The sequence below is a fragment of the Vigna umbellata genome, chromosome 4 (genome assembly GCF_029865625.1).
Source record: "Vigna umbellata cultivar VRB3 chromosome 4, Vumbellata_1.0, whole genome shotgun sequence".
In the NCBI taxonomy this organism is placed as follows: domain Eukaryota; kingdom Viridiplantae; phylum Streptophyta; class Magnoliopsida; order Fabales; family Fabaceae; genus Vigna; species Vigna umbellata.
In genome coordinates, this window is record NC_142168.1 from 27,323,146 (window position 1) to 27,467,324 (window position 144,179).

The following is a 144,179-nucleotide window of genomic DNA, read 5'->3' on the forward strand; positions in this document are numbered from 1 at the left end:
GGATCCTAACTAGGCTAAGCAGCGGTGTCATTTCCCTCCAAGGCCTGTTCCAGAAGCACCTCATTTACCTCTACTCACATCCAAATGGATGATCATTACAACAGAAACACACACAAACAAAAGACAAACACAAGTAGAAGGGTGAGTTAGATATACAAAAATCATGTTATAACAATAACACCCAACATGCAAGTTTAATTCATATATACTGGGTCACTTAAAACAATTTGTTACACTTTAAACTTGACTGTACGAATTTAGAATGATCGTCGAGCTATGGCAGATCATGCACTCATGGTGGCCTCTACTACTTTGCAAAGTCATTGCCAATGGGTTTCACCCTACCACACTCACGAGGTTAGTCCCTTCTCACTCACCTTGGGCCATACTGGAAGCACCCAAGACTAGGACCTCCTGCTACTACTCACGACATGGTTCAATCCTCTCTACTTGAGCATAATTGACCATTGTAGTTTCAGGATAACCCCCAAGACTAAGCTTCCATGCAAATCATTCTAAAACACACCAAGGGCACCACCATGGATCTTCTTCTTGAAGATAATGGAATTACGTCCAATAACATAGGGCACCACCATGTAACCTCCCTTTGAGATCCATAGAATTACGTTCATCAACCATACTTTTAAAACCACATACTTTGAATCACCTTGAATCACCAATCATACATTTGAATAACATACACTTTCACTTTAACAATATACAACATGTTTGAATCCCATCATACAATACAATCTGCTCCAACACATACTTCACAAACCATACAACATTCAACTTTATGTGAAACAATACAAAAGAGAAGATAGAGAATAAAACCCTGAACGTCTCGCACAGCGTACCCCTTCGCACAACGAGACTAAGAGCTTTTCGCACAACGCACACTACTCGCAGGACGAATTAACTCACAGAGGTACCAGGCCTAAAATCTCTCGCATAACGCACCCCTTTCATTCGCTATGCGAATTAACTCGCTGAGGCTACAGGCCTCAGGTCTTCTCGCATAGTGCACCCAGGTCGCTATGTGAGGGCTTAAATAGAGAGCTCACCCCCAAACCTCTTCGCTTTGCGCCCCTTGTTAAGAAAATTTTAGCAAGTGTACCAAATCATTCAAGTAATAAAATCGGTAAGACCGGATATCGTTTCCCAAGAAACTCGTGTCACCAAACAATCGTATGATTTCCAACTACTTTATACTGAAGAATGCTTCATAATTTGGGTTTTAGTGCAATTAAAGTAAACATGAAACATAAATGATAAAAGTGATATTAGATACTCAAACACTTGGAAATGGAAAGATTAGAAATGATATGGAATGATATTGTTGGGGGTGTTAAGGAAATTTCGGCAAGTGTACCAAATCGTTCAAGTATTAAAACTGGTAAGACCGAATATCGTTTCCCAAGAGACTCGTGTCACCAAACAATCGTATGATTTCTAACTACTTTAGACTAAAGAATGATTCCATAATCTGGGTTTTTATGCAATTAAAGTAACGATGAAACGTAAATAGTAAAAGTGATCTTTGATGACTCAAACACTTGGAAACATATAAGATTAAAAGTGATATGAATTGATATTGTTGGGGTATGATTTCACCTACTTCACTCTGATGCATGCAAATTTACACCTTCTTCATTTACTTACTAATGTCAATCTTCTAATTTACTCAAACCCAATCCCTTGGTAAAGAGAGCCTAGACTTCCTTATTAAGCTCCAATTCCTTGGAAAACCTAACAAGTTAATTCGCTTCAAGACTTGAGACCTAAGACAACAAAAAGTTCAAGTTCTATCCCTAGATACAATTCCCTTTGGGTAATTTGTTCCAGTTCTAGGTTCACACAATATTTTCCAACATCAAGCAAACCCTAAAATCATGTCGTGGATAACAATGTCACAACAAGCTTTATGAAAAGGAACAAAATACTTGTAATCATGAAAGAAACATCAAATACATTCAAATCAGTAGCAATACATAAGAGTTTGGTGGTTGCATCAATACCCCAACAACAATGAAACTAGCTCTCCATGAATGGAGAGCTTGAGCTTACAACAAGGATGGAAATGGAAGAACAAAGAAGACCCAAGGAAGAAGATGGATTGTTCCCACAGCTCCTAGCTCACCTCCAAGTGCTCCAAATGAAAGAAAACGCGTCTGGGTCAAAAAAGATCCAAATCCCTTCGAGTTTCAGCCCTAAATAGACCAAATTTGCCACATCAGCATCGCCACCGCTCAGCTGCACCCCAGCAGAAGCATTCCAGTAACAGAGCCCTCAGTTGCACGCCAGTTGCACCCCAGCGGCAACATTTTAGAGAGTTGGCGCTCAGCTGCGCGCTAGCTGCACCTCAACTACAACAAGCCAGGATGAATGGGGCTCAGCTGCACCCCAGCCACAACATTTATGTTCAATGTTCTTCTTTTCACACTTCTTCTTGCTTCTATGGTTCTTTGACTTTTTTGGATTGACACAGAAGCTTCATGTGAATGATCTAAACATAGTAAAAATTGGGGATTAGTGATGAAATCAAATCAATACAACTCAATATGTAACTACTTAGAAACACAACAAATTGAGGCATAAAGAAGGTAGAAAACTAAGAAAGAGTTTATTTTGTTTACTTCTTCATAAAAGAAATATAGGTCAAATTCAACATTATCACCCCTCTCGCCTTTCGAATTAAAATGGTAGTGACTCCAAGCCACCACCAGTTGCACAACGATTAGATTCGCTATGCGAATCACTAGACAAGAGCAACACTCTCCAATCATTTGCAAAGCGTACCAGCTCGCACAACGAATGACCCAGACAGTGAGCACTTTCTACAAGGACTCGTTATGCGAGACAACTCGCATAGCGACTCTACATCATCTACAGAACGCAAATTCTGCAGAATCGTGCACTCACACCAGCCCTTGCCATTTCTAGGCCTTTTCTCCAATTTCTAACACCCTTAATTTTTGTTTTACACCTAATTAGACTTATCTAAATGTCCTAATCCTTCCTACTACACTTCTAAAGGGATTGCACTCAACTTTTACTCCTCACCATCAATTTCCACAACTTGAAGATCTGAAACCCAATTCTAACACTTTGCACATACTAGGACCACTTTGGTGACTCAAGCAAGTCACAATACCCTTGCTAACACTGCCCCAATAGCCTAAATGCACTCTGAACATCCCAAAGCTCAAAATCACTATCTCATTTCCCCTCAACAATTCCACAACACTAGTATTTCACTATGCTTATGCCAAATCCAGGTTATAACAACCTTCTACTCAAAATACTACTAACATGAACAATTTCCACAGTCCAACGCATCCAATATAGTTTATTAACATCACCTCACAGGTTCACAGATTCAACACTTCAGCATACGTAAATTAAGCTACCAAAATTAAATAACATCTCAAACAACATATCAGTTCAGATTTCAACACACATACACATCATACACTAAAAAAATTAGAAGAATGTATAGCTCCCCTTACCTCAGAGTTGAACTGCCCAGCTCACAAGAATGCTTCTCTAAAGTACCTCTCACAGCAAAGACCCAACCAAACCTTACAAACAACCACATTGATGGTAGGAACAACTCTTAGAACTAGGATGGAGTAGAAAAGGAAAAAGATGAAAGCACAAGACGCATGCAACCAACAAGAATGTATGTGCTAGGTTTAGAAACGGAGAAGAAGTTGCATGCAAGGACTTACCAGCCTAGAACCCGAAATGAATCGGTCAATTTCGAAGCCCTCTACGTTGCGAACGTTTGGGCGCCACCTGATCGGAGATCCAATGACTCAGTGAAGAGAAATGGAAGAGAGAAGGCAGAGATGTGGTAGAGAGAAGGCGGAGAAGAGGAACTAGGATTCAGAAGAGTGACAAAGTTTTCTTCAAATAATGAAATGATCTTTAGTCCAAAGTTCTTATATTAAAAATTATTTTATTTTAAATATCTAATCCCATTATCTGCTGTCACGTGTCCTCTCCTATAACTTATTTCTTCTCCGTCTTTATATATATTATATTTTATATTAGTTAAATTTTATTCTAAAAATTTATAAGTTTTTAAAATATTTACTTATACTTATAGATTTTAAATTACCTACGATTTTTTTTAACAAATATACAATAAAATAGCTAGAATAGAACGTCATTTTTAAGTATGTTATTTGGTCCTACTCTTAGTTAGCAATGGCATCATTTGTAATAATGTTTAAAATTTTACTTTATAGAAAATAGTTCCCAAATTGCAATTAAAATATTCTGCCATGAGAAAAAGTGGAAATTCTTTCCGTTCCACACTCCTCAGAAGACAACCTTTTGGTGAAAAACAGAAACTGCGATTTGGTAAAGCAATGAAGCCTTCTGTGCTGGGTTTGTCACTTCTTGTTGTTCCTCTGCTTCTCTCCCTCTTCTTTGTTGCACTCATGCCTAAGGAAACCGCCATGAAAACCTATGAGGTGTTTGGAGTGAAGATAGAGAAGAACCCACCTCAGTCCAAACTCACTGAACTTGGAGTCTCAACTTGGAACAAGTAACCGTCCCTTTCTTTTCACTTTTTTTCTCCTCTGTTTTTCAAGTATGACCTTGTTACTCAGTTTTGCACTGCTGCCCGTGATGTGTTTCCTTCAAAGTTTCAACCTTTTCTGCTCTGCAAATTTTGGGTGTTGCTCATGTCTGTGTTCACACTCCTGTCTCAGAAGTTACTGTAGGGGTTAGGTAGTGGGAATTAGCTCATTGAAATGAACTATTCACTTTGAAGGTATAGGTAAAATCGGTAACTTTCATCATTGATAAAAAAATCAAGGCAAATGATGTGTTAGAATATCAAATATTGATCTTCTCCTTAAAGCTAAAGTAAGTAATTTCTTTCATTGATAAGAAAATCATCAGTTGATGGTAGTATGCTGATGTAACTAATTTTCACATTGATTTTCACATTTATATTGGAATGTCAATAATTAATTTTCACATTGATATTCTATTTATTGCCATTTGTATGACTATACCATCTTCTTACTGGGAAAATTAACCATTGATATTCATACACACACATTATTTGTTATGTATATATACATAGGTAGAGTAAGGTATGTTAAGACAAATTCTATGTAAACATTTTAGAAAGGAAAAAAAAAATGAAATTTTAGTTTTTCCATAAGCTAAATTGTAGAAGTTCTTTCCTGTAGCTTCTCTAAATTCTTATTTTTAATTTATACAAGTTAATTTTAGTTTGTGAAGAAATCAATTTTATTTTTTCTTCTTATTTTTCCCTCCTAAAATTGCTTTGTATGATTGTATTGTACCCAAAGGGTGGGTCTGGGTTTAATAATGACTCTGTTTCCTATCTTTGCTGGAAGCGACACATGTGGTTCAACTACTAAGTTTTTGCACTGTTGATTTTCCTGTTTTGTTTCCTTGTGTGTCTTAAAGCAAGGAGAAAGAGGAACGCCTATATAATTTAAAAAATACATATCTTGACACCATGTGATGTTGAAGCTTTTTGTAATACTGGCATCCCTTGTTTAATACAACAGCTTAAAACATTATTACCATATCATATTTATACTTTGTAGGTTTTCAATTTAAATCATATAAAGAGAGTAAAATTGATCTAAATTATGACCAATTGTTATGAAGGTGAAATTTTAATCCTTTTTTAATAGTATAGGTGTTGGTTAAAAAAATAAATTAGTGTGAAGGCATCCCGATGTCTAGTATTGGTGTTTCTTTTCTATTCTTTTGTATTTATATTTTTTGCAGTAAACCATTAGCATACAGAAGATGAGATGAAATGTTAAGAATACTGTATATTTTGAATTTTTTACGTGTTACTGGATTCTTCTGTTGATGCAAGCAATAGCTTAGTTTTTAATTATCTGTCTGCACTTGCAAACTTTTATCATTGATGAAAAACCTTGCATTCCATTGCTTATTCTCAGAAACACTTTGCACATGTGTCAATACTAGCAGTGACTATTGACACATGGGTCTAAATATTGAACAGGTGGGAAGGTGGTCCAACCAAAATTCCATGGTACTTTAAAGAAGAAGAGACTATGTATCTGCTGGAGGGAAAAGTGAGAGTTACTGTTGAAGGATCTGTTGGGTCTTTTGAAATTGGGGGTGGTGATTTAGTTGTCTTCCCAAAAGGAATGAACATTACTTGGGAAGTGATTGAAGCTGTGAAGAAGCACTACAGCTTGAAAAAATAATGTGTACTAATGATATGCCATGTATATGAACTTGATCAAGTAATTGCTACTTACTATTAGCTATAGTTACTAGTTGCTACTGGGATGTACCAAAGTTTTCACTTCCATGACATTGTACCGTACCTTGACAATGATCCTATTGAAAGCAATATCTCATCACTATGTTTAAGATGAACACGGAGGGAGCACATTCTCATCTCCTGATTGAATTCTCTGCATTATCTACATAGTTGGTTGAATCCATTATTGCAGATTCATTGTCCATGAGGACAAGATATTCTGCTAATAGATTCGTCTGAATGGTTTGTAGCTATACAATATGTTGTTAGCCATTTCAGTTGGAATTGCTCTAAGTCAATGAATTTAATGGAAAAGAATGCACCTGTCATGTACATGACACAAAACTAAGAGACAACCGTTCAAGGTTTTTTACAAGATTGCTGGTGGGCAACACTAAAATATGAGGGTATATCAGCAATAATTGATAGACTCCTGATGTAATTTGTTCAGCATTGATTAAGGAAATCTTAAACCAGAATATACACCAAAATGTCAAGGAGACTTTATCACAAATCTATCAATAGTAGTTCAGAAAAATTAGAATGTCTGCCATGTACTAATACGTCCAGTGCTTAAAGAATAGCATGACCGATATTTTTAATCTTCAAAAGATGTTGTTTATGTTTGAATCACGTGATCTCACGCTTAAGAAACTACAAGAAAGTCCTAGAATGCATGCTTTGAGTTTACATAATTTCAGTTTACTCATTGTCAAAAGCATCAACATTTACGATAGGAAGAGAATACTCCCTAGTATGTGGAAGTTTATGCATGCCATATTGCATAACAAGCAGATACAATTTTTAACAATGTACAGAATTTCACTATCAGTACTACTTTGAATATATTCTAGGCCGTCACCTTTTAGAAACCCAATCTAAGTTATCACTGAATGTAAAAAACACTTTAGTAATAATCTTATAATTTTTTTCACCAATCTCCTATGCCATCTTAGAATGTTGATTATCGGTGTAATGTAAATTCCAAACCAAAAGAGGAAAGCAACAATCAGCCTTTCCTATAGTTTGTCAGGATAACATGGTAATCAATTTTACCTTAGAAGCCATGGTAATACCATCAAAAAGTAGAAACGGTTATCTATTATTTTTTTAGCTTCACCATAAAAATATAATTCATGAGAACTGACTAATTTGGAGCTTCTGAAATTTGAATATCTGGTGTTGCTCCGGTATATATATGTGGGATTTCGCAGTTAATGGTTTTGGAGGTGTCAACTGTCTAGAATTTTGAGGCTGTAAGGTTAAAGTTTTAACCAATACTGAAGATCATGAATTAGCTTTCTATGTATCATATAGCCACTGATTGTTTTTTGCCCAGATGCAATCTAAAAATCTTACAACAGATAAAACACTTACTATACCGAACAAATGCAAAAATAATATTTTCAATATAGAAAATGATTATTTGATACACCTAAATTTTTTACATTTGTTTGACACTACTCTTATTTATTGTTTACTCTTTTTTCTTAAAAATAATACAAAACTTTATATTTTTATAACCATTTTATTTTTGTATTCTGTGTCGTAAAAGTATCTCATGATATTTTTACTTTCAATAGTATTACGATTGCATCCGTGAATACCTCAATTTGCTTCATGTAAGCTAGATTTTAGCATTCCATCAGTAAATATTTAGAGAGATGTGCATTTTCTTCTGTAACAACAAAGTTATGCATAAATAGCCTTTTCCTTCATGTAACGGTTCATCCAAGAAATGATTGTCAGATTAATTGTTTGTAAGATGGCGTTTTATGTCACTTCCTCGGGGCTTTTATTGTTGTCTCATTTCAGAGGTGACCCGGTTCATTTATCATTATTAACCCTTGGTCGTTTTCAATTCCATAAACATATATTTTGAAGTGAAACATCTTGACAATCTGAAGAATCCTTGGGACAATTACTAAGATTAGTGTATCATGTCACATGTGAAGAGGTCACAAGTTCAAGTTGTGAAATCAGTAAAAAGACTTCTTAAAATTAAATCCATAATAGGTAATTGCTCAGGGGGCACCAGTAGTAGAAAGTAAAAAAATGTCTTCATTGAGACTTCCTAAAAAATTATTGAAAATTTTGTATAATGTGCTGCCTAAATTAGCAATGCTACACTATACCTTTCTTTTTTCTTCTATTATTTCTTTCCTATCCAGTGAACTTAGATATCAGTAGCTATGCTGTTATACAAGGGATAATTACAGCAACTCTTTTTTAAGAGTTTTGTACAAATAACAATAACAAATTATACACTGATTAATGACATTACAAGCTCATGGCTCTTGATGAAAGCTCCAAATCCCCCTCATTTAGGTCTGATTCGCCCACATCAACATTAACCTGTAAAAGATCAAGCAGGTTTAGTCCAAACTCAATACAGCATCCTCATAGCTCATAATGCATCAAATGAAGGAAAACATCTCCTGTAGGGGGCATGTTATTATTACATAATCAGGGACAACTACAAGGTAACAGGAACAATTGATAGTTTTTATAACCAACCCTCCAACATAAAATCCAATGCATTCACCAGTACATGGAGATCATACCGCTGAATCTTTCATCTTAGCTAGGTACTGCTCCAAAGCACCATCTCCCCGAAGAATTTTCCCCCCACATCCGAGGGAAGTTAGTGATCCTACTGACTCTTCATCAACAACAACTGCATCAATTCGATCACTTCCTGTCTTAATATCAGGAATCTGGTGCACATGAGCATGGTATGTGTTAGTAAAAATCTGTAGAGAATTATGTCAGTTTCTGATAGATATATACGAATAAGCAAACCGTTCAATACCTCAAACATCGCCTCAGTTAAAATGCTTTCCAGTAGGGATCTTAAACCTCTAGCACCAGTATTTTTGGACATTGCTTTCTTTGCTATCAGCCTTAGAGCTTTCTCTGTAAAGTGTAACTTGACCTGGAGAATAGGGATAAAGTTTGAGATAAATAGATTTCCTTGTGTCCACCTTACAAGCTACTTGTACTCTTGATTGTAAAAAAAAAAAAAAAAATTAACAAATGGACACACCCGGGACAATTTTAATATTTTTAGCAAAAGGAAAAAACAAGTTCACAAGTTTGACCCACAAAGAAGAAACACCAAATGGCCCAAAAACAATGGCAAACTAAATCAACCAAGGTTAGTTTTGATCAGTCTTCTACGTCAGGTTTCCAATATAGGAAGGCAAAAATGGTTTTTAGACAAAAGCTCCAGGCATCATCAATAGATGAAAAAAAAAGGAGATTAAGGGATAATTCTATGTCATGGTAAGAATAGGAAGAGGGAAATAAAGTGATTTATTATACAAAAATTTGAAACAAAAAATATATGAAATGAGTGACTAAATAGAAATTTAAATTAGTCTGTCATGGACAATCATTAAATCAATCCTTTTAACCAAGGTCAAGTTTGAACAGTTTGCTTCTCAGTGTGCCTAAATTTGTTCCTTCGATATGGATCTGGTGGCCACATGAGTTCAGGTTTTCACACCAAATAGTAGTCATATGCAGAGTCAGGCACTCCAACCGCCAAAGACACAAAAACACACAATGAGAGGCACAGAGAGAGAGAGAGAGAGCTGCTTACATTATTCATGCTAAATAATTTCTTGTACTGCTTGCCAAGAGCATTTTTTGGTTCAGTGAGGACCTGCAAACCCAATAGTCATATGACTATATTTTCAAAATCTAAATATGAAGGAACATACTAGAAAGAAAGGGATTCCCATCTTTCAAAATCTTTTCTAGTTTCCCAAAAACGTTTCAATATCCTTGCTTTACTATAACTGAAAAGAGAGGATAAAGTGTCAACATCAACATCAACATCAACAACAACATCAAATAAAAAGAGATCACCTTTTTTAGATGGGTGTTTCAATAACTATAGGACAGTCACGCAATTAGGGAAATCGTACAATCAAAGAACTATTGCTAAGTATCAAGTACTTGCGGAATCCACCCTCAAAAGCCAGCTATTAAGGAGGAAGAACCACACACTTAAAATACTCTACCGAGAGTCCCATACTACACAGTATGGGATTTGGGCACACCACAATACTCAAGTCTTCTCACTGTTATAACTACCTTGAGGAACTTCTTCCAATTTTGCTATAATTATAAATTAAAACCAGTTCAGACCATTTTTAAGATTTATATATTATATATATGTACTCAGAGAGAGAGAGAGAGAGAGAGAGAGAGAGGAGAGAGAGGAGGAATAGCCACTGATGGAAACCTCAACAAGGATTTCACTGCAACCGTATTATTTGATGAAAAAGAGAATCTACCACAGTTATTGCATTCAATGAAAAAGATAAACCAGAGCCTAGGACTCATATCCAGAGAGACACCTACCAAACTACCCTTGTTTAATATTCTTTTCTGCCTTCCCTCGTTCCCCTGCTGTTCTATTGAAGTAAGCTGTAAAACAGAAATGCTAATAGAATTCCTTCTGCAAATGCAGTAACTGTGTTCCACCTCACTAACTAATTCTGTCTTTTGAACACTCTTTCTTCCTTCTACAGTATACTTTCATGTGATGGGCTTTTTCAAAGTTAAGTCCAACAACTGATCCCATTCTTGCTCATCATCAAAATCGGGCTCGAGGATCCTATCAGACACACCCTTTCTAACACCTTTTCCCATTGATTAAAATTTATACAAAACTACAAAATCAAGAACTTTATTAAATAAGATGTGAGACAAAAAAGTGCAATTTCAAACAAGCAATGAAAGAGAATGTCCCTAACATTCCTTGCTCTGTGACATGCACAGTATTGACTTTCCTTTTACATTTCATACCCATATCATAAGTGCCTATTTTAGTCAGTAAAATTTTTCAAAAATCCAATTGCTTTCCATGCTGTTAAATATGAACCATGCACCTTCGTAAAAAGACCATAAGACTATATGTTCTTTTCTTTATCAAATTTATTATTATTTTTATAAAAGTATTGAAGTTCATTTTAAATGTATAACAAAAGCCTTGAATCTTGAGAGAAAAATATAAATTTAAAGCTTTAAGGAGGCTGAAGACCCATATGGATTCTCAAGTCTTTATAATGTAGAAAGCATCACAAATCATAAATGACGGAACAGAATTATCATTGGATGGACCACTCAACAGGGAAGCAGAATCAGTCATTTGAGCACTAAATGGTTTAGAGAAATCGGGAAGTAAAAGATACGACATGATTAAAAGACATAAAGAAGGTAATAATACCATCATAAGTTGGTCTTCAGTTAAAGCTGACAAGCTGACTAAGATGGGGAATCGTCCAATAAACTCTGGTATGAGGCCAAAAGCAATAAGATCAGCACTTTCCACCTGGAAAGTGTTAAACGCAACATTTTAGTCTCACTATGATAGTTATCAGCTACAACAGTTCATTATCTTACTATTGTGTCTTAATCTGGTGTTGGAATATAGTAGAAAGCACACACCAACATCGTAGCTTAAATGCATTATTTACAAGCTTCAATTATTTAAAAAAAAAGGACCAGTATTTCAGATAATAAGAGGCAATACTCACGGACTCAAGTAAAGATGATGTTACTACAGAATCTGTTATTCCACCAGTTCTCATATTGGCACGAACTGGTGCTCCAAAACCAATTGAAGAATCTTGTCGTCTGGTTTATTTGATAAATAATAAAAGTTAGTGAACAGTCTGCAGAAACCAAGTCATATGTAAAGCATCTATGATTTGTAAATAATAACTCCTGCAAGACAAAAGCCAAAAACATCTACCTTTCTGAAATGGTTTTTTCAAGATCGATAAATGCTCCACCACATATAAAAAGAATATTTTTTGTGTCCATCTGCATAAGATAAAAAAACGGAACATTAGTGAAGGAATTAACAAGTGTTACTAGCTATATGCAAAACTGTACTAGCCACTAGGTCACTATTGAAAAGTACTATGTTGGGAGAAACAAGAGTTTTCAGAACAAACTCCAGCTATCTATGTAGCTTTTAAAGCAAAGGTTCGTCGTTATTAACCAACCAATGAGGTTATTGTACCATTTTCCTTTTTTTCTTTATTTTTCCAATAAGGAAAAGATACATTAATCATAAAAATAGAAACATGTTTATAAGTTATACACAAGGTAGTATTTTAGCATGTGCAACGCTCATTATAAACATTTATTTTATATAACTAAGATTTATAATAAATAAACATTTTTCAATATATAAATTATATTTTTTAACATAAAAATTTGTTAGGAATAAATATCTTTTAACATATAAAATCATTTTAAATTCATAATAAACAATTTATATCATAAGGTTAATTTTAATTTTGACAACTTATTCTAAAAAATATTAAAACTCAATTTACAAATAAAGATAAAAAGGATAGATTGTAAGAGATAAGAGATGAAGAAAAAAAATTCTAAAAATGCTGTTCCAGATAGCTAATCTAGAGTATGTAGAAAGAGGATATCATACGATTCAAGACAATGACAAACTAACATGAAAACATTTGTTAATCACACCCTGGTGCATGGATGAATAACATGACTAGTGACGTTATTCTTCCAAAATAAGATACCTGAATGTTATCCCCCCTTGGATGCTTCCTGGCTCCTTTCTCAGGAACATTTACTATCTAGACAAAAAGAAATAAGTACAAGTTTAGGATACTGCAACTAATAATGGCACTAACCAATTTAGCACCTACCAATTCAAAACCTTCAGAACAAATAATCATCTATAAGAGAAAAGATGAAAATGTTCCACAAAACAGAAAGGTGATGTTACCCCAAAAAAAAAACTATTAAATTTGGAATATGAGAACTTGCATTTATATTGCAAGCAAAAACTACAAATAAATCTAAAATTAAAATGAATCTTAGAAAAGTCACTAAAAAGGACTAAAGAAAATGCAGTTTTAGAATCATAGAAGCAAATAAAACTAGCTTAACAGACAAGGGAGCAAATTTCGTCTCACCTCAAATAGTTCTAACTTTTTCATTTATCATCATGATTTTGTTTACCATGGAGTTCCTAGGCAAAAAGGATGTTATGATAATTCAATGTTTGTTCAGTATTGCTGTGGGTGCTTTGATGGTCTAACTAAAGGCATCTTTTTCTCTTAACAAGAGACTACTTGATAAAAACTGCACATTTTCCTCAGATGTCAAGCTAGAATACCAAGTTCTTTTGGTTTGCCCCCAAGCCTCCAACAACAGTTCGGGAACACAATCTTTGGAAAAACAAAAGCAAATGAGCTATATTACTGTTTAGTTTATTTTAATTGGACATAAGAAATTGGGAATACATAGCTTTCCTCCGTAGAAACAAAATTATACTCCGATTACCTTTGCTTTTACTAAACCCAATAACCAACACCATTGCATCAATTCAAAAATCTTGCCTCACGTTCCAACATCTCAGTCCTCGATACACAAGAATTATAAAGCATGTCCACTTCATCTCACTGAATATATTAGAGTTTGTCCTAGGAATCTCAAAATCATATACTACCATGCAAAAATAAATATATATAATGTACTTTCTCAACCTAATTGAAATTACCATTAATGTATCAATGCTATTTGCTACTACCCCGATCAATTACCAGTTAAATACCCTAGGCACAAGATTAAATACCTATGTGAATAAATTGCTAGTCAAAAATGAAGATTTCAGTTCCAGAATGAATGAGGTAAACCACACCAGTTAGCAACAACTGCATTTAGGATCTTTTACTTACAGTTCCTTCCAGCATTTTTAATAATGCCTGCTGAACACCCTCACCAGAAACATCCCTGCTGATATTTAAGCTCTCAGCCTGTGACAATATTTACGATAACATTTAAAATCTTTAGTGGGTAAGAAGTATGAACTTATCAAATTAAAAGCAAAGAAACCTTCTTAGTTATTTTGTCAACTTCATCAATGTAAATTATTCCTTGTTGAGCTGCTGCAACATTGAAATCTGCTGCCTGTATAGCAAAAATAATCAGTATAACAATGATATGGGAGACAGGTGCGACAAGTGAGATAGAAAGAACAATTTGCAACATAAGAACAGCAGATGAGGAGATTCAAACACTAGCTTTCCTCCCTGACATGCATAATAATAGCAATGAGGGAAGAAATCCAACATAACAAGCATCTAACTGATAACAACCTATATACATACAAGGATAAAAAGACTAAAATTTAGAAAAATAAAGAATATTTCAATTTTTACCATTTAGAAATTTTCTAACCAGACAACACAAGTCAATAGTTATTGATTATTGTATAAGAGAATAGATGTTCACAAAATAATGAGGGAACAGAGTAATATTTTCTTGTCTATAACTAATGTAAATTGCTAAGAATTTGGGCTGACCTTTATCATTTTCAATTAAGTTTATAAAGCAAGGAAGTTTCCCTGAATGTAACAAACTCTATTGTGAGAAAATCCATTCATCATCAACTGTACAGTATAAGTGACCATACAAAAGGAAAACCTAAGAATTTCTAGGACACCGAAAATTGATAAACAGGGCAATTCCTAGAAGTGAAAGAATTGATAATTTAGCAAAACATCATAATTGTGTAGAACAACACACATACCGCTAGTAGTTTGTACAATATTGATTCAACATCTTCTCCAACATAACCAGCCTGCAAATTAAAATGCTCTTTTAGGTTTTGTCCAAGAAGAAATGACCCAAACACAAAACCAAATCAGATATAGTTACTAGTACTTAATACCCAAAGTTTCAGCTGAAAAAAAACATTGAATCCAACACAACATACCAAATACATTCTTATCTCTAAAATAAGAAGAAGAAAAATCAGATATTTGCCACAGGAAATTTGACAAATTCGCATCATTTACTTGCCTATGCCATACTTTGTTTTCCAAATTCTAATATTACCTCATCAATGAATACTTGCCTGTGTTAAGGTTGTTGCATCAGCAATGACAAAAGGCACATTCACAAATCGAGCCAGTGTTTTGGCAAGTAATGTCTTCCCTATTTGATAAAATGTAGATTAGCATAGCACGCACACTGTAATTTCAGATGCAGGTATAAAAGAGCAAGCAATGTGGACACTTAATTCTCATCTTACAAGTAAAGAAGAAAATAAATGAGTCAATGAATGTCATACCTGAACCTGTTGGACCCATCAAGAGAACATTACTCTTTTCTAGATCCACATTATCGTCATCATCTAATACTTCTGAATCTACAGTTGACCTAGTATCCAACTCCACAAATTCAATCATAGTAAAAAGATAATATGAAACAGCAAACTATGATTTTTACATTTGGTAAAATCCTCATATATCTATCATGACATATAGATTGGTTTATACATGAAGAGATCTGTATAAAAACGGGGAAATAAGGAATCAAAAGAACCGGCTGCAGTTCCACCAAGGGGTAGTAAAAGAACTAACCCTTTCTGTAAAGTGGCATGGTATATTCTTTTATAGTGGTTATAAACAGCTACAGAAAGCACCTTCAACAGAAACACGAACCATTAATGAGGTACAGTAAAATCAATGCATTTACAGTGACTTGTAAAATATCAGCAAGTTCAATTGTTTCATACAACGAATATATGAAAAAAAAAACATTGGAATCAAATTCAAAACTATGACAGTGAATATAGAATAGACACACATTTCAAACAACTAATTTTCTTTCTATCCTCATTCTGCATCCTAAACTATCCAAAAGGGGCACATTGACACATAATTACACATCAGCAAGGCAAACAAAACTCAATAAAACAGGATACCTTCTTGGCTCTCTCTTGGCCAATAACAAACTTGTCAAGACCCTTACATATCTCCTTCGGTGAGGGCAAATCCTTCCCCAAATTAGACCCTCCCCAGGCAGTCTTCTCACCATTGCCTCCACCACCACCTGAACCACCATTCCGCGGCCCCGTAGCCCGGATAACATTAATCCCAGGTGCAAAAGGTGGCCCTGGAGGAGTATGCACAGCCAACCCATTCTCATTCCCATTAACACCAGGCCACGACTCAGGTGGCTCCCCATTACTACCATTACCACCACCACCACCATTGTATGACATCAAAGTCTCCCACAATGACACTTCAAGCCATTTACTTGCACTATTATTACTCTTAGGGCCAGATTCCTCTCCTCCATGAATACCCCTACTAGTACTACTACTACCTTCTTTGCCACCACCTTTCCCATGTGTGATCCTCCTAGTTGAATGTCCCTTACCACTTACATTATTAAGACCATTATTGTTAGTGCTACTGACCCTACCAATCTCCACGAAAGTACCTTGCAAAGGTGTAGTGTCATAAGGGCGAAAATAATAAGCAGTTTTGCAACTCGGACAAAGGTTAACCGCTTGGTAACCCTTTTCTCTCTCTCCCTCGCCATCCAATTCAGAATTAGACTCACTTTGTGGGGTGGGAAAATGGCGATTAGAGAAAACAAGGTTCATGTCCTTAGTACAACGTGGACAATTAGCCTCAGCCCGGATCTTCCGGGTCGGGTTGTCGTCCGACCCTCCACGGTCCCACTTATACCGCTCCTGAACCCCCACCTGAGCCTCCCACCGCCGGTGGCCGGATATCATATTCAGCTGGGTCGAAATTGGGCAAAAATTTAACCCGATTCGCTGGTGCCCACGTGGCAGAAACCCCGAAAGCGACGCCATTTCCTTCGCCTTCTTCCATCTACCAAAGAGTCGCGACATGGGTCGAAGATTTTGATCCGAAAAGCCAAAATCGGGAACTTGGGATTAGGTTTGCGTTAATTAGTAAAGTAATGCTTTGAATTTGGATAACCCAGTTGAGAAATTAGCGTGGAATGGTGAAAAGGAGAATAATTTTGGATCTGTGTGGGCGGATAAGAAAATGGGTGCGCGTGAATTTATGGGAGGGAGAAGAATACGGGAAGAAAGAGAGAGAATGAAGGAGAAGTTGGATTGGAGGGGAGAGGATTGAGCAAGAAGATAGAGCTAAGGAGTGTTTCTCGGTGAAGGAAAGAAAACTGCCAACACAAAGAACATGACACACGTTTGTGTCTCTCTCTATCTGTGATTTGAGGAAGTGTATGAAGTGGGTGGGTGATGGTTAAAGTGTTGTATTTTTTATTCTATTTTTAACACTTTGACCATATATGATGTGCAATCCATTTTGTTAATGCTAAATTCTTAACTCTCACCATCTTCTTCTTCTTCACTTCATCCTGTGTTGGATTGCAGCCATTTCCTACATTTCTGGTTTGGTTTCTATAAATAATGGAAAGCAAATATAGCAGCAAAAAGAGAGTTGTCAATGTTTATCCTTATGTTTATCTTTTTAGTAAGCATTTATTGTTGGGTGTGTATGCATGAAGATCTACATGCAGATCCAAGGCTATATCATCATATAGATATAAATAATTCCACGTGGATCACATTCATTGATGAAATTCATCACTGCTATTCTATTGTTTAAAGATAAATCACCATTCCTTTGTCTATTCAGTATACCAAATACTTCTTATTCATTTTGTTTGGTAAATTTTTATTTAAAAAAAATGTTTTCATAAAATCTTTGAAGAGTTCACTTTTATTACTTCATCTGTAATATTATGTAAAAAACAATTTATTTTTTCTTTCTAATTTTACTTTTTTAAGTAATTTTTATTTTAAATTGAAATAATTATATTTTTAATTTATAATTACAGTTAATTTAAATTTAATTATTTTCTAAATTGATATTATTTGTGTATATATATACTCTGTTTTTTTTATTTTATCTTTTAAATAAATATTATTTTAGACTAAAACAATTATATTCTTATATTTTTAAATGATAGTTAATTTAAATTTAGTTATTTTTTAAATTAAAAAAATTGTTTTATTAGTTATTATTTTTATATTTATATTTATAATTTTTTAAAATTAAATTCGTTATCTATAAAAAAAAAGGGCACACAAGTATATAATACAAGTGTTTTCATTAATATATAAAGAAAATGATATGGTATTCCTCTTTCATAAAATCTTGTCCATGTAATATACACAATTTTCTTAACGTTTAAATTCAATTATTCCATTATCTCATCACATTAAACATCTATTATGAATACAAATGATGTCTAACGTCTTGGGTTCCTTAAGCCTTTCTGGAATTTAAATTCCAATTAGTGTCCAGCGGAACCTAGGTAGTGTCCAACAACAATTAAGTAGCATCCAACACTAATCAAGTATGAAAATCAATAGTATCAAGTGAGCAGCCAACATTTCTCAAAAAGCGTCCATCATGAAACTCATTATCAGGTGAGTGTCCAACGGTATGAACCCACTGCCCAATACCATATCAGAAAACCAATGAATATGAGCATCTCAACTTACTCAATTAAGCATACACACCCAAATTAACATAATTCTCATTCACCATACATTCTGTTGAATATAGTGAAAATTATGTATAAGATTAATCTCCCTTGTGTTGAATATACACATAGGGTCCTCTATTTATAATAGAAGAAATATGGGTTAAGCCCAAAATACAAATAAGAAGTAATAACAAACTAACTAAAGATAAAAGATAAATATTAAATAAAGATAATATATCTAACACTCCCCTCAAGCTAGTACATACATGTGTACCAAACTTGTTACTGGTATAATTCATCAAGTCTTAGTGAAAATATTTGATTTTATACTCGAGTGACACCAAATTGCTAATGATTTGCAAGACGACATAGCAGAAGAAATACCAACCCAAAAGACTCCCCCTGAGCAACAAATCTGGGAGGTTGCTCCATGTAAATCTCTTCTTACAATTCGCCTTTGAGGAATGCCACCAGTGTATAAAGAGGTAATTGTAGGAGAGCCACCACGACTATAAATAAACTAACAAAAAAACATCATTTCCATAGGAAAAAAACATGTATGGACGGGTCAAACGCAATGGTGACAAAAGAGAGGTCAGAAGAGATAGCAGTGGAAGAAGTCGTGGATGAACATGAGAGACAAACTATAAAAACCAAAGATTCTCCAATCAAGGCACTTGAAAAAGGAAAAAGAGCAACCTCGATGCTCTAAATAGTTGCCTAAGAGGAGACAGGACATGCAACAACACACGATGAACGCGACCTCGACGCTCTGAATTACTACTAGACATGCCACCATGCATGACGGAAAAGGAAACAAATTCATAACTTCAAAAGGCGTTGAGAGCGCGTAGGAGCTCCGATGAAGGCGTCGTTAATGACATGGTGGTTGCCTGACCAAGACGATCAAAACCATGTGATCATCGACCTAAACTTGAACTCCAACAATGGCAACGCCATCTACTGCTATTGTAAATGTTTAGAAAATAATATTTTAGAATTGGTAGTTATTTAAAATATTGATACTCGATTATTTTGATATTAAAAAATGCTAAAATCTAAATAGAAGTTTTATAAAAGAGTTTCATTATCTAAAAACACATAATCTCTCTAGAAACCACTTTTATAAAGATTTTTCACTTCTCTTTAAATTTTCTCATTCTCTACTTCTATATTTGAAGATTGGATATTGTAATTCAAGTTGCAAGTCAAAGTTATTTGATGAAATTTAATAATGTTGTCTGAATTATATCGCAAGTGTGATGAATTAAGTTTAGGTATGCTATATAATTTGTAATTTGTGTGGTTTGAACTCTATATGTGGTATTAGCTTGAACTAATCTGGTTAGAATAACATAAAACTGTAAATTTTTGTTTTCTTCAGATTATGCAGACTCGTTGGGCGAGGGGTTGCGTTGTTGGACAATGCCAAAGTTAGAGAGTCACTGACTTGGTAGTTATTAGGCGAGGATATTCTCATTGAGCGACTATAAAGTCAGAGAGTTCGCTAGCTTGATTGTCGTTGAACGTGTCTAGACTTCGTTGTGCGAATTTTGGGTAATTTAATTTGTATGAGTCCTATTGTTAGTGTTGTTGGAAAAGACCTCTAGTCACTGACGAGTGGGCCTTTAAGCATTATTTGTTGAGTGAGTGGATCTTTTCACTAAGTGAGACTAACAATGTTTTCAACCATTTATATGTTCATTGTTTTTGTGTGCTATGTAATCTTATAGGTTGTTAAGAGAATTATTGTGTAGGTTATCTATATGAGATGAATTATATTGATCAAATGAGGATTAAGATTTTGTTTTATTAGTGTATGCATTTATATAAGGATTTAATATTGAAAGTTATCTTAATGCTCTAATATTTATCTAGTCTCATGTAGAGAAGAATGATGTATGTGGTGAAAGGAACATGAGGTCTTTCAAGGGGCTTTACCTTAGCCTAATATCTTAATGGACTAACCTTGTATGTCGTAAGGTGAAACTCATTGGTAATGACTCTGTAGAGCAGTAAATGTCACCTCAAGTGTAAAACTTGTGAGAGTTTGATATATCAATGCATGTATCTAGATAATTAAGTCTTGTTCTAGTCTTAATATGTGATGTATTTGTCTTTATAGGACTATGTGATGTTAATATTATTTCCATTACCTTTTTTTTGTGTTGTTATATTGTGTTTATTTACTTCTTGTTCAATAACCACCTTTATTAATGTTAGCAGATGGAAAAAATAAGAATTGATCTAAGTTAGAATGAGAGAGATGTAATTGTTTAGTTTAGGATTAGCTTTGAGTGTGTTGAACCTTTTTGAAAGACTTTAAATTGTTATTTTCTATTTCTAGTTATAGTTCCTTTTAAGTTGTATAAACCTTTAGTATATGTTTTGTGGTTATGATTATACTGTGAATAATTAAAATAACACTATATAATTTTTGGATTACCCTATTTTGAATCTAAATTATGTGATGTTTTATTTCTATATAATTACTTTATTAGAATGGAATGTTATAGTGATTATGGTATTTTATAACAAAATATTAATGTGATATTTTAAATAGATGACATGACACGTTAATTGTTGCATTGAATAAAGCATAAATCTAATAAAAACACAATTAAAAATTTTCAAATTTATTAAATACTTAAAATTTAATTAACCAAATAAAGTTTAACTTTTCCATTAAAGAAGAAGACAATCGCACATGCATCTACTCACATCTTGCCATGTGTGGAGGGGAATTGAATATTATGATTTATTGTGCTTTTGCTATATTCATATTATTAAATAATAACTTGGTAATTATGATTTATTTTTATTGAAAGACATGGGCTTTTAATGAATAAAATAGTCAATAATGTTTTTATGTGTTTCAAATTAAGAAAATCATCTACGATGAAAATAAATAAATGGTGGGGACGCTGAATTTATCTTAATTATTCAATATGTTAAAGCTTAATTTAGAAATAATTAATAATTCTTTTTTCGTTTTCAAATTATGCTAAATAGGAAATGACTAATTTTTATTTTAAGACCTAGAAATTTATCTAATATTTACAGAAATTAATAAAGGGTTAGGATACCAAATTTTTCTGAATACGTCAAAGGACAAATTAGAAAAAGTAAATAATTTTTTTAAGGTACTTAAAAAATAGGTATTTGATATAGTGTTTTAAATAATTAGATCATGTTATTTTAATATTAAAAGTAAAATGTATAAATAGAAATTTTGTTAAGGAATCTCATTACTTAAAACAATTATTATCTCTTTAGAATTCATTCGGAGTATTTTTTTTCAAATTCTAACCATTAAGTCATCTCTTTGAAAATCAGAAAGTGCCTATGTAATCACGACAGTAAAATTTTCATTTTTATCCGATCAATTTTTTCAAAATAGTAAGTTAGTTTTTACTCTTTTCTTGAGTTGTAGGTTTTTCCTTGTATGTGAGCAATTTTCTGTCACATGTGTCTTCCTAGCCTTCTAGTATGTTCCTTATTGATCAATGGTTCTAACCACGTACCCTAATCATGATTCTATGATATGTAGGTGCAAATAGAGTTTTCTAAACTGAGGGAATAATTTTTTATCTCTTAGAGTTGTTTGATTTTCCAACAAATAAGGGAAGCTATATGTTTGTTTATAAGACTTTTAACTGTTAAATTTGAATTGGTGTGATTTAATTAAGACAATGGATTGAATTATGGAGTTAGGATATATAACTTGCTGAAAATTCCCATGATGTAGTAATATGATTGTTTGAAATTGATGTAAATGTATGTTATCTGGAATTAGAGAAGTATTACTATGAATGCTTGAATGTTATTTGTTTTGATCACTTGAGCTATTGTGTTTAAGGTTATAATTGGATAGAAACTGCTATTGATTTTGAAGTAGTGAAAATCTTGGATTGGTTTTTGTCTAATTTGGGGGTTTTGACAGGTTAAAATTCTAGAGGAATTGGTTTGGGAAGGAACTTAGGATATGAAGTATGTTTTTGAGTCATTTAAGACTTATTTAGCCACTTAGTTCATAAAAATCTGGTTTGTAACATAAAATCTGTTTGGTTGTATTTTGGGATAATTGGTTTGATTATATGGGTTAAATTCTTGAACAAACGAGCAAATAGGTATTTCATTTGAGTTAAAAACCTATTTTCAAATCAATTGTTGTGCCAAGAATACTAGTTTGATCATTTGGAAACGTATTAAGTGCATATAGATCAAGTATCACAATTTTGCATCTTCTAGTAAAGCGTTGAGCGTCACCTTGGGACATACATAGCATACACAATCATACCGATTTCTAAAAATCATCCATGAGACATACATAGCATACACAATCATACCGATTTCTAAAAATCATCTATAACTTATAAAGATACCAAAATTTATAACACAAACACAAATTAAGACAATGTCTAGCTTCCCTTCCGTCAAAATAACAGCTCAACTCAACCTACAGAAGCATCCCGTCGGTCGCTTGAAATGCAAAAAAAATTCTTAAACGAACCTATGAGGCATCAAAATTAAAACGGACAGAGTTCTTAGAACTCTAAATTCACCAAGAGCAAGAAAAGAGAATCAAATGATACATGCATAACAGTTTTGTACATGATCATTGACCGAAGCAAATAGGACAGAAAAACGAAGAAACTTACTTGCTTTAAAACAAAAATTGATCGGTTGAATTTGTAGACCTTAACGCCGTGATCGTCTAGACACCTTTTGATCGTCAAAGAGATGACTCAAGAGTTATAACTCTTAGAGAGAGCAGGTAGAGAATTCTAGAAGAGTGGTTTATAGAGAGATTGTACGTTTTTAAAATAATGAAACTCATTTATAACAAAACTATTTATAATAAAACAATTTAACATTAAAATAATCAAGTCTCACTATTTTTAAACTACCACTACTTCTAAACTACCATATTTTTTCCTGGGGTTTTACATATTTTGTCATGGGTATTGTTAAAAAAAAAATAGAAAAAATTTAATTTGATAACACAAAATCAAAGTTATAATGTGTTGGAAGAGTTATATAATATCTAACATGATATGCATTCATTTGAAATTGTTAGGGAAATTTTTTGGATATATGATTGGAAGCCATAAACATTAACGTGTGAATATATTAATTATTGAAGTTTATTTTTTCAGAGAAGTTTCTAATTTTTTTTATTGTCAAAATATTATAATACACTATTAAGTGAACTTACAAAGCAAATTACCATACTAGACTAAATTGAACAATATAATAACATACTATGCACCCTTTTTGTAATAAAAAAAAGTTAGAGAATGAATTAATAATTACAAAATAAGAAAGTATAATATAAAATCCATCATTTAAAAGTCTTCCTTTTCTTTTATCTCTTTGTCTTCTTTTATATCTATCCTGACTGTAAATAAATTATTGTCTAAGTTCATAAATACAAATACCCCTATATTCACACACTTATTTATGTTTATTCTTTCCAATAAATAAATTTTCCTAACAATTTAAAATGAATGCATAATATTATATAACTTCCACAACAACACATTATAAATTTGATTTTTGGTCATCAAATTAAAATTTACTCCTTTTTTTTGGTAACAATACCAGTCAATATATATATATATATATATATATATATATATATATATATATATATATATATATATATATTATGTTTTATTGATGAAGTTCATTTCCATCAAAATGTAATGATTTTCTTCATAAAATGTTGTGTTTATTTTCTATGGTAAATATAAAAACAAGGAAATTCCTAACTTTACCTACACCAATATTTTTTTTTTTGTCTAAAACTAAAATAAATTAGTTAGTTATCATAAAAAACCTGTGATCTATATTTATCATTAGTTTTTGATTGAAGTTTTTGACATTGAAAAGCATTGATGCTTGAAAGACAAACTTTAAGTCAATATGTGGTGGTTGATATGATGGAATCTAGAACAACTTTTAGATTGAGTTTTTTTTGGAATAAAAATGATAAAAAAAATTAAATTCAGTTGGAGGTTTATAAAACCATATTCATGAATATATTATTATTTTTTGTATGTATATGATATAATTCAATAAAAATAAATAGGAGACCTTACTTAAAAACTTCATAATTCATGTCCATTCAACTAAAATTTTACAACATATGGAGCTCAAAAAATCACAAATTCCTATATTCCAACCATTTACTAATTTTTGTAAATATTAGATAAATTTCTAAATCCTAAAATAAAAATTAGTCATTTTCTTATATAGTATATAACATATTTTAAAAATAAAAAAAATAATTACTAATATTTTCTATTTTGAGCTTTGGCATATTGAATAATTAAGATAAATTCAGCATCCCTACCATATATTTATTTTCATCATAAATATTAGATCATTTTATGAAAAACACAAAATATTCTTGACTATTTTATTCCTTAAAAGCTCATGTCTTTTCATAAAAAAAATCATAATTACCAAGTTATCATTAAATCACATGAAATTTCTCTGGTAGCAAAATCACCAATAAATCACACCTAATCTCAATACTCCTTCACACATGTCAACAGGTGAGTGGATGCATGTGTGACTGTCTTGTGCTTTAATGTAAAAATTAATTATATTTAATTTTGATAGGAAGCTTTAATATTATAAAATTTATCTCAGCCAAACTATTTATACTAATATTTGTAACTGTTCAAATGCTCATTAAATACTTTATTTTAAAGTAACTATTTAAAAATATAATGTTATAAAAAAATTAATAGAAAAACAATATTTTTTTAATATCAAATAACAAAATAAAATGCTAAATAAGTTATATAATTTATATAAATTATATAATTAAATAATTTTTTATTGTGTGTTTTTTATTATAAATAATTGTTTGAATTTAAAAAATAGTTACTGAAAATAAAATTAGAAAACTATTTATTGTTGAGTAATTGTTTGAATTTAAACAAATAATTATTAAGTAAATTAAAAAAATATGTTTACTTGAATTTTAAAAACTTATTTTTTTATTATGAGTAATTATATAAATTTTAGAAATTCGTTATTAAAAAAGACAAATTGAAAAAAATATTTATTTGGATTTTGAAAAAGAATTATTAAAGGGATAAAACTGAACAAAAAATTATGTACACCAACAAAATAAATTTCTTTTATTAATAGTATAACTTAATGAGATATATATATAAATTTTATACTTAATTTAAAAAATTTAGAAATGACCTAGTTTTTAAGAATGATTGTGAAGAGAAATTTGCATTTGTTGACGCCATATATTATAAATTGTCTCCAATTTATTACAAAATTCATTCAACAAAAGAGAAAAACATATTATTGTGAAGAGAAGTTCCTCTCCAAGTGAAAAGAGAGAAGGTGAAAAGGTATGCACAATTCTCAGCAAAGACACCAAAACAAAGAAGAAAAGAGAGAATGAAACCAAACTGATCTCAGCAAATTCCTTTATTCTTTCTTCTTCAACGATCTTTAGTTCTTTCGTAAGTCTCATCTTTTCTTGTTCTTTACTTCAAAACGCAACCTGAAAAATTCTGCTATTCCTGCTTCCTTAACCCCTTTTACTAAATCTCCTTTTATTCTCTCTTTTCAATCAAAAGTTGTTAACTTTATCTGATATTAGGGTTGCCCTTTTTTTAATTTTCCTTCATTTTTATTTTTCTTTTGTTAATGTTGATATTAAGATTTAGGGTTTTGTTTCCCCTTTATCAGAATCTCGCATTCCGCTATCATAGTTAAGTGCCGGGACTTTTTCTGAGGGACTTTTGGCGTGTTCGAATTTTGAGTTCTTTTATGCAATTGGTAATTTGGTTATGCTGTTGCTGCTTTTTCTTCAATTGAGTATATTTGATTCTCATTTTCAGTTAAGAGATTGCGTTGCTCAGTGATGAATTATATAGATTAGTAAGAGGACTGGTTGTGTTTTTGTTTTTGGATTTTGTTAGGTTGTTTATTTCATTTAGTGTTACTTGCTGTTTTGGTCTTTCTGTGTTGATTCTATTCCTGTGTGATGTGCTGTGCCTAATAACATAAACATATAGTGTAATTTGTTTCAAATTGAAGTGCCGACCAATACCTTTAGTTTATATACTGATTGGTTTAATAGGTTTAATATGTTAAGTTGATGGTAAGGAAATATGTTAAGTTGATGTTAGTAAGGAATAATGGGAATTGACGGGTGAAACAACGGAATCACGATCTGACTGGTTGGTTTGGTTAGGGCTTTAAAACATCAATGTAATGTAATGAAACCTTTCCATTTGTTTTATCTGGAAGCTGTAAATGTAACTGATATTCTTCTTAATGAAAATTTTATGCAATTTTGTGTTGTTTGTTTATCAAAACTTTTAGGTCCCACATTTTTAAACTGTTTAGCTGTTGCAGATTTGTAATTGTTGTCCAATGAAGAGGTGCATTTGTAAGCTTGAGTGTATTGTAGCATTACACAAATATTATCACCCTTGTATTTTCTATAATTGATTTTCACTGAATTTAATTTGCTATGCAGGTCGTTAATTTAGCTTGACTAGTTGAGGGAATCTTGTGAATTTATTCCCTTTTAGTTCTCGGTGTGGGTGCTCTCCTCCCTTTACTTTTTCTCTTTTAATTTATAACTTTGAGTGCTTCGTGGTTTTTGAATTGTTGAACATTTATAATTTATAATTATGTGATGTAATCATAAATTACTTAACATATATGTTAAGTTTTTTTAACATATTGGTCATCCTGCTACCATTAAGAGGATTTAGGGTTAGCTGCTCTGTGCTGGTATTTTGTGATTGGCAATTTTGATTAAATTGACGCCAAGATTTTATTCTACTCCTTTTAAGTACTTTGTTAGGATGCTTGTTATTTTTTTATAACATTAATGGTCTTGTCACAGCTGGATGCTTGTTGCTGCTTTGGTTATTTTCTAAAACTTGTGCAGGGTCCAATATTTTAAACTGTGTTGTATTTTGTAAGTGCTGACCATTGGCTGTTACGATTTTAAGGTTGAGACTACTGGTGCATTATCCAAATAATATTGCATGTGTATTTTCTGCATTTGAATTTTGTTGAATTCAATTTGCCTCTTGGGTTAATTTATTAACCAAAATTTGTTCTGTCTTTGCAGGTTCGGTTGCCATTGACAAATTTCTTATCAAAGCTTTATGGGAGCTCAAACTATGTAGAAATTTTTAAAGAAATAGGATATATTTAGATTGAAATGTGGATATTGTTATATCACAACAAATTCTTGAGAAAGTAGACAAGGAAATTGAGAAGCCCGGGCGACAAAAATGGAGTGCAATAAGGATGAGGCTACCAGGGCTAAAGAAATTGCGGAGAGGAAGTTTGCTGCAAAGGATATATCAGGTGCAAAGAAATTTGCTGTGAAGGCCCTAAATCTATATCCTGAACTTGAGGGTATTTCTCAAATGTTAGCAACACTTGATGTATATATTTCTGCTGAGAATAAAGCAAACGGAGAAGCAGATTGGTACGGTGTACTCGGTGTGGATTCCCTTGCTGATGATGATACAGTAAGGAGACAATACAGGAAGTTAGCTCTCATGCTTCACCCTGATAAGAACAAGTCCATCGGTGCTGATGGGGCCTTTAAACTTGTGTCAGAGGCATGGAGTTTACTGTCAGATAGGGCTAAAAGAGCAGCATATGATAAGAGAAGTGGAAAAGAACGGAAAGTTTCTGCCAAGTTTGGAGGTTCATCAGCACAAAAAAACACTAATGGTAGTTACAATTTTACTAAGACTACCCCTTCAGGTGCAACTGCTCAGAAGAATACCGCTAAAGAACACACTTCATCTTCTGCTCATAAGTCAAAATCAAATACATTTTGGACTGTTTGCAATAGGTGCAAAATGCAGTACGAGTATCTTAGAGTTTATCTTAACCTTAAGCTCTTGTGTCCTTGCTGCCGTACAGCATTTGTTGCTGTAGAGACTGCTCCTCCACCGGCAAGCGGTATTAGGCCTGCAACTCAATGGAATTTTTCACAGAAGAAGCAAACTTCCAATCGCCAAGTACCTAGTAAAAGCAAACCAAATGCCGGAAAGCATGACATGGCCGCTCCAAATGTTGGAGCAGGGTCTTATAATAATACTGAAACAGCCAGTTTTCAATGGGCTCCATTCTCAAAATCATCTGGTGTTTCCAACGTTGCTCAAGCTGCAAGTGTGGTTCAGCAGGCATATGACAAAGTGAGGCGAGATCGTGAGGAGGCACAAGCGGCTAGCAAAAGGGAAGAAGCCTTAAAAAGGAAGCAGCATGCTTCTAAAAAGGGTTACCATAATCCTGCTAAGAAAAGAAGAGGGGGCACGGAGGATGCAAGTGCAAGTGGTGGTAAGGAAAACCGAATGGGTGGGGGAACAAACCCATCTAAACAGGCTAATTTTGAGTATAATAGGGTTAATGGAATCAACAAGACCGACAGTGTGGGGGATATTTCCCCAGTTGAACTTCGGAATCTTCTTATGGAGAAAGCTAGAAAAGAAATTAGCAATAAACTCAGGGAAAATCAGTCAAATGCTGTTGATAAAACAGTGATGAAAGACAGTGGAAATAACTTCTATAAAGTGAACGATAAAGGAGAAAAAATCCTAAAAAATTCTGAAATGTGTGCTCGAGATAACATTGCCATCAAATCGTTTGCAGGCTCTGCAATCGCTAAAGGTAATAGAAAATTTCTAGAAACAACAGCTATAGAAGTACCAGATCCTGACTTCCATGATTTTTACAAAGATCGAACTGAAGTATCTTTCACTCAAAATCAAGTATGGGCTGTATATGATAATGATGATGGGATGCCTCGATGTTATGCAATGATTTGTGGCATCATCTCCCTGAATCCATTCAAGATAAAGATCAGTTGGCTCAACCCAAACACCAACAGTAAACTGGACCCCATAAAATGGGTTGCTTCAGGATTTTCAAAAATTTGTGGTGATTTCAGATTGAGCAGACCTGAAACCTGTAGCTCGCCCAACTTTTTCTCCCACAAGGTTAGGTGGAGAACAGGTGCTGATGGGGCTATTTGTATATATCCCAGGAAGGGGGATGTTTGGGCCATATATAGGAATTGGTCTCCTGACTGGGATGAGCTAACACCAGATGAGGTTATACACAAGTTTGATGTGGTTGAAGTACTTGAGGATTTTATTGAAGGGCATGGCATAGATGTTATCCCACTGGTCAAAGTGGCTGGATTCAGGACGGTATTTCACCACCACTTAGATCCAACAGAAATCAGGATCATTCCGATGGAAGAGATGTTTCGATTCTCTCATCAAATACCTTCATATGTACTCACAGGTCAAGAAGCTCCACATGCTCCAAAGGGTTGCAGGGTGTTGGACCCAGCTGCTACTCCAATTGAGTTTCTTCAGCTAATAGAAGTTGTGAAGGAGGAAGACATGGCAGACAAAGATGATACTGATGTCAAAGAATTAAATGATAACATAGAAAAATATAGAATTATGGGAAAAATTGAGGAAGAAAAGGAGGGGAAGGATGAAGACATGCAGGAAGTTGATACAAGTGTAAACATGACAAAAGCTAATAGTGAGGAAATGATCAATGATGTGGGAAAACATGAGGAAGGAAAGCAGGAAAAGAACAAAGATATGCAGTCAGTAGAAACTTTGGATGAGGACAGAGAGAAACAAAATACGCAGTAGCTTGTAGCAGCGAAGGAATGTAGCATGCTAGATGGGATGGACTTTTGGAATCTCTGGCTCGTGCAAGGATGAAGAATACTAGAAAGCCAGAATTAATTTGACAAAACAGGATCCAGATAGAGTTGACATTGTGATTAGTTATTATACAAAGGTAAATTTTGTCAAAATTTTTCTAGCTATATGTTATTTGCTGTCACAAATTCAGGGATTTCACTTCTTTTCAAACATTGCAATAGCTCGTGCTCATACACCTATTTACATTTTAGGGTCTTACTCAATTTTGTTTCTTGTAAATCAGAGTAGTGGTATGATCTTCAACTGCTGTGCATAAATTTGTAAGATATTTAGCTCCGTTCAAAATTAATACAGACCTTACAAATTGATTCCAGTTTCTCAAATAATTTTTTTAAATCAGGATCGATATGTTGTGTTACCCGATTTCTCTCATTTAGTACATGCTGCGTCTAATATGCATATTTAGGGCATGGTGCACCAAACAATATATTTTATGCAGATTATAGGATCTTCATCTTCTTCTCTTTACTAATTAAAAAGTTACTTAAAACAATATATTTTATGCAGATTATAGGATCTTCATCTTCTTCTCTTTACTAATTAAAAAGTTACTTAAAACAATATATTTTATGCAGATTATAGGATCTTCATCTTCTTCTCTTTACTAATTAAAAAGTTACTTAAAATTTCGGCTAGTTATTACTTAGCGTGATTTTAAACCTATCTAAATACCATATTCTTCACTGCATACCAATTTCAAGCATACTGGGTTTTATGAAGTACTATATATATAATTTTATTATATAGATCTCGTTGTAGGCTTTGAAATACCAAGTAAATTTTTTTAGGTTTAGCATAGTAGCAATGTCAAAAAATTGGTAACAAAACCAGTTTCTGTCTAAAGGGTTGAGATTTGAGAAGTCATTAACTAGGTATGTTTCCTGCCTAAGATTTTGTACTGTCTTTGCTTTTTTACGTTAGATTTTAAAAACAATTTTACGGAAATTAAAAAGAACAGTTATTTTGTTAAGGACATTACAGTTGTTAAAGTTTATGTTATTTTTTGAAAGTTACATGTAAAAGGAAAAAAAAAAAAAAACTTTTTATACTTTTGTCCCTTGTTGGGAAACTTGTATTTAGTTTTAATACTTTAAATTTTGGAATACGTGATTTCAAATATTTTTATAATTAAACTTATCACTTAATAGACGATTATTAGCTGCCACAATGTACACGCGCGCGCACATATATATATATATATATATATATATATATATATATATATATATATATATATATATATATATATATATATGCTTCGCAAAATTATTTGTGATAATATCATTACTTTTCTTAACTAATTAAATAATACGGAAATGTTAATATTTTTTTCCAGTCTCCATACACAATTTATAAAATTAATAATTCATTTACTACAAAGTTGTAAAATAATTAAAGGTATTTTGATAAAAAAGATTAAAAAGTCTTAAAAACTTTTATAAAAAACCATCAACAATTTCTTGAAAGAGTTTTTATAAACAAATTCTGAGATACCTAATGATAAAAAAGTTACTCATATTTCTATTTCTTTATCTAGATAATTTTCTAAAGCAAAGAAAGAGGAGGGAATAATTTTATCAAATGTCCCAAATTTAAGAAAAATACACAATATATATATATATATATAATAATTTTAAAGGTTTTTTATTATTATAAATCTTTTTGTAATTTTTCTATTTATCTTTTTCTTTCCCATGACATTTCTTTTACGTGTGTTTTTTGTCTCCTTCCCATCCTTCTCACTACTCAAGACATACATTTTGAAGAAAATATACCATCAATTTCTCTTCATTTTATATTAAAGTTTACACATATTTTGTTCTTTAATTTTATTTGTATAAATTTATTCTTGGTTATTTCTAATTTTGTTAAGAAAGACCAACAACTTTAAGTCTATTACCATATTATATATGTCACAGTTCTTTGTAAAATTACATTAGGAATTTTCGAACACGAATTTGCGAATGCATTTCATGAGTTACATATTTTTTTCACTGGAGGTGTTATATATCTTTTAACAGTTACATATCACTTAAATATATTAATAAAAATCAAAATATTTCATATTATCATTTAAACTAAAACACATCTAAATGGTATAAATATAAATAACTCAAAATACTATATATCTCCTATATATCATTTAATATATTAAAAGAATTTAAAATAAATTGAATTAAAAAGATTATGTCTATTTAATTTTAAAATTTAGAGGCAAAACTATATCAATATTTACAACAAACACAAATTCTAATTTTGTCTCAAAATTGAGCTACTAAATAGACATTTATCCCAAAATTTACTCATAACATATCAAATGTGATTGCTCTTGATCAAACACATATCACGAACTCGTGTTGTATAAGTATTTGATGTTCTTCGTCTTAAGAAAAGAAGGCAAATGAAGCGAAACCTGAACGAACATGTGTTGGAAACACTGAGCAAGTGCAATCATCTGAATCATCTGAAGCAACTTCAGGGTTACCTCACCACTCTCGGCCACGCCCATACCCACTTCTACGCCTTCAAGCTTCTTCGCTTCTGCGCCCTCGCTCTCTCCGACCTCTCCTATGCACGCCTCATCTTCCACCACCACCCGTCCCCCAACACCCACCTCTTCACTGCAATCATCACCGCCTACGCTGCCCACCCTTCCAACCACCCCTCCGTCCTCATCCTCTTCCGCCACATGCTACGCTCCCAGACCACCCGCCCCAACCAATTCATCTTTCCCCACGCGCTCAAAGCATGCCCGGACTCATGCGCCGTTGATTCACTGCATGCCCATATCATTAAATCCGGGTTTCTCCACTACCCTGTCGTGCAAACGGCGCTAGTTGACTCTTACTCCAAGGTTTCCGGTGGGTTACCGGATGCAAAGAAGGTGTTTGATGAAATGTCTGAGAGAAATGTGGTGTCTTTTACCGTTATGGTTTCTGGGTTTGCTAGGGTGGGGGATGTTGAGAGTGCGGTGAGGGTGTTTGATCAGATGCCCGTGAGAGATGTGCCGTCGTGGAATGCTCTCATTGCTGGGTGTGCTCAGAATGGGGCTTTCACTCAGGGGATTGAGTTGTTTAGGAGAATGGTTTGGGAGCGTAATAGGCCGAATGGGGTTACTGTGGTCTGTGCACTTTCGGCTTGCGGCCACGCGGGGATGCTCCAGCTTGGGAGATGGATACATGGTTATGTGTACAAGAATGGGTTTGTATGTGACTCGTTTGTCTCGAATGCGCTTGTTGATATGTATGGGAAATGTGGAAGCCTTGGAAAAGCAAGGAAGGTTTTTGGGATGAATCCGGAGAAGGGGTTGACTTCATGGAACTCGATGATTAACTGTTTTGCGTTGCACGGGCAGAGTGAGAGTGCAATTGCCATTTTTGAGCATATGGTGGGGTCTGGTGGCGGCGTGAGACCGGATGAGGTCACCTTCATTGGTTTGTTGAATGCTTGTACTCATGGTGGATTGGTTGAGCAGGGTTATAGGTATTTTGAGATGATGGGTCGGGAATATGGGTTAGAGCCGAGGATCGAGCACTACGGGTGTTTGATAGACCTTCTTGGTCGAGCAGGGAGGTTTGATGAGGCAATCGAAGTTGTCAATGGTATGAGCATGGAACCAGATGAGGTTGTTTGGGGTTCTTTGCTTAATGGATGTAAGGTGCATGGCCGGACTGATTTGGCTGAATTTGCGGCCAAAAAACTGCTTGAAAAAGATCCACATAATGGAGGTTACGGTATAATGTTGGCCAATGTATACGGGGAGTTGGGACAGTGGGATGAAGTGAGGAATTTGAGGAGAACACTGAAGCAGCAAAAGTCTTATAAAGTTCCAGGGTGCAGCTGGATTGAGGTTGATGACCAGGTTCATCAGTTCTATGCTCTTGACGAATCGAATCCAAAGATAGAAGAGTTGTACGGGCTCTTGGAAAGTCTCGTTGGTTTTAAAAATGAAGTCGTGGTTGATCTGTAGTCCGTGACCTGAACAGTTTTGAACTCACCATACTACATTTGGAGGATTAAACAGAAGAAAAATCAATTGAAACCCAATTTTTTGATAAAAGCCAGTGCTGACCTTGCAACTATTTCCTGGTACATACAGCCACATCAGATGACCAAGGATTTTTCTAGTGACACCAAATTGTTTGACGTAATTATTCTCTCGTGTCCTCGCAACTCCGAAGATTTATCAAGAACAGAGAAACAGAGGGAAAAAAACAGCCATGTCTATATTTTATTTATTTTGGTTGGACCACTGTATCATATCAACAAGCTGTCTAAACCTAGTCCAGTTTTTTATTCCTGGGCTGTTTTTTGGCAACGTAAACTACAAAGGGAAGACATACCCACAATCTTTGAATTTCGTTTCTCTGAAAGATGTAATTGAAGGATGCTTTAGTATATCTGATTCTCATGCAAACATGACAAAATTCTTCAGCCACATTATACGACCAAAGGTTTGCAGTTTACCCCGTGTAAATGATATTGAATGCTATAATATTTATTTTGCACATCATGTAGTGACATAATCTGTGTTATATCTGTTTTAAGTATGTCTAACATTGTCTTGATGGAAGCGAATATTTTGAAAGCTTTAACAAATGGATAACACATTCTCCACTAATGGACCTCGTACTTTGTTATGTATTTTCTTGTCATTCCCTTACTACTTTATTTAATAATCAAAGGCTAAAATTTGAGTTAGACCACAACAAAATCAACAAGCTAATCAGACAAGACCAGTGTTACATGATAACAACCAAAGATCTCTGTAGAACTCTTTATCCACAAAATCCTTGCTCAGAGTACATACCCTTTTTTATCGATCATTTATTAGCACACAAAAAGTCCACGGGAGTATTGTTATTATCATTTATTAATAATTCAAAGATCTTGCTTGCGCTCATCATCCCCTGCAATGTTAACCACCCTTGAAGCTTTGGTCTTTTCAGGTGACAACTTGGCCATGGTGAGAGTAAGCACTCCATTCTCTAACCTAGCCTTGAGAGAATCAAAATCTACATTGTCTGGTAACTTGAACTGCCTCCAGAATTTGCCATAAGATCTCTCCACTCTATGCCAGTGATCCCCTTCCTTCTCCTCCTCCTTCTTCCTTTCTCCACTCACTCTCAGCACTGTATTCCCCTCCACTTCTATCTTTATATCATTTTTCGTCAACCCTGGCACATCTATCATTATAACATGTCCCTCTGGTGTCTCCTTCCAATCTACTCGTGCAGGTGACACAGCCATGGATGCCTGATCTTTGCCAAACCCAAATGGGATTTGCTCTAACGCACGAAATGGATCAAGGAAACGATCAGACAATATGTCAGCCCAGAGTGCATCAGGACGATCTGTAAATGGTTGCATAAACCCTTTTGCCTTGGATAGAAAACCAGCAAGAACAAGCAAAATCAGTGGTACTAGTACTAAGTTTCTCATTTTTGTTTTGAAATGATTAGGTGCCTTCTGTTTAGGTACGCACAAAAGAATTGGAAAATTGAGAGAAACAGATTGTGTTTGATTTTGGCTATATCTGAAGTTTGTCTTGAAGCTTTATTTAAACTAATCAAGTTTTACCAATTCATCTTATTTTTCCCCCTTTATTTATGGGTTTCCATTAGATTTAAGAGGTAGCCATAATTTTCTTATTTATTTTAATTATTTAATGTATTTTATGAAGCCTGTCTAAAGACTTTTCCGTATATTCCGCAACACCAGAAATGATGATTTATTAAATCATGTGTTAAGAAGTTCTATTCCTTATTTCATGCTTTTGATTGAGTGTTAATTTTATTCTAGTATTGTAATGTTCGGTATCAGAACTGATTAGATGTGACATTAATTGCTATTGTAAGCTTAAGAGAGTGAGTAAAAAAAAAAAAGATAGATAGAAAAAAAAGTTATAGTGAGTGAGAAACAAGAGTTTTCGTAGTCATAAAAAATATATTACAAGAGGGAGTTATGATAATAGATTATAATATTATATGGTCGGATTCCAACTAAATGGAAAACTTGATTATAAATATAAGGAGTTGTTAATAACTTACCATTTAAAGACTTACAAAATTTGAAACTTCATTGACTAGGATTTACTAGATGAAGCTAACAAAGAAAATAAAAGGAAAGATAAATTGATACTATCCCTTACAAGGAGTAGACTATTTTATTTTCGCTAAAATTATGAATTACAAAATTGTTAAAAATGTGTGGAACATTTTAAACTTATCATAAAAAGGAATAAAGAAGAAATAAAAAAAATCAAAGTTGCAATCTATGCACAGATATTATGACAAATTTGAGATGTTCAAGTCAGAAAGTGTTGAACAATATTTCACTTACATAATTGGTCTTATTAATAAAATGTATATAAAGAAGAGGTACTTGACAAAAGCAAAAAAGTAGAAGAGAAAATTTTACCTACCTTTTAATATAATTATGTGATGACCATGATGTTGGCAAAAGAAGATGATAAAGACCTATGTTAAAAACTCAAAATGATGACAACAAATATCGAAAGTTGTATTTTATTTATATACGTGATTAAATTTTTATAATAAGTCATTACTGAATAAATTAAGTGTAATGAATAAATTAGGTGTAAGATTTAGCTTATAGGATCAGAAAGCAGCGTACACAACTTAAGAAAATTTTTATTTTTCATATAAGCTCAAAAATAATTGATTATCTAAATAAAATCAAGATTTTCATAAAAGACTTTGTGATAATCAATTATTTATTTATGATAATTAATTATCATAACGAGAATTTTTTTAAAAAAACTAATGTGATAATCATTTATCTCTTAAAATTAAAGAAATAGATTATCAGTAACAATTGTAACTTGACTTTACAAGTTCTTGATCTAATTTTAAAAAGAGAAAGTTTATATATTTAGTTAAACCTAATTTTGAAAGCAATTTTTTCATTCGGAGGTTTAAAGTTGTGACTGTTAGAGAAACTCTGTTTGTGAAAAAGAGCTTTGAAAAATCTAGTATGGACAGAGTGATAACTTTGAGTAAGTGATTCTTGGGTGATTGACTATTGTTGCTAAGAGAAGTTGTTCATTTGTGTGAGTCAAAGGAGGTGATTCATTCCTTGTGTGATTTAAAGAAAGTGTCTTTCATCTATTGTGTCTTTTAAGAGTTTATAAACCTTAAACTCTTTCTTTTGTGATTGTAAGTTTAGTTTATTTTATTGTTTGAGTTAATCCCTCTTTAGAGAGATTAAAAACTATACATAAAGTCTTTTGATCAGAACAAGTATAAAATACCTTGTATGATCTTCACTCTTTAAATTATTTGTTGTTATTATAAAAGAAAAGATTTTAATTGAACTTTGATCTTAGAAAGGGGAAATTTGTTTAAATGTACAATTTTATATTAATAAACCAATTCACTCCCCCTCTTAGTTTTATTCAACATAAACATTCTATTGCACCATTCTAACATATGATAATAAATTCCCAAACACATCTTTTAAAGGAAAAGGATGTGACAGTTTCAATCAATGGAGAAATCCCAATTTAAGTCCATATGTAACACCCCAATTTAAGTCTAGAGACATTCGTCCTCTGACTTTGACATTCTAAAGGCTCTCCGTATAGATACTTTTGTCCTCTAACCTCAACACTTAAGAACCGAGTATCTAACACTAGTCAATAGAGTTCTTTGCCTAGAAACATTTGTCCTCTTACTTTGACACTCTAAAGACCCTCAACAGCAAGTATCACTTTATTAAGTTCTTAGTTTAAAAGACATTCATCCTCTAACCTCGACACTCAAGAACCAAGTATTAAACACCAGTCAACATAGTTCTCTATCAAAAGACACCTGTCTTATGGCTTTAACAGTCCAAATACCCTATACACACAATCACACCCAAACACAGTTCATAAAGTTCTCTACTTAGAAACATTTGTCCTTTAAATTTGACACTCTAAGAACCATCCATTCCATCAAGTTACTCACCACAAGGGATCCTCTCAAGGGCACCCACTCGAGGAGCATGCTTTGAACAAAGCCCATACAATGCTAAAAAAAGCCTACCCTAACAAATAACATAGCGCTAACCCGAGCTTACACAATACTCACATGGAGCTACTCACATGCATTCATTGAAAGACCGAGTCTTTTCCACTCTTACCCAATAAAGCTAACAAGTGAAGTCTTATCAAGTTCATAGTCTAGTTTAATCAAAATTGAATTGTACGGTGAGGAGTATGTTTAGAAGTTGTGGAGTTATTTAGAAGAAGAAGTAAAAATAGCTTTTTTCTTGAGGAGATGAATGTTTTCAATTCCTTTAATGCTAGTGTAGATTTGAAAGATGAAAGGTTTGCCTTTGTACTTTTCCAAATGGGGTTACTATCAGCCATATGTGTTGTATAATTGGAATTCATTTATTGGGATAATGGGAGCTAAAGTTAATTCATTTGTGGTACCATATCCCTCTCCAATTTGTTGAAAAAGGAGCTTCTGACTTTTGTTTTCTTAAACAATGATGAAGATGTTCAACATGTGATTCATTAACATCCAGTAACGGTCCTTATGGAGCTTATGTGAATTAAGGTTGAGAAGTTTGACTATGTTTGTGATCCATTATCCATTGATGATGATGGAGTGACTAATGTTAATCTTTGATATGTTTTGTAAGTAAGCTAATGTAATCTCATTTTCTTTATGTATTTGTGTTTTATGACAACCTTATAATGGTTCAAGTTAGAGTAATGAAATTTGTATTTGTGTTTTATGAAAAACTTGTAATGGTTTAAGTAAGAGTAATGAAATTTTTATTTGTTTTATATACTTATACATTTTTCTTTTTTTAATTTTTATTCTCATCTCCTATTGTTTAATAAATGAAAACGAAAAAAATTTATTTCCAAAGTATAATTTAACAAAACTTAAACACATAAGTAAATATTTCAAAAACATATAACTTTTTTTCCTTCTTCTCTTTATTATAACGAAAATAAAACAAAAGAGATTAAAAAACCAGTTTGAAAATTGGTTTCCTGAGAACCGAGTTTTAACTAGTAACCCAACTAATGTTAACAAAAGGCTGGAATTTAGCTATTCGAGAACCGAATTTTGAATTGTAATAAAGAAAAATAATAAACTAGCTCTGAATTCGGTTCTCAAAGAACCGACTTTCTACTAGTAGCTCGATTGTTCACAAAAACGAAGGTCAGAATTTGGCTTCACGAGAACTAAATTTTGACATCTAATAAAAAAAAGGTTAAATATGTTTTTGGTCCCTTAACTTTTGATGAAAATTAGAATTAGCCTCTCTTCCAAATTTTGACCTAATTTAGTCCTTTAACTTTAGAAATGTATGAATTTAGTCATTTTAACCAAATTTTGTTGAGATTATTAATGCATTTCATGATAATATTTGAGTTATTTACACTGTTTGACACATTTTCTCTTTAATGTTAGTTGAGAAACATGTTTGAAACTTCAAACAAACTTAACAAAATTTGATTAAAAGGATTAAATTGCACTTATAAAGATGAGAGACTAAGTTAATCCAAAGTTTAAAAAAAAAACTAATTCCAATTTTCACTAACAGTTAAGAGAGTAAAAACATATTTAACCCTAAAAAAAGTAGAAACCAGTTCGAAAATCAATTCCATGAGAACCGAGTTCCGAATGATTGCCCGATCAATGTTAACGAAAAAGAAGGTTAGATTTCGGCTCCCTAGGGACCAAATTATGACTTGTAAAAAAAAGTAAATACAAAACTAGCTTAAAAATTGGTTCCCTGGAAACCAAGTTCCGACTAGTATCTCAACCGATGTTATTGAAGAAGAATGTCAGAATTCGACTACTTCGAATTCTGACTTGTAATAAAAGATATATACAAAACTAAGTTAAAATCATTACAAGAAAAACAAGTATTACTGACGACTAAAATTCGTTGATTTTTTGACATGCCAAAATTTGTTAGTAATAGTGCAGTCGGTAACATTTACCGACGAAATGTTACACCCATCGATAATTATCAAAGAAAAAAAGTCATTGGTAATTATAGAAAAAATATGGAGGTAATTACCGAAGATATATTCATCAATAATTACCGAAGAAAAAAATCGTCGATAAATTTTGTTAGTAAATATCATGACCTGGTTCATCTTCGTCAACCATGATCTTCTAATGTTCCTCCACTCACGCCACCAATTCTCCTCACCAAATCATTCCAGAACCATTATCATCCAGAAACACCATTATTATATATATTCCAACTATTCATCACCCTTCAACCATCCAACAGAGAACACAATACACATGGCACTCTCTTTGTCTCCCTCCTCTCTAATACTTTTTTCTTCCTATGGAATGACGTAGCTATTGGTGCAGAGGAATATTTGTTAGTTTTTGACGTAGTTAGGCTTGGAAGAAAGAATTCGTTGCCAACACCAACTCCATTGAATGTTTCGATTGTCGTGATGGTGGATTGCAACATCGCAGTGCGACCTATTGGAAAGGATTTTAGTGACTCTGTTTGGCACTCTTGCGAAAAAAAGGATGAAAAATAATCTCCCCAAGCAAGAAGAACAAGAAGAAAAAGAGAGGAACAGGATGCTAGTGACACTTTCGAACGACAATGCCTTTGATGGTTGGAGGACGTGGCTGGCGAGCAAACACGCGGTGGTAGGATTGAAAGAAACCCTTGTGTGGAAGAGTGAAATTAAAGGAAGAAGGGGCGAAAGTTGCAATGTCGCGTGAGCTGCTGGGCACGACAAGCGGCAACCACGAATGGAGCTTGGTGAAAATGACACCATTAAAAGAAGAACGAAACCTTACGCAGGGAAAGAGAGGCTAATCGGTGCCATCAATAGTGGTTGTGATTGCAAGCGTTGTGGTACGATGAGTTGTGATGTGTGAGCAGTGACAACCTGGTCTACAGTTGGTGGCTTGCGAATGTGAATGAGACGAGGAATGATTCTTACATGGTAAAGAAGATGAGAGGGCGAAGAAGATGAGATGGGATGGGTGGAAAATTTGCTACTTTTTATTGATGAGTTTGTCTATAGAATATTCCGTTAGTAAATAAAATATTATTGATAGATTTATTAATGAGTTTTTTCGTAAGTAATGAATCAATTGATAATTAAAATTTCAAAATCCATTGGTAAAATCTGTCGATAATTGAAATCTACTTACAAATTTATTTTCTTTCGTTAAAACTTCATCAATAATTGTATGAGGTTTTGTAGTGAATTCAATTTCCCTAGAACCAAGCTACGACTGGCAGCTTGACTGTTCACGAAAACGAAGATCAAAATTCGGCTCCAGAAAACAAAATCTGACCTATATAAGAACCGTGCGATCTTTGTGAATATGTTGCATAATATGTTACATGGAGAATTTCAAAATGAAACCGTGTTATATAAAAAAAAAATGATAAAGTTTATTCAAGAAATAAGGTAGAAAAATAATAGGTTTAATTGTTCAGATGGTCTTCACTTTCAAGATAGTGAGTCGACTTGGTCTCTGCTTTTAAAAAAGTGTCAATTACATACACAATCGCGTTAATGTGCTTCAATGAGGTCTGTTTCGTTAATTTTCTAGTAACAATGTTAATTGTGTAATGATGTGACAAAACAATGTGGTGATGGGGTAAAATAGTATGATGATGCGGGAAAACTGTGTGGTGATGTGACAAAACACATTTACAACATGTAAAAATATAGTAAATAAAAAGAAGGAAAAGGACAACACAGTAACATCAAATTTGAATCATCATCTTTATCTCTACACGCCCTTTCTCTGCATATGTTCTTCCCTTTTACTCACATATTTTATCAATTTCTTGCAACATCTCATTCTTTCCACATTTTCTCCACAAAAGGGAAAAGACATAATAACAATAATAATGAGCAAAGCTACATTCTACCTTGAAATGCAATCAATATTGTACACATGGATACTCAAATTTAACTTCAAATAGCAGAGTGAACAAACATTAATTTCAAAATTTTCAAGACAATAAAAACATCCCCTTGTTGTGCTAATGTAAAATCCAAGAACCCCTTACTTCATGTGCATCAAGAAAAGGTCGAAGAGAGTCAAAATCACTGTCCAAGTTAAATCAAACCCATCCATCTTCTCAATGCAATCAAGTGCCTACTTTTCCAAATCTTGGTGACACAATCCACTACGGCGTTCCACGGTAGCAAAAACAACATCATGCTCTGTTCCATGAAAACAAAAACTCTCATCCAAATCACATGTCAAAGGTGCAAGCGTTGTTGGGAATCGTTGACAAGAAGCTCTACAGACTTCCGTTCCGCTCCAACACTAACGTGGTGGTGGAGGAGACCCTTGATTGCTTTCAAAATGGACAATTATTTTTCTAAACCCTGATATTAAAATAATTTCACATTAGAAAATTACAAATATATTTCGTTACATCACCTTACAATTAACACTATTGTTAGAAACATAATCAAATGAACTTAATTATTAATGCGATTATGAATGAAGTTGACATTTTTTTAAAAAACAAAATCAAGTAAATACACTGTTATAAAAATATAATTATCCGAACAATTAAACCAAAATAATAATAACTTAACAAAAATAACAAGTAAAAACAAATTGAGCGACGTCTGATGTGATAATTTTAGCAGAATAATTTTTCTACATATAAGAAATAAAACTTGTAAGGATATTATCTCTCAAATTTAATTCAAGTTTGGTAATTGTTTTTCAGTCAACAAAAACCTTTTCAAAATTTAAATCAAATTATAAAGTTAACTATTAATTCTTTTTCTTCAAATCTAAAACATTTGAATGTTAATTACTTCGTTTATTATATATATATATATATATATATATATATATATATATATATATATATATATATATATATATATAATTGCGTGCTTAAAATTTCTTTTATTATAAAAAAAAATTTAACAATATTTTTACAATAACCGGTAGAAATCGTTTGTTGTTTAACAAAAAGAAACCACTGGAATACGTTGGAACATTCTTGCACCCTCTTTCACTTCCAGAACCCCCTTTTCCTCATCGAAATATCAAATACTAGAACATTCTTCTTTTCTCTACATTATACTATCACACTTCGATTTTACCATTGCATGTTTCAAGAACAACTTAACCCTTTCCCACATTCTCTCTCCCTGTATATATAAAACCACCATCACCTTATATCTTCAACCAGTTTCAAAACAAACTTCAGATATAGCCAAAACCAAACACACAATCTGTTTCTCTCAATTCTCCAATTCATCTGTGAGCACCCGTTTACACATTTCAAAGCACAAATGAGAAACTCAGTGCTAGTGCCACTGATCTTGCTTGTTCTTGCTGGTTTTCCATCGAAGGCAAAAGGGTATCTGCAACCATTAACAGATCGTCCTGGTGCACTCTGGGCTGACATATGGTCTGATCGTTTCCTTGACCCGTATCGTGTGTTGGAACAAATCCCATTTGGGGTTGGCAAAGATCAGGCATCCATGGCTGTGTCACCTGCGCGAGTAGATTGGAAGGAGACACCAGAGGGGCATGTTATAATGATCGACGTGCCAGGGTTGAAGAAAGATGAGATAAAGATAGAAATTGAGGGTAATAGAGTGCTGAGAGTGAGTGGAGAAAGGAAGAAGGAGGAGGAGAAGGAAGGCGATCACTGGCATAGAGTGGAAAGATCTTATGGAAAATTTTGGAGGCAGTTCAAAGTACCAGAGAATGTGGATTTTGATTCTCTCAGGGCTAAGTTAGAGAATGGAGTGCTTACTCTCACCATGGCCAAGTTGTCACCTGATAAGATCAAAGTTTCAAGACTGGTTAGCATTGCAGAGGATGATCAAGGAAAACAGGATCTTTGAATTGCTGATAAATGGTAATAGCTATATGTATACTGTTATGAACTTCTTGTGTGTTAGTAAATGATTCATGAAAAAGGGTTGGATTGTGTGGATAAAACATGTTCTACTGTACTAAGGTCTTTTTGTTGTGATCATGTAACAAGTTACTGGTCTTGTTTGATTTACTTAGTTGATCTTATTTTCTGGTCCCTCTCAAATTTTATCCTTTTATTATGAAATAAGGTTGTAACGGAATGACCTTTGAATAATACAATTTTTTTTCACATTTTAATAAGAAAGTGTGTTGATATTACAGAAATATGGACATGTCCATTAATTATTTTAATTTCCTTTGGTCCTTTCATTTAAAAAAAAAGCACCGACCATCACAATTTATCGAAAATGTAAAAAATTTATCGGTAAATGCTTTTTCCAATGAAATTTTGATAGATAAAAATCCATTTGGAATGTGATATTTAATTATCGATAAAATTACCTATTTTATAAAATCACACAGGGTCAATATTATTGAAGTAATAATATATGCTCATAGGTCTCCACTCATAATAAGTAGGCAAAAAGAAATCTAATAATGGACTGGGCTAGAATGAGTTATTGCCTACATATTTTCCTAATTTTTTAACCTAATATTAGCATGTATTTTAGGTCTTTAAGAAGTGAGGTTTTGAGTTCATTGTAAAATTTAGTATTTCAGCTGTCTCTTAGTTTTTCTCAGTCATTTTAAACTTGTTTTCATAAATACTTATTTGTTTTAGGGTGTTTTTTAATTCTTTTTTTTTTTTACAGTTTTGTATATTTTCCATTGTAATAGTTTTAGCTTTTAAATATTATAGGTGATAAATAGATTGTCCTTTTTTATAACTTGGATTCATATAATCTGTTCAATGTCTTAGAGGTTGGTTATACTCAATGCGATATAGATATTTGTGATATATAATATGTCACCTTTTGTTTTCTGTAACAATCTTTACTGTAATAACAAAATGTACTAAACTCGTTTTTCTAATATGCTCTGAATAATTATGGAAATGTAATATATATATATATATATATATATATATATATATATATATATATATATATATATAAATGTTGTGTATTAATTAATGTTTTTTCTAAACAAATACAACTTTATTGCATAAAATATTTATTTTCAATTTTTCATTAAATAATATTTACCCATATAATATTTGGGGTGTAACATATTTCACCTACTACTTAAATCTCTTTATAGCACAAAAACGATACTTGAAAACAGAAAAATGTGTTACCCAAGTCACATGAGTTATCAATTTAAATATTCTATTAAAAATTATTTTCTAATATGTTTTACAGGTTAATTAATATAAAAATTAATATAAATAAGATTAGTAATTTCGAATGTCTCTATTTGTGCAGAATTGTCTCAACTAAATCTTCGTATTCTTTTTTATCTCACTTAGGTCCCTATTTATGTAAAATTGTATCAATTGGAATCTTGTCGTTAATTTTAATGAACGACGTTAAAATTGTAGTGAAATAGGATGCTGACTTTGTATATGTGAGACAGGTGGTAGAGTTACGTAAAATTCAATTATTTTAAATTTTTAAAAACTATCTCTTTCTCTTATGAATGACTGAAACTTCTTCAATAGCTAGTATATGTATTCCTAAAAACCAGAAAAAACTAAATTAATTTTTGTAAGTACACACATCTCCATTCAGTATAAGCGGAATCCAATAACGAAAAATGTTGCATAATGAATGCCATGTTCTGGATGGCAGCAAAAATCAAATTAATTTTTATTCCTAATTAATTTCTTCATTAGATTAAAATTGGATTTCTAATTCTAATTTTCCACAGAGAACTCAAATAAGGGTTCAGACTTTGTATTTTTAGAATCTGGAAAACCCAGCCTTTGTTAGCTTTAGAAACCTGTTTTTTTTTTCCAGTTCGTCCTCTTTTTCTTTTATGTGAGCCACTAGAAGCTTCAAGCTTCTTCTTCTCTCTAATTTTGCGGATCACCCAACCTTGGGTAAAACCATCCTTGGCTCGTGCTTAGGGGGTGATCTCGCGAAGACGCGACAGAGGCGCGACGGAAAGGCACGTTGGCAGTTGTTATTCTTCTTCCCTTCGTTCTGATTCGCGGCAAGGAGGAAGCTTCCTTCTCCTCCTCTCCTTCTGTTTTTGATTGGGTTCCGTAGAGGTTTCTGTGCTGATACCTGATTTTTACAAACTGAGATTAGGGTTTTCACTTCAAATCGATTTAGGAAATCCTAGGTTCCCTCTGTATTCAAAATTTGGTTGGGATTCTTCTTCCTTGTAGATCGGCGATGAGGGCTTCTGCGCTTTGCAGCAAGGGTTCGGTTGGAGATTTTGAGGGTTTTGATTATTGCGATTTTGGATGTTATTGAGATTTGGTTGTTTCATTATAGGTTGATGATTACAGTTTGATATTCGCCTCTCGAACTGAGAGTTTCTGGCTTGCTATCTGATTCTTGGTTCTTCTCATAAGAAGAAGATGATAGTTTTTTAAAATAATTAAATTCCACGTAATTCTGCCACCTGTCTCACACATGCAAAGTCAGCATCCTATTTCACTACAATTTTAACGCCGTTCATTAAAATTAACGGCAAGGTTCCAATTGATTCAATTTTACATAAATAGAGACCTAAGTGAGATAAAAAAGAATACGAGGACCTAGTTGAGACGATTTTGCACAAATAAGGACATTCGAAATGATTAAACCTATAAATAACTATCTTGAATGAGGTTAGTTTTGTGTCAAAATGGGAGACGTATTTGCTTAAAGATCTACCTCCTTGTGTACAATAAGCCTTTATGGTGATGGTCATCCCAAGATACATCCTCGGTGCTAACTTTCATAAATAAACTCAACATGTAGACATTAATTACTATGTGATATGAAAAGCTTCGACAATTGTTACTGCATCTTGTATTATAATGAGAAAAAAAAATTCAAATTATGGAATCCCATTTATAAATAATTCAAATTTACATAAATGTATATTTAAATGAATTTATTTCAAATCTAAATTTATATTTTTTTTATAAGACTATTCATAGTTTTGATTAGATGTAGATTAATTTTTTTTTTGAATTTTTAAATTTTAAACAACTAAAATGTGTGTGTGAATCAAGATAATTTACTTCTAAGTTAATCTATACTAGTTCGAGAAGAAAGTCAAGACCTAGTATTAAGTTGAGTTCACTCAAAAATTTAATCAAATTGATCTAAGTTATGTTCAATCTAGTCAATCTTAAATAAAGCCAAATCCAATTAGTTAGGATTAAAGGTTGAATTAAGTTAGTTCAAATCAAAATAAAAACAACAAAGGTTGATATATGTTAACCTAAGTTTTGAGATGATTTAGACTGCATTGAAAGTTAAGATAATAAAAATCAACCATTTTTTTAATTAAACAATGACTAAAAAGGATGAGAATGGCCCATTTTACCATCCATTTATGAACATATAAAGATGATGAAAATGAATACATCAAACGGTAAATATTAAGTTTAGGCTTATCAAGTTCTCCCACAGTAGTATCCACTTACATTTAAAGTTTTGCATTGCAAAATCATACGTGGAGATGTGTGTTCCTCTCGTTATATTTATAATAATTAAATTACTAAGATTTCTGTTTTTGTATACGTTTATTTTTTGTTTAAAAATATTTATTTATTTTTATTTTATCATGTTAATAAGTATAATTATGTTTTTCATTTTAAATTAATCATAAATAAAATAGTAACATTTAAAAAAAAATTGTTAAAAAAGTTTGTTAACGTATTATAATCCTTATTAATATCTCTTTTATTCACTTAGTAATGCAAATCACAAATGATAATTGCATCAACATGTTGAGATATTGATTCAAACTACGGACTTAATAACCTTATTATTTTCAAAAGCCTCTACGAACACAATATCGTAAGGGGATGGCGCATTCGGAGTCAAGCGTCTTCCATCCTCATCGTTCTGTACATCAAATCTCCCAATTAACGAACAAGGGCCAAAATTGACGCAGAATATAAGCATGTACCCAGTTTTGGATTTCCCAATCTGAAATTTGCCAGGAATTTGTGTCTCACCATCAATTCCCACACAAGGAATGTAGTTTTTTTCGTCCAAAAACAACGCCCACTGGCCGGATTTAGCACACTCTGGCTTATTTACGAACTCGATATCCAGTTTGGTACCTTATTTCTTTGAATCTTAGTTATTTCTTTGAATGATTAGATTAAGAGTAATAAAGAATAGTAATAAAATTATATTATAAAAAAACTCGAATTTTAGTGAAAAATAATGTATGAGCATAGATATTTTAAATGTCCAGCTACAGAAATGTAAAGTTTTCTGGCTCAGATGTTACAGTTTGGAGGAAGAGAATACAATTGTTAAGGATTTTATTTTGGAGGAATGATCTCAGGGAGAGTCATCGAATAAATTTGAAGAGATCCGAGGATAATTAATTATTGTTTTAAAAGTAAGTGTTAGGATTAAAAGTATATGAAAATTAGTATAAAATTTAATCAAAAATAAAAAAAATTATTTAATAATTAGAAATTGAAAATTATCAAAAATATCTTTAACAGTAAAAATAATATAAAATTATAATTATTAATATTATATAAATAATAATAATTATTATTATTATAATTGGTAAATCCATCTTCTATTATACGTGAAATAGTAAATTATTTCAAGTCGACAGGGAGATGTGAAGTAATTATTGATAATTTGCTCAATAATACTATAAATAAAAAGATATTTCGATATAGATTTCTTTATAATATTTTGATATTATTTTTTTATTAATTTATAATTTATTTATTACTGAATTTATATATTTTGAGTTTAATAAAAAATTTCACGTATTAAAATGAGGTAAAAAAATTATATTATTATATTATTTTATTTCTGTAAAATATGATATAATTACATTTTGAAATATGTCTTTTTACCTGAAAATCAAACTTTTTTTAACCACAAAAAAATCATTTTTAAAATCAGCATTTTCAATATTGGTTTTAACAGAGAAAAAGAAATATATAATAAACGATTTTACTTATTTATGTTGTTTGTGATAATCTAAATATTTTGTAAACTTTGTGAGGATCTAAAAACAGAGTCCAAGGTGTGTCTTAAGTTAATAAAACCAAACTTAAAATAAAAGGGCTTTTCAAACTTCCTGGTCCATTAACTCCAGCACACCACTCTCTTTTCTCTCTAAGAACTCAGTTCCTCTTTTCTCTGCCTTCTCTCTACAACCTCACCTCCTTCTCTCTTCAATCTCCTTTCACTAAGCTAGTAGATTTCGTTTTAGGTGGTGCTCAAACGTCTGCGACGTAGAGGGCTTCAAAACCATCCGATCAGTTTTAGATTCTAAGTTGGTAAGTCCCTCCATGCAACCTCCTCTTTACTGTTCTTGAATGGAGACGTATGTTCTTGTCGGTTGCATGTGCTTTCTTGCTTTCCCTTCTTCCATTTCTATTCAGTTTTAGTTCTAAGAGTTGTTTTCATCACCATTTCGGTGGTTGTAGGGCATTGTTCGGGTTCTTGCTGTGAGAGGTATCGTTAGGGCATTTCAGTGAGCTGTGCGGTTTTACTCCAAGGTAAGGGGAGCTAGAATACTTCTTTAAATTGCTTGCATGAAGTGTATGCATATTGGATTCTAAATTGGTGCACTGTTTGGAGTTGTATTCTGCGTTTTGAGTATGTTGTAATGTATGTGTTGATATGTGAAATCCATGAAACTGTGTTGAGCTGTTTGTAATTGATTCTGATGGGTTTGAATTGCTATAATTAACCAATTGGAAGTGATTTAAGTGTGAAATCTGGTATATTTTTGGTTGGATAGAAATTTGGAGTTTTGTGGTTTTTAGGTCACTTTGAGAGGAAGTGAGGTAGTAATTTTGGGCATTTGAGATCTAAAGCGCAACTGGGCTGTTGGGGCAGTCCTAGCCACTGTAATGTGACTTGTTTGAGTCACTAAATTGATCAAACTAGGTGCAAAACCGGGGGATTGGGTTTTGGGTCCCTAAGTTGGGGAAAATTGGTGTTTTGGAGTTAAAATTGACTTTTAATCACTTTAGAATGGTAGTAGGAATGTTTAGAATCATTTAGATAAGTTTAATTAAGTATAAAACAAGAATTAAGGGTGTTAGAAGTTAGCAAAAATGGTTAGAAATGGTCATGTTGGGTTCTGTTCGCAATTCTGCAGCATTCTGCAGAACGCTACAGTTGAGCGTTCGGTCTTAGCGGACGGTCTCAGGTAGCGTTCGGTCTCTCAGGTAGTGTTCAGTCTCTTAAGTACCATTCGGTCACTTAAGTAGCGTTCGTTCTCGAGTAGCTTTCAGTCTCTTAGGTAGCATTCGATCTCTCAGGTAGTGTTCAGTCTCTCGAGTAGCGTTCAGTCTCTTAAGTAGCGTTCAGTCTCTTAAGTAGCGTTCAGTCTCTCAGGTAGCATTCGGTCACTTAAGTAGCGTTCGTTCTCGAGTAGCGTTCAGTCTCTCAGGTAGTGTTCGGTCTCTCAGGTAGTGTTCAATCTCTCGCGTTCAGTCTCTTAAGTAGCGTTCGGTCACTTAAGTAGCGTTCGGTCTCTCAGGTAGCGTTCAGTCACTTAAGTAGCGTTCGTTCTCTTAAGTAGCGTTCGGTCTCTCAGGTAGCGTTCAGTCACTTTAGTAGCGTTCGGTCTCTCAGGTAGCATTCGGTCTCTCAGGTAATGTTCAGTCTCTCGAGTAGCGTTAATTCTTAAGTAGCGTTCGGTCTCTTAGGTAGCGTTCGGTCTCTTAGGTAGCGTTCGGTCTTAGGTAGCGTTCGGTCTTGAATAGTGTTTGGTCACTTCTTCAGTCTTACCTTTTATGGACCGTTCGGTCCTGTCTTTGGGAAGAGAGATACCGTTCGGTCTCCACCATTCACAGGGTGTTTGGTCCTTCTCATTATGTGTTGATGTTTTCCGTTCGGCCTATATTCCTATATATTCCAGTATGCTATTTTACTTAATTGTTCCAGTTGCTTTAAGGACTTAAGTGTGCATTATCATGTTGGTGTTAAAGTGAAAAGTATCAGTATTAGACGTAATTCCATGATCCTCAAGGGGGGATACATGGTGGTGCCCTCAGTGTTTAGAATGATTTGCATGGTAGCTCAGTCTTGGGAGTTATCCTGAAACTACAATGGTCAATCATTCTCAAGTAGAGAGGACTGAATCATGTCGTGAGTAGTAAGTCTTGGGTGCTTCCAGTATGGCCCAAGGTGAGTGATAACAGACTAACCTCGTGAGTATGGAGGGTGAAACCCATTGGTAATGGCTTTGCAAAGCAGTAGAGACCACCACGAGTGCATGACCCGCCATAGCTCGGCAATCATTCTAAGTCCGGACGAGTCAAATTTAAGTGCAACAAGTCATGTGGGTGTAGTGTATTGTATCTGTCTTTGCTTGCATATTGTCTGTGACTGCTATAACATGATTTTTTATATCTAGCTCACCCTTACTTGTGTGTTTGTGTTGCTTGGGTATGCTTTCTTTTGCAATGATCATCCACTTGGATGTGAGCAGAGATGGATGAGGTGCCTCTGGAGCAGGCTTTGGAGAAAGATGATGTTGCTGCTTAGTCTCCTTAGGATTCTATTAATTAGTTATTCTTTATCTTTTGAAATACTCTATTATGTTTAAGTTTTAAATTAGGACTCAATTTGGGATGACTGTAAGCTTAAAACTTTATTTACAGTCTACTCTAACTGTTCTCTTTTATATAAATGGATTTACTATGTTATATGATTCTATATAATCTGAAATGTCACAAACTTCGTAACAGGGTAATTATAATCTCTAATTATACTTATACTATTCGAAGATAATTATGGTCAATTTTATTTATACTTTTTATTCTTTAATTTATTCAAGTCAAATTAATTCAAGTTCAATTATCGTATAAAAATAAAAATAAAGGAAAGTAAACTTATGCCTCGTGCCGATTAGGTATAAGATATTATATAAATGAAAGTACAATAATTGGATAAGGATGAAACTCGACCGAGTAATTTTGATAGAATTTTTGTGTTAATATACAATATACAATAATATAGTATGATTTACTACTTATGTTCTTTTTTTCCCTTTCTTTATAAACTAATAGTTTAATTTTTTTAGAAATCAAATTCTAATTTAATTTTTCAATTTTTTTGAAAAAGAAATTATAAAAAAATTACAAATTAAAAATGAATAATATAATATTAAAAATAATCAATATTTAATAACGTTAGTCCTATTTAAATTTTATTTTGTAATATTTTAAATAAATTATGATATATAACTAATATTAAATTATTAAATATAACAAATATTGAGATTTTGCATAAAAATATGATAATAAAAAATTAAAATTTAGCACGATAATTTAAATCAATAGTTTGATTGTATTAATACCTATTTATTAATTTAATTATATACAAATATTTAAAAAGTTATTGGTAGAGAAATATAAAGAATTTGTAGTTAGCATGAAAGCATATAATATATATGGAAAAAATTAACTTTACTATAATTATTAAAAAATGTGAACAAATTATATTTAGTATTAATAGTGTTAAATTGTATGACAATTGGGAGTGAATTAGTTCGAAAGCTCTTTTTAACTTAAGAAAAAATTGGTATATAAAGTTGTTTTTAATGAATCTCTTAACACTTCAAAATTTTAGCGGGATTAATGAAAGAAAACAACACAAGATTTATAACAGTTCAACTCTTTTAAGAGTTTATATTGAGTCTTTTCTCAACAACAGAGTTGGAAGGAAATCAAGCGTCAAGAAGACTCACTCTCATAATCACAACAAAACACAATCCTAAAGAAGAGACTACACACACTCTCTTTAGAAGCATTGCCTACACAACAAAGGCAACACTAATACACAATGAATTTATAAAAGACAAAACCTGATACACCACAAGTGCACATATTACAAAGAACTTATATGCATATTCTTGTTTGATCTTCCTCTCACTCTTGGGATGTTACACCCTATTCAGATATATTACCACCAAAGAAGAGGACAATGCCAGGAAGGCCCAAGAAGAAACGAAGACTGGAGGATTGGGAGTTGAAGAAGAATAACAGTGAATTAAGAAAGGGTGGGCAGAGGAAAAAATGTGCCATCTGCAAAGAACTTGGACACAATAGAAAAGGTTGTCCACAAAGACTTCCAACAGTAGAGGTTCCTACTGCCCAATCTGTAGAAGTCACCCAACCTCCACCAACAGATGTTCCAATAACTCAAGAGTCTACTATGCTTGGTACTGACCAATGTCCTCAACAACCACAACCCAACCAACCTTCAGCAACAGATGTTCCTGTTACTCACGAAACAACTATGCCTTTATCTGATGAATGATCTAATGTACTGAACTTATTTATATTTTGTAGCAAATGTTTGCTCTATCATTTTGAACACACTCTGTTATGATGTATTTTGGATATGTAAGACAATGTTCTTATCATTTTGAACAGGTTCTGTTATGATGTAAGACAATGTTTGTGGTTATGAGAAAGTGATTATTGTCCAATTTCGTTATCACTCATCTTCTTTACACCTTATTGCTTTATGATGTTTCTGATTATTCCACTTAGTCATGATTTTGCTTTATGATTATTCCACTTAAAGTAACAATATAATTAAAACAAATTAAATCACACACATTATCACTGTAATAACTCACCTTCATTAATAAAACACACATTACATATAAGTCAAGTTTCAACTCTGATCACAGATGACACAGCATCAACCAAGTTTCACCAACATTGCTAATACAATTACATTCAAAACAAATATGACAAAGATCATCCCCACTAACAATTTCAACCACTTATCCAACTTAACTAAACTTTTCTCTATAAAAACCAGTCTGATCTTTTCACCATATCTTTCTTCCATCTGCAGCACACTGTCTTCCATGCTCATCACACCCACTTCTTCATTTCTTACACTACCAGTCCTTTCTTCTACATTCAGCCCATTTCCTTCATTTCCTTCTTCAATGCACCACTCAAAGAAGTTGCAACCAACCAATTCTCCACTCCCACCCTGTTCAACAAGAACACACACTCCTTCGTCAAAACCCAAATAAATAGACAGAGATTTATGGTTATATCAAACTGACCTTGAAGTTAGGGCAACCCTAGAATTTTTTCCCCTTGTTTTTAGGGGTTCTCGCAATACGGAACAGTGCACTGTGACCGCAGAAGCATGTTGGTTTTGCACCCAACCTCCTAACACTGTCACTGCCACTATTGTGTTGCATGGCCGAACCCAAACATTTGCAAGAGGAAGATGAACGAGACATTCTTACCACCACCTCAACACCACAGGTGTGCTTCGCGAAGACGAAAGACGAAAGACGAACCTCCTCTTCTTCCCCAAGACGAAAATATACTTTGGATGAGAGGGGATGCCCTTAAATGTTAGGGCTTGGTAGGCCACCTGGATAAAACACAACACACATTCAATTTTAGTGCACAATGCCACGTCGATAAAAGAAAAAATACAGCTCATATCAATTTAACACCGTCTGAGACCAGTTAATGATTAGGGTAAAATGTGTTCATTTCTACAAATAATATGACCCAATTGAGACAGATGAAAAAACGAGGACCGAACTGAGATTTTTATACAAAATTGAGGATCAAGGGAGGGTTTAAACCTTTTTTTTAACACTAACTTACCTTTTTTATTTTTCTTTTGTACGTTGTTTTTCTTTTGTAATGATCGCTTCTCAATGTTAACAAAGAACATGTACTGAAATGCGTTTGGTGGAAGCTGATGAATTGGATACTTACTTATATAGTTCTATCTAGTTATTATGTATAAAACTTTCTTTCTTTTTGAACAACTTTAATGGTTTCACTTGTTAGATACATATATTATGCTTTTATAGTTATTAATATAGATGGCTATATTAATATTTTAAATCTTTTCTATCTATTTGTTGTCCATTATCAAAATTTATAATATTTGATTTACTCATTGAACAAACGTTACCACTACATAATTTAATATATTAATATTTTATTTATATTTTTATATTTAATATATATTATTATATGGTCTCAATATGTAGTTTTGTATAAATGTTCTTCTTCTCTCTCCACCTTGGAGTTTTCTTCATCACTTCCATGCTCGTGTAAGGTATCTTTCTCTGCATCGCATCTCCATTGCTTTTTTCTTCTGTGTTGTGAAATCCGTTTTGCTGCAGTCGTTAGTTGTGGATTCCATTGTCAATGTACTTAATTCTGTGCTTTTATATATGGAAAATATTTGTTTTCGAAAGAAGGTTAGAGTTAGAATTTTAAACCAAATATTTTTCTTTAGATAAGTTTGAAAGAAACAAAAAAGAGAAAGACGTAACAGAAGAAATTATAGTGATTAATATCTCTTTTATTCACTTAGGTAATGCAAATCACAAGAGAAAGAGCATATGATAATTGCATTAACTGAACACGTTGAGATATTTAATTCAAACTACGGACTTAATAACGTTATTATCTTCAAAAGCTTCTACGAACACAATCTCGAAGGGTTCTGGCGCACTCGGAGTCAAGCGTCTTCCATCCTCATCGTTCTGTGCATCAAGTCTCCCAATATCCAAACATCCGCCATCGAAGCAGAACATAAGCTTGTACCCAGCTCCGTATTTCACAATCTGAAATTTGCTATTAGGACCATCAATTACCACACAAGGCCTGTAGATTTGTACGTCAAACAACACCCCCCATTTGCCCGATTTTGCACATTTTGGCTTATTTACGAACTCGATATCCAGGTTGGTACCTATATATAGCATATGAAATCAGTAACAGAAGAGTAGAGTTTTTAAGAAAATAATTAAATTCAAAAAGTATTGATGAGTACCTGTGCGGATTTCAGAGCTGTCTCCAGCTGTGATGAATTTGATGGACCTGCCATCGAAGTATGGTGATGAATCTTGCAAAACAGTAAGAGGGCACTCTGAGTTGCCAGTTTTGGCAAGTTTCAATCCACCACCACGGGTTGCTGGTAAGATGTAGTATTGGCGATCTGTTTCAAGAGGGTTCTTCATTACGTCCAGAACTCGCTCAGTAGCATCATCTGAGAAAGCTAAGGGAAGGTTGGAGAGGAAAGCAAGGAGGGGAAGGAGGAAGGAGACAACAACAACAACCTGCTTTTGCTTCATCCTTTTTTCAGTCCAAGCTGTTCGTTTATATCTTATGCTTCTGTTTCGATCGACTGGTTTCTGTTCTTTATATAGAAACAAGATGAGCAAAAGCACCATATTCTTTTCCAAAATTATCTAAATAAATTATAAAAAAATATAAAGCTATGTCATTTTCGGATGAGGTGGAGAGAAGTCGTGCAGGTACCACTAGTGTACTGTAATTTTAAATTTAGTTTAGGATATATTATAACTTTTGTTTTAATTTTAATTAAATTGTGTTAGTTTGATATAATTTTAATTTATTATCATATAAAAAGTGTATTGTAATTTTTTACAATTTTAATTAAATTTGTCTTAACCTGACATAATTTTATTTTAAGAAATTAAAATGTATTAAATTAATACTATCTTTTAATCATAACACCGAATCGAGCTCACATAATTTTTTATACTATTTTATGCTATGTATAGCACCACGTTTTTCTCATCCTGGAAAGATAGGATATAGTTAGGTATGGAGAGTTCAATTTAATGAGAGAGAAATTGGGAAAAAAAGAAGAAAAAGATGAAAGAGCGCAAAATGGAAACATAGACAACATTAAATGTACTAGGATACTAAGAATCGACGTAGTAGCAAAGGTGTATTGTTGGAGGGTAGGAATGCACAGTGGTATTAAAGAGACTGACAAAACATTTATAACATTTGGATAAAATGTTGCGGTGTTTTTTTCTTCTTAATTTAACAAATGAATCTTATTTATTTCTTTGAATGATTAGATTAAAACATCTGTATGTCTCACTGCACAAGTAATTAATAAAGGTATCATTGTGAGGATGAAATTTATGAATATGATAACTAAGCTTTAGAAATTAGTACGTGCATTAGACTATTTCAATATTCATTCTTATATACAAGCACTAAGATGCTTTCGGTAGAAAAAATGTTGTTCATTCTTTCTTCTGCATAGAATAATGTAGTTTGAATAAAAAGAAATATTCAAACAAAAATCCAGATTACTTGCTTGTGAAATTAGATTAAAACAATTTAAAGGTCAATTCTTTTAGCCTGATCTCTTGGATTCATTTAAATTTCTATTCAACACAACCTACAACTTCTGTATTTCACATTGATATTGAGTTTCCTACAGTGATATTGAGAGCATTCATAAGTAATAGCGCACTTTTTCAAGTCAAATTCATTTTTTCAATTTTGAGTGAAAAATTAATCCCTTTCGCTACTCAAATAACTAGATTTCACTTATCAAAGTCTTGAGTGGGTTCCAATATCCAAATCTACACCATGAATAGATCATAGAATCTTCATTACAGATAAATCAAAAAAACACTCTGAGACGAAACGAGCATGCATCCAATTCTAGAGAAAATCACATCCTCCAAAGGGTAACCCCATAATGACAAAAAAATTGTATATATGTTTTTTTAACGGCAGGGTTCAACAGTAAGGGAATCACTATCTAGTTTGAAGCGCGATCTAGGGTAAGCACGATATAAGGTTCAATAGTGAGATAATCCTGTGAAGACAAAGTTTGTAATGATGTTACGATTTATGTGGATATGTGTTTATTCTCTAGAGTGCAACCTAGGGTTACACCATTGGGTTCTGTCGTAGTTGGCGACGACTGCTTGTGCGAGAGGCTGGCGGTGACTACTTGTGCGGAGACAGAGTAAAAGGGAAAGGCGGTGCTGGTGGAGGGAGAGGAGAAGAAGGTGATGAAGGAAAAAAACTTTCAATTTCAAAATCGTGATGTGAAACATGACACATCATGGGTCAACTTAAACAAAATGTAATGTCATTGTTTTTGGAAGATTAAATATTACTGTTTTACTAACTAAATATTACTGTTCCACTAAGAAAAATAATTAAAATAAAACAAAATTTGGAAAAGAAACTAAACCTAAAACACTTGATAATTGAGTGACTAAAAGTATACTTAACTTTTAAATGAATTATTAGGTTAAAAGTAATAAAGTATATTCATAAAAATATATTATAAAAATAACTCGAAATTTAGTAAAAAGTAATGTATGTGCAAAGATATTTTAAATGTACTGGTAGAGAAATGTAAATCTTTTGTGGCTCAGATGGCACTTACAATTTCGAGAAAGAGAATACAGTTGTTAAAGAAAAGGAAATGTAATAAGGCAATTATTGGTGATTTGATCAATAATGCTGTGAAATATGATATTATCACATTTGAAATGGTTTTTTTTTTATTTGAAAACCATATTCTTTGACCCACAAAAAATACATTTTGAAAATCTTTAATTTTAATATTGGTTTTAACAGATAAAAAAAAAATACAATAGTCGATTTTACTTATTTATATCCTGTCTGATAATCTAAGTATTTATAAGCTTCATAAACAGACTTGAGTAGTTATTATCTGAAATTATACTTATACTATTCGAAGATAATTATGGTCAATTTTATTATTTAATGTTATTCAAGCCAAATTAATTCAAGTTCAATTATTATATACAAATAAAAATAAAAGAAAATCAACTTATGCCTCGTGACAAGTGGATAAGTATTATATAAATGCAAGTACAATGATTGCATAAGGATGAAACTCGACCGAGTAATTTTGATAGAATTTTTTAATAGCATCATTATTCACAAAAAAAAAACTATGATTTTACTACTTTCGTTAATTTTTACTTTCTTTAGAAATTAATAGGTTAAGATTTTTTTTTTCAGAAATTGAATTCTAATTTAACTTTTCAAATTTTTTTGAACTAGAAATTATAAAAAAGTTTAGAAATTAAAAATGAAAAGTATAACATTAAAAATAATCAATATTTTATAAGGTTAGTCATATTTAAATTTTATTTTGTAATAGTTTAAATAAATTATTAAATATTATTAATATTAAATCATTAAATATAACTATCGAGATTTTGTATAAAAGATTGTTTGAAATTTAACATGATGATTAAAATCAATAGTTTAATTGTATACAAATATTTCAAAAAGGTAATGGTATAGAAATATAAAGAATCTGTAACTAGCATGGACGCATATAATATGGAAAAAATTAACTTTATTATAACTATTAAAAATTGTGAAACAAACATTGTGTTCAACCACTTGTATGAAAAAGAATATCAATTCGATAAGTTGATCATGTCTCATTTAACTCAAATCATAAATTTGACTATAATGACATCAGATATGACATGGTAATCGTGTGGAGCTAAACATAAATTTGGTTGTAGAAGTTTGGAAACATTTTGTTCTTAAATTATGAGCGTCTTTTTTGTCGTTGAACGATTATTTTTGTGAATTCTTTGGCATTGAGCGATGGTATGACACTTTTGAGCGTCATCTTGCTATGCAACTCTAGAGCAATTTTAGCTTTAAGACGTTGAGCGGCAAGAAGATATCACTAAGCACGACATTTTCAAAGAGAATAGTGTTGAGTGTTAAGACTATCGCTGAGCGCCACCTTTGTATGAGAAGTTTTATGCATAGCGTCACCTTTGAGCTAGTTTATATACCTATTTTGTTTCTTCTTTTTAGATGTTTGGTATTGATTTGTATAATCATTGATTTTAACTTATGAGTATGATATTTGTATGTATGTATATGAGGATCATTGTTATGATTATGTGTGGTATGATTGTACAAAATTTCAAGGAGAAATTTTGTGTAATGGTGATGTTTGGTGTATGCTTTGACATATGAGCACTAGTGCAAAAACAGTGTATAACGTCACGCGTTCAACGTTCAACTACTGAATAACCAACGTTAAAAATGATTGGTGACATTTTTGTAAATAAATACAATTGTAGAACGTCGAAGCCCCATTCAATTCGACGTTCTATGATGATAATTATTTAAATCAGCATGTCATTCTATTTCTTCTTTCTTTTAAACCACTACTAGTACGTTGAATCCTATAGGGGTTCGACGTAATATTTGTCACTCAGAAGCCAAAGAGTCACCTTTTTAACTTTTTTTCTTTTTTCTTTTAAACAACAAATAATACGTCGAAGAATTCTATAAGGGCTTCGACGTATTATTTGTCATCTAGAAGCCAAAAAGTAACCCTTTTTATTTCTTTTTTCTTTTTTCTTGTAAACCATATATAATACGTCGAATTTTGTAGGAGCTTCGACATATTATTTGTCAGTCAAAAGTTTCTCCTTTTTAATTTGAGCGGGAGATTGAAAATTCATTCACTTTATCTTAGCGTGCGAGACCCTCTTCTCTTCTCAAACTTTTCTCGAACGAAGTTTGACGACCATCATATGTAATCTTTCTTTTATTTGATACAAATGCGTGTTAATTAACTACTTTATGTATAATTTTCGTTTGTTTTGACCGATTATTTTTGTGTTCTTGTCCTTCATAGACGCATTCGGCTTTCTCTCTTACTGGTGGAAACATCCGACGAACCCACCTTTTGAAGGTTAGTTTACGTTTTTGATTTCGTTTCAAAGAACTTATTTGTTGAACTTATTTGTTATTTTTATTTGGTTGAACTTGTTTGTTGTTGTTTGATTGAACTTGTTTGTTATTTGTTATTATTGTTCGTTGTTGATACTATACTACACTTTCATAGTTCATGCTTTATAAAATACCAAAAATTGAAATTTGTTGTTTTCTGTTTTTCAGGTCTGGTAGAGTTGTAAAAAAGGATTACAATTAATTAAAAAAACAAAAAAAAATTGTTTAATGTTGAATATTAACAAAATTCGATGTCAATTTGATTAATGTCGAATTTTTTAAATTCAACGTCAATTTAACGTCTCCCGATATGACATCGACCTCGAATTCGACGTGAAAGGCAAAAAAAAAATCACTACAGGGAAAGTGTTAATTTCCGAAAGAATAAAACCGACGGCCTCTGGGGCCTTCGGTAAAGTTGATTTACCGAAGGATGTACCGACGGTCATGTAAGTGGTTGATTACTGAAGGCTTTTTGAGTTTACCGAAGGACTAAGACCGTCGGTATAAGCATCGACTTAATGAAATGAAAATTTGAGATTTCCCTCACCCATTCTCCCAATTTTTGTTTCCGCACAAGCTTTCCCCCAAATTTTCCTCTCTCAATTCAAAACCCCCCAAGCATCGCATCTTCCTCTCTCGTTCTGGTTAACCCCTTTTTTTGCTGCAATATGTGTGTCAACGTTGGATAGTGTCGATAAGGAGGGTGGTGGTTGACGAATTACATTGTTCCGAGGGGGCTGTTCGAAGGTGTTTGTTGACGAGGTTGCTGTCGCGGCGTGACAACGATGTTGTGGCGACCGCATGACGGTGTGCTCTGAACTTGAAGGAACTTGGTTGAGGAACTTTGTTGGAGGGGATGTTGTGGGCTTCTATTGCTGTCGTGCTCTACAAAGGTTGCCATCATCAAGGGCTATCTTGGTTGAGGTAAGTTGTGCGTTTAAAAATTCGTTATGAGTTTCATTGTTCTTGAATCTGTTTCATGTTCTTGTTGTAGTAGTGTATGATGTTGTTTGATTAAGAAAGTTTTTTGTTTTGTAATTGAAATGAGGGGCAAGGCATTAACATGCCAGTGAGAAGGTTAAAATAACCTTAGTCGTAGTTTAGGGAAAATAAAAGCAACCGAGCAGGTGAAGATTATAAAATATATATGAAATCAAAAACTAACGTACTGGTTTGGCCTACTACTTCTTACGTTCAACTGGGATACACTTCACCAGCACACCAATTGGCCAAGACAAAGCTCCAATGCTAACACAAACATCCCATTGCTCCCAAGTCAATCTCTCAGTATTGGCAAACTTTTTCAGAAACTCAACCATCACTAGCTGAAGAACAACAGTTAGGCTCACAATTACAATGAACAACGTATTCTTACCAAGTCCCTTAAATATGTTCTTCTTCTCCAGCTCCCTTGCATTGAACTCATTGAACACTTGGTAGAGTACAAAAGAATTGAAGATAATCGTGTTCTTCACCTTCTCAGTAACATCAAAGATTGATCTTCCCCTGAATTCTAAAACTAGCAACATCATAACCTGGTACAATGCCTGTGAAATCAGGTTCCTCCACATAACTCTAGTTATCAGTGGCTCAACTCTACCTACAGGTGGCATCTTCATGAGATCATCAGTAGGTTCCTTGGTGGCTAAAGCCAAAGCTCCAAGGGTATCCATTATCAGGTTTACCAACAAAAGTTGGACTGCTGTAAGAGGCACTTTACATGAAGAAACTGCAGCTACAAAGTTTATGACCAGTGCAGCAACATTAACTATCAGCTGAAACTGAATGAACTTCTGAATGTTTTTGTACACACATCTTCCCCATTTGATTACTGTAACCACATAAGAGAAATTATCGTCAAAGATAACAATATATGAGCTCTCCTTTGCCACTTCAGTGCCTTTTATTCCCATGGAAAGTCCAATATCTGCTTCTTTTATAGCAGGTGCGTCATTTGTGCCATCAGCTCCATCTTTCTCAAATTACTCTTTCATCTCTAACACACTTCTCTAGTTTCTTTGTTTTTTAAAATTTACATCTAAGTTCAAATTTATGTTTTTATTAGCATGTTTTTATATCTTTTAAATTCAAATGTGAATGTGTTTAATGTCTTAAAAAGGTATTCATGGATATGTTGGTAGGCTGTTTATAACTCATTTTAGAGTTTAAAGACAATTAAAATCATCAAAGAAAGTTGCTTGAACATTAAGTTGTGTGTTTAAATCACTTTGATATGCTTTTTAGTATCAAACCACCAAACTAGGGACTTTCTATAGTGCATAATTTGTTTTCCAGCTAAGGTTTGATTCTTTTCTCTAGTTGTAATGCATTTGTAGCCATTTATGAATCATATAAAGCAATGAGACAATGTCTAGCCTTGATTATATGTGCTACATCAGTTAAAACATGATTTTGTTTAAAAAATTCTGCACAAAAAGGAATAAATTTGGTGCAATCTCATAAATTGTTTCAATGGAAGTTTTATGTTTCTTAAGCAATGTGCAAGTTTGTTTAATGATATTAAACATGTTCCAAGTAGTAGCAACCTGTATTAATCACTAAAGTGCAAAAAGCATAGTTGAGTTGCCATTTTAAAGTTGCTTGTTGTTAGGTTTCTGATCAAGAAACCTAAAGAAACCCACTCTATCAAACTCAGAATATCACACCAAAAAGACTGTATAACTCTTCTATGTATTATCAATAGCAAGAATATAATGTATAGTGAGCAACTGAGAGCTTAACCTCCCCCATAGGAATAATGGTTTCCTGTTAGAAATCTACAAACAACCAACTAACTCCACAAAACTATTCAATAGCTATTTATACAATTGAGTTCCCGCCCTTCCTAACTGCTAAGGCAGTTAGGGATTCATAGTCTTATTGCTTCTCTAGTATACCCTTCATCTTGTAACACTTGCACTGTTCAAATAGTCATTTTTATGCCTATATGCAGAATCATCTCTTAAACTAATCACTCCAGCAACTTGATTTAGTGTTTTTAAACTTGTTCAAACTTTGAATTGGCTCAAATCCAAACTGTTACTCAAAAACACCTTGTCACTTCACAATTTTGACTCAAAATTGATGGTTTAGTATACTATTATGCACTTAGACCATTATATCACTAATTGAACTCTGCTAGCAACTTTTAAACATCATTTTAGACTTGCTCAAACTGTCACACAACATAGAAATGCTAGACTTTGAAATCTGACTTTGTTATGGCCAAAAATGCAGAAAAATCACTGCATCACACCACCAAAACTGAGTTTATAAGATTCAATGGACTAGGCAATGTTAAAAGTGACTCTAAAATGTGTAACTACACAAGACCAAGCTGGAAAACAGTAACAAGGTGGAGTTAAACTGAGGAGCAGGATGATGAAGATCATTGTGATGATAACTATGTACATTATTAGTTTTATTTTGTTATTAGTTGTTATAGAAACATTTGGATATTATAACATTTGGAGTTTAGATCATTTGGATGTTAGATCAATTGGATGATTTGGATATTAGAACATTATTATGTTACATTGTTTTATGTTTTATTTATAAATAAATGTTCTATGGATGATTGGATGGTTCAGATGTTATATTATTTTTCTGATCAATGATTATATCATTGAGATGCACATTATGCAGGTCTATATGTTGTTGGAAAATGTTATGCAGGTCTGTTTGTGTTGTGAACAATTCATACAGGTTTGTTTGGTTTCATAAGAAATACAATTGTGCTTAAGATCTACCTCGAACTTACCGAAGGCTTATGCCCTTCGGTAATTACCCACGTTAGGTAATTACCTGAAGGCTTTCGCCCTTCGGTAATTACCGAAGGCATGTGCCCTTCAGTAATTACCGAAGGCATGTGCCCTTCGGTAACCGAAGGGCGGAAGCCCTCGGTAAATCTTAACGACAAGGGATTTACTGAGGGCTCTTTGGTCGTCGATAAGTCGTCTGTAATTACCTTGTACCGACGATTTCCAACTGTTTCCGAGGGCTTCTGGCCTTCGGTAATGCCCTTCTTTTTTGTAGTGAATGACATTATACAATATTTTTGTACTAGTGGAGAGTTCAGAAATGAGGTATTCAGATATACTATCAGTCATTTATCTTATATAAAGATGAATGTGGTAGAGGAGAGAATGGTAGGAGGTCTTAGCTTTGAACTTTTGGTTTTAGACGTGAAAAGATTAATCTTGTGAGTAGTAGGGTGATAACCCTTGTGTTTATGACTCTATAGAGCATAAATACTATTGAGTGCACACCTACCATAAAAAGTCTTATGTCAAAGTATATATCCGAATAATTGAGTCTAGAGTCGACTATATAAATATTGATTTGATATATTTGGTATGATTTAATTGAGTCTTATGATGTTTTCTTTTAAACACTAACTTATCATGTTTTTCTTTTATGTATTGTTTTACTTTTGCAATGATCACCTCTTAGTATAAATAGATGATGAGTTAGGTGTTGACATATCTTTGGTAGAATGATTTAAATGCTTAATCATATCATTATATCTAGTTATTGTGTATAGAAGTTTCGTCCTTTTGAATAACTTTAGTAGTTTGTGTTGCTATAGTTATTAGAATTGATAATTGTATTAATATTTTGTATGTTTTTTATTTATTTACTGTACATTATCAAAATTTATAATATTTTATTTAATAATAGTTTATTTTGTCCTTAATTTTTCTTGAATTTTCTCAGTTATATTTTTTTAAAAAATATGTTAAATTGATCTTTTCTTATAAAATTTTGTGTGAACATTCGTTAAATATGTACAAAGATCGGTTAACTTATTTTTCTCTTTCCTCTACTGTCATGCATCTTCTGCATCGTAGCAGACTCTGCATATTGTTACTCAGTTTTGAAAGCTATTATTACTATTATTATTCATAAATAATAATATATATTATATGCAAGGAAAAAACATAAGAGGAAGCTAGGTTATATAAGTGGAACCACTAATCCATCAATCTATCAATCACTTTAGCCCTTATTTCTCTCTCTCTTCCGGAAAACTGTTTCTACTCACTCAGGGACACAAAAGATTCCATTGTTGGCTTCCTATTTAAAATTTTGCAGGTTTGATTTCTACTTTTAGAAACACCACTTGTATTCCTTGGTTGTTGCATTTCCACCAAGCGGATCTAAAGTAATATAAAGTGCAACATCATGCCCAACTTGGATGGAAAACTTGATTGGCACCCCTCTTTCCACTCTCAAAACAGGAGCTTCCTTTTTGTTGATGTAGAACCTTTGCAGGATTTGGAGGGTTGGGGTAATGCATTGTCGGAGTCGAAGATACCACTAGCGGATTATTGCCATCTACAATGATGACGCCTTGATCTTCTTTATCTTCAGCATCCAAGGGTCCAATACAGTCATTCACATGCTCCGAAACATTCAAAACCAAATGACCATAATTTACAGCCCCGTGATTCTGAGGAAGATAGTAAGGATTAACAGTATCACGAGGCTTAATAGACCCCAAAGCCCAAATAACCTTCATATTTGCATTATGATTCATAGGGCGATCATAATTTCCACTAACCTTAGTCAAATGCCATCTGTATCTAATAAAGGACACTCCATCGCTCCTATGCCCATAAACCAACATCGAACTGTTTACTAAACCCACCCCCTCATGCCCTTCATAAACTGAATCAGGACAAACCCCATGAGCAACTTCATCGTCATTTTTCAGAGTTTTCTAGGAATCTTAGGAACACTTGCAACTTTCTGGAATTACCAAGGTAAGGGGAGCAAGCAGAAAATCTATTATATGTTTGATTGAATGTGTTTCATATTACCTAGAAAGATAATAGGGGCATGCATGAGTTTTGTGGTTGGGAAGTGATTCTTCACACTATATCTGGGACATACCAATGTTTCTTTTGTGGTACTCTGGGTGTTCTGTTTTTTTTACAGTTTGGTAATGTTATATATATAGTTGCACCTATATTGTGTGCTCTTCTGTATGTTGTACGTAAGAAAAGGAAAGGAGAGAAAGAAGGAGTGTAGTTAGTGAAAATGAACAAATATTACCTCTTCATTATTTAATATATTAATATTTTGATTATATTTTTTTATATTTTAATATACATTATTAATATGTATTATTATATGGTCTCAATCTGTAGATTTGTATAAATGTTTGCATCTTGTTTTTCTCTCCACCTTCGAATTTCTTTCATCACTTCCATGCTCGTGTAAGGTCTCTTTCTTTCATCTCATCTCCATTGTTTTTTGTGTTGTGGATTCCATTTTGCTGCAGTCGTTAGTTGTGGATTCCATTGTCAATGTACTTGTGATATTATATATATGGATAATTTTTGTTTTTGAAAGAATGTTAGAATTAGAATTTTAAACTAAATATTTGTGTGTGGATAAGTTTGAAAGAAATGAAAGAGAGAAAGATCTAACAGAAGAAAGCACAGTGATTAATATCTCTTTTATTCACTTAGGTAATGCAAATCAAAATGATAATTGCATTAACTAAACATGTTGAGATATTGATTCAAACAACGGACTTAATAACCATATCATCTTCAAAAGCTTCTTGGAACACAATATTGTAGGGGGATCCCGCATTCGTAACCAAGCGTCTTCCATCCTCATCGTTCTGTACATCAGACATCCCAACATGGAAACATTTATTTGAGCCAAAAGTGACGCAGAAAATAAGCTTGTACCCACCTTGGGATTTCTCAATATGAAATTTGCCCTTAGGAGCTGGACTCTCACCACCAATTCCCAGATAAGGCAGGTCGATTCCTTTGGTAAGAAACAACGCCCACCGGCGGGATTGAGCACACTCTGGCTTATTTACGAACTCGATATCCAGTTTGGTACCTATAGCGTATGAAATCAGTAACAGAACATTACGGTTTTTAAGAAAATAATTAAATTCAAAAAGTATGGATGAGTACCTATGCCGATTACAGAGCTGTCTCCAGCTGTGATGAATTTGATGGACATGCCACTGAAGTATGGTGATGTATCTTGCAAAATAGTAAGAGGGCAATCTGATCTGCCAGTTTTAGCAAGTTTCAATCCACCACCTGCTGGGCCACGGATTGCTGGTAAGATGTAGTATTGGCGATCTGTTTCAAGAGGGTTCTTCATTACGTCCAGAACTCGCTCAGGAGCATCATATGAGAAAGCTAAGGGAAGGTTGGAGAGGAAAGCAAGGATGGGAAGGAGGAAGGAGACAACAACAACAACCTGCTTTTGCTTCATCCTTTTTTCAGTCCAAGGTCTTTCTTGATATCTTATGCTTCTGTTTCGATCGACTGGCTTCTGTTCTTTATATAGAAACAAGGATGAGCAAAAACACCTTATTCTTTTCCAAAACTATCGTAACAATTTTTTTTACAATAGACCTATATATATCATTTTTTTTTATTGATCCTTATATTTAAAACAGACTAACCACGTACTATTGAAAAAATTAATAACCTTTTTTAATAATTTTTTAACAATGCGTCATGTACTATTATTGGTCGGCTTGAATTTACTTTTAAAACAATATTTGAAACTAACCAAGCTATCTTACATAGTCAAAAAAATTGTTAAAAGTATATTTTCTTAAAATAATTACAAAAATTTCAAGTCATGTCACTTTTGTATGAGGTGGATTATTAGAAAGTGGGTTTAAACCTAACTCAATCCCACAAAACCGGCTTGTAGGGTGAGGTTTGCATCCACTTATAAACTATGAATTGGTCTTATCTATAGTTGATGTGGAACTTCCAACACACCCCTTTCACGCCGAGATATAGACATCTCGTACGTGATAGTAGAAATTGGGTGGTTCGATAGTGGCCCGACAACGGGTGGAAACAGAAATGCCCACTTAGAACTCGCTAGGATAGGCTTCAACCATGGCTCTGATATCATGAGTAGTGGACTTGAAGCCTAACTCAACCCCATAAAACCGGCTTGTAAGGTGAGGTTTGCACCTCACTTATATATTATAATTTGGCATTATCTCTAGTCGATCCTAGCGAGTTATATTCTTCTATTCCACCCGCTATCGAGTTGTTATCGGACCACCCAATTTCTACTATCACGCACGAGATGTCTATACCTCGGTGTGAAAGGGGTGTGTTGGAAGTTCCACATCAACTAGAGATAAGGCCAATTCATAGTTTATAAGTGGGTGCAAACCTCACCCTACAAGCCGATTTTGTGGGGTTGAGTTAGGCTTAAATTTCTCTTCTAACATGGATAAGTCGTGTCGGTACCACAAGTGTACTGTATTTTTTTTAATATTAATGTGAACTAAAATAGAATTGTGTTAGTTCAAGATATATCATAACTTTTGTGTTAATTTAAAATAAATTGTGTTAGTCTGATATAATTTTAATTTATTATGATATAAACCGAAAGTGTATTGTAATTTTTTTAAATTTTAATTAAATTTGTGTTAATTTCACATAATTTTATTTTAATAAATTAAAATGTGTTAAGTTAATACCATCTTTTAATTGTAAAATCGTATCAAGCTGAACTATTTTTTATACTATTTTTATGTTTTTGTTCAATATGATGCTATGTATAGCACCACGTTTTTTTAATTAAAAAAAGATACGACATAGTTAGGTATGGAGAGTTCAATTTAATGAGAGAGAAAGTGAAAAAGATGAAAGAGCGTACAATGGAAACATAGACAGCACTAAATGTACGAGGATACTAAGAATCGTCGTAGCAGCAAAGGTATATTATTGGAGGGTATGAAAAGTACAATGTATTAAAGAGACTGACAAAACATTCATAACATTTGGATAAAATGTTGCCGTGTTTTTTTCTTCTTAATTTAACATGACTCTTATTTATTTCTTTGAATGATTAGATTAAAAATAATAAAGTATACTAATAAAATGTATTATAAAAATAACTCGATTTTCAATGAAAAATAATGTATGCGCGAAGATATTTTAAATGTACAGGTAGAGAAATGTAAAGCTTTTGTGGCTCGGATGGCACTTACAATTTCGAGAAAGATTGTTAAAGAAAAGGAAATGTGAAGCAATTATTGGTAATTTGATCAATAATGCTGTGAAATATGATATTATCACATTTTGAAATATGTTTTTTATCTGAAAACCATATTTTTGACCCACAATAAATACATTTTGAAAATATTTATTTTCAATATTGGTTTTAACAGATAAAAAAAATTTCAACAGTCGATTTTACTTATTTATGTAGTGTCTGATAATTTAAGTATTTGGAAGCTTCGTAACAGAATTGGGTAATTATTACCTCAAAATTATACTTATACTATTCGAAGATAATTATGCTCAATTTTATTTATACTTTTTATCTTCTTTAATGTTATTCAAGCCAAATTAATTCAAGTTCAATTATTATATAAAAATAAAAATAAAAGCCTCGGGCCAATTAGGTAAGATATTATATAAATGCAAGTACAATAATTGCATAAGGATGAAACTCGACCGAGTAATTTTGATAGAATTTTTTCATAGAATCATTATTTTTAAAAAAAAAAACCCATATACAATATAGTATGATTTATTACTTTTTGTTAATTTTTTACTTTCTTTGTAAATTAGTAGGGTAAACTTTGTTTTTTGAGAAATCGAATTCTAATTTAACTTTTCAAAATTTTTGAAAAAGAAATTAAAAATGAAAAATATAATATTAAAAATAATCAATATTTTATAAAAAAATTTACCCACAATAATTATTTTTTGAAAGTCATCATTTTTTTTATCCCGCAGCCCTTTCCCCAACTTTAATTATAGGCTTAATACCCTATTTTGTCCACGGTTTCGCTCGACAATGTCAAATTAGTCCATCCTTTAAAAAGTGCGTCAATTACGTTCTTACTTAATAAAATTTATATCAATAAAATCTCTTCCGTTAAATCCGTACAAACGGCGTTAATAGAAGAGAGAGAAAAATAATTAACGTCGTTTGTACGGATTTAACGGAAGCGATTTTATTGATATAAATTTTATTAAGTAAGAAGGTAATTGACGCACTTGTTAAAGGATAGACTAATTTGACATTGTCGAGCGAAACTAGGGACAAAATAGGATATTAAGCCTTAATTATACTTCATTTATCACCATCTTCAACAACTCCCAACCCTTTCAATTTTCTCTCCATCTTCTGACTAACACCTTAACAACGGAGACCCAAGTCTCAGCACCTACACAAAATTCCATCAACCTCCATTGCTTTAATTTTTTATTCAATGGTGAATGTTTTACCCTAATAATTATAAAACAAAAATTCATATAAGAAAAAAAAATTACATTGCCACGTAGAAAACACGCCTGTCACTTATGAAACTCTTTTCATTTTAATGATTTTAATTTCATCATCAATATTAAAACTAAAGGACATAATTGAACCAAATAAAATTAAAATATGAACTTAACTGAATTTTTCAAAGGATTTAGACGATGAAAAAATAATTTTAGCCATCTTTTTATTATTCACAAGTATATATATTTATAAAAAAAGTTCTGAAAAAACATTATAAAAATTTATGGAATTATTGATCAAATTTTACTGACGAAAATAAATTTATAAATAAATTTAAATTATTAATAAATTTTATCAATAAATTTTAAAATTTTAATTATCGGTAAATTTTGCTAACAAAATTTATTATCAACAAAAAATTCATTAGTAATATATTAATAAATAAAATATGTATACAAAGAGAATAATTTATCATTAAATTTGTCGATAAATACAAAATTTATTATCAATAAATTTAATTATTCCTTCTATAATACATCGGTAAATGAAATATATACAAATAAAATAATTTGTCATTATATCCGTCAATAATTACATAATTTATTATTGACAGATTTACATGGCATTAATCCATCACTTTTGAACCTGTTTAATTAAGAACAGACATGTGACATCTATCCATCACTTAAAATTCAAACCAACCACAACAAGTCACATGTCCCTTTTCATCTCCATTTTCTTCCACAAAACCATGACACCTATGTCCCAAGCCACTCACATAACCATTATGAATGTTGTTGGATCTCATCTCACAACCACCACCAACAATGTATATTAAAGTTTTATCATACGCTAGCAGCTATGGCGTCAACACACTAGCAACCCAAAACACGAGTAGATTGTGCACCACGTTACTCACTAGAGAGCATCCATCCCCTAGTCATTTAAGCAACACTCACATCCATCTCCACCACTAGAACCAATTCACACACCACAAAACCACCAACTTCATCATCGACTTGCGCACCTGAAACAGATTTGTGTCATCAAAGTAACTCCTTACATGCAGCCACTTGAAAATGCAAAAACAAGACAATGAACAATGATAGGACTAGCCAAGATTTGATTTTGTTGTCTTGAAAATGCACAAATTAAAAAGATGGAACCCTAAAAGAAAGAAGAAAAAGAAGAAAGGAAGAAGAAGATAAATTAGATTGCGTTTGTCGGAACAATCGGTACCGTTATAGAGTCGCGCAACGGAATAAAATATTCGGAAAGCGTGTAACGATCACAACACAAGTTAAAATAGTCGGTTTCAAAAATTGATTTTCTTAGCGAACTTTTATCGAACAGTTGATGTGCTAAGAGTTTAGGGATCAATAAAATCAACATAGAATTTTTATCCTGGTTCGAATCAAAAGATTCTACGTCCAGTCGTTAATCACTATGAATAGTGATTAACCTTTTTTTACTAAAATATGGTTTGCAGATTACAATCAGATAATCAAAATAAGCAAAGAATAGAAAACACCTTCCTTCGACAAACGAACGGAAGAACCTGCTCAGCCAACTTGAAGAGAACCGCTCCGACCTTTGACACACAAAACGCGAGCTTCTCCTATTCACAAGACCAGGCAAGAGCACTCTATCACTTTGAGAACTTCCCCAGACAAACTGTATTCTCAAAATGGCATAGATCATTTTCACTCACAGAGAGCTTCCCTTAGGCACAAAGCTCTAATACTCTCAATTGAAAAGTTCTTTCTAAGAGCTGTGAAGACCTCTATTTATAAGCCTAGTTTCATGCAAGGTCAAAAACTGAAAAGACGTCTCTCAACTGCCACTAATAATCGATTATCATAAGTGATAATCAATTATTTGTGTTCGTTGTGGGGTTTTCAAAACGGTGATAATCGATTATCCTGAGCAATAATCGATTATTCCAGAGACTTGGACAGAATTAAATGAAACAGTGATAATCGATTATTCTGTGTAATAATCGATTATTTGCGCAAACAACTCTCTTCTAAACTGGCTCGTGATAATCGATTATTTGTGCAATGACTCACTAAATACGAAAACTTCTAAGAGTTTTTACATCATTACATTTTATCCTATACATTTGTTTCTACAAAATGCGTTTAACAAAGATGCATTTAGAGTCTTCAATTCTTCAGCTTTTATCATCATCAAAATTTCACAGTAGCTTCAAGATACCAATGCTCCTCATTGGTAACAATCTCCCCTTTTTTATGATGATCAAAAATATCTTCTTGTTAAAAGCATTTCTAATTTTCTGCACAGATTTCATACTTACAAACATGTTAGTAATAACTGCACTACTTAAATTAGAAGTTTTCTCCCCCTTTTTTATCATAAGCAAAAAGTAAAATAGTGGAAAAACTCCCCCTCAAATTTTTCTCCCCCTCAACAAAAGAATTGATGCATTTCAAAACAGAAATAAAATTAAAATTTCATAACATGAAAGAACAAAATACCTCATGGAATATAAGAAAAACAGAAATTCAACTCTAACTAAGAAGTACAAACAGTATTAATTAATCCATAATAGAGATAAAAACAAGATATCTAACAAACTCATATATCTTCCCCTGAATGTAATAATCCCCTTTTAAAAACAGACTCTAAAAAAATTTTAAAAAAAAGTTCTTTTTTTGTTTTTTTTACGCCGTGACTTAAGATAATCGATTATTACTTTAAATAATCGATTATGTGCAAGCCAAATTGTCAAAATCCAAATTTTTGAGGACGAGATAATCGATTATTACCCTTGGTAATCGATTATTTACGTTAATTTCCGAAAAACACAAATTTGGGCCAAATTTTCAACTTAAGACACATCTAACATTCATAAATTATTTCAAAGCTCTTAAAAAATACCAGGATACCATAGAGTCTTCTTTTCCTTTTGAAAAAATTAACCTGCAAAACAAAACAATAGAGTTTTGGTCCCCATAATCTCATTTGGGTCCTTTGGGGTTAGAGAAGTTGAGCACTACAAGAAAAAAGTGTATTACATACAGCAAAAATCCGTATATAAGACCCAAAATCCGTATATATTCTGTGTTTATATACGGATTACATACGGACAAAAATCCGTATATAATATCACTGTAGCTAAGTTTACATACGGATTTATCCGTATATAAGTTATATACGGAAATATCCGTATATAACTTATATACGGAAATTATATACGGATGTTTCCGTATATAATTTATATACGGAAAAATCCGTATATAATATCCGTATATAAGTTATATACGGATATTTCCGTATATAAGTTATATACGGATAAATCCGTATATACCTTATATGCGAAAATTATCCGTATATAACTTATATACAGATATTATATACGGATTTTTCCGTATATAATGGTTTAGCAAGAGCTAAATAAATTCTCTGTATATAGCAGTTCTTCATGCACAATATACAAACAGACCTGGACATTATAGTGAACATTCAGCATTGTTACAAGCAAACCTGGACATTATAAATTGCACATTGATATATAAATTTAATAAGGTTTTCAAATACACTTAATCCACAAAGAAAACATTGTATATGAATACATAAAGATTGTATAATGTAAATATAACTGCAACATTTGGTAAGTTCATAAACAGATTGTAGTTGTGGTTCTAAATAAGTTCAACAGTAATGGAAATAAGTTCTATAAAATTCCTAATAATGCATGTAATCATCATTTCCATCTTCTGGTTCTTCATGTGGTGGTTGCTGTTGTGGTGGTTGCTGTTCTGGAGGTTGTTGTTCTGGTTGGACTGTATTGGGTACGTCATTTTGAACTTGAGGATTTTGAAGGTTTAAAAATTGTTGTGCAGCCGCGGCTGCTGAAGGAGGAAGGAATGGCAGGAGGACGCCAATAAAGCCTTCAAACTTTTGAAGCTGCTGACCATATTGTTCTAACTGCGATTTCAGGTTAACAATTTCTTCTGAATTTTGAGGTTGAGCAGTAGAAGATGCCTGTGTCTGTTGGATGTAACTATCAACACAGTCATCTTGGGAAGTGACATTTCCAATGCCGTATACGCGTCCCTTGTATTTTCCACCAGCAGCCTCTAACCAACATCGGTTTCTCAATCTTTCCTCCTCCGCAGGGTCTAGAGGACAAGATGTTGAGACACCAACAGATGCAGTCTCAGATCTAATTTCAGAAAATTTTGCAACAAATTGTTCCTGTTAAATGAATAAATATTATCATTACACATGAGGTTTAAAAAACGAAAATTTATAATGTGATAGAGTTAGTACAAACTTACATGGGTCCGCCTAGACCTTTCGTCCACAAATTCTCCCGTTGATTGACGAATATGTGTCTGCTGAAATATTTCATCAACATGCACAGACCGACCAAGCTCTTGTGACTGCAAACAAAAGGAGTTGTTAATAAATATTTGTAAAGTTTATGATTACAAATATAACAAAAAAAATGTACAAGTTATATACCAAACGAATAGCATGCTCATGTACGCTTATAGATCCTCCAGTGTGCAAACATCCACCCTTTTCAGATGTCCGATTCTTCTTTGCCGTTTCACACTTTTGTCTATAAAGTGGCATGTTCCACTTTTCCAAAAGAGCATTCCAAGTATCGTCCCCCAGCCAATCAGGTCTTTTTCCTAGAGTTCTAGCTTTTTTATACATCTCTGAGAGTCTATGAGATGCCTTGGTGTGATAATTTTTTTTGACCTTTTCCTCATCTTCAGGCTTCCATGAAACCTTTCTCTGTTGTTATATTAGAAATAATAGGTTTGAATAAGTAAAGAAGTTCAAAGTATAAATTAAATGCAGGACACCAACTATTGACTTGTAACAACAGGATTAGGAATGAAAAGTGTTTACCTTAAAACGTTCGAAGAAGACATCTCTGGTTGACTTAGGGATTGCACCCCATGTTACCCATGGCTCATCTAACTGTTCCTTGATGGTTGCTGTGATTGCCTTGGATGCAGTTTTTGTAGGATAAAACCTAAAACAAAATTAAACTCATACATTACAATAATACAACAATGAATTGTGTATATATTAATTGAGTTATTTTTTTTCTTACCCTCCTCCAACGGGTGTAATCATAGGACGACTATTGGAACATTCTTCCATGTTATTGGCGGCTGAACTAGAATGTGGATCTGCATCCTCTATACCAGGTGATGCTGCAATATTTCTGGGAGTTGATGGGTTAGAACCAACATTGGGAGAGAGTGAAGCCTGAAGATAAGGAGGCACTTGGTATGGAGTGGGTGTCAAGCCAGGCACTTGTATTGGAGGTGGAAGAGATGTACCAATAGAGGTAGGTGAAGATGTAGGAACTTGATGTGGAGTGGGAGTGAAGGCAGGAACAACTAATGGAGGTGGAACAGATCTACCAGTAGAGGTAGAGGTAGGTGTAGTTGGTTGACTGGTTGAACCAATTTCAGTATTGAAACGTGTCATCAACTTCACTACGTAAGATTTCTTCCCCTTGCCCTTATTAGAATTTCCTGAAGGTGGAATAGGAGGGCCAGAAGGACCTGATGCCATATTCTTGAACATAATATATATTTTTATACAATAGAAGAAAATAAAATTTAGAAATAGTACAATCAAAGATAAATGCAATAAAAATCTATTCTGTAACCAACTTGTGAGATAATATAATATTGTGATTGTGATAAAGGTATTTGGCAGTGGTTAAGTAAGTTTCATTTGTATTTGGATTGTTTGGAGCAGCACTGTATATAACAGAAGAAAGCATAAAGGACAAAAGAGAAGTAACCTTTGTGGGTAGCAGGAAGAACAGAATGCAATTGAACATCAAACAACACATGTAAAAATTAACATACTTTACTACATCCATAACCAATTTTAAGAGACTAATGACAATGACACAATGCAATTGAACATCAAACAATCACAAGGCAAATTTATCTCCCCATACTAAATACAAATAAAAGGTTAGAACCACTTACTTGAGTGTTGATGTCACTGTTTTTGCTAAAAAATTGGTGGAAATTTTTACCTAATAATTAACATACTTCAAAGTCAACAAAAAATAGGAGAGACTCACTAAAATAATAATCATCAAAACTATTTATTACTTCAAAGATGGTAGGAATATAACATTAAGCATACCTTTCAGGAATTGTGGACAATCTTCTTTGCTTGTTGCCTTTTCCCTAATCACACCTTCGTACACTACCACCTTCAAATCACAATTGAAAAAGAATGTAAGACAAAAGAAAACAGAGGAGCCTTTGCAAGATGGATTGTGCCTAAGGAAAAGATTGAGAGAAACTAATATAAGGGCCATAGTGTGAGCTGCACAACTATAATAGAACAGTATGACTAATGATGACATGACCTAACTAGGATACAACTTCAAACAGAGGATGACAAACTGAAACCATGTTACCAATTTTTTGACAAAATAGGATGAACTAAAAAAAAAATTCTGAATTGTGGTTCACTTTCAAGAGAGAAATATCTAAATGCATGAAGGTCTCTCAAATTCATGAAGTTTGTAAAGGAACTTATCAAATGGGCTTTACTGAATCTAATACATAATTTTCATACAAGTGGTAAATGCCTAAGTGGAAGTAACACATCTTTTATAATGGTCATCCCTAAGGTTTGGAAAAGTAAAAACCTATACCAATGTTCGGTAGTATATACAAGATCATACAATATCCTACCCAAAGACTGAATACTGTACTATATAAAACAGTAGACCAAAATTGGTTTCCATTTATAAAGGGTAAATAAGTGATTGAGAGTGTGATAGTAGTCAATGATGTTGTGGATGAAGTAAGAAGATAAAATAAAAACAAATAAAGTGTTGTAAAGGTTGATTATGAGAAATATGATTGAGTTAGATGACATTTCCTACATCACATGATTGAAAAAGTAAGCTTCTACTATAAATTTATAAACTGGACAAGGAATGTTTGGGGTATTGTTTACTAAAGAGTGAAAGTAATAAGTAAGGATTCCAAACCAACCAGTGGGTGCTGCTTGCAACACTCATTCTAATGTGCAAGAATTTTTGAGAGCATTGATTAGTTTGAAAGTCAGGAAACTGAAGTTAGCATTTGTTTTGACTCATTAAACATAGTTCATTGAGTTATAGCCAACTATCTTGTTTCTTTGGTATGGTTGTTGATTTCACAGGCATGGTTGTTCTTTTATGACAGCTAGAGGGAGACAGCTAAGATGTTTGAAGGCAAAAGTAGATTTTGGGATGGAATTGGTTGGTGTGCAACAATTATTGTTTTTGTGACAGTGTTAAAAAAACACAGTGTGTTCAAAGATCTTTACCAAATAAACTAGGAGTGCAGAATAAAATTCCTAATTCTAGGTAGTCTAGGTAGCCTAAAATGTGCATAATGAGTCAAAACACAACCACTATGGGAGTTTGAGTCAGATGTATTGTTATCTCATTTAAGGAGCTCCAGCTAAAGCACTGTGGATTGGTGTCAGACAACTGAAGGCTACATATTAAAAAGCAGAAACACCGGGTAAGGCAAACAGCTTTTTAGTTACCCTTATATTGTAAACCGAATATATGTTAAACAAATTATGCTACAATGAAACTGCCCCATCATTTTATAGATCTGAAAGACAAAATAGGATCTCAGAACTGGAGGAACTATATAAAATTTGCAAGCACCTAAAAGGAGAGACAGCCTTTACCTTGCATCAAGAATTTTCTTTTCTTGTACCAATGGGTAGTAACCTATGAATAAATAATATAGATTCTAACAGTGTAACACTGTCAGCTAACTATATCTAATCACAAACTATCATGTATGAGTATGGTTTCGATTAGTTGATAGTGCAAACTGATGGATCTTTTAAAGTTTTGAGTTAAGGATGATGTCAATCTTTTATTATGAGATTAAACTCAGGTTTTGTTGGTGTTAAAACTTTCCAATGAATTTTCCTTCAAAAGATCCATCACAAACTTATATCAACTCGTATCAATATGTTTATTAAAGTCATACCAAATAACGAAATAAATGAACTTGAGCCGATTGGAGTTGATGGGGGCCAAGTTTCCATAGATTCAATTAAGAAAAGTGCTTAACTAGACAAAATTTCTGTGACACCAGTGGTTTGTCAAAACAGGAACTGGAAAAAATAACATTCAAGTCGTTGTTGATAAGGGGAAGGTTGTGGAAATTAGTGGACCGTGGAAGCAGCAAAGAGACTCAAAGGCCCATGACTGGAGGTGTGGCCATTGGTGGGAACATGGATATGTGAGAAGGCTTCAGATGCCAGAGGATGCAGATTGGAAGAATATAGAAGCATACATACATTACGACATAAACTTAGAAATACGTATTCCAAAGAGCAAACAACAATCTTTTGCATTCTTTTCAGAAATCTGTTATCAGGAAGAGTTGGGACAGTGTTTAGGATGTGTAATTGATATGTGAATTTATATATAAATATATATATATATACCTATATAGTATTAAGACATCAGACCCCATATCATATGGCTGAGATTACTTGCAAGTGAGAGGTCAGATTTGGTGATATTAAAATCTGAATTGGTGGATTTTGATTGAACAACATATATGGTAGCCAATTGAACTGACTACACAGAATCTCCAACACTGCACTAAATTGGGGTTATTTATAGACTTACTTTTACACTACCTCAGTACTTATTTTGTTGTTTCTCCTCTCTCACTGTCTTTTGTCATTCAGCCTTGTAAGGAAGTACTGGAGCTTTCCTCTGTCTAAAGTCAGATTCTTTTGTAGCTTTCCCTAGTAGTCTCAAGAAAAATGCAGCAGTTAATGAACTTTTTTCCTTAGCTTCTGACATCTGTCACCACTGTTGCTGCTGTAGTTTCCCATGTCATCTTGGAGCTAAAATTCGGAGACCCGTTTGTTAGATCTTCAATTTGCTTTATTTTCCATTTGAAATATTATATTTTTTTATGATTAAAACTCAAGAATAGAAGTTATGAACCCTAAATACTTCTTTGATATGTTTTAATTAAAGTTTTCCTGATCTGGTGACTTTTTTTAAGAGTTGCTCCAACTTACAATCCAAATAGGAAGAAATTAAAAAGAGAATTTTGAACAAACATACATGATGAGGATGAGGATGGAGATAACATAGAAAAAGAAAAAGGTTGTATAGTGGTTGCACCAAGCTAAACCAAAGAGAAGTTTGACTCTCAATTGATTGGTGCAGTGAAGTTATGTTAATGAGCTATTACAAATTTTACAGTACTGAATTATTAGTAATCATTTAAGCAAATTGTACAGATTTGTTCAACTGCAGGAGATACAATGCTACATTCAAGCCATACTTACAGAACTCAAGAATAACCTATTCAGTATAGGGCAGCTGCAAGAAAAGGGCTTAAGCATCACAATTCAGAACAATAAACGCAATATTGTTCATTCAGAAAAGGGGTTGATTTTGGAGGTACATATGAGTGCAAACAGGATGTTTTCTCTGACAGCAATCATGAAAAGGGAATCAACAACAATCATAAAAGAGGAACCGACAACCTGTTTTCAGACAAATGAAGAAGACAACTCCCAACTCTGCCATAATAGACTAGGGCATTTAAGTTATGATGGCTTAAAAACTCTTGTCACTTAGCAAATGGTGACTGGACTATCAACAATCACAACCCCTAAGGAGCTCTGTGTACATTGCTTGGCTGGAAAACAACACAGAAATTCAATATCAAAAAAATGTAAGTGGAGATCATCTAAACGGCTACAGCTGGTTCTTGCAGATTTATGTGGACCCATTCAGCCAACATGCAGTAGTAATAAGAGATATATCCTAAGTTTTATTGATGACTTATCACGTAAAACTTGGGTGCATTTGTTAAAGGAAAAATCTTAAACTTTCTCTTTCTTTAGAGATTTCAAAACTTTGGTGGAAAAGGAAGCAGGAGAAAGCATCATCTGCTTAAGAACTGACAGGGGAGGTGAATTTTCCTCAAAAATATTTGATGAATTTTGTAGAAGTCAAGGGATAAGGAGACAGTTGACTGCTGCCTATACTCCCCAACAGAATGGGGTTACTGAAAGAAAGAACCGAACCATCATGAATATGGTTCGTTCAATGTTAATTGGAAGGCAAGTTCCAAAGATTTTCTGGCCAAAAGCCAATGAGACTGAAATATTTGTAACATGCTTTTGAGGACGAATGCAGCAATGTTTCTGCATGAGAGAGCATTAAGTGTTTCTTACAGAGATGATGGAGTAAACTATGGGAAAACTACTGCACCTGATTCTAAATTACTTGAGAAAAGATATATGGACTTCAATATTTTGGAAAAGCAACCTTTGAGTAGTTTAAAATGGTTTGATTATTGTTTTACAGAAGTAAATCCTAGAAAGGTTGTCACAGACCTAGAATAACTTGGAATGTTGCTTCACTATGGCAGAAGCGGAGTACTGTCCTAGTAAATCTTATGTTATGAAGGAAAAAATGAATAGTAAAAAAAAGGGTGGAAATGGTAAAAAAATGGGTGGAAATGGTAGTGGCAAAGGAAGTGATAGGAAACACAAGATATGATGGAATCATATATCTCCCTATTATTGATTCAGAAATGAGGGACAGTGAATGTGTGTACTGGACACCCATAAGTAATAAGAAACACAACAAAATGATGGATGCTAAAGGCATCTTCTTCACTGCTGAAAGAATCAGCTACCTTGGTGACAAGACAAACCCCAAAATGAAATCAGAATGCTATAATATTACCAAGGCCATGCACATTCCACAAAGAAGAACCAATACTGTTAAAAACATTTCACTGTCCATAAATAGCACCAGAGTAGTTTCTGACAGTATACTACAAACAAACTTAGACATCACAAACCTATCATGCAAAACAGAAATGCCACAGCCAAAATGTTTCAGTACTAGATTTTCTTATAAAACATCAAAGCCAACACTCAAATACTCAAACCTTATGTTATGAAGGAAAAAATGAATTATGAAGCAAGCCGAATTGCCCCATTGTACTCTGTTACCTTATGCTTATGATATGTCCTTTAGTTCTTTTTTTATTGTCAATACAATTATTCTTTTCCCCTCAATTATAAATCTTACATCCACATATTACTGTTCAGCAGCAATTGGTCGCCCATTACCATGCTGGAATTACTTTGAAGAAAACTCATTCATGGAGGGAAATTAAAAACCCAACTACATTGCATACAAAACCGAGCAAGAGAGGAAATGAAAAACACCTTTTTGTGGTTCCTTCGGCCTTCGCAGCACTAAGTTCAATGTCTCAGCTTAAACCGCAACACAGCAGCCTCAATCCATGCCTCGTCAAAATCCAACTACGTCTTCCAGACGAACCAAAAATGGGAGAATGAAAATAAAATCAACACACATTAGGTTTCAATTTTAAAGATTTCTACCCATTACAGATTACCATAAACATGAACGAAAACAAGAATCACTTACCAGATTTAGGGCTCCAGAGAAGAATGATTTACAGCTGCTGAGAGGAGGGCTCCAGACGATCCAGCGGGGAGGTGACTAAAGGTTTGAGACGAAGCTTCGACACGACAGCTGATTGAAGGTTGGACAGGAGAGCTGAATCAATGGTTGGACAGGAGAGCTGAATCAATGGATGAAGATGACTCCACAGAGAAGAGGGTTGGAGAGTAAGAGAGTTCGAGAGAGAACAAAGTTCTAGAGTGAGAGAGAGAGAGAGAACAGAGTTAGGGTTCGAGAAAGGGAAAAACGCTTCTTCGTTCTAGAGTTCGAGAGAGAGAGAACACAGTTAGGGTTCGAGAAAGGGAAAAACGCTTCTTCAGCCAGCATCCAATTAATCAGAAAAATATAATTTTAAAAAAATAATTTCCCATATCCGTATATAATATCCGCAGTTAACAACTTCATTTTAACTGCATACGGATTCTACGGGTTATATACGGATATATCCTTCCATAATTTTCCCGCCACCACGCGCAAATGTTATATACGGAATTTATATACGGATTTTTCCGTATATAAATATCCGTATATAATATCCGTATATAAATCTTTTTCTGGAATCCGTATATAACTTCCGTACATAATGCCTCATTTATATACGGATGTAAATCCGTATATAATTTTCCGTATGTAATTTCATTATTTCTTGTAGTGGACAATTTACTTTATAACAGGAATCCAAGCATATTTTCCATTTGGAACATCAAAATGTTTAATTCTACATTTGTTAGAAGTGTGCCCCTTTTTCATACAATAAAAGCATGTGACAACATTTGGGTTTCTATAAGACATAGTTCCTTTTTCAACCCATACCCTACGGGTTCTTTTAATTTTGTTCTTACTTTTAAAAACACTTTTGTTTTTATAAACCTTTCTAACAATTATAGGCATTTCAACATTATTATTTCCAGTTGCAACTTCAAGAAGATTTTCAAGAATATCAATATCAAGCATATGACTCTTACATGAAAGACATTCAACAGGATGTTCAACATTTGAAGACTCTTTCATTTCCAAGTTGCAAATTTTATTTCTCAAACTTACTTCCTCATCTAATGCCTTCTCATATTTAATTCGCAATTCTTTAAATTCCTTTTTCAAATTTTTATGAGCAACATTCAATTTTTCAGATTCATCAAGCAATTCAAGAAAAGCTTTTTGCAAATCAAATTCACTAGATTCAGAATTAGAACAACTTACTTGGCTTGCAGTGTCATCAACATTAGCTGTCAAACATAAGTTTGTTTCTTCAACAGAATTACTTGAACTAGAGGTGGTTGATGCATTATCCTCCCAAGCAATGTGAACCTTCTTCTTCTTGTGAATTTTCTTTTCTTTTCTTTCTTTACTTCTTTTGTTGCTTGAACAATAAGCTTTCACATAGCCTCTTTAACCACATCCATAACATTTGAAGCTTGAAGATGAACCTTGGTAGTTCTTCTTTTCCTTCAAGATTTTGCTTTCAGATGATTTATCATTGGCCATCAAGCATAGATTTTTTTGCTCATTAGAATTGCTTGAGCTTGAGGAGTTTGATGTAGAGCATGAGTTTGAACAAGTCAACTTAGCCACATTCGATACTTCATCATGAGTGACGCTTAAAACTTTCCACATTTCCTGAGCACTTTTATAAACAGATACTTTGAAAAAATCATCAATGGTTAGTCCAGATAAAATTATATTCTGAGCCTTAATATCAAATTGGGCTATTCTATTTTCCTCAACAGTCCAGTCAAAATATGATTTTTCTACTTCCACACCATCAACTGTATTTTTAGGAATATATGGACCATTTTATACGGCTTCCCAGATGCCTCTGTCAATTGACTCTAAAAATATTTGCATTCTTATTTTCCAAAATGCATAATTTTCCCCCGTAAACAAAGGAGGTCTATCAATAGAAGCACCCTCAACATAAACTTGGTTATGACCGCCCATTTTCGAAAAATTTGAAAAACTATCAAAGCAAACTCTGATACCAATTGTCGGAACAATCGGTACCGTTATAGAGTCGCGCAGCGGAATAAAATATTCGGAGAGCGTGTAACGATCACAACACAAGTTAAAATAGTCGGTTTCAAAAATTGATTTTCTTAGCGAACTTTTATCGAACAGTTGATGTGCTAAGAGTTTAGGGATCAAGAAAATCAACACAGAATTTTTATCCTGGTTCGAATACTCTCAATTGAAAAGTTCTTTCTAAGAGCTGTGAAGACCTCTATTTATAAGCTTAGTTTCGTGCAAGGTCAAAAACTGAAAAGACATCTCTCAACTGCCACTAATAATCGATTATCATAAGTGATAATCGATTATTTGTGTTCGTTGTGGGGTTTTCAAAACGGTGATAATCGATTATCCTGAGCAATAATCGATTATTCCAGAGACTTGGACAGAATTAAATGAAACAGTGATAATCGATTATTCTGTGTAATAATCGATTATTTGCGCAAACAACTCTCTTCTAAACTGGCTCGTGATAATCGATTATTTGTGCAATGACTCACTAAATACGAAAACTTCTAAGAGGTTTTACATCATTACATTTTATCCTATACATTTGTTTCTACAAAATGCGTTTAACAAAGATGCATTTAGAGTCTTCAATTCTTCAGCTTTTATCATCATCAAAATTTCACAGTTCAAGATACTAATGCTCCTCATTGGTAACAGCGTTTATCCACAAAATTTACTAACAATTTTTTTCGGTAATTACCGACAGATTTTTCCTATGATAATTATCAATAGATATAATTTTCATCGATAAATATTATCAACTGTATTATTACAGACAATTTTTTATTATCGATAATGTTGAAGAAACTATCAAAATTTGATTAAATATTGAGAGACACAATTACTAAAAGGTCAAACCACAAATAAAAATGAGATGTCAAAAACCACATAAATATTATCTTTTTTATATAAAAAATATTATACAAAAGAGAGTTTTTTTCTCTTCAAAATGGAATAGAACATGTATAAAAAAGAGAGTTGAAATAATGAATTTGTATTTAACTTGTTTATTTTTTTTTAGAAATAAAAAACACGTGAAAGAGTGAGACATGAACATAAATAATAAGTAAATTTAGAGATAAAAGAAGACAAAATAAAAAGAATATCTTATTAAGTTTTTTATTCTTTATTAATTTGATTTTTTCTTTTACTATTTATTAACATTAAATGATGTAATTTATAAAATAAGTTAAAAATCTATCTCATTTAAATTTCATAAATTCTCAATATACATGTACAAAATTTTGAAAGTTGTAGGGTCAACAACATCTCTTAACACTACAAAAATATTGAATTTTATCGCAGTTATTTTTCTTATTACCAGCCGTTTTAACTTTTAAAAAATGTATATTTTACTGTTACAAAAACTGTCAGGAAAAGCAGCGATAAATAATTACCTGCGATTTTTTCGAAAATTGTCATTACTTGTGAAAGTTTTTCAAAACCGTGACTGCTTGCAGGAGTTTTAAAAACGATATTTGTTGGGGTTAAACTTCAAAAACTACCAGAACTGCAAATCATTTAAATTTTTTTAAAATTATTGAAATTATTTTAATTTAACTTTTTTATATTATTGAAAGGTTTAGGTAATTTGTGAAAGCTATCAACCAAGGTTTGAACCAAGGGATTCAAAACAATTGTCATTTGATTCAAAAAACACATTTATTATTTCATTATTACTATCATCACTTTGTTGTCTTATAATATTAATTAAGTATACATTAGATATCCATGTCCTTATAATATCTAGTTGTACACTATGTCTTCATATATTGTTCATTCAATTGGAGCTCGGGATAGGTAACGCAAGCATACCCATGGTTATCTCTCGTTTAGGTTGCATACAAATAACCCAACTTATTTAATGTTACCCCACCATGTAGCACGTTTTGTTCTTGCGTTCACAAGGAGTCCAACATAGGTGGTTATATGGTTACTGGTTGTTTGCATCAAGAACATGTTTTGACCAACAATTTGACCACTAGTAACTCTTGTGGTTTATTCCCCAGCTTGACTGACATTAGTAAAAGGAGGCGACACAAACTCATTACTTATTGAGGTTGTTGTCATTTGTGTATTATAAGACATGATGATACGATAACACTAAAAACATAATTCAATGAAATCTACAAATACTTTTATTTTCCTAAAACTATTCTATAATTGTGCTCCAAGCCATGGTCTCATGCCTTCATGTCCATTGAATGTCAAAGGCTCCTCCTCAATTTCTTCTTGTATGGAGTCATCAAATAATTCTCTATCTGATGTAGTGACAATTTGGTACATAAATAGAACACTTTATATACTAATTGGACTTAACCGATATAGGAAATGAATTGGTGACAATTTTATAATTAAGTAGAAGATTTTACATATCTATTAGACCAAGAATCGATATAGATTGACGTAGTGACATTTTGATAATTAATATCAATTAAATAGAAAATTTTCTATACCGAATAGATCTAGAACAGATATAGAAAATGAATTTCAGACTGGACTAAACCCTAACCCTTTTCACGACAAATCATTCCATTTGTTTTCTCATCACCAACTCTCCATGATCTCTATTACCATCCGTCATCTTCAATTCCATACTCATCATAGTTTTCATATAATAATTTTCATCCAACCATTTAGTTAGCACCCATAAACAACACAAAATTCAACAAGACTTTGGGAATCTTAATGTTATAACAAAATTATCAGAGGAAGATTTCTAAAGGATCCTCACATTTGTTAATGGTAAAGAACGAAGCGCCAACAACATCCTAATTGTTGTGGTAGCCACGATCATCGACAACAAGATTAAGTGGTGTCACTCTCAGTGCAATATTGGAGGGGATTATGATTTTGGCGAGGAAGAAGGAAGCCATTCCTATGAAGTGGAAGGAGTAGAGAGGTTGCGCCAAGGCCAACAACGACTTTGACGATGGCGGCAAGGTAGCGCCACGCCTCTGGTTTTAAGCTATCGTTTTAATTTGAGAGTCAGTTTCATTAAGTAACAATGTAAATAATGAAAAAAAAAATATGACCAATGTATAAATAATCAAGCTACATGAGCATAATTAAACGTTACATATATATAGAATCGGAATCAGTAAGGGCACAGCACTTTCAAACAGTCAACAAATAAAATACAAAAATTTATTGTTTAATGAACATACTTTTTTGACGATATATAGCTCGAGGGTCACGAGGACTAATATTTTATTATATATAATATGTCATGTTTGGTATTTAAAGTTGTGCATGGCAGAACCAGATGGGCTTGCAGAATATTCATTACAAAAATTTAGCATTTTACCCGGAGTTTTTTTTTGTTTTTTTTTAGTTTTAACTCCGGTTAAGTACATTATTCATGGTTGAAAAAATTACTGGAAGAATTGCAGTTGACAAATAATTCTCTACGGTTTTGTTTAAAATCGTCCCTAGTTGCAAGACTTTTTGAAACATCATCACTACTTGTGCGTTTTTCTTTTTTAAGAATTCCCGCTACTTCAAGGAGTTTTATTTTTATTGCTGAATCTACGTAATTAAGATGAAAATAATTTAAATTTTTATGATTTAAATAATTTTATCAAAATTAATTATTTATTATATAAAATAATAAATTAGAATTAACTTTTTTTATGATGCAAATAAAATAATAAATCACAATTAATAATCTGAAACCAAAATTAATTATAATTATAAAAAGTAAACTGTAGAAGTTAGAAATACAATTAATTCCTCAAGTTAAGAAATAACATATTTAATCCTAAAAATTAAAAATAAATATGTTATGAATAACAATATCTTGGTGTTTTTTTATCGTCATTATTATTTGATACTGGATCAGATACCTAAATATAAAATAATAAAATAATAGTTAATTGATAATATTATCAGTAATAATTGTAAAATGTTAAAATGTAAAGACAATTCACATTAATAACAATTCTAAGAACTTGCACTACTTGCTATCCAATCTCTACTCATTTCAAATTAGTATACCATTGATACTCAAAGCATTACTACTGAACATATTACAATCATTCGGTGCATACACAATCACACACATCCAATCACTTCATTTCAACCAATACTATCCAAGAAGTATACATAAGTTCCAAAATTTACATTCGGACAACCATACTAATTCAACATACATACATATATATTTATAATCAATGTACTCATCCATACCAAGCTTCCACATTTCACTTGTCAAGACAATAGAGTTTTACTCATAATTAAGCACTTCCCATGTTAATTAAATTCATATAATAGCCAGATTCTATGCAAACTGATAACACACAACAACAATTGCAGAAACTACAAAATTCTAAAACAGCAAGACTTTTAGCAAATTTAAGTATCAAACAACAATACTTTCTGGTGCATAATTTTAAGTCAAATAGCAAGCATTTGATGCAGGATTTTAAATAGCAAACAACAATGACAGCAAAGGCAGAATTATGAAACAGCAACAGCAATGACAGCAAATTTTACAACAAAGACAACAGATTTTTGGTGCAGTATTTTCATTAAAAACAGCAAATAAAAACAGTACAGAAACAACAATATAAAATAATACAGAACAGTTAAAACAGTAGTATAAAACAGTAGTATTTCCATTTCCTTTACTGTCAAACCTGAACCATATAATTCAAATTGTTAGGTAAATTGTCCAACAACATTGGTATTTAAAGCTGCACTTACAGGATAGGGAATAATTAGCATGTCATACTACCATATACCCACCACAGCCAGGCACCAGCCAAAAACATGAGTGTCAAGTGTTAAGAAAGAATTGTCCATCCAATAGATTAATGATAATTTTTCTAAGTCTTAAATGCTTGCTTACTTCGTCCCCAATGTGGCTGGAGTATTTGTTGTTAACTTAAAATGAAATTGTAGCCTGTTAGGAAGTGTTAAAACAATTTCATTTTTCATGTACTACTAAATCTAGCAGAGAACAGTAACTATTTAACTTTAATTAATAATTTGATGTTTTTATTTAGACGTGTGATTCATTTTGATTTTAATTTTGGTTTTTATTTAATTGGGTTTCTATTTTATTAAAGTAGATTTAATGGTATACATCTTTACATTGATAATAATATTATTTAAAAATTATATAGATTTGTTACTTATAAAAATTAAAGAATTTAAGAATAAAAAATTATCTAAATTTTAATATATAAATACTGATTTAGAAATGATTTCTTATGAGGTAAAAGATGGAGAAGGAGCGTGTTTGAGATGTTCAAGGAAGGAAGATTTTGAGTGTATCAGAGACAGTGAAAAATGAAGATATATAACCAGAAAAGATGTTCATGTTTCAACTAGGTGCCTCCAATGATATATTAAAAAAGAGAGAAAAAGCTGGGGCATTTCAGGAAAATCAGAGGAGAGAGAAGAAAAAAATGAAGATTCCTCCATCACGTCAGCTGGGAGTTAATTCCGTTTGTGGCGGAAGGGACTCAATTCATACAATTTTGACAATTTTGAGATTCAATGTCTACATTTTTAAAACCGGGTACTAAACAGAAATTCACCTCTTAACATGGAACGAAGTAAGCATTTAAGCCTTTTTCTAATAACAGATTATAAAATGAACTTACTTACCATTTCTTCTTCACGTCGTGCTTTCTCAAGTGCCCTTTCTTTCTTCTCTTCTTTTCTTTACCTTTTCAATTTCTGCCTGCATTATGATTTTTACCAAGAACTTAGTGAATAAAGGGAAGATAGAGATAAAGGTTAGTTGTTTGACAATTTCATCATTATAACTTAGTAAGGCTGGAAGGCAAGAAGCTAGAAGCTACAATAAATATTTATTTAGTATTGCCTACAAAGTAGTAAATATTTATTTTATCTTTTGCAGAAAAATGCATACCATCCGTTCTCTCTGTCTCATTTTTTCAGCTTTAACTGAAAATGCATCAATAAAAAATTCAGAGAAAGAGACTTCACCTACGATATCATCACCAACACAGGAACCCGCAACAGGGGACAAATACAAAATTCATCACAAGTTTTGTAAAAACATCATGCAATCCCAAATTAATTTCTTTAATCAGAATGTTGAAAAAGTAACCAATTTGTTTCAAAACTTAAAAGCGTAGAACATTATACGATTAGAATCAATGATATCGCACACATTTTATCAACTGAATATGCGTACTAACAATACCATAATTACAAAACAAACAAGAATACTTCAAAGCATCTAAACAACCAAATACCTCTCTTGCTCCCTATTTTGTCGCGATGCACAATCCCTCTCGAGTTCACACTCTGCCACCAACTGTTCGTCAGGGTTCTCACACCATAATTGGTGTGCATCCTTAGGAATATCTTCCAACAATTAATGAAAAAAAATATTGAAACGCTGTTAATGAAAGGAGCAAGAAATTGAAAGAAAATTGTGGGTGAAATAGGTACCAACCGCATCACAGGAGTGGGTGGTATGAGTCTCTCTTCGTTTCTTGAGAAGAGACTCTTCACATTTCACCTTCTGATGCCGGCTAGGTTTTTCCAACCTTTTCTGCGTTTTTGGAAGAGGAATTTGAAGGAGGGGAAGGCCAAAGAATTAGGGAATTGAAGAAGGGAAATCCTGTGCAGTGAAGATTGTCAAGAAGGAGAAATTCACACGCGAAGGATTGGAAAAACGAGCAATGGAGATGTAAAGTGAAAGCATGGAGATGCGAAGCGAGTCGAGAGACAAAATAAACAAGATGAAAATGTGAAGTGAAGGCGCAATGGCGAACGAGAAATTATGGTTGGGAAACATAGAGGCAGAGTTGAGAAGTGGAGAAGATGGAAAACTTGAACTTGAACATAGTTGCGGTTTCTTTATAAACCGCCAGAATTTTATTATTTTTTAATAAACATAGCTGCGGTTACCGCCGGAAATTATGAGAGGTTATCGCCAGAAAAAAACCTCTTCTATTGTTTTTGTAGTGTTAAACCTAAAATTTTCTAATGTCTTTCATTGAAGTTTGAAAGAGATAAAAGAGAAAAAGATACCACGCAAGAAAGTTAGTAATTAACTATCTTATTCAGTCTTTGGACTAGATTTTACTAGGTAATGCAAATCAAAACAACAACATATGATTGCATTAACCAAAATCTGATTAACTAGAGATATTTGATTCAAACTACGGACTTAATGACTTTATCAGCTTCAAAAGCTGGTACGAACACAATATCGAATGCTTCGTGCTCGGTGAGATTCAAACGTCTTCCACCCTCACCGTTCTGTGCATCAAATCTCCCAATATCCAAGCAAGTTGGTGAGCCAGTGATGCAGAACACAAGCTTGTACCCAAATCGGTATTTCTCAATGTGAAATTTGCCAGCAAAAGTTTGTTGCCCAGGATGGCCTTCGGCACCACCAATTCCCACACACGCCTTCTGGATTGATTCGTCCACGAACACTGACCACTTGGAGGATTCTGCACACCATGGCTTCTGTATGAACTCGATGTCCAGTTTGGTACCTATAGGGATGTTTCCAAAACTTGAAATCAGTAAAGAAGATACTTTATATAAAATTTGTTAAGAAATTTACTCTAAGTCTAATTCAATAAAGTAAAGTTTAAGAATAAACATTAATAAATAATTTAATATCAGTTTAATAACTGGTAAAACAATATGTTATTTGTAAAGTAAGATCTGTTATATATTATAAATTGGCATTTAGTTAATGTGTAATTATAAAGCATTGATGAGTACCTGTGAAGATGATTCCAGGACTGATTCCGGGAATGGTGAATTGCACAAGGAGGCCACGGAAGACTTCTGAGTAATCTTGCAGGACAGTAAGAGGGCACTCTGAGTTTCCAGTTTGGCCAAGTTTCAATCCACCACCAGGTGGACCACGGATTGCTGGGAGGATGTAGTATGTAAAACCTGGGAAAATTGGGTCCCCATGTATGTCCACAACTTGTTCAACATCATCTGAGAAAGCTAAGGGAAGGTTGGTGAAGAAAGCAAGGAGGGGAAGGAGGAAAGAGAGAGCAAGAACTAGGGTTCGCTTCATGCTGTTGTTGGAGATGTTCTTGTGGATCGGTTTTCGTTCTTTATATAGAAACAGAGATGCACGTGTTTCTACTTGAAAAATCATAAGATAATATGGGTTAGGTATGCAGAGCTCGATTTTGAACATAGAGAAAGGAAAAAAGAAAGAGCTCAGAATAGGAACATGTTGCAGCAACAAATGTAAAAGGATGTTAAGAATGGATATAGAAACAAAGGTTCACGGACAAGGACTTGTGTGGGTAAATTATTTTAATATTTTTTTCTTAATTTAATAACTGAATAATAGTTAATTTATTAAATTTATGAAATATATTTTTAAAATAACTCAATTTTTAATCAAGAATAATAATTTTTGTAAATATATTTCGAATGTTATAGGTGGAGAAATGTAAAGAATTGGCACACAATAATCGACAGAGAGAGAATATAATTTTTAAATAAAGAAAGCAATTATTGGTAGTTTGATCCATAATGTTGTGAAATATGATATCGTAGAATTTTGAAAAGAGTTTTTTATCCGAAAATAATTTTTTTTACCAATAAAAGTATTTTCTGAAAATCAGCATTTTCATTATTGGTTTTAACAGAAAAAAATATAATAATCAATTTTGTTCATTTGTATTTAATCTAAATATTTGTAAGGTTCATGACAGAAGTGGATAAAATTAATTCAAATTCATTTATTATAAAATATTTAAAAAAAATCGAAGAGACTATGTAGATTGTCTTATGCGACGTTCTCAGTGTAAGTAAAAGATTAGATCACATGCTATGCAAGTACAATAATTGGATAAGGATGAAGTTGGACTGAGTTATTTTAATGTAATTACTAAGCTTAGAAATTGGAGTTTATATATTGATGTATTTTTATACTTTTTTTTATTTTAAGTGAAGGACTTATGTATTTAATTTGATAGTTTATATAGTTTTTTAATATTAATATATATATATGGATATCTTTTAATTTTAAATTATACAAACATATTTGATAGTTACTAAAGCAAGAAATTGGCTTTGTTTTAGCAATCCAATGAGACACGTGTCACAAAAGATAGCAAACATTTTTTTTAATAATTAGAAAAGTTATAATATAAAAATAAAAAGAGATATCAGAGATAACATAACTAATAAAATTTTATGTTATTTTAACACGGTTAAAAGCCACGAGCTTCACGAAGCACAGCAATAATAATAATAAATAAATTATAATATTAAAGCAAGTGGCGAGGAATATTTTATTTTTCCCGTGGAGCACGACCTTGTTTGTTTTGAAAAGAGGGTTAAGATTTTATTTCTCTCAATCAAACGTTATGGTGAAGTATAATAATAAAATCCCGATTGAATAATTCGGTCCATCTATTAAAATAATAAATATTTTGAAATTTTGAAAAATAAAAATCAGGAAATAAAAATTATTTAGCTGAAAATTAAAAAAATTAATTAATTAAAATATATTTATCTAATTGTCAACATTACATGTAACAGCATGAAAAGTTTAAGGCCATTGGGCCCTATGTGGGGCAGCCAGGCCATCAGCTTAAGGCCAGCTTAACCTTAGGAAGGATCTCTCAGAATTATTTTTCAACTTTCTTGAGCTCTTTCCTTTTCTTTCTCTAAAACATTTGCCCTAAATGTTTTTTCTGCCTTCTCTCTAAATTTTCAGCTTTCTGAATCGTTCAATCTTGGGTTGGAAGGTGCTCAGACGTTCACCACACCGAAGGCTTCCTTTTGAACCACTCGTATTTTCGTTTGGACCGGTAAGTCGTTTTTCCATTCTCTTTCACTATCTTCGAACCTAGATCATGCAACATTATTGGTTGTATGTTACTAGGGGGTTTCGTTTTCCTGTTTTTGGCCAAATCAAGCTCTAAGAGCTGTTGCTGTCACCACTTTGGTGGTTTGTAGGGTTTGGATTGAGTTCGCGTTTGTGAGATACCAAAAAGGGGCATCCTTGTGAGCTTGGTAATACAACTCTGAGGTAAGGGAAGCTAGTTATATTTTAGGAGCTGTATGATTGTCCTGTTTAATTTATTTTGAGTGGTTTGTTGTTACACTACATTTTGGGGTGAGCATGTTTTAAATTGCACCGGTTGAATATGTGAAATTTGTGTAACCATGGTTTGATGATTTTGATTTGACTTGGATATATTTGTTGGTTGTACTTGCTTTGTTGGAGAGGCTTGGAGTATGTAATGTTGGTCATGTGGTTAGTAAGTAGGTGCACAGGTACTTTTTAGGTTACTGTGAGATATTGAAGTTAAGTAATTTGAAGTATAGAACACCATAGGACAGTTTGGATGACTTAGATAAATCAATTGTGACTGGTTGAGAGTATTGTGTTGGTAGGATAGAGGAATCTTAAAAACCTGAGTTGACACATCCCTGATCATAGAGCAGCCCTGATCTGATCCAATCAGTTGTAACTAGTCATATGTGCTAACGTCGAAGGTGAGACTGATGCGTTCAGACATTTGATTCTTCTCCGATGACCAATTGGATTAGTAAGGAGTGGTTGAGGTGGAAATCATGTGTTAGTCGCGTTAGAAGGGTAAATAGTTAAGGAAGTATTGTTTTGAGTCTTTTGAAAGGAACTGAGGTAGAGAATTTGAGCATAGGTAGTCATGAGGCAATTGGGCAGTTTGGCTAGCTGGGATGAGTCAATTAGAACAGGTTAGGATCATAAAACTGAGTAAAGTCATGTTCAACATGGTAGAATTGAAATTGGGTTCTTGGGTTAATAAAAAATGGGAGTTTAAGTTAAAACTTGGGTATTGATCACTTTAAAATCATGTTAATAACGCTTGATAATCATCTTTTCAAGTTTAATTAGGTACAAAATATGAATTAGAAGTCTTAAAAGTTGGAAGAAAGGCCTAGAAGTGGTAAGGAGTGAGTGAGTGGGTAATTCTGCAAAATTTGCGTTCTACAGATTATGCAGACTCGCTAAGCGAATGTTTTCACATAGCGAGTCCTCACAGAGAGGTGTTTTCTGTTTGAGCATTCGCACAGCGAGTTGGTGCGTTGTGCGAAAGACTAGAGAGAGTTTCTATATGTTTGGTAAGTCGCGTAGCGAATGTAGTCGCTTTGCGACTGTTGCTAGCTTGGGAAATTAGCCAAATTAATTCGAATAGCAAATTTGGGGCGCTATGCGAATTTTAGTTGTCCCCCTGTCAGGAAAATTCGCTCAGCGCATCAAGGGTGGTGCGCTATGCAAATTTTAGCTGAAAAACACTCCCCTCGTCAGGAAAATTCACTCAGCGCACCAAGGGTGGTGCACTATGCGAATTTTTGCTGTCTTGCCTTGCATCTTGGTGCGTTGTGAGACCTGGTTCAGTGAGTTTCATATTTTCCACATCTGTTTGAGCTGTTTGATGTTGTTTGACTGCCAGGATGTATGTATGTCCATATATTTGAATTTGTGTGGCTTGAAATAATGTGACTGCAAATTGAAATGATGAAATTGAGTGCGAACTGGACATCTCAGGGTGAGATGATTGAAAGTGATGTGTGGGGTGTTGTTGTTGTTCTGTATAACTGTATGGAGCTTTGAACTGGTATGCCTATCCCTACACTCGAAGCATTGTTCATGCTCAAATAGAGGAGAGCAGTGTAAGTGGTGAGAGTAGAGGGAGGTCCTCGTCTATAGTCTTAGAGTTTGGACATAGACAGATGGGGGATTTACCTTTCATAGTGTTGGGGAGTGCCAGCTGAACTACGCAAGTGCAAAGACGACCAATAGTTCGACAGTTATACCAATCCGGATGAGTCGTGTGAGTGTTTGAGTCATGGTCTAAAGTGGTATGCCTTGATTGTTCTTTATATGTAGCTAAGCACGATGATATTTATTGATTGAACTATATGATTACTGTTTGGTTATCTAGCTCACCCTTGCTTTCTTTTGTTGTGTGTTGCTTGTGTATGTTTTCCTTTGCGATGATCATCCACTTGGATGAGAGCAGATGTTGTTGAGGAGGTTACCTTAGAGCAAGAGTTAGAGGATGTTGATGATGCAGTATAGTATTTTTAGGATTTTTAAATTTGAGTTGGTGTTACTCATAAACTGTTTAAGTTTAAAATTCTGTCTTCATATTTGGATGACTGTAATTCCGTACTTAATTGCAAGTCATACTCTAACTGTTCTCTTTATTTGAATGTTGACGCCTATATTATATGATTGTGATTATTATATATTTGGGATGTGACATTACACAACTTCTCAAGAAAAAATATATATGACTTTGATCCTTTACCATATTAATTAGATTCGGTTAGCTACCAAAATGTTTTTAATTTTGTTAATAATTTAAGCATATTAACGGTTACAAAGGGGTTGGTCTAAAAATGTTCACTACACATAATTATATTTTCAAGCATCATTATAGTTAAAGGGATAAAAATCCTTATATATTCAAACCACCTTTTATTTTTCTCCTTGCCTCCAAAATCTATGTAATCATTTATAATCGTGTTTTTAATCTATTGCATATGTTCCTCATAGTTAAAAAACACTTAAGTAATTAGATTTAATCATTTTACTGTGTTAGAAATCTTAAATCGATTTTTTAATTTTCATTTTTAAAAAATTGGAAAATTATTGTTAGTATTCTACTAAAAGTATTACATGTTAGTTGGTAATATTTTTTATTTTTTGATATATTTTTTTTAAATAGAAAAACTTTTACGTATCAAATTAATTTTGTGCTACAATGTGGTAATCATAGTATTACATACTATTATAATATATTATTGTATTAGTTTCGATTTAAATCTTATATTTTTGTTTTATCTCAGTTTAGTTCTACGTTTTTAAAATTAAACAATTTTATCTCTCACCCAATTAATATAAAATTTAATTTGTACATAAATATTATACAAATATTTTTATTAAAGTTAATATTTTTATTAAATATTTTAACATTATTAAGTTTATATTTATATTTAATTAATTAATAAATGTTAATTATATTATTTAAATATACTTATAAAAAAAAAATGATTAAACCGTGTAATTATAAGCTCAATGGCAGAGTCACTTACATGCTCCACATAACTAAAATTTGATGGATTGAGATTTTTAATTCATTAATTCATTTTGGTGTGATCCTTCAAATTATCAAATCAATGTGCTAAAAGGAAAGACTGGTATGCCAATTTTTTTAATTAAAATTTAAAATAAAAATAATTAAAAAGATTAACTTTTTATAAAATAAAAATATCCAATAATATTATAATTTAAATTTTTAACACTTACAAAATGTTTAAATTATTAATTATAATAGAGTAATTTAAGTAATAATTATTTTAATTAGAGATATTAATTAATTAAATAGAAACTTATGGAACATGTATATGCTTAAATATATTTAGAAAAACATTTAAAAATATATAAAGTTAAAAAAAATTTTAAAAAAAGTGATGAACTTCTTAGTTTATCTTTGTGTATATGCCTTTGTGTAATTATTTTCAAATAATGTATTATCAATTAGAGTAGAATTTGAATATTTAAACTCTGTTTTAATATTTTTATTTATTGTTTATTTTATTCTTAATGTTAAATGTATAATAGCATAAACATTGTCATTAAGTAATATAAAAAATATTTTCTTTATTTTTTTTTATTTTTAATTTTTGTTTCATATGAAAAACTTTTGTTTTGTTAAAATAATTTTCATTATTTATCAACTATTTGACTATTTTGATATCTAAAAGCTTTTCTTAGATTATCAAAGTATTTTTCATCTTATCAATACCTTTTTTATAAATTTAATTTTCTTTGTGTGTTTTCATTCGATGGTATAGAATATCTCGAAGATTTACTATTGATTATTTTTACTTCCTTTTATTATTTTTATTTATTGTTTATATTTATCAAGTAGAATACGATTTTTATGATTTTTATATAAATCCTTTTTAATTTTTTTAATTTATTATCATAAATGTAACTTTACTATTATAATTATATAAACACATTTTATTTGTTGTAATATAATAATTTAAGGTGATATTATCATCAATCTTGTTTATTATTATCCAATATGTATTATTCAAGTTCAAAAATGAAAAAATATATAATAAACTTCAATTATTATTAATTTAATATTTATTTATTTTTGTGATCCTTTATCGAGTAAAAATGAAGATAAAACAAAAAATTTAAACGGCTGAATATAAATATAAGGATAAAGATGAATGTTTTTTTTTATTAACTGTAAATTTGTCTTTTGCGGATTTTTTCCCTCATTTTGTTGACCCGATATGGGTACGAAAGGAAAGGAAATATGCAGAGAAGTAGTGTTGGGAGAGAGTTGAGAAAGTGAGGTAGTTTTCTCATTAACCAGAAAGAATGTATACAACAGTATATAAACTAGAAGAGTAAAGGTAAAATGAAACTAACTCTCGAAGACAGTTATTACAGTTATGAATTCAGATTAATCTGAATTTTCTATCAATCTAACACTAAGCAGATTTCTTAATTTTTCAAACTTTTGAAGTTTAAATGCTCGTAACGGTATGTCATAACCACACTTCTTCAATATTGACAGCAGATAAACATTGAACAGTTGTAGCGTTGAGGTTCACCTTGAAGGTTATGTTCCTGACAAGCGGTGCTTTGAGCACTAGTCGTTTTCTTCCATCAAATACCTCTATATGCTTTTGATGCATATAAAATCTCACGCTGCTTCTAATGCTTGTATCTAGGTCTATCAGCCATTCCCTCTTGCATGTCATATGGTTGGAGCATCTTGTATCTAAATTGCATGTCATATGGTTGGAGCATCTTGTATCTAAATACCAGCAGTTATCGTCTTCTGCATGGCTCGCAACGACAGACATCAACACGTGGTCCACTTCTTGACACCTGTATTATGCATGGTTCCCACTTTTACTTAATAGCAACGCTCGTTTGGTTTCTTCATTAACGCTTGTTCGGTTTGAAGACAACAACCATCCAGTTTCTTCATCAACATCCGCTCAGTTTGAAGATAGCAACCGTCTGGTTTCTTCATCATCCGCTGCATTTGAAAACAACACCTGTTCGATAATGCTCATCAACAGTACATGATCAAAGTCTGAATCACACGCGTCTTGAGCAAGATTTGCTGCCTCATCATTCTTGTTTTTCTTTGCCGTTTCGTTGTGCCAACACTCCGTAGAGTAATGCCCAAACTTGTTGCACGTGTAACACTGAACGTTTTTCTTATTAAAACTCTTTCTGCCTCTACCTCTTGACTGTCTTCCACCTCTCTTGTTTCTATCTTTGTGCTCGCTACCATCTTCTTCAACACTTTGATCATAGACATTTGCATTTCTGCCTCTAGTTCGACCTTCCCGTGATCGGCCTCTACCTCTTCCAGCTCCATGACCTTTGGGTTTGTGATCATTTCTGGCCTGTAAGACTTGATACGAGCCTTGACTTACTACTTTTTTCACATTTCTTCTTTCGATAAGCCTTTGCTCATGTGCCTCCAGAGAGTTCTGGAGTTCTTCCACTCTTTTCATATTACAGTTATGAATTCAGATTAATATCAACACATTTCATCACAAATTGCCTCTTCCCATCTTTGTATTTGGATCCAAATTAGCAGATCTAAATATGAATAGTTCCTTCCTTTATTCATGAAGCGGACATGAAAAAATAAAAAACAAAGCGTTACTATTTTGAAACAAAAGAGAAATAGTTGAAAAGAAAAATTAGATAATTAAATTACAAAGTCTCAGTAATGTTGGTTTTGGATAGTTTTTTGTTTTTGAGTAAATTTTAGTTAGAATATGAAACCAATTATTTTTAAAATGCCTTTATTGAGGTTTGAAAGAAGTGAAAGAGAGAAACATCGAATACTAATTAAGTTAATTAACAACCTTAATTATGAACACCAACTACTTGGAGGATTCTTTACACTCTGCCTTCTCTACGAACTCGATATACACTTTGGTAGCTGTAGGGATGTTTCCAAAACTTTAAATTAGTAACAACAATATTGAAATTAATGAATCCAGATTAATCAGGGGAAAAAGAAGCTTACTAATTTCACTTTGAACACAGTTTGATTACTAATTTCACTGTTCATTAGTAGTGACAAAACAATATAAAAGAAGTGAGTAAGATGATTTCAACATTTTTTTTTCTCTTATACACATGCCTTTCGATTAAATTCGTATAATACATGGTTTTTATAATGAATTAAATATATTTTTATCTTTTAACTTTAAGTAAAATTAAAATTAGTCTATTTTTAAAATTTTGGTTCAATTTAATCTTTTGATTTTAGAATGGGATAAACTAATTTTTTTTGGCTTGTCCTACGTAACATTTGACTCACAGGCCAGCACTGATAAGGATGGTTTATATTTTAATTTATTTATTTTAAATTAACAAACAAAAGAATGAAAAAAAAATATAATTTAAACGTAATCAGTCAAATATTCTCTCAAAACAAAATAACAATTATACTTTTTAATTCTTAATTTTTTTCAATTTAGATATTAAGATTTTTTTTAAATTATGCGCATTATTAAAATCATAGCGATTAGTGATTAGGTTCACGTATTTATAAGAATGCTTGATTAATAATCTTTATATTTATATATTTCTAATGATTACATTCATTATGAAATATTTGTCTTTCTATTTAATATTAAATTTTTTTTTAATTTAAATTCATGCAAACGTCTTCTCTTATATTAGCCACGTGGATTGCAAGTTACGGAAACAAACCAAAACAAAACATGTAAACAAGCTCAAAGTATATTTCCTTTTGCATAGTATGATTAGTTCCACATAATCTGCATTAGCGTTCCTGTTTTCAACTACAAGGAGGAATGAACACATCTCAAAGTATGTGTAATGAATGTGAATGTTGACTACGGAGACTTAGGCCTTGTTCTTTTGAGGGGATTTGAAGATAAATTTTTTTGTCGTTTATTTGAGTGAATTTGGAGGTAAACGAGAGTGAATTTGGAAATAATTTTTTTTAATTTATCACGTCAATACAATTCTATACTAATTCTCACAAATTTTATTTTGAAATTCATTCTCATTTACTTCCAAATTCACTTAAATAAACGACAAAAAAATTTATCTTCAAATCCTCTTAAATCTCCTCAAATCCACTCCCTCAAATCCACTCAAAAGAACCGGATCTTAGATTTATGGTCTATTCTATTTTTGATAGAAGACAGAAGACATATAGTTTATGTTCTTAGAATGGACCCGAAATTAATACATCGTATGCACAAATAATTAGATTAATAAAGTGTTGATTGGTTGCTGAGGAAAACAAGGATGAGGAAGAAGGAGAGAGCAAGAACTAGGGTTCCTTTCATAGTTGATTTAGTGAATGGTGTTGTCGATTGGTTTGTGGTTCTTATATACAAGAAACAAAGATGCTGCTTATAGCATAATGTGTTTCTACTTTAAATAACATTGCAAGTTCATGAGAGAAAGAGAAAGAGAAAGAGGAATAAAATAAGGAAAGAAAATTGATATTTTGATAAAAGAAGACAAAAACATTTGTTTGTTAACTTAACAAATTAATATTTTAATTATATTTTTAATTTAAAATGCAAATATATGTTATTATATTATTATTAGAATGAATTGTTAACTAGATATATATTTTATGGATGTCAAAATATGTTTTTTTAAAAGAGTTTATATTTCAATTTAAAATAATATTATAATATCACTAGAATGGGTCGATAATCTCATTTCACAAGAGATAAAAAGTTTATTTAACAAGGTTTTAAATAGATTGTTGAAAAAGAAAGATCTTAAAGAAAGATTGGGGAGAAGAAAGAAAGAGATACAATAGAGAGGTTTGGAAGAAGGACAATTATATTTTAATATAGATTTTTGTAAAATATTTTTATATAGTAAATTTAGATTTAGAATATATTAATATGTTAACAAATAAATAATGAATCAATAATAATAAAATGATATATGTATTGTGTTAAAATAGTTTTTTTTATAGAAAGAGAGATGATAGAAAAAAGGGTAGAGAGATAGGAGAGATTTAAGGAAAAGTGTTTTTAAAAGAAAATGATAGAGTAAGGTGTTTATAGAGTTTCTTTTCATTAAGTTTAAAGTCTATCCTAAATTTCTATATGTTAAATTCAATATTTAACAAATTTGTACAGTTTATTGAATATTAAAAATAATTATTTTTTAATTGGTTGATTCTTATTTAATTTTTCTATGTGACGTTATTATTATATTATTATATTTTTTACTTTAATTGGTGTTCTTTACTTTAATCGGTGTTACATGTTATTTTTTTAATTGGTGTTATGTTATTTTATAATTTGAAACATTCACTTTTTTTTGAAATTGCATAGTATTTAAGAAGTGATGATAATTTAAAAATAGTGATATTTGATTATTTTAATAATGGTTTATTTATAAATAGTTTTGTTATAAAAGACTTTCATTATTTCAAAACTTACCATCTTTAGAAATCACTTTTCTAGATTTTTCTACTTTCTTTCTAAGAGTTCTAACTCCTGATTCATCTCTTTGACGATCAAAAGATACCTAATTGACTACAGCAACGAGGTCTACGTTTTTACCCAATCAGTTCTTTGTTTAGAGCAAATAAGTTTCTATCCTTTTTTCCTTTTTATTTTCAGTCTTTGATCATGTAGAGAAATTTGTTTTGCATGTATCAATTTTTCTTCTTCCTTGATTCTTGGCCAATTTGAGGTTCTAAGGTTTGATTTTGATCACCAATTAATGATTTGTAGGCTTTTCTAGAGTTTCTTGCGGTGGAAGCAATGGTTGAGAGTTCTTAGAGCCATAGGAGTTCTTTCTAAGATAAGGGAAACTAGACTTTGTTTTAGAATGTGTTTATGTTATAAATTAGTATCTCTATGAAGAATAAAATGATTTAAGTGTAATTGGTATGTTAGTGCTAATACTCTTAGTGTCTAAATGATGATAAATGATCATACGATGTTTGGATGATTGATATAGCATGTTTTTATTGTTGTTGTTGTCATGATTGTGTTAATGAAGTGTATTTGAAGTTTGAAATTTAATTCAAGGGTTTGAAGTGAAGAAGAGTCAAATACTTGGGGTTTTAAGTCTAAAAAGGAGGGTTTTGATAGGTGGGTCTTTTAGAAACTGGTTCGTTGAGGGAAATAGTAGTTTGAAGTCAATTGTGAAGTCATTTAGGACTTATGAAAACTTTCAAACCAGTAAAATATGGTGTAGGAGGTCGTGAATGGTTGATGAGTGTGTTTTTACATGTTTTTGGTTAAAAAATGGGGTTTTGAATAGTGAGATTTTAAGGAAAGGGTTGTGAACTGTTTTAGGGAGTTGAGGGTATATTATTAGACCTATTATGACTTGTCTAGACCTTTAAATTAGACCAATTATTACTTCTCAATGTTTATAGGATCCTAGGGATCTTTAGAAGTTAAGGGTAAAGTGTCCAAAGACTAATTATTAGTGTTTGTATATTTGTCATGGCGTTGAGTGCCTAAACAAAGCGTTTAGCATCCCAATTCCAGTGGCCCTAACGTTGAGGGACAGTTTTCTAGCGCTGAGCGCCATATTCCAGTGGTTCTGGCGCTAAGGGGTACTTTCTGGCGCTGAGGGGTAGCTTTCTGGTGTTAAGGGGTAATTTTCTATGGTGAGTTTTTTAGTTTCTTTCTTTTATGTTTTTTTTGTGAATAATGATTATATTGATGATTTAATATGTGTTGGGTATAATATATGGAATGTTTGAATGAGTTATGAATGAGTTTATGATTGAAGTAAAGTGTGGTTTGAAAAGAATTTATAAGGTGAAATTCTTATTTGATGGTTTCAAAGTGGTTATATGAGTTCTAAGGTGAAACTCTTTGGTGTGGTTTCAAGTGTTGGTAGAATGAATGCAGGGAGCTCAGTCTTAGAGGTTATCTTAACACTATAACTATAGTTCATTCTCAAGTAGAGAAGATTGACACATGTGGTAAGAGTAGAAAGAGGTCTTAGTCTTTGGTGCTTCCAGTATAATCTAAGGTGTGGAACAAACTAATCTTACGAGTGTGATATGATAAAATCCATTAGCAATGACTTTGCAAAACAGTAGAAACCACCACAAGTGTCCAACCCGCCATAGTTTGATATTCATTCGAATTTAAGAGAATTCTATTTTAAGATAATAATTATGATTATTCTTATGATATAGTTTTAATTATATCGGTAGAGGCTATTTTACACTTTTCTTCGAGCAACCCCAATACACTGAAAGTGTGAACACATTTTAACAGCATTCATTTCCATGAAAAACAAAGATGGAGAAAACAATTGAATTGTTAGGTAGGATAAGGATGTTGATTTGATGCAGTATAGTACCACATTATGACTGACAAACTTCTTTAATTGAAGAATCAAAGTAGTGTCCATAATGCATCAAATTGCCAAACCTAAATTACGGAAAATGACACTTGAACAACCATTTTTGACAACATTTAGACACGCGCACACGTGTCAAAATCTGAGTGGTCCAGTTGGAAAAATTAAATGAAAATGGACCACTCAGATTTTGACACGTGTGTGCGTGTCTAAATGTTGTCAAAAATGGTTGTTCAAGTATCATTTTCCCTAAATTACTCCAATTTCAGGAAACATGTGACGGTCATAGGTACTGATACATCTTTCACTTAATAGTATTTCTCTATATTTATGATACAATATTCTCTTTTATTTATTCTTTTTAATAACGTGGATTGTATATATATATTTTTTAAAATTTTAATATGATCTCTTTTATTATATCAGCGTCGTTTAGAGAAAGATAAACTAATATATTTTAATACAACAATACACTCTTTTTATATATCTATTGTTGAACCCAAAAATAAAATGAAAAAGAAATGGTATTAACGTTTATCTATCTTAAAAAATACATTGATTTTTTTCTGAAAAACGTAGGAATCACATCAGATAAAAAATAAATAAAAATAAAACATTAGATATTTTCACAAATACAATAACTACAAATATTATTAAGCCTACATCGTATTGATCTTTCACTGACATGTAGTTACTCGTCACATTTCATCTGCAATAGTAGAAAATTTCCGTCATTAGAAAGTTGATACAATTAACGAGGCATCTGTCAAGGGAAAAGCAGCATTAAATTTGGTGGGGCCAATTTGCCTATTAATTTTCAGATTGGTCTTGGTAACAAAGACACCGTCCATGTCATATTAACTTCAAATATACTGCTTCAGATTTTCTTGGTTCACAAAGGTCCACCAACTTTATTACTGCAATAATCGTTGATAACAGTAATTTTGTATAGCATAAAAAGATATATAATAATTTTTTAGAGTTAAATATATTTTTTAATTTTAATACATTTTAAATCTTAAATTTTAAAATAATAAATATAACTTTTTAATAAATTTGAATTTGTTAAAATGATTGTATTTATTATTTTTAAAATTAAAATATATCCGTAATTAACAATTTTAATTTCGTTTCTTATTAAAAAAAGATTCGTTTCTTATTAAAACAAGGACGTTTCAATCCATACGTTTAATTTCTTTTAAAAGGACTATTATGTCATGATAGGAAAACATTTAATGGATTTCAAAAATCTGATTAGAATTTTATCGAATTTTAAAATTCGATTAGGATTTTATTGAATTTCAAAATCAAATAAAAATTCAACTTTTAGATTTTAAAATTTGATGAAATTTTGATTATATTTTAAAATTCGTTGAGTGTTTATTTTATTCAAATTTTAAAATCTGTTTAAATTTTCATTGAATTTTATAATTTGATTAAATTTTCATCTTTTAAAATGATAAAGATACGTTAATAATTTTTTTTAATAATTTTTTAATAATAAGTTATATGTCACTGTTTTATTTGTCTGTATATTTAAAATAGATTAATCACAATCTATCATATAGATCGATTGTTAAAAAGACATTTTAGTTTGTGAAATTGTTTTGAAACATGAGAACCTCACAAGAATGTTTTCATGCAATTATGCAACTATGCAACTCAACACTACCTCTTTCCTGAAAAATCTCTCCACAAGCAAACAATACCAGCACTTCTAAACTCACAACCGACAATGCTTTGGAGGTGTAGAGTATATAAAAAAAAACATTGAATTTGAGGATAATTTCGGTAACTTAAAAATGTAGGGAGAAAGCTTGGAGATACACGGGGAAACACCCTGAAAAATATTTAACTTTAATTTTTAACTACATATAATATAATAACATGAAAAGTCACTGATTGAGCATCTCCTATTAAACACTCTTAAGAAATTATTACGGTTGTTAGATAAAGGCCAAACCCAGAGTTTTTGAAGTAGTGTTATATTTGAGAAAGTTCAGAAGATAAGGACGCGAAGAAGAAGGTAATAAATCCCTAGAGGCAGCAGTACCTGATGCAACCAGAGCTTCATGGACTGTCAAAATCGTCACAGACAAATAAGCTATACCATACGACTCTTGAGTAAATTGTAAGTCACAATCATCAATATGTAAGAGGAAACTAATTGACATAACCTGTTAAAATTGCATGGACCACATATAAAGTTTACAATGCAAATACTTTTCCTTCACAAGTTCTTATGTAGCGTGATCATCGAGAACAGACAGGAACTAAGGACTTCCAAGAAAAAATAAATGCCAACAATTATGATCAAATAAAATACCCACTTGTTGTGGAATATAGGGTTGAGATCTCCACAAAACGTTTTTTCACATTTTCTTCTGATTAGCTTAGGTTATCATGCAAATTTAGTTAAGATTTTTCTTTGTTCACACACTAAACTGTTTAAGTATACCTCATTCAAATAAGTAATTAATCTTCAACTTTTACTTATAAGTTTCAAGATTGTGATTAGTAGAATTCTAATTACAGACCAATTATAACTTATTTTTTATTAATAATTCTTATCAATAATTTTAATTGAAAATGATGTTTAAGAGTTCTTATTATTGGAATCATTCGATTAATCTCTCATTTTTCATGATCGATCAGCTAATAAACCATTTACTAACCATCTTAATTGAATAGTGCTTGATGACAGCCTATTCGAACCTGTTGTCCATGATCTTATCCTGGCTACTCTATACATCCGTATGTACTGATAAATAATTACTAAATTTTGCATATTTGGACTTTGCCATATGAACTAAGATACCCCTCGTAACATATTCTGGTGCTGTATTAAATTCAATAGGACCCTTTGGCTATTAATTTTCAAACTTGTCTTAGCCATCAAGGCAATGCAATTCCAATGCCATCGTTCATGTTTCATCCACCACAAGTTATACCTCATCACATTCTTGGTTTAGAAAGGTCCAGCACCTTCTCTTTTCCACCACCAATGCGTGGTACTTCCACCTAAGTTAACTAACCAACCTTCCAACCATGTGATGAGCATCATCACCTTTTCTTCTTTCCTCGTCCAAAATACACACACAAACTCTCTCTCTCTCTCTCTCTCTCTTCAATTGTGACATAACAATCAAGACCTTTTTCCGTAGCTACAACTTCTTCATTCACTAATAATGGCAGATGATAACTCTACCAAGAGAAACTCCAGCGTTCAGCTCCTAGAAGAACTAGAGGCCCTTAGTGAAAGCCTTTACCAATCCTCAAACACAGCTAGAAGAACTGCTTCATTAGCTCTACCAAGAGCTTCACCTCCTCTTGTCTCGTCTGCTGAAGATGACAATGACACTGCTAAAATTGACAGCAAACAAAGCAACAAAACTCGGTCTCGCCGCATGTCCTTGTCTATATGGCGATCAAAGCCAAAGCCCGAAGATGCCAAGGCAACTCCTACTCAGCCAGAAGCCAAAAAGTTTAGTGACACCGAAAATTCAGGTGAAAAGAAAGGAATTTGGAGCTGGAAGCCTATGAGGGCCATTTCACATATTGGAATGCATAAACTCAGCTGTTTGTTTTCTGTTGAAGTGGTCACTGCTCAAGGGCTTCCTTCTTCCATGAATGGACTGCGGCTTTCTGTTTGTGTTAGAAAGAAAGAGACCAAAGATGGGAGTGTTCAGGCGATGCCATCAAGGGTTGATCAAGGTGCTGCAGATTTTGAAGAGACCCTTTTCATAAGGTGCCATGTTTATTGCAACCATGGTAGTGGAAAGCAGCTTAAGTTTGAGCCAAGGCCATTTTGGATATACCTTGTTGCAGTTGATGCCAAAGAGCTTGGTTTTGGAAAGAACTTTGTGGACTTGAGCCAGTTGATTCAGGAATCCATTGAGAAAAGCCAGCAAGGGACGCGTGTGAGGCAGTGGGACACAAGCTTTGGCTTATCAGGGAAGGCAAAAGGAGGAGAACTGGTTCTGAAACTTGGCTTCCAAATCATGGAGAAAGATGGAGGAGTTCAGATATATAACCCGGAAGAGAATTTTAAGTCTAGCAGGTTCAAAAATCTCACTTCTTTTGCTCGCAGACGCTCTAACTCATCATTCAGCTTGCCTAGTCCAAGAATAACAAGCAGAAGAGATGCTTGGACTCCTTCACAGAGAATGTTAGCAGAAGACATTCAAGGTGTGGATGATTTTAATCTTGATGATCCACTATTTCATGACGCCCCTCCCTCTACCGAGAAACTTGATGGTGGCAAAGAGATGGTGGAGGATTTTGATCTGCCGGATTTTGAGATTGTTGATAAAGGAGTTGAGGTTCAAGAGAAGAAAACATATGAAGGAGAAGGATCTGAGAAATCCATTAAAGTGAAATCAGCTACAAGTGAGGTTGTCAAGGAAATAGTGCATGATCAGTTGCGCCAGACTAGACTAACTGAGCTTGAGTCAATTGCCAAGCAAATAAAGGATCTTGTGTCCATGATGGGAGAAGATAACAAAAATTCCACAAAAGGTGATGAAACTGAGTCACTAAGATTGGATTCTGATGAAGAAACCGTGACAAAGGAATTTCTTCACATGCTTGAGGATGAAAATATCAGAGGTTTCAAAACCAACCAATCTGAAAAAACTCCATCAGAAGTTACAGAGTTAGAATCTGAAGTGTATCTCCCAGATCTTGGCAAGGGCTTGGGGTGTGTAGTTCAAACAAGGGATGGAGGCTACTTAACATCTATGAATCCTTTGGATAAAGTTGTAGCTAGAAACGAGACTCCAAAGCTAGCAATGCAGATGTCAAAGCCTTATGTGTTGCCATCAAATCAGTCCCTAAATGGGTTAGAGTTGTTTCAGAAATTGGCTGGCATTGGTCTTGATGAGCTCAGCTCTCAAGTTTTCTCCATGATGCCCCTAGATGAACTGATAGGTAAAACTGCAGAACAGATTGCATTCGAAGGCATTGCTTCAGCCATCATACAAGGAAGAAACAAAGAAGGAGCCAGTTCAAGTGCCGCTCGTATAGTTTCTGCCCTGAAGGGCATGGCAAATGCAATGAGTTCAGGAAGACAAGAGAGGATTTCAACAGGACTTTGGAATGTGGATGAAACTCCACTTACAGCAGAGCAAATTCTAGCCTTCACAATGCAAATGATTGAGTTCATGGTGGTTGAAGGGTTGAAAATCCAAGCTGATATGGCAGAGAAAGAAGCTCCCTGTGATGCTTCACCACTCTGGACAATGGAAGGAAACAAAGACAAGGATCTATTAGGTTCTGCTGTTTCACTAGAGGATTGGATCAAAGATCAAAGCTACACTAGCTCTGGTAGAAGTTCTGATGGTGAGCCTTCAAATATCACACTCATGTTTGTTGTCCAACTAAGGGATCCAATAAGAAGATTTGAAGCAGTTGGAGGTCCTGTGATGGTGCTTATTCATGCAGCAGGTGAAGACACAAGGGGAAGTGATTACCACCCAGATGATGAAGAGAAAAGGTTCAAGGTAACAAGCATGCACGTGGGAGGATTGAAGGTGAGGAGTGCTACAAAGAACAACAGTGAATGGGACAGTGAGAAGCAAAGGCTAACTGCAATGCACTGGTTGATTGAAAATGGGTTGGGGAAGGCAAAGAAGAAAGGTAAGCATGCATTGGTAAAAGAGCAAGGATTTTTGTGGAGCATTTCATCAAGTATAGTGGCTGACATGTGGCTCAGAACCATGAGAAATCCAGATGTTGATTTGTTTATGAAGGAATAAGGATATCCACTGTGCTCTTAATTATGCAGGTAGTTTTAGCAGTTTACGATATATACAACTACACAATCTTGCAAACATGTCGCATGCGTGGGCTCCAGAAAATAATTTAATAGAATATTCTTGTTAGTGCTTGAGGTTTATAGATAAAATAATTGTGCCAAATAATTATTCGTGGGTCATATTTTGCTAATTGCTTTTTGTAGAACCAATAAAAACCTGGTATCAATTTTCTCACATTCCTCACATCCAACCATTGATAACAACTTTTTGTCTCTTCTTTGATTGATTTGAGAAAATGCTGTTCTTGTAGTATATATAAATTTTCTACTCTCATACTCTCGCTTATAATTGATGTTTGAATCAAATGTATTGTGACTTAGTACGAGAATTTTGGTTAAACCAACAAAGCGAGCATGCCTTTTCCTTCAAATCTTACCACTACAGAGGATGAAGCCACTCTTTTTCTAATTTCAGAGCTCTTCCCTTCAAACAATCATCATGAGCTCTTGCTAATCCGTTCCTTTCATTCCATCTCAAGAGTTAATTGCGGGATTCAAAAACAGTGAAAGAGGTTATTCAAGATAATAGTGAGTTTCTTGTTGCACCACTGCTCTTTACTTAAGGATTTTGAGTTAAAAAATGTTTTTATAACTTATTTGAATGAAATCTTTATAGTTATGTATGGACTCTTTCTAATATGATCACTTGAAGAACTTAATAATTAATGTTGTTTGTGAAGATAAAGTAAGATAATTGTGGATAAGATATTTGGATTTCAAGAGAAAGTTCGTAATGTGTGGTAAAGACTTACGTTTGAACAGAAGATTGAGAAAAATTGAAGTGTAAAGTTAAGAGTCTTATGGTAAGTGGAGATGAATAATAAATTATATGACAAATTCATTATTTTTAAAGTTTTGTATTGAAAGTGACGTAAGTATTTTTTTATAGCTAAATTAATTAAAATCTATCTTTCACTTACATTTGAGGAGAATATGGTCTCAACATTTGTTTGACATACACTAAAAAAAATTGATATTTAGTGAATGTTATTATGTGGAGTTATAAAAACTCTTCACAGATTAACATAAGATGATTATAATGAGTTGTTCGAAGGCTGATAATGATAGTTTCATTTGTTTTTATGAAGAGGTTTATGACCTTCATAAATTAAGATACACTTTTTACCATTCTATTTACTTCAAATTTCTCCAAACTTTTCCTCCTAAGCTCAAAATTTTGTCACTTTTTCCTAAATTTTCCATGCAACCCGTTTCATATTTCCTATTTCTTTAATACGCGTTTTGACTTCGTCTCTGGTTCATCATCTTTCTCAGTTCATCAATTGACAACACATTTCATCATCATTTTTAGTTCACTTGTCATCGCTCTCTTTGTCATTGCTCATCGGTCAGGGTTTTGTTGCGCTTGTCATTGCGCTCGCCAGCCTGGGTTTAGCTACCCTCACCATTGCACTCGCCGGCCTGGGTTCAGCTAATCAAAACGCTCATCGGTCAAGGTTCATCGATTAGTCAAATCTAGGCGGTTTGATGAGTTCATTGACCAACCATTGCTCGCCGGTCATTAATCGTCTTCGTAGTGCATCATCTTCTACCCCAACATTGTGTTATATATATAATACATAAATAAAATAAAATGATAAATTCTTTCATATTATATATCTTTTGTATTTAAAAAATATATATTTTTGAAACCCAAAATCCAAGGAAGTTGGGCAAATACGAGTTTAACTATCTAATTTTCATCTTTTAAGTAAAAATTCATCCTCATCATCGTCCCATACCGAATGGGGGTCTCAACCTCCATTAGGAAATGAGTATACACCTACCATGCTGATGCCACTTCTTTATAGTTTCAAATATTAATTAAATAATTTTTCACATAAAATAAAAATACAGCAAAGAAAACATTATATAATCAATTATTAAAGTTCAAAAGGATATAATTTTTTTTTCTCTATTTTCAAAATGTCAAGAAAGAAATTAAAATTACATAAATATCAAATAACAACTGTATACAGGTGAAATAATTACATAAAAGAGTAAAAGTGATGAAATGTGTCTTATAACTAAATTACAAAATTAAGGGTCAAACACAATAAATTTGTTAGAATACATAACAAATTAAAAGTGTTTTAGTAATTTAAAAAGAGGACGAGTATGTGAATAGAAACATGATGAATATATACATACTTATCCGTATTCTCATACTCAATTTAAAATATTGAATATAACTCATACCTATACGTATAGAAGAGAGTTATATCGATGATCTAGTGCTTGGAAATCCCATAGAAAAATGCAAAAGAAAAAAAAATACAAAAAAGGCAAAGTCAAAGTCATGTTAGTTTGCTAGTATTTTACAAATGATCCTTTGTAAATCTTAACCCTAAAGTCATCTATAAAAAATTGGAATTATTTGAAACAAGAATAGAAAGAAATGAGAAGATTCAAGGTATGAATGTACTAAATTTGATAAGTTTGATAAGGGAATTTAAGTAGTTAAGGATAAAAGAGTTTGAGAAAATTGAAAAATACTCAAACAAATTGTTGAATATTGTCAACAAGAGGTAAGATTATTTGTTAAAGAGGAGTATCCTAATCATTGACTTGGTGATAAAATTATAGTAGTGGTGTCAAATAGATACAAAACAACTTGTACTACTTTGTTTAGCAACACAAATGACTTATTAACATTTATTTTGACGAAAGTGATGCATGTATTGCAAGTACAATAACAATAAAGATCAATAAGAAGATTGTATTGTTTAAAGTATTTTACTTCATAATGTTAAAGGGGCTTTCAAAGTTAAGAACTACAAAAGGAACAAATACACCTAAAATATCAATACACATATTTTTCTATCTTGTTTGTATTGTAAGAAAAATAATCACCAACATAACAAGTGTTGGTGAAGGTCAGATGTGATACAAAATGTTACAAAAGCGGTCCGCTGAGACATGCAAAAGAGATATATGTAAATCCTAACATCTTCAAAAATATGTAAAAGTTGCAAATGATGAATTGGAACAGGAACTAGTTCCGACAATGTTTTATGTTATAACCAATTAATCTATAGAAAATTAGCTTATAGGTAATGGTTGTACAAATTACATAACTCATGATTGAAAAGTTTTCAAAGAACTCAATAAATTAAATATTTTTTAAAGTAAGAATTGAAAATGAAGAACAAATTGTTGTGAAAAGTAAAGAACAATTACAGTTAAAATTTATTTAGGTGTCAATTTAATCTTTGATATCTTGTATGTTCTTGATATTATAACTATTAGAGAAAGGTTCTAACATGTTCTTTCAAAATAAACTTTGTATGGTTAAAGTTGCCAATACCTAAAAATATTCAAAGTTTATATGGAAGGCAAAAGTTTTACTTTGGATTCATGAAAGAGGAGTTCACTATAAATGAAAAAGATCTAACAGGGATAATATCTCTTGAAGAAATTTGACGTGAAATATAAAAAAGTAGATGATAAATCACGTTCTAACATCCATCAAATGTTCTATGTTACTACCATTTATACAATAAAAAATATTAAATTGAAAGAAGATGTGGTCTAATGAGAAAACATGAAAGAATGTTCTAATATTAAGTTTGGAAAATGATGATATCAATATTATACTCAAGAAAAATAAAATGATAGATAATAAATCATGAAGGTGATCGTCAAAAATTATTATAATAATATAAAATTTGAGTTTTTATAATTCAGAACTCTAAAAAGTTCTTACAAAATTAAAACTCAATTTTCTTTTAAAATTCATATATATTAATAACAATTCAATTACATCTTTATGAGCCAAATTATGTAAGACCGAGAATAATCCTCACTATGTAACTTGTAATATTCCCTAATAATTGACTTCCTCCCTAATATAGTTTTTAATGCCGAATATATGTATAAGTATTTTTCACCGTGAGATGATTCACATTTTTTTTTATCTTTTCGTGTGACCATTCAACTACTTACTTAAATCATAATTAAAATCACAAAAAAAATATATCTAAAATTACATGGACCCTCTCAAGATTACGATCTCATAAAAGAAAGATGAGGACAAGATTTTTAAGTAAAAAGAATAAAAATAATAAAAAATATTAAAATTCAAAATTATTATAATACTATATTATTTATTATTCATATTTAGAAAATTAAAATTGAAGTATTATATATATTTGATATTATTGGACTTGATATATATTACAGAAATAAAATAAAATGATAACCTCATCCATATAGTATATTTTTTTAATTATATTTTTAAAATTCAAAATCTGAACAGATTATGAAAATTTTAAATATAAAGTTAAAAAAATTACATGGAATAAAAGAAATTATAAACAATATATAAGAAAGACACCCATTATCTTAAAGTTAAAAAATTTAAGTTGAAGATATTGTTTAAGTCATAACCTTCTAAGTTGAAGATATTGTTTAAGTCATAACCTCCATAAAGAAGAATGGAAGATATATGAGTTTCACAGTTTCCATTATTTACAAACATGGATATTGAGATGTTTTTTTTATATAGTCAAAGTACTTTATAAAGAAATTTTACTTCTACGAATTCTTTCGATATTCTCTTTTGTTAACTATATTCTTCCTTTTTTTAGGTACATCACTAACAAGATGGATGAGTGTTGCACTTAAATCACCTTTTTAGAATTATAGAAAAGTCAAAATGGTAATTAGTTTTTCAAAACTAATACATCAATTAGTGTAAGATTTTTAAAATAATGTAATACTCATGGATCTTGAATGGGCCTGATTGTGGGTCCAATGGTCCAATAAATCATTTATCTTGAACAAGGTAATGATTAGTCAAATTTTGATAAGTTACCTATATAATAAGTGTTATACTATGAGATGTAGTAGGCTAACATGCCCTCAGTCAAACCGCTTAATAGGCGGTTCATAATTATCTCTAGTATGCAACACATGGTAATGGTAAAAGGCATACAATCCTAAGCAAGTGACAATTAGGTACCAGTAGATGACACAAGGTTCTGGTGGGTAGCATATAGTCATCGGCAAGAGACACATATTCATCTGACATTCAACATACGACATCGATAATTAGTTTTCAACCCTCGACATGAAGTTCTTGATTTTTAACAAACAACCTTCAACCTTTGGTAGATTGTTATTAACCTTCGATATAGACTGATATTAACATTCGATAAATAATACTTGGCCTTCGACAAACAATACTTATACTGAAATAGATAGCATTTAACCCGTGGTAACATTTGACTCCCGACATCCGAAACATGTTGTGTACTAAATTATCTTAGGAATATATTAATGTTTACAAGATCTATCCAGTACAAAATGTTTGGGTGCATCCATTGTATTTTTTTTAGAGTGATAAGTCATTTAAGAATACTTTAAGAAATGAAAATTTTAAAATATGTAAGAGAAAATGAGGAAACATAATGTTGAAAAACTCCAAAAGGAAATACTAATGGAGAAGTGAGAATACTTTGTTGGAGTAACTAAAAATAGGAGCATTAGAAAGATATATATTAACCATATTATAATTTAAATAAAAAATAAAAAGTATCATGTATGTTCATGAAATAATGGAGTTCCGTAATTGTATTTCATGAAAAATGATCCTTTTCAAAAGATGTTTACCAAAAAATCTTCATTAAGAAGAAAATTCCAGAAAGAGGAGAACACTTGTATGCACCACACATATACATATAAACAGCTCCACCATCTAGAAGAACTAGGGCTTCCAACCAAAAGTTAATGCCCAACAATCTCTAATCAAATAAAAATATCTATGCAGTGTACACGTGTGACTACACTGACAAGTAACCACTAAAATAATATTTGAAGTTACACATGTCAACTAAAATATTCCTTAACATATTCAACATTAAATTCAATCGGACCATTTCCCTTCAAACTTGTTTGGTCATCAAGGAATGCAATATCGTTCATGTTTTATCCACCACAAAATATACCTCATCACATTCTTGGTTCAGAAAGGTCCAACACCTTCACTGTTTCCACCACCAATGCACAGTCCTAACACCAAATTTAACTCACCAACCTTTCAATGTGAGCATCACATTTTCTTCTTACTCCTCCCAAAACTGTCTCTTCGTTTTTGTAGCAACTAATGATGTCAGAAGACAAGAGAAACTCCAATGTTCAGCTCCTACAAGAACTAGATGCCCTTAGGAAAACCCTTTACCAATCACACACCTCAAACACAACCAGAATAATAACAGCTTCCTTAGCTCTACCAAGACCAGCCTCATCTCCTTTTGTCTCATCTACCGAAGATGACAATGACACTGCTAAAGTCAACAACAAACAAAGCAACAAAACAAGGTCTCGTGGCATGTCCTTGTCTCCATGGAGATCAAAGCCAAACCTTGAACATGCCAAGGCAACTCTCGTTCAGCCAGATACCATTAAGTTTGATGAGACGGCAAGCTCAGGTGAGAAGAAAGGGATTTGGAACTGGAACCCTTTGAGGGCAATTTCTCATATTGGAATGCATAAACTAAGCTGTTTGTTTTCTGTTAAAGTGGTCACTGCTCAAGGCCTTCCTTCATCCATGAATGGACTTAGGCTTTCTGTTTGTGTTAGAAAGAAAGAGACCAAAGATGGGAGTGTTCAGACAATGCCTTCAAGGGTTGATCAAGGCGCTGCAGATTTCGAAGAGATCTTTTTCATTAGGTGTCATGTTTACTGCAACCGTGGTAGTGGAAAGCAGCTTAAGTTTGAGCCAAGGCCGTTTTGGATATACCTTGTTGCAGTTGATGCAAAAGAGATTGGTTTTGGAAGAAACTGTGTGGATTTGAGCCAATTGGTTCAAGAATCCTTTGAGAAAAGCCAGGAAGGAAAGCGTGTGAAGCAGTGGAACACAAGCTTTGGCTTATCAGGAAAGGCAAAAGGAGGAGAACTGGTTCTGAAACTTGGGATCCAAATCATGGAGAAAGATGGAGTTGTTCATATGTTTAGCCAGGAAGAGAATTTTAAGTCTGGCAGATTCAAAAAGCTTACCTCTTTTGTTCGCCAAAGATCCAAGTCTTCATTCAGCTTTACTAGTCCAAGAATAAGAAGCAGAAGCGATGCTTAGATTCCTTCAGAGAGAATATTATTATTATAATAATTTTATTATTTTATTGTTATTATAATATAAAAAATTACGAAAGTTAGTGTTAATATAAGCTCATCCGAAAAATGTCCTTAGTAAAGTTGTCAAATCATTAAAACATAAATATAACTGCTTAGAAGGTAGCATACCTGTAAGGTTTATTTCGTTTCATACATAATATAAATTTAACAAAGTAGTGTGTCAATTTGATCTAATCTTATAGTAAATATAAAAAATACTATTTAGCAGAGATTTATTTTTCAAGTTTTTATCCTTCTGCAAATTAATTTTCAAGATTTTCCAAACCTCCACCGTTAGAGTTATAACTATTAATTATCGGAGGTTTTTTGTGACCCATGGCATTTTATTCAATTTATACTGGATTTTAACATTTTTTTATTAATAACTATTATTTTGTAAAGTTTCGAAACTTTTTTTTATTTTCAACTATTTTACTCCAAAGAGTAATTTGATAAATTTTTTTACTTTTTTTTATTAACAAAATACAAAAATTTATTCATTTTATGATATTGTATGTTCATAAAATTGTCACCACCGTTACTCTACAAACTAGGGTGCGTTCATTCCTTGTTAAACGAAACCTGAAAGGGTCTATTGCTTAACACGAGACGCCTTCCTTTCGCATCATTGTGCCTCCCAATGCTAAAACAAGTGTTGCTGCTAGCACAGAACACAAGCTTGTAACCCACGTCAAATCTCTGAATGTTAAACGTTCCAGTCAGTATCTTCTTCCCTGGATGATCTCTAGCACCACCAATTCCCACCCATTTCTCTGGGAAATCATCAGAAACCACCACCCATTTGGAAGATGAAGCACACGAAGGTTTATCTACGAATGCAATATTCAAAGATTTTTGTGTGAAGATGGCACCTGAGCGTGTTCCTTGTTGGCTGAACGTCACTGCCTGGCCATGGTCAGACTCATCAGGAGTCTGTAGAACAGTAACAGGGCATGTTGAGTTGCCAGCAAGACCTAATGCTATACCACCACCTTCTGGGCCAGAGAAAAATGGCAGAATGAAGTATTTTGCAGTAGAAGAAACGGGACTTTGTTGTGAGTCTACCACTTTCTCAGAAGGGGCTGCGAAGGATAATGTGAGGTTGATGGTAGTGATGGCAAAGAGGAAGAAGAAGGAAAGGGTGAGTGATGGTGCAGACTTCATGATGTTTATGTGTTTTGCTGGTTTAGGTTTATGTCGATGATGTTTGTGTTTCTGGTTCAACCTCCTTTATAAAGATTCTCTTAGGGTTTCATGTGAAGCAATTTTTCTTTCGAATCTGTTGATTGAAGATCCAAAATAAATACCTTTGACTCAGGTTTTGAAAGGTGTTTCCAAATTTATATAATTTTCTACTAATGTAGTTTCCCCTTTTTAATGTAATTAATGTTTTTTTCACCTTACTAATATTAGTAGTCAAAATTTTAATTTTTACCTATTTTGTTTTGTAACTAACCATTTTTGTGGTGAATGCATTAATAAATTAATAACTACGTTTCATTGAATTTAAAGTGTTTTGCATAATGTAATGTTGTAGATATTAATACAATTCAACCAATAAATCACTTTCTTTTTATGTTGTAGATATTGTAGAATTGTATTAGTACATTTTCTTACAAACTAATTAATTGACCAATTGAGAATATCCTTTTCCGATTTCAGTTTCATATAAAGACATTAATTATCATTATCTTTATCTTTAATGTGTTTGGAATCGTTTAAATACGATGTTATCAACACATACTATTGAAAAGAAGAAGATAGTTTGAAAATTTGTGAAGACACAACAAATAATAAAATTTTAATTTTAACCTCTCTAATTCACAACGAGTTTGCAAAAAAAAAAAATATAATTTAATTTTTATTTAAAAAAACTAAAAATAACTTATAATAATTATATAAGCATATTGATGAAAAAAACATCTTTATTTAAATACATAATTTGTAATCCCAAATAAAATTATCTTTTCAAAATCCTTCATCTCAAATCCTTTGTTAAGCAATCAATTTTTGTAACCTCATTAGGAGTTATAATAATCTTTATGTATTTCGCATCAATTATGATGATAAATTCATTTTTTAATCTTTTCATATAAATGTTAGAATATGATTTCTATAAAGTATTAACTAAGATGATTATACTAAATACATTTTGACTACTTTAATTCATAAAGGGACTTCAATTTTATTAAATAATACTCTTTAGAATTTGTATTGTTGGACGAATTAAATCCTTCTTAGAGTTTCATATAAATATCATTTTAAAGAAAACTAAACAAATAGGCTATAATCCATCATATGTATATTTAGACCTTATTATAATTAGACTAATCAAATATTGAAGTTGTATTAAATACTATAGTGAATATGTTTCTTAAAAAATCAATACCAGGTTTTTGTGAAAAATCTTGAGCAACTAATTGTGCTTTGTATCTAATAATTTCACTTTTATTTTATTTGTTAGCAAAAATCTATTTGTACCCAACGGGTTTTACACCCTCAAATGTGCAAACTACATGTCCAAAAACATTTCATTTAGCAAACAAATATAATTATGCTTATATTGCATCTTTGCATTTTGGCGAATCATTTCTTTGTCGACAATCTTCAAGGTCATTGGTTCTTGATCTTCGTTGTCATTCACAACATTCATCACTATATTATATGCACAAGCCTCATCAATGTTGACTTCATTTTGATTCCATATTATCTTATTCATAACATAATTTATTGAGATTTCATCAATTTCAACAATTTCCTATACTTGAGGTTCTTCTAGAACTGAATCCTTAATTATGTCAAATAAATCTTTTGGGATTTCCACATTTTCGATTAGGTCATCTTGTCTTTTTAACTCCTTTTTTCATTCCAAGGTTTTTATCTTTGGAACCAATACCATACTTGAAGCATCACTAGTACAAAAACACCATATAACATTAGTGTTTTTCGACCTTTCACGTCGAATTCGAGGCCGACGTCATATCGGGAGACATTAAATTAACGTCGAATTTAAAAGATTCGCATTAATTTACGTTAATTGACGTCGGACATGGAACAATCCGACGTCCCTAGTAGAGTAAATTGATGTTGGATATTGTTTTATATCCAACGTCAATTAACGTCAAATTTATCCAATGTCTAACGTTAATCAATTTTTTTGTTTTTTTTAATTAATTTTCATCATTTGTGATCCTTTTTACAACTTTACGAGACATAAAAATAGAAAAACAACAAATGTAATCCAGTTTTTGGCATCTTACACAGCATGAACTATAAACTATAAGCAAAAGCACAAAAATTATGACAAATTTTTAGGTCTTTTGGAGTTGTTTTCAATATACTCTCAATTCTATCATAAACCTTGTGTGTATAACATGTAATGTAGTATTAACAACAAATAACAACAACAAAAAAAATAACAAACAACAACAATAAACAAGTTCTTCAAAATGAAAACGAAAACTAACCTTCAAAAGATGAGTTCGTCAAAATAAAGTGTTGTTACCAGTGAGAAAAAAAGCAGAATGCGCCTATGAAGGAAAAGAACACGAAAACAATCGGTCAAAACAAATAAAAATCATACATAGAGTAATTAATCAGCATGCATTTGTATCAAATGAAAGAAATATTACATGTGGTGGTCGTCAAACTTCGTTCGATAAAAATTTGAGTAGAGAATAGGGTTTTGCGCTAAGATAAAATGAACGAATTTTCAATCTCGCTCAAATTTTTATTGAATTCACTAACCTTTTGATGTCTAACTTTAGGGCATTCGACGTTTTATAACCATTTGATGTTTAGTTCTAGGGCATTCGACGTCATACGTAAGTATATTTTTACCTTCGCGGCAAACATTTTCACGAAATTTACCCAATATGACTTTAGACTTCTCAATATTCGACGTCTTATAACAAATTGACGTCGAATTACAATCCTAAACAACGTCTAGTAATTTCATTTATTTACAAAAATGTCACCAGTCATTTTTAACGATGGCTATTAAGTGGTTAGACGTTGAACGCGTGACGTTATATGTTGTTTTACGTGTTATTAATTACTATGAGTTATATTTCAAGCATTAACAACTGGTATATGTGATTTAGTTGTCCTTTTTGTATTAGTAAAAACATTTAACAATTGATTAACTAATTTTGTTAATGCATTATCCTTTAAACTTCCATATCACATTCTTTTGTATGACGATCAAGATGATATAATGATAATTCATTCCAACCAATATTTTTTTCCAATTATTTTCTTTCTCTCCCTAATGTTGGAAAAACTTATTCAATAAAATAATAATCGACAATTCGAACTGTAAATAAGTCTTTTGATAATGGTTCAAGATATTTTATTATTGATGGAGAATCATATCCAACATATATTTTCAATCGTCTATGAGGACTCATTATAGTATCTTTTAGTGGGGAAATTTGAACATATACAACATACCCAAAAATTTTAAATGAGAAATATTAGGTTATTGACCAAAAACCAACTACATAATAAAGTATTAGTGATAACTTGTTGGCTTGATATGCGAAATTGTATATCCCTAAGTAGCCATTGGAAGGTTTGATCTCATAAGTAATGGTCTTGCAACCAACTTTAAACATTTTATTAATGATTCTGCAAGTTCATTTTGAGTATGAACATGTGCTACTGGATGTTTACTTCAATTCTAATTGATATACAATACTCATGAAAAATACGAGATCTAAATTCACGAGCATTATCAACACAAATTTTCTTAATTGGATAATCTGATAAATGAGCTCTTTAATAATTTTGCAAATGATTGAGTGTGAATAATAAACAAATATGTACACCATCTAGTTTATATATAAATTAAAATCATTAAATATTTAAATGACCCATGACTGTGAGTTAAAATCATTAAAATATTTGTGAAATTATTTTTCATGATATTATTGTTGTGTTATAAGGATAAATTAGTTGTTGAGATGTTTTATTTCTTTTTTCAATGGCATCACCAAGATCCATATCATCTAAATGTACTCCAACATCTAATATCTGAAGTAAGTAATTCTTCTTTTTAACATCAAAAGGTCACAAATTCATATTTGGCTAGGTTTGACATGTTTAAAACTAGCACATAAAATATTAATAATAATATATTTCATGAAATTATAAAATTAATATAACAATATTAAATGTTAGAAAAATAATATAATATAAATAATAATTATGATAATAATAATAGTAATAATTGAAAAATAGAGATGAAAATTGATAAAATAAAACAGTTATTATCATAAAAATAAGAATATAACACAAAATTAGGGAAGGATTGAAAAAAATTATAGGTAGAGATATGCACAGTATTATTTTTAAAGAGAAAACACATCCACAACTCATTGTTAGAACATTATGCTAACAACATATTATAAAATAAAGTTAATAATAGAGAAAAGAAGAAAGAAGAAAAAAAGAGAAAAAAAAGAATGTAAACTAACTTTTGTATGTAATTACAAATAGGAAAAAGTCATATTTATAGATAGAAAATGTAAACCAAATAAATTACAAATCAAATAATTAATACAAATATTTAAATTTCATAAAAAATAATCAATCATATAAATAACAAATGAATAGATAGTCATTAATTCATAACAAAAACGAACATTTTTAGGGTTTAGAAATATATTTAATATAGTTTGTTATAACTTAAAATTAAAATCGAATAGCTTTGGGAAAATAAAGTGACTATTATTAAGTAATTCTTATAAAAAAGTTAAAATTATTTAAATTTAGTTATAATAATAATAAAAATATTAATTTTAATTAAAAGTGTTCCGTTATGTTTTTTAAAACAACTTTACCAGTTTATTTTTGTTAACTACTTTGAATAATTTATCAAATAATTTTCAATTTGTAATGCCTTGTAAAAAAATATCTAAAAGATTATAATAGTTACTTTTTCTATCAGTTTTTTTTCTAAAGAAAATCTCATTCACACGCATCCTTAAACTTTTTACTTTAAGCTGTTACTTCTTGCACCACATCAAAATTTTGCCTGTACTCCAATATTCTGGATTTTATTTTTCAAAACGCGTTAAATATCTTTTGAAAATTAGAAAACTTTGACGGGGTGAAGGAAGAAAATTGATGGGGTGAAGAAAGTAACACCATTGAGTATTTAACAAAAAACAGGGTTAGGTCTTTCATCCGAATAAGCTGGGCCCATTACGTTCACGCTACTGCTTTCATCCTTGATTCTCCAATCCTATTTTCTGAGTTCTGGAAGGTCACTAACCAGAATACCAATTCACAACAGCATCGATTCTACCCACCTCGTCCATAGACATGGTTTGTTTTCGTTATTTCTTCCCTTTTTGTTTTTGTGTTTTAATTGAATATTTTCAGTTTCAAATTTTAATTTTGAAGTATGAACATTTGGGGTCTTATTATTATGCGTGTTTGATTCCAGGCTACGCTTGCTGATTCTTTTCTTGCCGACCTCGATGAACTCTCTGATAACGAGGCAGAAATTCCGGTAAGTTTCTTCTTCTTTTTATTTATTTTCATCTAAATTGCCAAGTTTGAAAGAACTCGGGAAAAGTTTTGTTATGAATAAGGTGGTTGGTTCCTTTTGTTTCAGGAGGATAACGATGTTGATGCTGCTGACATGGAAGAGGATGTTGATGGTGATCTAGCTGACCTAGAAAACCTCAACTACGATGACTTGGACAGTGTTTCCAAGTTGCAGAAAACACAGAGGTACATTGATGTTATACAGGTTAGTTGCTCCTCATTTCTTTTGAAGCGATTTACCACAGTCAAGCATTTAAATTGTGGACGCTGTTTCATCTTGTTCCTTGATATTACGCCAAATTGGGGACAGATGCTGTTGATGCAGCCACCATTGTGATCTTGTTACAGTTGTAGACACCCTATAAAACTTGATGTTGCAGCTAAAATCATGGTCAGCTTAAAACATTGCTCCCAGTTGTTGTTGGCGGGACCTCCAATATCGCTACTACTACTTTCACAATTTAAAACCAGGCTTATTTGTTAATAGTCATTGTTATTGCTATTGCTGTTGGGTGCTTTATTGACTTTTGTAGAATCTAAAATCAGTTTGTCTAAGCTGGGAATTTAGGTTTCTTTCTTTTTTATGTTGTAAATGGTGTTTTTCTGTCTTTTTAGTTTCATTTTTTGTTCTGATATGTAGGGTGTTTTATTTATTGAGACATACATATTGACATTGGTGTATGAATAAGGTATAATGTTACTTTTTATTGCAGAAAGTGGAAGAGGCCCTTAAAATGGGGTCAGATGTCTCGACTCAGGGAGTGGATCTAGAAGATGATCCTGAATATCAATTGATTGTGGATTGCAATGCTCTGTCAGTTGACATTGAGAATGAAATTGTTATAATCCACAATTTTATTCGTGACAAATATCGATTGAAATTTCCTGAGCTTGAGTCGTTGGTGCATCACCCCATTGATTATGCACGTGTTGTTAAGAAGATAGGAAATGAAATGGATTTAACTCTTGTTGATTTAGAAGGGCTTTTACCCTCAGCCATTATAATGGTTGTGTCTGTTACTGCTTCAACTACAACTGGCAAGCCTCTCCCGGAAGAAGTCCTTAGTAAGACTGTTGAGGCCTGTGATCGAGCACTTGATCTTGATTCAGCGAAGAAGAAGGTTCTAGATTTTGTTGAGAGTAGAATGGGCTACATTGCGCCCAATCTCTCTGCTATTGTTGGAAGTGCTGTTGCAGCTAAACTCATGGGTACAGCTGGTGGTCTGACGTCTCTAGCAAAGATGCCTGCTTGTAATGTTCAGCTACTAGGTGCCAAGAAAAAGAATCTTGCTGGGTTCTCCACTGCAACATCTCAATTTCGTGTAGGTTACCTCGAGCAAACAGAGATATTTCAGACTACTCCTCCATCTCTAAGGATGCGAGCATGTCGACTCTTGGCTGCAAAGTCTACACTTGCAGCACGTGTAGATTCCATACGGGGGGATCCATCTGGAAATACTGGAAGGGCTTTCAAGGATGAGATTCACAAAAAAATTGAGAAGTGGCAGGAGCCCCCACCTGCAAAACAACCAAAACCACTTCCAGTTCCTGATTCTGAGCCTAAAAAAAAGAGAGGTGGTCGGCGGCTTAGGAAGATGAAGGAAAGGTTAGCATAGTCTTAAATTCTTGTTTGTACTGGATTTTTAAGTAGCTGTGTTGAAGGTATGCTGCCTTATGCCTTTTTCTTTTGTTTTTTAATTTATGACCTGTTGATTCTAATTACAGGTATGCAATAACAGACATGAGGAAATTAGCCAATAGGATGCAATTTGGAGTCCCAGAAGAGAGTTCATTAGGTAATTTTACCAGTTTTCTCTTGTCCTGATCTGATTACTTTTGCATAGCAATTTTTTTCCTTTTGATTTTTTAATTTGATGCTTGAATTTTATATTTATTCTATTGAAAATTATAGGGAGTTAGGGATTATTTAAATGGAATAAAAAGGAGAACGGGAAGTAATTAGACTTTTAATAATTAAGCTGTGATCGTGATGCAAAACCCAATGATAACAACCAATACGGATCACATAAGGAAAGTGAAGGGTTAGTGGGAAAAATAAGGGAGGGAATTGAAAATATATCCACCCGCCAATGTAGTTGTAGTGGGAAAAAAGGAATGTAATATTCTGTAAGGCTATTAGTGAAAAAGAGGATTCAAGAGAAAAGTGAGCAAGACTTGAGTTTGGAAATTGGTGGGCGACAGGACTTTCTCTATTTCTTTAGTTCAGTGTCTTCTTCTGTATTACACATCAGAGATTCCAAATAGCTAGCTTTTTCTATCCGTTTGTTATGGCAATTCTGGTCTAATTCCTAACAATTATTAATCCAATTATTCTAATAATTGATGCAGCAACTATGCGTGAAATTCACAACTCAAGTTGATGAATTCTAATATTTTTTAATTCAAAATGTTCTGGAAGGGCAGAGTATGAAGACATCTCAACCCCAGGTTGGGCATGCAAATACTGAAACTGAAAAATGAGGTGAAAATTAGGAAAATAGTTTGAAATATAATTTTTGTGGGTTCGGTACTTGAGATATTGAGAAGAAAAGTCTTAATTGCTCCCTTTGCCACTCATCTGCATATTATTTATGTGTGTGTGTGTGTGTCAAAATCGGAGCAATGAGTACACTAACATAAAAACAGAGCAGACTGTGTCTATGGATGGCTGTAGGCTACAATTCAGAATAGGGGAGAAGAAGACGGCTTTTTACAATTACAAGAAGTGCATGTAATATATTATCTAAAGTTTAAATCTAAAACTCCCCCTTAACCTGGAGCTATAAATTATATGGAATTGAAATTGATACCTTTTCAAGGACTTTGAGGCCATCTGCAAGTTGATCACTTAAGTTGAAAAATTCAGTAGAAATTTCCTTAGCCAATAACTTCTCTTGAACAAAATGACACTCAATCTCTACATGTTTGGTTCTTCCATGGAACACTGGCTTAGAGGAAAAGTGAAGGGCTTCTTAGTTGTCACAATATAACTTCATTTGTTGAATATAACTCTTGAAGGTGTTGTTTAATCCATATCAATTCCAAGTGACTATGGTCATTGCTAGGTACTCTGCATCTACACTAGACCGTGCAACATTCTCTTTCTTACTCTTCCAACCGATAATATTACTACCAATGGACATACAATACATTCTCTTGTCTGGTGGATATCCTGCCTTATCAACATTACAAGCCTAGATATTTGTCCCTTTATCCCCATACAATAGACCTTGAGCTATGGCATTAATTACTATGTATGAAATCCTTTGGAAACTTAAAATGGAAAAAATTTAATCTCTCCTTATATTCTTATACTTTTATGCACTTGTGAATTATAGGAGATGGTCTGGGTGAGGGCTATGGAATGCTTGGTCAGGCTGGCAGTGGCAAACTGCGTGTGTCTATTGGTCAAAGCAAACTTGCTGCAAAAGTTGCAAAAAGGTAAGTTCTTCTCATTGCTTGAGTTCTATATTATGTTCTAGTTACTTGATATTCTGATTTTGTTGCAAGATGATAAATTACCATCCATTTCTGGTACATTATTTATCTAACTGACCACGAAGACAAATCTGTTGGACTATTTTTCATTTGTCAGATTCAAGGAAAAGAATTATGGTAGCAGTGGTGCTACATCTGGTTTGACATCAAGTCTTGCATTCACACCAGTGCAGGTTTGCTCATCTTTTTGTTTTTGTATATTTTCTCCTGATCTCTAGTACCTAATTAGTGAAAAAGTAGTGAATTGTGCACAAAATTGTTATGAGAAGTTGTCTAACATTCTCCTCCCCAATTTCTTGAGCAATGTTGTCTAACAACTCAAACGTTTGTTTGCTATCCTTGTCACATTACTAATATCTATAGAGAACATACGGTAGCATACATATGTGGGGGCAACATACGGTAAATTAAAAAAGCAATTAAGGACATGGAGAACATAGTCAATAGTAAGGGATGGGAGGGCTTAGGTAGTACCAATGCCACAAGCTTAGGAGGGAGCATCAAATGAAATGTTCGAACTGAACCTAGGAGATAGTGGGTCAACCAGCTAACACGATTTTGAAAAAGGCTCTAGATATCATATAATGAAAGTGAACTTAAGTTTAATTCAACCTCACAACACCGACTTGTAAGATTCATAACATTGACTTGTAAGATGAGATTCAAACTCACTTATATATTATAATTTGATTATATGTCTAGTTGATGTGAATTCTCCAACACACCCTGTTAGGCTATAGATTGAAAATCTCGATCATGGGAATAAGAGCAACACAATAGTGGATGCCACTATACGCCTAACTTGACTAGGATAGGCTTTAAATGATATTGATACCTTGTTAAAGTCTAGAGAAGAGAGAAACATTGAGCAGAAACCGTGTGTTTCTGACACAACACTAGTACTTGTAAGATGAGATTCAAACTCACTTGTATATTATAATTTGATTATATGTCTAGTTGATGTGAATTCTCCAACACACCCTTGTTAGGCTATAGATTGAAAATCTCGATTATGGGAATAAGAGCAACACAATAGTGGATGCCACGATACGCCTAACTTGACTAGGATAGGCTTTAAATGATGTTGATACCTTGTTAAAGTCTAGAGAAGAGAGAAACATTGAGCAGAAACCGTGTGTTTCTGAAACAACACTAGTACTTTATTTATATTGAAAAAAAAGAAATGAATACAATAAATAGATAAAATAGATTTGATATCCTCTAATAACAAAGATATGATACAGGACATAAATAAAAATGTTCCTAATAATACATGTATCATCTAGATATTCTTAATTGTATAGGACCAATTCCTTATTTCTAGAGATGTTAAAATGGTTCTAACGCGTTAACGCGTGAATCAATCCAGTTCACCATGGGTTTGAGTTGGGTTGTGTTGGAAAAATTTCAATTTTTTTAAAGGTGGATTGAACTAAATCCGTCTCACTTAATACACGGGTTAATAAGAATCGAATTGTATTGTGAAGGTCGGTTGACTTATAACCCATCAACAACAACATAATTTTTGGCCACTACTAATTTTGCAGGATTTATATCAGATAGCATATACACGTGTTCTTTCTTATGAGTTGTTCATATCAATAATTTAACTGATATTTATGATGGAAAATGGAATACTTGATTTTGATAGCACTTTTTGCACAATAACCACAGTTACTTTTTCTTTCGTTTAAGTTTTGCATTAATATTGGGTTACTTATATTGTTTTTCAGGGGATTGAGCTGACAAATCCACAAGCTCATGCTCATCAACTTGGTAGCGGAACTCAAAGCACCTACTTCTCTGAAACAGGAACATTTTCGAGGATTAAGAGGACATGAAATCGTGTATGAATTCAAATTTTCATTCAGTCCCGACAATCCTTTGTTAACATGACTAGAAACTGTTGATGCCGATGGATATTGCTTCATAGGTTTATGATTATGTTGTTGATAAGTTCGCTTGTATATTACTTCTGCTATGCCTTATACCAGGTTCCTTTTCGTAGTAACATAAATTTTGATCGATATAGTCACCATTTTCATAAGTTAACTTGAGAACAAAAAAAACTTTCTCATTGGAATGGACCAAGTTTTATTTGACGAGAAAATAAATTAGAATTATTAAATTTTGAATATGACTTATAACAATTATAAAATGGATTATAATTTTTAACATTGTACTATAATACATAAGTAAAATAATAAACAAAATACAATAATTTAATATTAATTTATAAATATTTTCATTTTATAAAAGTTAAGTAATAAAAAAACACTACAATAAAAAATAAAATTAAATACAATTAAATTATATATATGTGTGTGTGTGTGTTTGTATATGTATTTTTTCATAGTGTAATAATTACATAATTGAAATAAAAATATCATAGTAATAAATAAAAGTAAAATAATTTTAATTTTCATATTTTTTTGACATAATATTTTAAAATATACCTTTTTTATTAAAATTTAATAATATTTTTTATTTTAATTTAAAACTTAATTATAATTTATATTTCAAACACTTGTTTTATGAAATTATTTTTTAAATCTACTCTTGCTTATTTTTCTGTCAAATCAAACCACTCTTCCTTTTTTATCTGTCACATCTTATAGTACTAAATAGTAATTCAAAACAATACTACACTCAAAGTTTAGAAGTATTAGAAAAGAAGACAGATATGTATAGATAAAGGAAGCTTAATCAAATAAAAATACTTTTATAACAAAATAGTTCTTAATAAAGAAAATATTAAAAAAATTGGGTTGTGACACGATTCCTATTTAAAGTTGCATTTATAAATAATAAATAGTATTAAGTAGTAATCAATTTTTTAAAACAAATTAAATATAAAAAATAAATCTTACATAACAGCATATTTGTGTGATAACCCATATAAATTTTTAAAAAATCTTATATAACTGCAGATTTGTGTACCCATATAAATTTTTAAAAAAAATGTCTCCAGTTCTTCAATGTTATATAGAACTATTTCATACACTATTCTATTTATTTATTTATCCTTAACAAATATCTAAATGTAATTTATATAAAATTAATTAATTTTATGACTATATAAAATTAAAAGATAATGAAACTATGAAATTAAGAAATTGTAAATTTATAAAAATAATATGCGATAACAACTAAGTAGATAATAAGATAGTATATATACTTTTATAGTACTCAAAAAATCATAAAACGTATCAAGAATAGAAGTAGATATATTTTAATTTTATTAGAAACTTAAAACTTCATTAATTCAATATATAAAAACAAAAAATAAAACAACACAATTCATTGCATTAATTTTTATTGTTAGTTTTAAAAAAAACATAGCAAAAAATTATTATATTTAATGAGAATATGTTACAATAACTTCCAAAAACCATTATTAATAAGAATATCTCTGCTTTTAAGAAAAAGAAAGTACTTATATGAACAATTTTTTCAGTTTTAAAGAACCAATTATAAGTCTACACAACAAAAATCAAATTTATTTAATAACAAAAAAGAAAACTAGTACAAACAACTTCCAAATTTATTTAACAGAATATGTGCCTAGATTGATTGTAAAACCAAATTAGAATCTTCATAAAATTAATTTAATTTTATATTAATTAATTAAAGTTAGCTTTCACACTAAATGAATAAAATTTTAAAGGAAAAATTGTAAAATATATCTTTTTAATCGATTTTATTAATAACATAATCAAATAATGTTAATGCAAAACTGAAATTATGTTTTTGTCAGTCCATTAATCAATTAACATGATAGATAATCGATTAATCTAGTAAAAATTGAAACATTGTTTTTGTCTATGTATTAAATGATTAACTAACTTACATAATTGATTAATATGAACTATTCTCTCTTTTTTCTTTAAAAATATGTATCATTTTTCATTTTGAATAAGTTCTTTTCCTATTACAAACTCATAAGAATGTGGAAGAGAGCATTTTGAGAGTTTAATAATTTCAAAATCCGTTGTTTCTCCAATCAACATTAAATATTATTGAAAACTATACTACTTGGTGAAATTGTAATATTCATTCATTGTATTTTCTTGATAATTCCTTTTTTTTTTGTTACTTGTTGGTGATAGATTAGAGCAATCGTGTGTAACTTTACTCTTATTTTTAAATATTTAAAGTTTTTCAAGTTCTTTATCTATCTAAAGTGTAGGTTATATAAGTGAAATTTGTAATTCTAACTCTTATTATTAATGAAAATCTAACTAATGTTGCTAGATAGTTAAATGTAAATTTGTGTAGAATTGAATCAACATAAAAACTTTTGTTTGTTGTGTTTTCTTCTTTTGAAATTTTTGTATTTTAGTAATTGTTAAAATATCTTAATTGAACATCATCTGTATAACTTGTCAATTGATTAAAGAAATTTTTAAAAACTATTTTAAAAAATTAAAAAAAAAACAAATTTTGCAAAAGAACCACCTCTTGATTAAAGATATTAACTGTAACTATTTTTAACATTAAATCACTAAAGTATTTTCATAAAAATCATTCAAAAAGTAAAGTAAATAAATTTTTAATAAAAAATTTATCTTGTTGCTTTCTCAAGAGTAATTTGATAATATATGTGATTAAATTATTTACTTGGAGATAAAAAAAAAATATAAGTTTTATAGATATATAATTTTGAATAAAATAAAAGTCAATACTTTATTTATAAATTTTATATTTTTACTCATTTAAATTTATTTCTAAATAAAATTTAAATCATTGTCCTCACTCTTCTTATTTAGAAAAAAAAAAGTCACTGATTTGTGTATTATTATTTTAGATATGACTATAAGAATATAGAAAATAATTTAAGTGAGATAAAACTTTCAAATAAATATAAATATATTAAACCAATTTCATCTTATAAAAGTTACTATATTTCTAAAAAAGTAAAAAGAAAAAATCCGTCCCTTATCTTTTCTAAACTTTTACTTATTTGTTTGAAAATTGAAAAATATCCTAGGATTCCTAACAGGGAAATCTATCTTCGATTATGATCTTTTTTTTCTTTTTTTTTTTAATTTAGTAAGTTCTTCTTTCGTTTTCTTAAAAGTAATTATTGTGATTGTTTGTTTTAATCATTTAATTCAATTATTAATCTTTTTTTAAAATGTATTAATTTATCTTAATTTGTAATTGTTTTTCTTTTCACTATGATCGTGTAATTTGTATAGGAGTAAAAGAGGATGCTTAGAGTAGGAGGGACTTTTGAAATGCATAGTTTGTATTGTATTACACTTAATCTTCCTTATTTTCATGAACTATTATATTTTGAAAAACCTGGGTATGTAAACAAATTGAGGAGCACAGTAATGCATGGTGTATACTTAAAGTAGTTTTTATACTTATGACATACTTTAATTAGTAATTAGTAGATAAATTCTATTAATCCAGGTGTTACAATTTTAAGTCCCATTTGTAAATATAAATAAATAAAATGATGTTTTGGTTATAAAGATAGTTAAACAAGCTTTTAACAATAAATAATAAAAATAACTCAAGCAATTGTAAAATTTTAGAGAATTTACATAATAAATAACTAAAAAATAAAAAACTATAATTTTTTAATTAATAGATATTCACCATAAGATATTATGTCGTATATAAATATAAAATTTATTTTTTATTTATAATTATCAAAATATAATATTTCTCTCTCTCTTGATTTAAAGAGCATTTAAAGAAAATCTAATTTTATCATTAAATTTTCAAACATCACATTAAAAATATAAAAAAAAAACATTAAAATTATTTTATGTAATATTAAAAAAAACATAATATTCGTTATTCAAACATAACTAATAACTAAACAGTATATTATAAATATAGTTCTCTAACATATTATATATTTAAGTCTGTTCTACAATTTTACATTGTTATTAATTTTATTTTTAATTTTTTAAATTGAATTGATGTGGTATCTTTACTTATCAAGTGTCCAAGAAATGGTAACTACATAGCTACGTACATAGATATATATACATTTACAAATAAACATACATCTCTGGTTTCAAATGATAAATTATAAATTATAAATTATAAAATTTAAATATGAAAACAATACATTTACAAGTTAACATTTTAGATAACAATACTCTTTAAAATATTAGATAAAATTAAGTATAATTAAGATAAACATTAGCAAGAAATAAATCTCATTGGAAAAAGGAATGAAAATTATCACATTAATTTTTAATATTTATTTAATAAAAAGTTATAAAATCATTAACAAAAACATTGTTATAAATATTAAAAGAAAAACTACTCAAAGTGAACAATTTTTTTTTTCAGTGTTAGTGTACATAACAAAATCATGTTTATTAATAAAAGAAAAAACTGGTTTAAGCAACTCAACACATAAATATCTAGAACAAGAAGCTTGATGACTTTTGCTTAACTGCTTTTACAAATTCAGCTTCAAATATGAAAGGAGACGTAGTCTCGTTCACCAAGATCAAACGCTTTCCGTTTTTCTCTTCACGTCTCGCAAAGTCGAAGCATTTGGTGGAGCTGCTGGGACAGAACACGAACTTGTAACCCTCAACAAACAAGTATTTCTCAATCTTAAACACTCCATCTACGATCTTCTTATCCGCTCCAAGATCTGTGGTGCCACCAATACCCAACCATTCTCCAGAATACTGCTTTTCATTAACAACCACCCACTTCGACGATGAAGCACACGAAGGTTTGTTCACAAACGCAATATCTAATGGTGTTCCAGTCATGATCGTCTTTGAATTTACTCCTCGAATCGTGATCTTCACTTTCTCCCCAAGAATCGCCGGATTATAATCCTGCATAACAATCAGCGGGCATTTCACATCGCGTTCAACACCAGGTTGTAATCCACTGGCTGTTGGACCACTGTTGAGCTGCGTCACGTAGTATTCTTCAGCAGCAGAAAGAGGAACACCTTTCGAGTCAACGACTGGCACAGGCGGATCCACGAACCTTGCTGATGCCAAGGCAAACAGAAGGAAAGGAAAGGTGAGTGATATTGCACACTTCATGTTTGTGTTAATGTCTCTGTGTTTTGTTGCTTCAATCTTGTTTTCTATATATAGAGTTTTCTTGGGGTTGCATTGCATGTGGTAAAGTTAATGTTTTGTTTCATTCTATTGGTCAAAGCTTTCGGTTTGTTTCTTTCACCCTAATTATTATATGATTTTACTTCTTTTTCTGAAGTTTTGTTTTTGACTATCAATGCCTTAATAAATATATTTATTGAAATTGAAAATGTTTTTCTTTGACTTTAAGCTGATATAAATGTGTTTTTAAAATGAATAAATTACTGTAGTAAGGAATCCATCACTCCTGATGAGAAGTATAACATACCTCATTTTATTCAAATGAGATTCAGATAGATATTCAAATTTTTATTATGTTAAAATAATATAGTTTTAAATTATATTATATATGTAATTTTATAGGAATTATTGAAAAAATTTGTTAGGTAATTTAGAATAAGGAGACATGTTTAATTAGTTATTAAAAAGTAATTGTATTTTGATGTGTTTGCTTTTGTAATATAGGTTTACTTACCTAATATGTAAATATTTTGTTTTCTTTTTATATATATTTAAAATAGTGGCAAAGAGACACTTTATATTTCTGGATGTTAAAAAGAATATTAAAAATGATAGTTAAATAAATAAAAAAAAAAGTAGTGTTTGGTCATAAATGATTTGTAATATGATAGGCACTAATAACTTTTTTTAATTCTAAGATATAACTAAAGGGAAAATGTAATATGTATATTAAAATAAATTCTCTTTTATATTTATATTCTTAAGGATAGGATAGAAATATAAAATGTGTATCCTAAAATATATCATTTTATATCGTCATAAATGATACAAATTATATTTGTAATGTTGTTTGATAAACTTTAATATCAAGAAAATTTTAATTAATATAGAGTAAAAAATACGAATAGTTTGAAAAAATATTCTAAAACTTAAATCAAAAAATAGTTCTTATTAGCATCACTAAAAAAACAAGTTCAAGTAGAAATTGTCATTCTATCATGTTTCAATCTTAATCAAGTTAATCACATCCAAAATCCAAAATCAACTTAGGAAAAGTACATATAGCAAACTATGTGAATTGAAAATTATGAAAAATTTTAAATTCTTTCTTTATAAGTTGGATTTAAAATTCTCTAATTTTAATCAATTCAATTACTTTAATAAATTTTTAAAATTTTATTTTTTAACCCAAATAACATATTTTCTCATAAACGTTTCAATTTCTAAAAAAAAAAACTATTAGTTTTATATTTGAAGAATTTAGTAGTAAAGTGTGTTTTTTTCTATTATTATTTGACTTCTAAGCTATAAAAAATTTTATGAGAAATTATAGAAAAACTACAAAAAAATTGATTCATAAAAATCACTCAATTAAAAAACACACACACACAGAATTATCATTAATAGTGTATGAGAATTAATTAAAAAACATTTATTTGAAAACTGATCCATAACGCTAATAATGTAAATTAAATATTAAATAAATATCAATTATGATCGTTGTCTTGTCTAACTAATTAAAAATCAACTACATATATTTTTATCATTATTAATATATAGTAAATTAAAATATTATTATTCAATTTTTCTTTCGTATTGAATGAAAATTAGAATTTACCAGTAACTTCTTTTTTCAAATCTTTGTAAACTATTATTTGTAAAATCCATGTATTGTTTTGTTACAAACATGGATTTAATTTTAGTATTAAATTTTGATTCACAGTGAACTTTTTGCACAAAACTTTCACCAAAAACATTCTTAGAACCTTCTCAATTTTAAAGAACTTGTATTTGTAAAATTTTCATTAAATAACATTTTTATTTAAAAAAATAAAAAACTCTGAATTTTTCAAACAATGAATACTCATATATATATATATATATATATATATATATATATATATATATATATATATATATATATTAGTATAGAGCAACATTTGATTGAAGGGAACTTTAGCGTGGGAGTCATCCATCAAAACGAGACGCCTTCCAATCTGATTATTAGAATTAATGGGATGGTCCTTCGGATGAACGGACGAAAATATAAATGTTCAAGAAATAAGAAATATCGTTAGGATAGTATTAGTGCGGAATTAGACATCGGTTAATGCAATATCCGATGTCTGAAGGGCTCCATAGACATCGGACAATGCAATGTCCGACGTCTATGGAGCCCTTCAGACATCAGACATTGCATTAACTGACATCTATGGAGCCCCCTTAGACGTCGGGGGTCATGCAGTAACCGACGTCTATAAAGACGTTGGACCTGTTGGAGTCCGACGTTTGATTAACGTCACCCACAAAGACGTCGGTTCTGGAGCTGACGTTAAAAGGTCAAAATAACAGACGTTAAATTCCCTTTTTGCACTAGTGTAGGTTCTAACCATGACTCTATACCATATTAGAAAGTGAATTTTTAAGCCTAACTCAACCCCACAAAACCGACTTGTATGGTGAGATTTGCACTTCACTTATATATTATAATTTGACCTTATATTTAGTCGACATGAGACTTCCATCACTAATCGTCAATTCTCCCAATACTAAAACAAGTGTTGTCGATAATGGTGGCACAAAATGCAAATTTATAACTATCACCATATTTCTGAATCATAAAGCTCCCACTTAAGATCTTCTTCCCTGGATGGTCTGCAGCATCACCGATACCCACCCATCTTGCAGGGAATGAATCATCACCACCAGCTACCACCACCCACTTGGACGATGATGCGCAATAAGGGTGATAGTCAAATGTAATCTTTGTGTTTGTGAATATGCCACCTGAACTTGTTCCTTCTGTGCTGAATTTTAGAGCCTTACCAGGGAAATTCTCATGGTAATTTTGTAGAACAACTACTTGGCATGTTGAGTTCCCGTCTGTGTCTAGTTCTACTCCACAACCTGCTGGGCCATGATGATTAAGCATTGAAATGTAGTATTCAGCACATGAAGAAATGGGTACTCCATTTGAGTCAAGGACCTCTTCATGAACCCTAGACAATGCTACTGGAAGAAACTTGGTATAAAAGACAAAGAGGAAAGAGAGAGTAAGGGATAGTGTAGACTTCATGGTTTGTGTTGGTGTTTGTATTTATGTTTTGGAAAATGTTATGTTGACGACCATTTTTTGACAACAATTTCGCAACGCCATGTGGCGTTGCATTGGGTAAATAAAGTGAAAAGAAATAAGGAAGAGGTTATCAGGCCGAGGGGTATTTTTGGAAGAAGATTTCAAAATTTTAAGAAATAAGTTTGGCGGTTTATTTTCAACCCTTCCATCTTCTCTCTAGCTCTCTCCTCCATCTTGACCCTTCCATCTTCTCTCGCGTTGTATCATGTATGTTATCTTTGAAACCCTAGTGTTGTTGGTCTTGTATTGTTGTATTTGTGTAGTTGGAAGGTGGGTATCGTTTTCTATGTGGTTACTTTGTTGTGGATTTCCCGTCTGCTGGAGGAGGCCGTGGAGCATTGTTATCTGTCGTTGTTGGTGTAAGTAAAAATGGTCGAGCCCTCACATTGTCTTTTACATTGTCTTCTTGGTGTTTCATTAACCTTAATGATATAACGAGTGTGGATTGTTATCTTGTTAGGGCAGTTTCAATGGAAGGGAAAAAACGAAGTGTAAGAAAAATTATAATTTTCTTTTTATAGATTATTTATTATCGTATCAATTGTAGTTATTAATAAAGTTATCATCATTTTTGTGTAGTGGCGGCTTCTTACCTCGATGGACTCATCGATCATTATTGAAATGAATCGTTTACTAGGAAAGTGTCATGTGGAGCGCATTAGGATGACTCCATTTATGTGGTGTTTGAATATTCATAACCCTGTGGAGGTGAATTTGAAATTATTGAAGGTTATAGTTTGCAGGTGGGCCGGGCACGATAATAGTTTTAGAGTAAGTCAACAGTTGATGCCCTTTTCAGTTATTGATGTGTTCATGAGCATAGGTTTAGAAATAGGTGGTTTAGAGATTCCGTTTGATGAAGTAGTTGTTGGATTGGTTGGTGAAATGTTCAAATCAAAAATTATCACTTTGAAGGAGTTGACGGACATGTTTAATGTTATTGTGCATGATAATAACATTGATGTTGATGTAGTATGTAGGTTAATATATTAGTTTGTTTGGTTGTTTTTTATTTTCCAACCTCATCACCATCCTCATCCCCTCCAACGCCTAACAATGATCTCTTCTCATCGGATGAGCAACAGGAGAAATATGCCCAACATTTTCTCAATCGTGAAATATTGGAAAGTAAGTATCTAGAGGACGGTTACTTTGAAGGAAAAAACTTTCAATTCTATGACATATTGGCCGAAGCTCGGCTTACTGAATTTGTGTCTTTAAGAAGACATTACCACCCAGAATTAGTGAGAGTGTTCTACAGCAACATGTCAATATCGGATACTGGAGTTATTCGAAGCGAGGTAAAAGGTGTAAAAATTAGGGTGAGCCCTAACCTTTTTCAACAACTCACTAATCTCCCCCCTCATGGTGTTCGTTATGAAGGAAAACTTGTAGATGAGTGGAAAGAACAATACGATTGTGTTACTGCAAGGCAACTAGTCTGTAGAGATGATGCAGTCATACAATCCAGAATACTAGCGAGCCAAATGAAGGTTCAACCAAGGATACTTCATTACGTTCTCACTCGAGTATTAATTTCTCGTGCAACCAATATTGGTCAGGCATCCGAAGAGGATATTATGCTGCTATGGGCATTTTTAAATTCCATTCACATTAACTGGGGACATCTTATTAGATATAAGATGAAAAGAGCATTAAGGGAGAATGCCAAGTTGCCATATCCACATTTGATAACCATCTTCATGGAATACTTTCAAGTGCCTACTGACACTGATCCCATTTCAGAAGTGAAGTTCAAGCAAACAATGGGTAGTGAAGTTGTAGCATCATTTGGTTATGTGCAAAATGATGATGGAGAATGGGTTCCCAAAGGCAACGCCCCCCATCCCCCCTTACAACAAGGTCAAGATCAACAAGGAGAAGATGATGAACAAGGCAGTTCATCTACAACACTAAATGATGTCATGAACCGCATAGAACAACTTCAGACCTTCGTTGGTACAAGATTTGATGCCTTTGAAACTCGATTTGATGCCTTTGAAACTCGATTTGGAAACATGAACATGGTCATCACTACAAGGTTTGATGCGTTGCAATCGCGCGTTGGGAACATTGAAGAACAACTGCAACACTTGCAAAGTGGTTCTGAAAACAATCCTCAGACTTAGAATTGCTTGTTTAGGCTTTATTTTCTGCATTATAAAAAAACTATGTATCACAGTACCTATTTTCATAATTTGAAGTCTTTAATTTAATGAAGTTCTTTACTGTCAAACTACTCCCTCAATTTTCGTCATTTAATATGTAATGTTTGTGATGTGACCCCAAGTAGTGAAGAAGAACCCATTTTAAGTGGGGGGACCAAGTTGTGGAAGGGTTGAATCAGACTGCTCCAAAAACCCTGCTGTAATCGTTTACACAGTCCTGGTAAACGATTACGCGAGAGAAAACAAGGTTTTGTACAGAAACTTCAACTGAAGTAGTCAGTCAGGGTAACATGGGTGACCATTGTCAAAATCAGTTCATTTCAGACAGAAGTCCACCTCTAAGTGGATGGAGAGGTAATATTTGGTAAGTGGTGTTGGTGTTTTACTCACAACTGCAATTATATTTAGTGTATCATAAATTAAACATTACATATTAAATGACGAAAATTGAGGAAGTAGTTTGACAGTAAAGAACTTCATTAAATTAAAGACTTCAAATTATGAAAATAGGTACTGTGATACATAGTTTTTTTATAATGCAGAAAATAAAGCCTAAACAAGCAATTCTAAGTCTGAGGATTGTTTTCAGAACCACTTTGCAAGTGTTGCAGTTGTTCTTCAATGTTCCCAACGCGCGATTGCAACGCATCAAACCTTGTAGTGATGACCATGTTCATGTTTCCAAATCGAGTTTCAAAGGCATCAAATCGAGTTTCAAAGGCATCAAATCTTGTACCAACGAAGGTCTGAAGTTGTTCTATGCGGTTCATGACATTATTTAGTGTTGTAGATGAACTGCCTTGTTCATCATCTTCTCCTTGTTGATCTTGACCTTGTTGTAAGGGGGGATGGGGGGCGTTGCCTTTGGGAACCCATTCTCCATCATCATTTTGCACATAACCAAATGATGCTACAACTTCACTACCCATTTTTTGCTTGAACTTCACTTCTGAAATGGGATCAGTGTCAGTAGGCACTTGAAAGTGTTCCATGAAGATGGTTATCAAATGTGGATATGGCAACTTGGCGTTCTCCCTTAATGCTCTTTTCATCTTATATCTAATAAGATGCCCCCAGTTAATGTGAATGGAATTTAAAAATGCCCATAGCAACATAATATCCTCTTCGGATGCCTGACCAATATTGGTTGCATGAGGAATTAATACTCGAGTGAGAACGTAATGAAGTATCCTTGGTTGAACCTTCATTTGGCCCGCTAGTATTCTGGATTGTATGACTGCATCATCTCTACAGACTAGTTGCCTTGCAGTAACAGAATCGTATTGTTCTTTCCACTCATCTACAAGTTTTCCTTCATAACGAACACCATGAGGGGGGAGATTAGTGAGTTGTTGAAAAAGGTTAGGGCTCACCCTAATTTTTACACCTTTTACCTCGCTTCGAATAACTCTAGTATCCGATATTGACATGTTGCTGTAGAACACTCTCACTAATTATGGGTGGTAATGTCTTCTTAAAGACACAAATTCAGTAAGCCGAGCTTCGGCCAATATGTCATAGAATTGAAAGTTTTTTCCTTCAAAGTAACCGTCCTCTAGATACTTACTTTCCAATATTTCACGATTGAGAAAATGTTGGGCATATTTCTCCTGTTGCTCATCCGAGGAGAAGAGATCATTGTTAGGCGTTTGAGGGAATGAGGATGGTGACGGGGTTGGAAAATAAAAAACAACCAAACAAACTAATATATATAACCTACATACTACATCAACATCAATGTTATTATCATGCACAATGACATTAAACATGTCCGTCAACTCCTTCAAAGTGATAGTTTTTTATTTGAACATTTCACCAACCAATCCAACAACTACTTCATCAAACGGAATCTCTAAACCACCTATTTCTAAACCTATGCTCATGAACACATCAATAACTGAAAAGGGCACCAACTGTTGACTTACTCTAAAACTATTATCATGCCCGGCCCACCTGCAAACCATAACCTTCAATAATTTCAAATTCACCTCCATAGGGCTATGAATATTCAAACACCACATAAATGGAGTCATCCTAATGCGCTCCACATGAGACTTTCCTAGTAAACGATTCATTTCAATAATGATCGATGAGTTCATCGAGGTAAGAAGCCGCCACTACACAAAAATGATGATAACTTTATTAATAACTACAATTGAAACTGCCCTAACAAGATAACAATCCACACTCGTTATATCATTAAGGTTAATGAAACACCAAAAAGACAATGTAAAAGACAATGTGAGGGCTCGGCCATTTTTACTTACACCAATGACGGATAACAATGCTCCACGGCCTCCTCCAGTAGACGGGAAATCCACAACAAAGTAACCACACAGAAAACGACACCCGCCTTCCAACCACACAAATACAACAACACAAGACCAACAACACTAGGGTTTCAAAGATAACATACATGATACAACGCGAGAGAAGATGGAAGGGTCAAGATGGAGGAGAGAGCTAGAGAGAAGATGGAAGGGTTGAAAAACCTACGCACGTTACGCCCAAAATAAACCGCCAAACCCATTTCTTAAAATTTTGAAATCTTCTTCCAAAAATACCCCTCGGCCTGATAACCTCTTTCTTGTTTCTTTTCACTTTATTTACCCAATGCAAAGACGCCACATGACGTTGTGAAATTGTTGTCAAAAAATGGTTGTCAACATAACATTTTCCCTTTAATAAGTGGGACTTGAAAAATTAGATATTGGAAATAATTAATGAACAACTTGAATGGTTTTCTAATCATCTTTCTTTAAAGTATTTTTAGTTCTCTCTTAATTTTCTCTACCAATGGAAATAAAAGAAAACAAACACTAATGATACGATGTACTCACATATGGAGATCATAAAACATTTCAACAAATTAAAATTATTGTTGGTCTCTATAGAATATACATTTCCTAACAAATATATTCTTAGTTATATTTACTTAATTAGATCACTCAATAAAATTCACTGATAAAATATAATGATCATAACCTATTTAATAATTATTTATACATGACCCAAATTGCTACAGATATTCATGTTTTTATATGAAATTATCATATCTTTTCTTATTTATTTGCGTGATTTTGTATCTTTTACGGGTTTGTGTACGATGAATGCATATTCTTGTTGAATTCAAACGGTTGAGTAATAATTCATATATTGATAAATATGTTGCATAAAATCCAAAATTCAAAATATTGCCATGTTAAATTGTTTTCTAATTCTTTTTAACGGCTTGTTTTTGTAATTTTTTTATTTAATGAACAAAATTTAAAATAAATAAAAAATGTAAGGTAATTTTTTGTAGTAATGATTTTATTAGAATAAAAAAAGACACCAGATGACAAATTGACTTGATATAATAAAAACTAGAAAGAAAACTTAAAATATAAAATTAATACAGTCTTTCAAGTGTTAATGTCAATTGAAAAAAATAATTAAATTGACTTGATATAATAAATATTAGAATTCAAATTAATAAAAAAATATAAAAACTAAAATAAATCATAGCTGTAAATATAAAAATTAAATTATTAATTGGACCTAATTTTAAATTTCATGCATGTCACAATCTACATGTTACTAACTAAAATAAATAAACTTATTACTTTTATTTGTAAATACAAATTAATGTTTTTTATTTGGAGAAATTTTAACGAAATTAATTAATACTTTGTTGATAATTGACAACATAACTACATTTAAAACTTATATACGTAAAACTTAAATGTAAATATTGAGTAATTTGATCTAAGAGTT

At 32.0% G+C, this 144,179-nt stretch overlaps 15 protein-coding genes and 2 pseudogenes across 18 annotated transcripts; 7 read left to right on the forward strand and 10 right to left on the reverse strand.

The window, feature by feature from the left end:
- Positions 1 to 4,264: 4,264 nt before the first annotated feature.
- On the forward strand, positions 4,265 to 6,411 carry LOC124835409 (uncharacterized). Its single transcript, XM_047310328.2, has 2 exons — positions 4,265 to 4,555; positions 6,029 to 6,411. Exons 1-2 carry the CDS (start codon positions 4,290 to 4,292, stop codon positions 6,234 to 6,236), a joined length of 474 nt encoding a protein of 157 aa, XP_047166284.2. The 5' UTR covers positions 4,265 to 4,289; the 3' UTR covers positions 6,237 to 6,411.
- Positions 6,412 to 8,336: 1,925 nt separating this feature from the next.
- Positions 8,337 to 17,512, reverse strand: LOC124835410 (CLP protease regulatory subunit CLPX3, mitochondrial-like). The gene is made up of 15 exons (XM_047310330.2): positions 16,065 to 17,512; positions 15,721 to 15,782; positions 15,429 to 15,517; positions 15,213 to 15,292; positions 14,886 to 14,936; positions 14,189 to 14,263; positions 14,032 to 14,109; positions 12,868 to 12,924; positions 12,063 to 12,133; positions 11,845 to 11,944; positions 11,535 to 11,639; positions 9,900 to 9,962; positions 9,108 to 9,230; positions 8,860 to 9,012; positions 8,337 to 8,650 (listed from the first exon to the last, which is right to left on the reverse strand). The coding sequence occupies exons 1-15, from the start codon at positions 17,004 to 17,006 to the stop codon at positions 8,576 to 8,578; spliced, it is 2,124 nt and encodes a 707-aa protein (XP_047166286.2). The 5' UTR covers positions 17,007 to 17,512; the 3' UTR covers positions 8,337 to 8,575.
- Positions 17,513 to 25,955: 8,443 nt separating this feature from the next.
- LOC124835411 (uncharacterized) lies at positions 25,956 to 30,718 on the forward strand. 4 transcript variants are annotated; one of them, XM_088113807.1, is made up of 4 exons: positions 25,956 to 26,136; positions 26,366 to 26,455; positions 27,162 to 27,224; positions 27,768 to 30,718. In XM_088113807.1, exon 4 carries the CDS (start codon positions 27,934 to 27,936, stop codon positions 30,328 to 30,330), a length of 2,397 nt encoding a protein of 798 aa, XP_087969933.1. In that variant the 5' UTR covers positions 25,956 to 26,136; positions 26,366 to 26,455; positions 27,162 to 27,224; positions 27,768 to 27,933; the 3' UTR covers positions 30,331 to 30,718. The 4 variants fall into 4 exon arrangements, with proteins under 4 accessions (XP_087969933.1, XP_047166287.2, XP_087969932.1 ...); XM_047310331.2 differs by lacking the exon at positions 27,162 to 27,224; XM_088113806.1 differs by lacking the exon at positions 26,366 to 26,455.
- Positions 30,719 to 32,752: 2,034 nt separating this feature from the next.
- LOC124835413 (Pentatricopeptide repeat (PPR) superfamily protein) lies at positions 32,753 to 34,918 on the forward strand. Its single transcript, XM_047310333.2, has one exon. The coding sequence runs from the start codon at positions 32,807 to 32,809 to the stop codon at positions 34,373 to 34,375; it is 1,569 nt and encodes a 522-aa protein (XP_047166289.2). The 5' UTR covers positions 32,753 to 32,806; the 3' UTR covers positions 34,376 to 34,918.
- Positions 34,919 to 35,060: 142 nt separating this feature from the next.
- On the reverse strand, positions 35,061 to 36,891 carry LOC124835414 (22.0 kDa class IV heat shock protein-like). Its single transcript, XM_088114397.1, has one exon. It carries the CDS (start codon positions 35,845 to 35,847, stop codon positions 35,287 to 35,289), a length of 561 nt encoding a protein of 186 aa, XP_087970523.1. The 5' UTR covers positions 35,848 to 36,891; the 3' UTR covers positions 35,061 to 35,286.
- Positions 36,892 to 43,424: 6,533 nt separating this feature from the next.
- Positions 43,425 to 44,424, forward strand: LOC124835416 (22.7 kDa class IV heat shock protein-like). Its single transcript, XM_047310336.2, has one exon. The coding sequence runs from the start codon at positions 43,700 to 43,702 to the stop codon at positions 44,258 to 44,260; it is 561 nt and encodes a 186-aa protein (XP_047166292.1). The 5' UTR covers positions 43,425 to 43,699; the 3' UTR covers positions 44,261 to 44,424.
- Positions 44,425 to 55,669: 11,245 nt separating this feature from the next.
- LOC124835415 (kunitz-type trypsin inhibitor-like 2 protein) lies at positions 55,670 to 56,528 on the reverse strand. Its single transcript, XM_047310335.2, has 2 exons — positions 56,177 to 56,528; positions 55,670 to 56,095 (listed from the first exon to the last, which is right to left on the reverse strand). Exons 1-2 carry the CDS (start codon positions 56,475 to 56,477, stop codon positions 55,782 to 55,784), a joined length of 615 nt encoding a protein of 204 aa, XP_047166291.1. The 5' UTR covers positions 56,478 to 56,528; the 3' UTR covers positions 55,670 to 55,781.
- Positions 56,529 to 62,114: 5,586 nt separating this feature from the next.
- Positions 62,115 to 62,846, reverse strand: LOC124835412 (putative calcium-transporting ATPase 13, plasma membrane-type pseudogene; annotated as a pseudogene).
- A 4,518-nt stretch (positions 62,847 to 67,364) lies between these two features.
- On the reverse strand, positions 67,365 to 68,231 carry LOC148199733 (kunitz-type trypsin inhibitor-like 2 protein). The gene is made up of 2 exons (XM_088111174.1): positions 67,875 to 68,231; positions 67,365 to 67,797 (listed from the first exon to the last, which is right to left on the reverse strand). The coding sequence occupies exons 1-2, from the start codon at positions 68,182 to 68,184 to the stop codon at positions 67,463 to 67,465; spliced, it is 645 nt and encodes a 214-aa protein (XP_087967300.1). The 5' UTR covers positions 68,185 to 68,231; the 3' UTR covers positions 67,365 to 67,462.
- A 6,461-nt stretch (positions 68,232 to 74,692) lies between these two features.
- LOC124828881 (uncharacterized) lies at positions 74,693 to 76,761 on the reverse strand. Its single transcript, XM_088113941.1, has 5 exons — positions 76,280 to 76,761; positions 76,072 to 76,198; positions 75,676 to 75,954; positions 75,489 to 75,593; positions 74,693 to 75,405 (listed from the first exon to the last, which is right to left on the reverse strand). The coding sequence occupies exons 1-5, from the start codon at positions 76,759 to 76,761 to the stop codon at positions 74,893 to 74,895; spliced, it is 1,506 nt and encodes a 501-aa protein (XP_087970067.1). The 3' UTR covers positions 74,693 to 74,892.
- Positions 76,762 to 91,738: 14,977 nt separating this feature from the next.
- LOC124828871 (kunitz-type trypsin inhibitor-like 2 protein) lies at positions 91,739 to 92,877 on the reverse strand. Its single transcript, XM_047302261.2, has 2 exons — positions 92,435 to 92,877; positions 91,739 to 92,199 (listed from the first exon to the last, which is right to left on the reverse strand). The coding sequence occupies exons 1-2, from the start codon at positions 92,865 to 92,867 to the stop codon at positions 91,853 to 91,855; spliced, it is 780 nt and encodes a 259-aa protein (XP_047158217.2). The 5' UTR covers positions 92,868 to 92,877; the 3' UTR covers positions 91,739 to 91,852.
- A 14,934-nt stretch (positions 92,878 to 107,811) lies between these two features.
- LOC124828872 (protein PLASTID MOVEMENT IMPAIRED 1 pseudogene) lies at positions 107,812 to 111,072 on the forward strand (annotated as a pseudogene).
- A 5,575-nt stretch (positions 111,073 to 116,647) lies between these two features.
- LOC124828867 (protein PLASTID MOVEMENT IMPAIRED 1-like) lies at positions 116,648 to 118,066 on the forward strand. The gene is made up of 2 exons (XM_088112142.1): positions 116,648 to 117,326; positions 117,417 to 118,066. The coding sequence occupies exons 1-2, from the start codon at positions 117,002 to 117,004 to the stop codon at positions 117,968 to 117,970; spliced, it is 879 nt and encodes a 292-aa protein (XP_087968268.1). The 5' UTR covers positions 116,648 to 117,001; the 3' UTR covers positions 117,971 to 118,066.
- Positions 118,067 to 118,364: 298 nt separating this feature from the next.
- On the reverse strand, positions 118,365 to 119,229 carry LOC124828868 (kunitz-type trypsin inhibitor-like 1 protein). Its single transcript, XM_047302257.2, has one exon. The coding sequence runs from the start codon at positions 119,170 to 119,172 to the stop codon at positions 118,570 to 118,572; it is 603 nt and encodes a 200-aa protein (XP_047158213.2). The 5' UTR covers positions 119,173 to 119,229; the 3' UTR covers positions 118,365 to 118,569.
- Positions 119,230 to 124,187: 4,958 nt separating this feature from the next.
- LOC124828873 (U4/U6 small nuclear ribonucleoprotein Prp31 homolog) lies at positions 124,188 to 130,017 on the forward strand. The gene is made up of 8 exons (XM_047302263.2): positions 124,188 to 124,338; positions 124,460 to 124,525; positions 124,631 to 124,768; positions 125,277 to 126,169; positions 126,289 to 126,359; positions 127,902 to 128,004; positions 128,159 to 128,234; positions 129,795 to 130,017. Exons 1-8 carry the CDS (start codon positions 124,336 to 124,338, stop codon positions 129,900 to 129,902), a joined length of 1,458 nt encoding a protein of 485 aa, XP_047158219.1. The 5' UTR covers positions 124,188 to 124,335; the 3' UTR covers positions 129,903 to 130,017.
- A 4,336-nt stretch (positions 130,018 to 134,353) lies between these two features.
- LOC124828869 (subtilisin inhibitor CLSI-II-like) lies at positions 134,354 to 135,782 on the reverse strand. Its single transcript, XM_047302259.2, has one exon. It carries the CDS (start codon positions 135,177 to 135,179, stop codon positions 134,454 to 134,456), a length of 726 nt encoding a protein of 241 aa, XP_047158215.1. The 5' UTR covers positions 135,180 to 135,782; the 3' UTR covers positions 134,354 to 134,453.
- Positions 135,783 to 137,080: 1,298 nt separating this feature from the next.
- LOC124828870 (kunitz-type trypsin inhibitor-like 2 protein) lies at positions 137,081 to 138,203 on the reverse strand. Its single transcript, XM_047302260.2, has one exon. It carries the CDS (start codon positions 138,193 to 138,195, stop codon positions 137,647 to 137,649), a length of 549 nt encoding a protein of 182 aa, XP_047158216.1. The 5' UTR covers positions 138,196 to 138,203; the 3' UTR covers positions 137,081 to 137,646.
- Positions 138,204 to 144,179: the final 5,976 nt, after the last annotated feature.

Bases quoted from the DNA above. Each gene is read 5' to 3' on its own strand.
- LOC124835409 (XM_047310328.2), top strand. From the start codon at position 4,290: ATGAGAAAAAGTGGAAATTCTTTCCGTTCCACACTCCTCAGAAGACAA. The intron at 4,556-6,028 runs GTAACCGTCCCT...AATATTGAACAG, and splicing joins GGAGTCTCAACTTGGAACAA to GTGGGAAGGTGGTCCAACCA.
- LOC124835410 (XM_047310330.2), bottom strand. From the start codon at position 17,006: ATGTCGCGACTCTTTGGTAGATGGAAGAAGGCGAAGGAAATGGCGTCG. The intron at 12,925-14,031 runs GTAAGTAAAAGA...CTTTTTGTCTAG, and splicing joins TAAAAATGCTGGAAGGAACT to ATAGTAAATGTTCCTGAGAA. The intron at 11,945-12,062 runs GTAGATGTTTTT...CAAATAAACCAG, and splicing joins GAAAAAACCATTTCAGAAAG to ACGACAAGATTCTTCAATTG.
- LOC124835411 (XM_088113807.1), top strand. From the start codon at position 27,934: ATGGAGTGCAATAAGGATGAGGCTACCAGGGCTAAAGAAATTGCGGAG.
- LOC124835413 (XM_047310333.2), top strand. From the start codon at position 32,807: ATGAAGCGAAACCTGAACGAACATGTGTTGGAAACACTGAGCAAGTGC.
- LOC124835414 (XM_088114397.1), bottom strand. From the start codon at position 35,847: ATGAGAAACTTAGTACTAGTACCACTGATTTTGCTTGTTCTTGCTGGT.
- LOC124835416 (XM_047310336.2), top strand. From the start codon at position 43,700: ATGAGAAACTCAGTGCTAGTGCCACTGATCTTGCTTGTTCTTGCTGGT.
- LOC124835415 (XM_047310335.2), bottom strand. From the start codon at position 56,477: ATGAAGCAAAAGCAGGTTGTTGTTGTTGTCTCCTTCCTCCTTCCCCTC. The intron at 56,096-56,176 runs GTACTCATCAAT...TGCTATATATAG, and splicing joins CAGCTCTGAAATCCGCACAG to GTACCAACCTGGATATCGAG.
- LOC148199733 (XM_088111174.1), bottom strand. From the start codon at position 68,184: ATGAAGCAAAAGCAGGTTGTTGTTGTTGTCTCCTTCCTCCTTCCCATC. The intron at 67,798-67,874 runs GTACTCATCCAT...CATACGCTATAG, and splicing joins CAGCTCTGTAATCGGCATAG to GTACCAAACTGGATATCGAG.
- LOC124828881 (XM_088113941.1), bottom strand. From the start codon at position 76,761: ATGTTCAAGAATATGGCATCAGGTCCTTCTGGCCCTCCTATTCCACCT. The intron at 75,594-75,675 runs GTATATAACTTG...TTTTGTTTGCAG, and splicing joins ATGAGCATGCTATTCGTTTG to TCACAAGAGCTTGGTCGGTC. The intron at 75,406-75,488 runs GTAAGTTTGTAC...TTCATTTAACAG, and splicing joins AAAGGTCTAGGCGGACCCAT to GAACAATTTGTTGCAAAATT.
- LOC124828871 (XM_047302261.2), bottom strand. From the start codon at position 92,867: ATGTTCAAAATCGAGCTCTGCATACCTAACCCATATTATCTTATGATT. The intron at 92,200-92,434 runs GTACTCATCAAT...ACATCCCTATAG, and splicing joins TCCTGGAATCATCTTCACAG to GTACCAAACTGGACATCGAG.
- LOC124828867 (XM_088112142.1), top strand. From the start codon at position 117,002: ATGATGTCAGAAGACAAGAGAAACTCCAATGTTCAGCTCCTACAAGAA. The intron at 117,327-117,416 runs GTGAGAAGAAAG...TTTCTGTTAAAG, and splicing joins TGATGAGACGGCAAGCTCAG to TGGTCACTGCTCAAGGCCTT.
- LOC124828868 (XM_047302257.2), bottom strand. From the start codon at position 119,172: ATGAAGTCTGCACCATCACTCACCCTTTCCTTCTTCTTCCTCTTTGCC.
- LOC124828873 (XM_047302263.2), top strand. The intron at 124,526-124,630 runs GTAAGTTTCTTC...CTTTTGTTTCAG, and splicing joins ATAACGAGGCAGAAATTCCG to GAGGATAACGATGTTGATGC. The intron at 128,005-128,158 runs GTAAGTTCTTCT...TTCATTTGTCAG, and splicing joins GCTGCAAAAGTTGCAAAAAG to ATTCAAGGAAAAGAATTATG.
- LOC124828869 (XM_047302259.2), bottom strand. From the start codon at position 135,179: ATGCAATGCAACCCCAAGAAAACTCTATATATAGAAAACAAGATTGAA.
- LOC124828870 (XM_047302260.2), bottom strand. From the start codon at position 138,195: ATGAAGTCTACACTATCCCTTACTCTCTCTTTCCTCTTTGTCTTTTAT.